General features: G+C 39.5%; 7 protein-coding genes across 20 annotated transcripts; 2 read left to right on the top strand and 5 right to left on the bottom strand.

Moving 5' to 3' along the window:
* Window positions 1-443: 443 nt before the first annotated feature.
* faimb (Fas apoptotic inhibitory molecule b) lies at window positions 444-4,920 on the bottom strand. The gene is made up of 4 exons (XM_066666708.1): window positions 4,807-4,920; window positions 2,994-3,222; window positions 1,683-1,732; window positions 444-593 (listed from the first exon to the last, which is right to left on the bottom strand). Exons 1-4 carry the CDS (start codon window positions 4,918-4,920, stop codon window positions 444-446), a joined length of 543 nt encoding a protein of 180 aa, XP_066522805.1.
* Window positions 4,921-7,216: 2,296 nt separating this feature from the next.
* On the top strand, window positions 7,217-18,820 carry ccdc80l1 (coiled-coil domain containing 80 like 1). Its single transcript, XM_066665595.1, has 7 exons — window positions 7,217-9,520; window positions 10,798-10,954; window positions 11,058-11,194; window positions 11,778-11,929; window positions 12,725-12,828; window positions 15,969-16,052; window positions 17,216-18,820. Exons 1-7 carry the CDS (start codon window positions 7,703-7,705, stop codon window positions 17,512-17,514), a joined length of 2,751 nt encoding a protein of 916 aa, XP_066521692.1. The 5' UTR covers window positions 7,217-7,702; the 3' UTR covers window positions 17,515-18,820.
* A 639-nt stretch (window positions 18,821-19,459) lies between these two features.
* On the bottom strand, window positions 19,460-27,443 carry slc19a2 (solute carrier family 19 member 2). The gene is made up of 6 exons (XM_066666549.1): window positions 27,207-27,443; window positions 24,676-25,248; window positions 23,960-24,203; window positions 23,195-23,387; window positions 22,359-22,500; window positions 19,460-22,268 (listed from the first exon to the last, which is right to left on the bottom strand). Exons 1-6 carry the CDS (start codon window positions 27,333-27,335, stop codon window positions 22,080-22,082), a joined length of 1,470 nt encoding a protein of 489 aa, XP_066522646.1. The 5' UTR covers window positions 27,336-27,443; the 3' UTR covers window positions 19,460-22,079.
* A 737-nt stretch (window positions 27,444-28,180) lies between these two features.
* psmb3 (proteasome 20S subunit beta 3) lies at window positions 28,181-33,485 on the bottom strand. The gene is made up of 6 exons (XM_066665087.1): window positions 33,328-33,485; window positions 30,897-31,081; window positions 29,922-30,029; window positions 29,521-29,698; window positions 29,296-29,390; window positions 28,181-28,359 (listed from the first exon to the last, which is right to left on the bottom strand). The coding sequence occupies exons 1-6, from the start codon at window positions 33,328-33,330 to the stop codon at window positions 28,311-28,313; spliced, it is 618 nt and encodes a 205-aa protein (XP_066521184.1). The 5' UTR covers window positions 33,331-33,485; the 3' UTR covers window positions 28,181-28,310.
* Window positions 33,486-33,697: 212 nt separating this feature from the next.
* Window positions 33,698-36,609, top strand: si:ch73-193c12.2 (uncharacterized). Its single transcript, XM_066664062.1, has 4 exons — window positions 33,698-33,755; window positions 35,074-35,167; window positions 35,248-35,335; window positions 35,840-36,609. The coding sequence occupies exons 1-4, from the start codon at window positions 33,698-33,700 to the stop codon at window positions 36,242-36,244; spliced, it is 645 nt and encodes a 214-aa protein (XP_066520159.1). The 3' UTR covers window positions 36,245-36,609.
* Window positions 36,610-37,699: 1,090 nt separating this feature from the next.
* Window positions 37,700-78,388, bottom strand: LOC136692431 (protein unc-80 homolog). Of its 14 annotated transcripts, none has more exons than XM_066665823.1 (64): window positions 78,149-78,388; window positions 77,700-77,748; window positions 75,583-75,739; window positions 75,007-75,311; window positions 74,754-74,877; window positions 72,532-72,596; window positions 72,242-72,372; window positions 71,005-71,272; window positions 70,654-70,788; window positions 70,353-70,569; window positions 69,324-69,455; window positions 68,627-68,895; window positions 67,958-68,284; window positions 67,602-67,733; window positions 67,144-67,291; window positions 63,903-63,953; window positions 63,249-63,397; window positions 62,833-62,996; window positions 61,627-61,835; window positions 60,638-60,744; window positions 59,642-59,789; window positions 58,605-58,777; window positions 58,259-58,471; window positions 57,918-58,053; window positions 57,676-57,809; window positions 57,226-57,406; window positions 56,930-57,142; window positions 56,655-56,755; window positions 56,339-56,539; window positions 56,135-56,242; window positions 55,613-55,751; window positions 55,226-55,407; window positions 54,951-55,082; window positions 54,677-54,863; window positions 54,424-54,555; window positions 52,957-53,100; window positions 52,589-52,689; window positions 52,399-52,485; window positions 52,112-52,295; window positions 51,346-51,440; window positions 51,016-51,105; window positions 50,813-50,914; window positions 48,548-48,728; window positions 48,173-48,438; window positions 47,528-47,662; window positions 47,164-47,302; window positions 46,976-47,072; window positions 46,603-46,773; window positions 46,010-46,102; window positions 45,366-45,584; window positions 44,648-44,878; window positions 43,647-43,770; window positions 43,363-43,488; window positions 43,114-43,237; window positions 42,476-42,682; window positions 42,191-42,375; window positions 41,918-42,083; window positions 40,657-40,836; window positions 40,283-40,430; window positions 39,906-39,962; window positions 39,075-39,156; window positions 38,846-38,963; window positions 38,221-38,438; window positions 37,700-38,041 (listed from the first exon to the last, which is right to left on the bottom strand). In XM_066665823.1, exons 1-64 carry the CDS (start codon window positions 78,238-78,240, stop codon window positions 37,700-37,702), a joined length of 10,023 nt encoding a protein of 3,340 aa, XP_066521920.1. In that variant the 5' UTR covers window positions 78,241-78,388. The 14 variants fall into 14 exon arrangements, with proteins under 14 accessions (XP_066521920.1, XP_066521924.1, XP_066521921.1 ...); XM_066665827.1 differs by having other exon boundaries at window positions 44,678-44,878; XM_066665824.1 differs by having other exon boundaries at window positions 54,424-54,552.
* Window positions 78,389-80,269: 1,881 nt separating this feature from the next.
* nomo (nodal modulator) lies at window positions 80,270-96,253 on the bottom strand. The gene is made up of 31 exons (XM_066665838.1): window positions 96,049-96,253; window positions 95,289-95,378; window positions 94,112-94,157; window positions 93,880-93,980; window positions 93,067-93,173; window positions 92,647-92,719; window positions 92,216-92,368; window positions 91,070-91,207; window positions 90,857-90,946; window positions 90,140-90,245; window positions 89,889-90,039; window positions 89,497-89,674; window positions 88,317-88,458; window positions 87,795-87,926; window positions 87,430-87,566; window positions 86,987-87,074; window positions 86,835-86,898; window positions 86,614-86,709; window positions 85,850-86,050; window positions 85,407-85,489; window positions 85,157-85,316; window positions 84,947-85,073; window positions 84,710-84,823; window positions 84,412-84,539; window positions 83,976-84,117; window positions 83,090-83,173; window positions 82,855-82,965; window positions 82,454-82,555; window positions 82,239-82,358; window positions 82,046-82,138; window positions 80,270-81,279 (listed from the first exon to the last, which is right to left on the bottom strand). The coding sequence occupies exons 1-31, from the start codon at window positions 96,190-96,192 to the stop codon at window positions 81,148-81,150; spliced, it is 3,633 nt and encodes a 1,210-aa protein (XP_066521935.1). The 5' UTR covers window positions 96,193-96,253; the 3' UTR covers window positions 80,270-81,147.
* Window positions 96,254-102,461: the final 6,208 nt, after the last annotated feature.

The following is a 102,461-nucleotide window of genomic DNA, read 5'->3' as shown; positions in this document are numbered from 1 at the left end:
CACAGGCTAAGAGCCCACACTATAATCACTGGTAATCAACCCTCTCATCACCAAAATAAGAATTAGGAAACAATACAGCGTCTCTGTCATTTCGGTGACTTTGGAACCATGAGTGTGCCATTTGGGACAGGCATAAAACTAAGTAAAACAGAGTGTTTATTTACTGTATTATATAATTCTATTTTGTCTACACCGTAGTGCCACACCTATTACTCTATATTGGATGAAAGAAAACGAATTCCAATTATTGTAATGATTTCACAGTGGGTCTTGGACACTTTAAATAGCTGTTCTGCTACAGGTAGCATTTTGCAACTTTTTCTGAGTCTAGGATCTTTGATCTGAAGTGCTGCAAGCTCCTTCTCTCCTTCACCAATGGAGACTTGAGTGAATAACTGAAGCAGGTGCTTGAATTGAAATGTTCAGCTCAAATCCCATCTTCTTTATTCTGAGGTCTCCATAATCCTTGTGCCATCCACAAATAAAGAGTGGGTTATTCCCTTTCTTTTCTTTGCAGTGCTTGTAGCTTTGATGCAACACTTATGGTTCCTCACTGCAAAGTGTGTCTCAGTGCCATCATCTGCAAACTCCCCCTGAACAGAGTTACACACACAAACCACATTAACATTTTTCACAGTTTGTATATAAAGTGCTTATTTATAACAAAGCCAAGAATGTGAAATAATACTTTTAAATTGTTTAAAGAAATATTCATGAGAACATGGCAATGGTCCTGCTGTAAGATGACAGTATTATATGACACTGTACATTAAAAAAGCTTAGATTTCAGCACTGGAATATTTGAAATAAAATAATGAAGGGAAACAATCGTTTAAATTAAGCTAAATAAAACCTGAATAAAATTACTAAAGTATCATATTATATATTTACCAAATCAGTAACACACAGTAGATACACCGAATACATCTAACTATAAAGTGACCTCTTTGTTTTTACACACATTGTCCATTTTACCATCTTACCATATTGGTAAACATACAGACTGTAGTCCATCTGTTGTTTTACATGTTCTTCCCACTTTCAACCTGTTCTGTGGTGGTCATATGTGGGTCCAGGCCAACAAAGAACAGGTTGAAAGTGGGAAGAACATGTAAAACAACAGATGGACTACAGTCTGTATGTTTACCAATGATGATCCTGACCCTGACATGGTGGTAGTGGTGGTGTGTTAGTGTGTGTTGCGCTAGTACATGTGGATCAGACACAGAAGTGCTGCTTGAGTTTTAAGCCCTGTGCCCACTCTATTAAATATACCGGCCTTTTTGTTTCTCCTGAAAGGGCGTTGAACCAGTATGCAGAGCAGTTTGTAAATGTAGAACTACAAAAGCACCTATATCATGAGTGGAGCTGATAAAAGGGACAATGAGCAGAGAAACCAGGAGGTCATATTAATGTTTTGGCTGATCAGTGTATAGCAGCAGTAGATACAGGAGTTAAACCTTATCAAACTGAACACATTTTAAAAAAGTGAACACCTTGGCCATTGTAGTGTGAATATAAAAACATGCAGCATGTTAATATCCCAAATGCCTGTCTTGTACTTGTATCTGATACTTTCTATTGTTCTGCATAACATTAGCAGAAATTGCAAACATAATTAATGTATTGAGATATGAAAACCATAAATGAAACAGTAATGCAGCAAGTAGATGATATCTCACCGTTGTTTCCATCCTTTGTCCATTGCACCAAACATCCATGGTGTCCTTCTCTGAGGGGTTAGAAATATATATATAATTTGGATTATTTTGAGTTTTATGACAAAATATTTCTAATACAATGAAGCCAATTCTATTCATTCATAGCTTATTGCTGTTTTTTTTAAAGGAAAACATATTCATTTAGGGTTAAATATGAAAATATTTTATTTTTATATTTTAAATGTATAATAATTTAATTTAGTTTATATGATGTAATTAATATGTAATTCATTATTAGTTTTACATTCATTAATGTAATGCAGCAAGTAGATGATATCTCATCATGGTTTCCAACTTGGGGAGAACACTCCTCACAGACAGTCACCCAGAATGTTTTTTTAAAAACCTACCTATAGTGTACCTTTAATTTACCTATAGTTTTACATTAGACAGTATACAATTCCACTGATTTTCAAAAAGTATTTATATCTCCATGGTGGCACGGTGGTGCAGCAGGTAGAGTCGCAGTCACGCAGCTCCAGGGACCTGGAGGTTGTGGGGTTCATTCTTGTTCCGGATGACTGTCTGTGAGGAGTTTGGTGTGTTCTCCCTGTGTCTGCGTGGGTTTCCTCTGGGTGCTCCGGTTTCCTCCCATGGTCCAAAAACACACATTGGTAGGTGGATTGGAGACTCAAAAAGTGTCCATAGGAGGGAGTGTATTAGTGAATATTTATGTGTGTGTGTGTGTGTGTGCCCGGTGAAGGACTGGCGATTCTTCTGAATGATTCAGAGTAGGCTCCAGACCCACCACAACCTTGAACTGGATAAGCGGTTACAGACTGAATGAATGAATGAATTTATATCTCCATTCTGTGAAAAAAAAACTTTTTCTTGTTTCTTTGTATTACTGGGCATAGAGAACAAGAGCAAAATAATGTTTGCAGCTCAAACACAGCCAGTGTAACACAGATGTGTCATAAAAATGAATATCTCATGTTTCATGGCGTGTTTTATTAATCATAGCAGAAACAGATGTTCTGTAAGGTCTATGTAAAGGAGCACAATATCTAGGCATGTATAAAGTCTCTTAGTTTTTTGCTTGTATCACCACCACTGTGAAATATCCTGACTATATACGTTTCTCGTGTACGTAGTTGTACATTAAAACACTTTACATACATCTTAAAATGTAATTACGCAGAAGGTTTAAAACATCAGTGGAGCTAAATAAAACTTGAATAAGAACATAATGCATTGTGAGAGGCACAAATAAATAATTTGTGGCAATTGTGTGCCAAATTCAATTTAAATTCAATTCTAAATGTCTCTTACCGAGTACAATCCTGCAGTCAGCACCATCTAGTTTCAGTAGCCAGGTTTTGGATAGTTTGGTACGGTTGTCCAAAAACGTTTGGAGGTTTTTTCCATTGATTTCCAGGGTGTACTCATACGCAAAGCCAGACATTGCCTCGATATTTAGGGTGGCTTTTGTGCCTGTACCTCCAACAGGAAATGTTTCCTTGCCCACAAGTTTAAACATCCAGTCCCTTCTGAGGACTTCCTTTAAAAGAAATGAACGGTCAGTGATTATACCTTGAATGTGAATTAAATTAATAGATCATTAGACTGTGCTTACACTGCCTATTTATCAAATGCAAATATGTATCAATTAGATTAGATAATCAGACAGCCAAAAAGACACATAGACCGAAGGACATTGGAAAATGAATGATGTATTGGCCACTTGACTTCAGACCTCAATATCACTGATTGATGAAAGTGCTTGAGGTTACATGAATGTAACCAACTTCTATGACTGAACTTGTAAGAAATGGATGGTTGGACAGATAAATGGGTGGATGGATGGACGGACAGACAGATACAACCCCAAATAAGAAAAAGATAGCATGGTATGTGGGATAAACTCTTATTTTAATGTTAATGCTTACAAAAAATTTCAAAACACCATTTGTCATTTTGCTATTGCTTTTCATAACACTGAAAAGACATTTAGGGCCTGAAGACACCATCCGATGAAGCAATTCAAGTGTAACTTTGTAATTCCTTCAGACAACAAACCTTAACATTTACAGTCATAGAGGGTCAGAATGTAGTTTTGCATGATCTTGCTGGACATTCATGGGTGAGCCTAGAAAAGATGTAGCTTCTAAGGAATTTTAGCATTAATGGTGCTGTCACAGACATGTAAGTTACCTCCATATCATGACAGACCTTGGCTGTTGGACTTGTTGCTAACAGCAGCCGCAATAGTCTTCCTTCCCTTACATCCAGAGCATACCACATCCATTACTTTAAAAAAAAAAAGACTTGACGTATTGATTTTTCTGACCACAGTACGTTTCCACTGTGCAATGACTCGTCCCAGATGCTTCTAATACTTGAGAGGTTGAAAGCACTTTTGGACCTAAGATTTCCTTTTGGAAAACTTGCATTTATGAATGTGATTACCTACAGTAACACTTGACAAACGTTTGCTGAAGTAATTCTCAACCAATGTAGTTATATCAGCGATAAATTAGTCACTGCTCTAGATGGGGTGCCGTATCTGAGATTACAGTTATATACGCACTGAAATTGAATAACATTATGCACTCTAGACAATGAAATATCCAAATCCTGTTCTATATTTCTTGGAGGAACATTGTTTATAAACATTTCAGTAATTTTCGCACACATTTGTTTGACAAATTGGATATTCTCAGCCCATTCTTGTTCCTTAAGTACTAGGCTTTTCCTAGATGCTGCTTTTTTACCAAATCAGGCTCGTAGTCACTTGTTGAGATTTCCTTTTCAAACCAGACGATTATTTCCTTATTGAACATTTTTTTGGAATGTGTTGGGACAGGGCCTATATATGGGGAGAATGCCTGAATGGCAGGAATGGATGTATATTTATAAATGGAATAAAGCCAAGCACAATGCATAAGACATCTTGTGTTCATACTGTCTGCAATAAGAGTTAAAATGAAGATATAAATCATTGCTCTCTTTTATTTTCATCTTCCAAATTAACGGTTTCTAATTCTGGGTTGTAGATAGATAGATAGATAGATAGATAGATAGATAGATATGTACAGAAACACACTGATAGATACATAGAGACATTACTTATATTTCAGCTCACCTTCCCATTGATGTAAACAACACGTCTCCCTGTAGTAGTCCCATGTTCAAACTCAATCTGGTAAATCCCATCACTCAGAGACACTTCCCACATACCCACCACATCTTTTGACATTCTGCCAGATTCCATGCACTTCCAAAGCTTAGTGCAGATCGTGTTCCTTCTATGCTATATTCATCCAAATTGAATTCATATAATTATAATCTCTGTAGTTCTTAATTGCCTTTATGCAATTCCTCAGGGTACTGTGTAGGGATGTGTCCTGTCCCATGCTCACTCAGCAACAAATGCATTAGGGCTAAGAGGCTTAAATTACCAGCCGCAATGTTTGTGTGTGTGTGTGTGTGTGTGTGTGTGATTGGCTAGGACCATATGTCCATTTAGGAGTGGTGACCACTGATATTATAAGAAGATAACTCATAAGTAAAGCATATTAATAGAATGCTAAAAAGTATTTAAAAATATTGTTACTGTCCAAAGAGATCCTACCATATTTTTTTCAAATTTTCATATTTCTTTATTATTTGATCATACCAGGTTCATTACATTGTGTGAAATATTTTGGATATTTGGACAAATGCAAATATTGCCAGTAAGGTAAATAAAATCTCATCACATTAATTGGATTAAAAGCTAAGAATGTTACACTTGAAGATACTTTTTGAAGCAAAGGTATTTTGTTCAGTTCTAGCAGTCTTTTTTAGAGCAATGCAACAACCAAATAAAATATAAAATATAATTACATTTCCATTAACAGAAGTTTGAATTATTAAAAAAAATATGCATATTCATTTATTCAGGAACACACTTTACTTTTTCTCAGTACCAGGAACACAAAGAATGTACTTCAGAAGTCTCTTCAGAGCAAATTTGTGATGCTGCATTGAATGATACCTATAAATTTTGACTACAGCCCTTTTCATACATACACAGCAAATCAGACATTTTCTGGACTTTACCCAGAGCTAAAGGTGTGGATACAAACATCCATAACATTTGTACCAGACATTACCCTGACTTTATCTTGCTAACCCACTACTACAAAGTCTGGGCAATGTCTGAGGTTGTGAATAGAGCCGGGAATGTTCTGGAGAATCGTGCTGTATCTCCTGAATTCGCTGCCCAGGCACTGCCCTTTGCCTAAAGCACATAGAACATTTCCAACTGTGAGAACATAAAGTCTCCTGCTATTCACTACATGAGTGAAAAGATCACTCTCCCGACCTGATTTTCTGGAGTTCATATATGAAACCTGAGAATGGGTTGGGCTAGAGTAGTTTACTTGGCCACAACTAGCCTGTTTATTGGGCTACATCAGTGCTAGTTAATTTAACTAATTCTGCTTACTTAGCTAAAGGAAACTAACTTTTGTTATTGGGGGAAGCAGAGGTCAGGAACAACAGGAACATAATAATCCATGGCTGAGGTGCCCTTGAGCAAGGCACTTGATCAAAACACACTGTTTACAAAAATCTGAGGATAAAGTTGGGTAAAAAATAAAAACCCATAAAAAAAAATTAAAAAGTTTCTCGTTCAAGTATGCAAGGATTTATAGCTACCCAGTAAACAATTAGCCGTTGATTCAACGTTGAAATAACGTAAAGACTGCCGTCTAATCAACGTTCTCTTAAGGTTGAAAATGAAAGTTGAAAAGACGTCCAAACACAGACATTGAAAAGACGACTATTAGACGTATTTTGGACGTCCATTGACGTTATTAATTGGTCCCGAAATAAATTACTTGTATAAAACGCGTTTTGGACGTCCACTGACGTTATCGATTGGTCACCACTTAACTAACATATAAAGATGGATTTTGGACGTCCATTGACGTTTAAAATATGTCTTTGACAGACAGACTACTTTTAGACCTATTTTGAACGTCCAGGGACGTTCCTTGTTTACTGGGTACTCGGATAGTGTGTGTGTGTGTGTGTGTGTGTGCGTAATTGCTCACTATTGTGTGTTTGTGTATTCACTAACATGAATGGGTTAAACACAGGGCAGTAATTACCCTAAGGAAATTAATAAAGGTAATTTTTCTTTTCTACTTCTAATGTAGCTACTTCGAGGGAAATTCATTTGACTGCTTCTAACATTGTATATATTTTACTATTTCAAGGCTATTCTAAGTTATTCTGCTTTCGTCATACTCGTGAATAGTAACATAACAGTTATTGTGCTTGGCTAGGCTACTTAGTACAAAAATGTCCAAGGTTTTTGAAAAGCAGACACAGAGCGTGCGCGAGCATTAAAAGATGGGTGGAGTCGACCAGCTACTAGCCAATCCTAGCACAGTAGGCGGAGATCTGTTGGAAAAAAAACGGTGAGGGAATAATAACGGGTTTTGTGTGGTCCGCTGTATCAGCGCGAGCCTCGGGTCTGTACTCGTTTCACAAACGCGTGGACCTCAGAGGGCGGTGAGAACCGATGGAGACTGTGGTCCCGTGTATGTGCGGAGTTATCGAGAGTTTATTCGCCGCCAGCTGAGGGAAAAGTAAAAGAAAAGCTGCAGTGATTACAGCGGTGAGTTTCAGCCTTTTTTCCCCCGTGGAGTCAAAATAAAGTCAGGGCAGAGTGCGAAATATATGTTTTTTTCACACGTTTCTGCCCGCAATCTGAGACTTCCTTGAATCCGCCCTGAACAAGGGAGAAGTTGTACTCACTGCTCTGAGGAAGTTTTTGGGAATACCGTTATTTGGTTGACTTCAGACAGATGTGATGTTTGCTCACACGCAGCTGACGTTGAGGAAGGTTTCTCAGACGTCTTGGTAAACTTTAGAAATTTAGAATGAACTGTTCGCCTCGCCTTCACACAGGGAAATAACGCAACTCTGTCCAATGCATTGATATTTTATAATTACTCACAGATTTCCTTCCCCCTAGCCTTGCTGCAATGAAGCTGTTTGAGTCACATGTGGTTCTGTGTGTTCTGGTATGGACAGCACACGCATCAGATTTCAAGCCCTTGTCTTCAGTGGGCACACATTTCAGGAAAACAAGTAAGCACGTAGAGAGAGGCCTCGCAGGAGCACAATCAAACAGTATTGTAAGTGCTTCCATGGACAGTGTTGCACAATCTGAAGGCAGGGTGGTGGAGCTGAACGCAGCACCTTTTCAGGCAGATGAAGCCGCGGATTCTTCTAGATCTCCGGTTAGGAGAGTAATGAAGGGACGCAGACCTGTACCAGGAAGGAAACCCAGCAATGTCCCATCTCCGGACACCAGTCCGCCTGTCCAGAGTCCTCAGGGTCCTCAGGTCACCTTGTTCCGAATGTCCAATATCACCAGCTCCATTAATGTCCTGGCTGCTTTTGCTGGTAGGAACCGCGTGCTGGTAATTTCAGCCCCTCACGATTCAGACGGCTACTACAGGCTGATGATGAGCTTGCTCAAGCCTGACGTTTATTGTGAGATGGCAGAGCGACACATGCAGCAGATCGTCATTTTCCACCAAAAGGGAGAAATGGGAGGCAAGGTGAGACGCGTCAGCAACCAGGGCTCTATCTCAGAGGAGCGGCTGGATCCGAGCTTGGTGCCCAAGCTCATGAACTTTCTGAAACTGGAGGAGGGGAAGTTTGGCATGGTGCTGCTAAGGAAAACGCTGCAGGTGGAAGAGAGATACCCATATCCGGTGAGGCTGGAGGCTATGTACGAAGCAATAGATCAGACACCCATGCGCAGACTGGAGAAGGCCCGGCAGAAAGGCTTTGTGGAGCGATGCCGGGCTGCAGGAATGGAAGGACAGGTGGTGCAATCTGTTGGGCCAGAGATACTGGGATCCAAGCCACATGGTAGTGATAGTCAGGAGAGGGAAAAGCCTACCCCTCAGCCTACAACTACTACTACTACTACTACCACCAGCACCACCACCACAACCACACAACCAACAACCACATCTGTGGCTACTACAAAACTCCCAACAACTGTTGTAGCTACCACCCTAATGACAACTACAACTCCTGCCACTACCAGCCAACCCACAACACTGCCTTTAACAACCACTACCTCCACCACTATACCCACAAAAGCAGAGCATACAGACCTCCAAACACCATCACACAGACACAAACCCTCACTTAACACATCAGGACCCACCTACCAGCCCGTCACAAACAGCCGCCACAAGGAACACACTGTAACCAACCCCTCTATTACCTCTGCCCTAGTCCCCAAACACAAAGACCACACATATAAAATTTCCCCAGGAGCCTCGTCACCACAGGCCCGTAGACGGAAGCCCATCAAGGACAGAATCCCAAAGGAAAAAAGCACAGGGAGAGAGAAAATCAATGTACACGCAGGAAAACCTACCCCGAGTGAACCAGAGGAGCACCCTCCCACCTCCAAAGCGGTCAAGACCACACTCCCAAAGGGAAAAGGTACAGGGAGGGAAAAAACCAATGTACACTCAGGAAAATCTACCACCAGTGAACCAGAGGAGAGCCCACTCTCCAAAGTGGTCAAGACCCCACCTGCCAAAGCAGAGAAAAAGAAAAAACCAGAGAAACCTGGGAAGAAAGTCAACACAGAGAAGAAATCTCCAAAAGCCCCCAAAGACCCAGAGACTACTCTCCGCAATAGGAATACCGCCAAAACAACAAGCAGTTTTGAGGAGGAAGATGTCATTGCAAAACCCACAGAAAAGCCAGCTGACCCCAGGAGGTCACTCGAGACGTTTCTGAGCTATTTCGAGAAACGAAGACGTCTTCTTGTGAGTATTCAGACCATGATAATTGTACATTAAAGGAGCAGTAGGTAGTAATTTTGCCTTCAAATTAGGAGAAAAAATGTACCCAGTGTTGCTTTAAGTATGGATTTTAGATAATAGCTGGAAGAGTGGTCTTAATTGGATTATACACTGTATGTCCAAAAATAAGTAGACAGTCCTTATAGGTAGGAAATGGACCACATTTATGGACATTCATTTAATCACCTAAAGTAGGGCTAGGCAATAATTCAGTATCAATATATATCTCAATATAAAATGTTTCAATAAGTACTATATGATTTTTAAACATCATCATCATCATCAGCCCCCTCCAGGGTGTGTTTCCACCTTGCGCACAGTGATTCCAGGTAGGCTCTGGCCCAGTCACGACCCTGAACTGGATAAGAGGTTACAGACAATGAATGAATAAATGAATCATCACCTTTTCCACTTATCCATTTCAAGGTCGCAGTCGATTTTTAAACACATTTTCCATATTTCATTATACAGGGGGTCCTCGACTTACGACGTTGATCCGTTCCTACGTCGCGTCGTAAACCGATTTTCGGTGTAAGTCGGAACATACGTACATACTGTACGTAAATAACATACTGTAAGCACTTATCCTATCTTAACACCTATCCTCCTCGGTCCCGAGCCGCGTAACCGTGTATTCTTCCGCCGCGCCGCGCACACCAAACACGGAGTTTGCGTTACGACGTTTACGACGCAAAACCACTTAAGTCGAAACAAGGCTTTATACAGTAAACGGGAGATGTGTCATAACCACGAAACATCGTAACGCGGGACTGACGTAACCCGAGGACCTCCTGTACATTATTTACAGGCTGATGAACATTACAGGGTTCACTGCCCTCAATTTTAAAGTAAGTTTGACTGTGATGTCATGTTTCTTGTTGGTTCGTATCGTATTGTCTGATATGTAAAAATATCATGATATCAATTTTGGACATATCGTCCAGCCCTAGCTAAAAGCAAACAGGTTAATGCTCCTGGGCTCCCCCTATTGTTACAGTGTGTAATTCATTATTACAGCAGTGTCCTGAAATCAAGGGGGGAGTGGTTTGCTACACTCCTCCAAAAGTTACATAGTGCAGTTTTTGCAGTGCTGAGCCCAGAGTAGTAAGGACAGAGGTTCTATTCTCCCAGTTACAGGTCAGTGAACCATCGCAATGATTTTAGGTAAAATTCCTACTTAGTGTTTCTTTAAGAACTGAAGAACATATTGATTTAAATCACAACAAATCCTTATTTTGCAGGTAATCACAGCCCCCACTGATGACAATCGTATGTACAGTCAGCAGAGGGATGAGTATCTGGAGCAGGTGTGTGACATGGCTCTGCGCAAAATCTCCATCATCACCGTCTTTGGTCCCCTCGGCAACGGGACCATGAAGATAGAGCATTACCAGATGGGTGAGTGCAGCTTTGGGCTTTTCATCTGTTTGGTGTCAGTGTTTGGAACATTAAACTCATAGGAGCTCCCTTTTTTTTTTTTTTTTTGTTTTGTGGTTTACAGAACAGGACAAGCCTGTGAGAGGCCTGCCAGACAGTGAACTCATCAACCAAGAACTCATCACGTCTTTCCGCAAGGAGCTCGGCCTGGTTTACAACGACTTCTACATGGTGCTGACTGACTTTGACATGAAAGTGAAGGTTTGTTTCTTGTATTTTCAGGCAGCAGACATGAGATGAATGGCACATTCTTGGAAAAACGGTGAGGTCGTTTCAGGATCTGCTGGAGAATAATATAAGGGTATAATGGCAGGCTTGAGAAAAATAGCAGTTAGAACATATCGATATGATCATCTCAACAACAAGCTAGATGGCTTTAGTCAAATTACCCTTATCAAGTTTTGGTTTTCTGCAACTAAATTGACAAATGGCATAGGAACGTAAAAAGAGTAAGTGTGTACAGGTAACACTTCATATCATTTTTAAATACTGCAGCCCTAGTGTTATATTATTTAAATATTAAAATGGTTTGGATTATTTTATAAAGATGTTTTCAGCCTAATTTAGGACTATATTGCAGCACATTTACTGAATATTTATCAGAAGTATTTTTAAATATGAAGCACCTCATACAACTGGCTTTTTTCATCACAGCTTATGGTTTCACATTTTTCCTGTATAGAGATAGAATGACCCATATACGGTTTATATGTGTTATAATGTGAAATTCATTCGTAAATTCCTTTAGATTTTAACGATCTGCTCTGTTCTGTCTCTGTCATAGCAAGAGTATGAAGTTCCCATCATCATGAAGGCCGTGTTTGACTACATTGACACTTTCTCATCACGCCTCAAAGAGATGGAGCTTCAGAGGAAGCTTGGAATCGCCTGCAAGAAAGAGGACAAATCCGTATCTCTAGAGAATTTCCTCTCAAGGTTTCTTCTGAGCATTTTTTAATTATCGCACAGTTTCTGTCACTATTTGTTATTAAAAAAAAAGATAGTTATTGCAAAAATGAGCTCTGTCTTCAGGATGTCATAAGATTCATGCCACCCCCTCCCTTGCACTCAGCACCATCCATACATCCATTATCTGTAACCACTTATCCAATTCAGGGTCGCGGTGGGTTCAGAGCCTACCTGGAATCATTGGGCGCAAGGCGGGAACACACCCTGGAGGGGACCCAGTCCTTCACAGGGCAACACACACTCACTCACACCTACGGACACTTTTGAGTTGCCAATCAACCTACCAACGTGTGTTTTTGGACTGTGGGAGGAAACCGGAGCACCCGGAGGAAACCCACGCGGACACGGGGAGAATACACCAACTCCTCACAGACAGTCACCCAGAGCGGGTATTGAACCCACAACCTCCAGGTCCCTGGAGCTGTGTGACTGCGACACTACCTGCTGCGCTGTGCCGCCCGCACTCAGCACCATACTAGAAAACAAGGGTGCCTCTTAGCTAGCATAGTTACTTAATCATAGTTAGTTAAGCATTCTCCTCCAAATGTGTTAAGCTCTCCAAAGCCATTGTGTTAGTGGAAGTTTAAAAAAAATAATGTCTCGGGGAAGCATATTCTAGCCTTCACCCTCAGCTTGGTGGCATTGTGATTGGCGAACAAATATTAGAAATGATAAAATCCATAATCGTGAAATAACTGCTCTGTTAAATGGTGCATCAAACTCTATAATACATTTTAAATGTATATCCTTGTCACTTTTAAGGTTTCGCTGGAGGCGGAGGCTACTTATAATCTCCACCCCTGACCATGAAGAGTGGGCCTATCAGCAGCAGCTTTATACAATGACCAGTCAGGCCTGCAATCTGGGTAAGACTATATTAAATAATGGTTCATATTTTTGTTCCTGCAGCAGGTAGTGTCGCAGTCACACAGCTCCAGGGACCTGGAGGTTGTGGGTTCGATTCCCGCTCCGGGTGACTGTCTGTGAGGAGTTGATGTGTTCTCCCTGTGTCCGCGTGGGTTTCCTCCAGGTGCTCCGGTTTCCTCCCACAGTCCAAAAAAAACCACGTTGGTAGGTGGATTGGTGACTCAAAAGTGTCCGTAGGTGTGAGTGTGTGAGTGAATGTGTGAGTGTGTGTGTTGCCCTGTGAAGGACTGGCGCCCCCTCAAGGGTGTATTCCCGCCTTGCGCCTTGGACCCACTGTGACCCTGAATTGGATAAGCGGTTACAGATAATGGATGGATGGATGGATTTTTTTTCCTGACAAAAAAAATAGAGATCATTAGATCTTGTTAAACCTGGTCATTTTGTGCATATTACTCTAATTTTATATCTGGATAGAGATTATACACTGAAAACGGCTGTAGTGATGACTAAGGAGGTATAAGGCCCCCAGCACTGTGGAGCAGCAGAGTTGGAGTGTTGTTGCAAATTTGAAACGAATAATTATAAGCAGGGTCTTAGAATCTTTACAGCAGATTCTAATCTTAAAATTGGACTCAAACCTACACGACATTTCAATTTAGCCATATGTTTACATACTGAGACAAGAGAAAGCGGCCTTCATTGCTGTTTACACCGTACCATAAAGGTGAAGTTTCTGTGCTATTTCACTCATCTTTTTTCTCTTGTATTTTGTGACTCACTGAATGGCAGATGTTTTCATTTTAACTTACAGGAAGGACATCCCATTTCAATGAGCTGGAATGAATGAAATCTTCTATAACAGATTTGTAACTAACCTCCTGACTCACTTTTTCTGACTCACTTAATTTACTGAACATAGCATTGCTTCTGGGGCAAAACCTAAAAAAGGAAAAAGAAAAACCCAGCTGCTCTTTATTCATTCATTCACTCATATTCTGTAACAGTTTATCGAGTTCAGGGTCATGGTGTGTCCAGAACCTTCCTGGAATCACTGGGCACAAGGCGGGGGACCCACCCTGGATGGGAAGGTAGTCCATCACTGGGCACCACACACTCACACATTCACACTTTGAAGTAGCCAATCCAACCTGCCAGTGTTTTTTGACTGTGGGAGAAACTCATGTAGGAAACTTGAAGCAGGGATCACTGGTCTTTGTTTTATTTATTTGTTTTATTTTATGATAATCCAACAAATAGAAATGGTCTAAATGTGTTTGGGAAACAGTCATGTTCTATTCAGTCCCATTCAAATTGTTAACAACTTTCCCTTTTCCTGCATTTGGAGATTTCATTCATTCATTGTTTGTAACCGCTTATCCAGTTCAGGGTCGTGGTGGGTTCACAACCTACATAGCCCAAGAATCACTGGGCGCAAGGTGGGAACACACCCTGGAAGGGGGCGCCAGTCCTTTGCAGGGTGACACACACTTACACATTCACTCACACCTATGAACACTTTAGAGTAGCCTACTTTTGATCCACCTACCAACGTGTGTTTTTGGACTGTGGGAGGAAACCGGAGCACCCAGAGGATACCCACGCAGACACTGGGAGAACACACCAAACTGCTCACAGACAGTCACCCGGAGGAAACCCACGCAGACACAGGGAGAACACACCACACTCCTCACAGACAGTCACCCGGAGAAAACCCACGCAGACACAGGGAGAACACACCACACTCCTCACAGACAGTCACCTGGAGGAAACCCACACAGACACAGGGGAGAACACACCACACTCCTCACAGACAGTCACCTGGAGGAAACCCACGCAGACACAGGGAGAACACACCACACTCCTCACAGACAGTCACCCGGAGGAAACCCACACAGACACAGGGAGAACACACCACACTCCTCACAGACAGTCACCCGGAGGAAACCCACACAGACACAGGGAGAACACACTAATCTCCTCACAGACAGTCATCCAGAGGAAACCCACGCAGACACGGGGAGAAAACACCACACTCCTCACAGACAGTCACCCGGAGGAAACCCACGCAGACACGGGAAGAACACACCATGCTCCTCACAGACAGTCACCTGGAGGAAACCCACACAGACACAGGGAGAACACACCACACTCCTCACAGACAGTCACCCGGAGGAAACCCACGCAGACACGGGGAGAACACACCACACTCCTCACAGACAGTCACCTGGAGGAAACCCACGCAGACACAGGGAGAACACCCCACACTCCTCACAGACAGTCACTCGGAGGAAACCCACACAGACACAGGGAGAACACACCACACTCCTCACAGACAGTCACTCGGAGGAAACCCACGCAGACACAGGGAGAACACACCACACTCCTCACAGACAGTCACCCGGAGGAAACCCACGCAGACACAGGGAGAACACACTAATCTCCTCACAGACAGTCACTCGGAGCGGGACTTGAACCCACAACCTCCAGGCCCCTGAAGCACCACCGTGCCGCCCCATTTGGATATTTGTTGAGATCAATTTTATCCCAAGAAAGACGACATGTACTGCCATATTCTTGTGCTGATCATAACAATAGAACACAGGTATTCACCAAAAAGCCTGGTGAATGAAATGCTGCGTCTGGAATCACTTCTCCTGAAACAGCCCCTCTCTTCTTTAATTGCTGAGTGCACAGAGCCGCAAAGGGATGGCACTAATGAAATAAAGATGAAGGGGGCTTTCTAGAACCTCAGCAATGTGGGGAGGATTTTTAGGGGTGAGGAAACATTCCAAAGAATGCATCCGAGTGTTGTTCTTCATGGGTTTCTGGGTTGTACATAGCAATCCAGCAGAGACCACTTCCTCTCCAAGGCATGACAACTTGACTGATGCTCTCGTAACTTCCAGGGCCTGCTTCGGACCAAAGACAACAACAACGGACATCTTTGATTCCAATTACATGCCTATTTGAGTCGGAGAGCATCTATGGAGGCATGTTCTTGTAGTCTGAGCTGGACAGGGGCCAGCAGAGAAGAGGAGGGTCATGGTTTTGGGCCAGTGGATGATACTCCTGCTGTATGTTGTTACTGAGCAGACGCTGTGACTCTGAAACCACTGCTGTGTTTTATCTCCTGCTGCAGGCCTGCGTCATATGTCTGTGCTGAAGCTGGTGGGAAAGACCATGGACGATATGGGTGGAGTCCTGGAGCTCTATCCAATCAATGGTAATGCTAGTGTCTTGATACTTATTGCATTATTGCACTGACACTATCCCCATAGTACTGCATAAGCTTAATGTCATCATGCAAAGTTTTAGCTAGAAGGAAATTAAGCCCATCAGCAACTGTAGAACCATGGAACCGTATTCTGTGGAGTTATGGATCTGCAGCCAAAAAATTGGGGATGATTTGGAGTGTTGTTTGTGATCCAGCCACTGCTAATTCTCATTAAATGCAGTTAAATCCTCATGGATATATTCCAACACTAGCAAAGAGGGACAACCCCCCCCCCCCCTGTTAATTCCCTTCATTTTTGAAGAAACTCTGAGTCCTCTGAGGTCCTCTGACATCATAATAGTGCTTAATTGCTTATTTGCATATAGTAATTTTCTGAAGTCCAAGCCACAAGGGGAAAAGAGAAAGCTGAATGTGAATACACTTAAAAAATTAATTTACAGCATATTTCTAACACTTCCCCATAGAGACTTTGTAATCATGTTTCAGAAGTAAACAAAAGTTCAAGGGGTGTTCTGTTAGTCCTCTTTATAAGTATGAAGTAAAACATATATGCAATGTATATATTTTTATTATTCTGTGCAATCATCCCTGACCTCTATATATTTGTTATCTAGCAATTAGCTTTTCACACAAATAATAATAGTAATAAAAAATCACTAAAGCCCAGGCTGTAGGGTGGAAAAACAGTGTCTTAGAATCCGCAGTCACACAGAGTAGTGGGTTCAACAATACTAATAATCAAAATAAACTGATGTTTTCTTTATATATCCTCAGAAAGTGTCACTTCCTAGAATCGTGATAAAATTACCTGCAGGATTAGTCGATTCTATCTATATAGAGAATGTATTGAATGCCGGACGACAAAAGCCACTGCAGCTCATCACAGAGAACAATGCATCCACAGAATGCAGTGACACTGCTCCACAACCCAATGTCGGGGGCGATGGGAAATTGACATTGGGCTTGCTCTCCTTGAGCTCATGTGTGGTTGCTTCAATGTGTTCAATACTTTTCTTTAGAGATTATAAAAGCTATTTGTGCACAAATGAACATGTTTCTACAAAGAGAGCAACTGAATCTAGCTGAATTCTGTTTTTAAAGAAATATTCAAATTACACAATTAACCCACCCATCACTTTCCACTTTCACAGGAAGTGCAACCATGGACCGGGAGGACCTTTCTGCCACTCTGGTGCGTGACATCAGGAACTACTTCCAGATCAGTGCAGAGTACTTCTCCATGCTGCTGGTGGGGAAAGATGGGAACGTGAAATCTTGGTACCCGTCACCCATGTGGTCCATGTCCATTATTTATGACCTGATCGACTCCATGCAGCTGCGCAGGCAGGAGATGGTCATCCAGCAGTCCCTTGGCATGCGCTGCCCCGAGGATGACTATGGTCATCATGATGGTTACCATGAGGGCTATCACCATGGTTACGGGTACTAAATAAGATCAGAGTATAGCGCGCCCTCTTGGTCTGGACAGTGGGTCTGTCCCGTAGTTCACACTTGAGGTTTTTGAGTACTTGTGTGCATGTTTATGTGTTTTCAGAGACATGTCCCATTTCTAAAACATGTCAGAAAACGTGTAAGAAAATACTGCTTTAAAGCAGTCATAATGGATTTAATACTAAAGGGGAAATATTATACCTGGTGTCCACAAGTTATCACTGTTCTGAAAAGTCTGCGACATGCTTTTTTTTAAAAAATACCACAAGTATCAAACACTTTTCCAATTTAAAATCAAGTTTGTGTGACCACAAAAGGCCCAAAAGGTTAATCTTCCTCTTTTTACAACTTAGGGACAAAGGCAATCCAAATTTTAAAAAAGAACAGTAGTGGATATTGAAACTGAAATATCACCAGCACTACATTTGATTGTGTTAATATTATATTGCTTGCATAAGAGGCCTTGGTGTGAAAGTTTGTATTTGATCTGTGCTTGTTTGTATTAGATGACTCATATTTGTTATTAGTGATTTCAGAATCTCAGCTTATGGGAACATTGGCAGTGGCAGAACATTTGTTTTTTCTTGGTGTTTCTGTGTGTTGTTTGAATGTATTCCACTTTATACGGGTTTTTGAAATTGTACTGTTTAGAATAAAACGTTTCTAGAATGTTCCCGTTTCCTTCTGGGACATGCATCTGGAATCCTTCATTTTTTTATACGATTTTCTATGTTCTGCTGCCCCCTATCAGTCAATGGTGAACTACAAATACCCACAGTAGTTATCCTGGAAGATGCTCATGAAGGAGTCCCATTAGAGGACGTTCTGAGCTGAAAAGCTCATTGAGGTCAACTGTTTACGTCTATAGATAGATAATGTCAAATAAACCATCAAAGATGAAACCTTGCACAGAAATATACAGGTGTCCTAATGAAAATAATCTTTCAATGTCATCCATAAATAGTTTGGTGTAGGGTGGGGATGGGCAGATTCTGCAGAATTCGGTGTAAAACGCTTCTTGTGTGTCACGTTTCTCGAAACCTAAACCTCAAAACACAATAAATAACCCCCACTTCACCAACGGCTGCTTTATAACGGTCACTGATTTCAATATTAAATTTTACATTAATAAATTACTCGCACGCTTAAGACACTAGACAGGAATGGCAATGAGCCTAAACCAAATGAAAATCACGTAAGGGTTCTTAAAGGTGAACAAAGTGAAAACTCACCTGGCCAAGTGTATTTTACCTGAATACTGGGTGGGTTGTGGGTTTGTTGACTTGTTGGGGCTTCTGATTGAACCAACTCATCTCCAGGCCATTCACAAGCTGTATGACATTGCTGCAAATTACCAAATTAAAAAGACTTATATACTACTGAAAGAAAGTGTTCATATTTGTTCATTGTTATTCTTTACAAAGCCCCTGAGGTGACATGGTGGGTTTATTTAGCAAGTCGTGGCCACTATTTAGTATTTTGAGGCCACAACATAGTATTTTGAAGCTTGGACCGAGGGACCTGCATTTGCAACGCACACAAGTTTGATTGGCATAGCAGCTGAACAACCACACAACTAACCTTTGAGATTAAGTCTAACCCCGGGCTACAGTTGGTTAACGTTAATACACATTGCCTTGAGGTTCATGGACGACATGGAAGAGCAGTGCGAATTAGAGAACTTTCTCCAGGAGAGATATATGGAGGAAGATCAAATAGCAAATATGGTGGAGAACAATGTAGGTTTGTACAAGTTTTGTCAGGGTGCTCAGTCATTTCATGGCCTCAATTTACTCAATATATTATTTTGTGGCCTCGACTTGCTACATAAACCCAGCACGTCACCTTAGGGGCTCCATAATTCTTGGTGTTACACAGAATGGGGGTCAGTCAGTTTTGTTATTTATATTCTTTATTTTCTTCAGATTTTTTATATCCTGTAATTTGCCTGTATTTATTAATCAATGCACTTGTTTGCAAGGCTTTAGTTAACACATTTGATTCCAGTGTGATCTACTGTGATGGGTAGACAATCCAAACGAAGGCATGAAGAGACTCTTTATTAATTGAAAAATATTGTAGTGAAAAAAAATGACAGTTAAATAGCAACTCATCAACAATCTAGACATAACTTTAAAATACAATGGTTCTAAACATACATTACTTCCAGAACTAAACATTTTCATTATAATTTGGTTAATTTTCATGGCAGAAACCAATCGAAATCCAATTTTGGCAAAACAGTAAACAGGATATTACATAACTGACATCATTACTATTTAAAAAAAAAAAAAAAAAAAAAAATCCCACAAACCTTCAACCCAATGCCCGATACAAGCTCATAGCAGCATTATTTTATACACTCAAAGGCATTTATTTATTATTCCATTAAACATGAAGTGCAAACAATTGAAAATTACTTTTAATGAAAAAGAGTGGAACAGTTTTGTAGTTATTGTATTCCTGTATATTTGTGGAGGTTTAAGCCTCAAAATGTGCACAACACAGCACATTGATATTAACTGGCCAACAGTGCTCTACAAACATAGATGATCAATCAGCCGTAACATTTTGACTACCTCCTTGTTTCTACACTCACTGTCCATTTTTCTCAGCTCCACTGACCATACAGGAGCACTGGAGTTCTACAATAACAGACTGTAAATCGACCTGTTACTCGACCTAATTTTTTTTTATTTATTTATTTATTTTAAACCCCATTTCACCCCGTTCTTCAGTTGTCAGGGTCACCACAGAGCAGGTATGAAGTGGGTCGTGGATTATTCTCAGCACTGCAGTGAGATTGATATTGTGGTTGTGGTAGTGTTAAGGGGACATACCATTTTGGGTTATTGGGGGGTGTGTGTGTGCACACACACGTAGGTGGGTATACAAAACTAATCAACAATCTATTTTAGTACTGCAAAAGTTCTGATGAAAAAAAGATTAAGGTCATCACCTGTACAGGGCGTAATAATCACAGTATGCACAACTTTAACTACGGTCAAAAAATATTTTAAATATTTTACACTTTACAAAGTTGCATCATTGTACATATACTTAATAATAATAATAATAAAGGCTTCTGGAACTAAAAAGTTACACTTTCACTGTGTAACAGCTTAGATATGCAATATTACTGTGACTCAGTGTGCTCTGTTATTTTTTAGTGCCAAAGATTTACCATAATCTTATTATGAATGCAACTACCTTAAATCAGTTTCTTTGGCACGTTAATATCAAGGTGCTTTTAAAGTACATTCAGGTGTTTCAGATTACTATTAAAGCCTCTGCACATTAAATTCACTGAATGCAATTAAACAGTTTACGTGCTACCAATTTAGAAAAAGATAAACCATTTCTGCTCTGTAGCTTCTACTGAAGTACTTTTCTTCTGTTAAGCAGAAAAAATGATGAATATTAGCTGTACCTGTGATTGTGAAAGCCTTACGTAAGCATAAAGCACTGGATTCGCTGCCAAATGTATGACACAGAACAAAATGCTGGCATCCAAGTGAAATAGAAGGAAAGGGCTGCACCATTTGAAGAGAGGAAAAATGAAAAGTTGTCTTTCAGTGCAATTTGCAAATGAGTGAGGCTTACAATACATCAGAGTACTTGAATTTCCTTGAATTTCCCCTGGGGATCAATAAAGTATCTATCTATCTAGAGTACGGCCTGAAATCATCAGAACCAGAGGAGGATTGTCACAAGACGAACATAAAGGGCATGATACTTGTTCATTTTGAGCCAAAAATGGCCTAAATTCTGATTAAAGGTCACCTACATTTAAGGCATAACACCCTCATTTAATGAGAGCTAAACATACTTTAATACTTAGCAACAATACATATGTAAGTTCTACTCAGTGCTGCGCATCAAGGACACAGTTTTCTGTTAAATCTAAGTAACGGTTGTACCTACAAGGTATGTCTTAACATTACAGAAGTATGACTTTTAAAGCCTGATCAGTATACGTGTTCAAGTATTATCACAAAAGATACTTAGAGTATCAACAATCGCGGCTTCAGCTGGGTTCTATTAATGAAACGTATGTTTACTTACAGCATTTGGTCCATTTTTTGAATTCGTTTCATTCTACATCAACCTTTTTTTTTTTTTTTATAAACAGTGCTCATAGTTTCTATTAACAGTGCTTAAGGAGTTCCTTTTCCTTTGCTGAAATTTTATACACATTTTTAATTAATGATTTCTCAATATTTCAGAGTGGTTTCATGTCAAATGTTAAATAATGTAACATTTCAGTTATAGCAGTGATGCCTGAAACATTGTACTATATCTTTGCTTAAGATTTGAGCCGTCTATGGCCAATTGAATTCTGCAGAAACCTAACTCCAACCCTATCACTGTACTGTGATAATCAGTGAAATCTGAAGTTCACCAGCTTAAATACTCTAATACGCCTTGGTTGTCTCAGAACGGCCTGAAGTGGCCACAGCAAACTTTCAACAATTCAAGATTAGTGCTTTTAACAAACATCACCACCTCTGATGTATTAAATTGTGCGTGTCTGTACATCAATAGAGTGTGGACACTACTGGATCAAGCTTTTGAAATATTGTTGTTCTCTTTGGGGGATGGATGATCATCACCAGCCGAATCTGTCTCGCTATCCACACTCTGAGTCGGGACCTCAGTACCTTCAGTCCTGCTGCGCGTGACAAATTTATACACTCCAGCTATGAGGAAGATCAGTGCAATGGTGGCAAAGTAACTCCCATAGATCAGAAACTGTGGAAGGCGAGATGTAACAAATTAGAACCTGTAAGAGCACAATGTAAATAAACTTGGGATTTGAACTGATTTTAAATTGCACTTTACCTGTGGAAATATGTCAAGGCCCAAGCCAGCAGAGTCAACCACTATCACAGTAAGCAGACTTTGCATTAATAGTGCAACAAAAGTGTTCACTCCAAACACTAAGGCATACCTCCTCATATTTAGATTGGCAGCAATCTGGTATCTGTGACACACAAAAAAAATTTGATTATTACATTTTAACATTGGTTTTTTTATAAAACAAATACACTGTTTGCACGCACTCTAATGTAATCATTAATGCATGTTGATAGTTTTCTGATCATTCAAATTTTCATGTAGACTGCATCTTTAGATTCATAGATATTTAAATTTTCTCACACGTTTATAGACTTTCTACAATTTCTTTCATTTTTGTACATCTGTGCATATATGATGACGACAATGAATAAAAAGATGTCAAATGTAAACGCAGAGATAAAACAATTTCAGCGACTAAAGCACAATCTCACACTAGATATAGACAGTGCTCGAAGAACAAGAGAGGAACAAGCTCCCAGCAACATTAGAAAAAAATATCCCATATTTATTACTGGAGCATATTTACAGAACAAGCCTGGTCACTGAACTACAAAAATACAAAAACAAAATAATTAGTAATTAATCATAACCGTAGTAAAATGTACAATTAATTGTCATATTGATTTCTGCTCATATCGCCCAGCACTAATCCTTTATAAATAAATATTTATCAATAACAGTATTCTACGTTAATACAAGGGTTGACATTTGTCAAATTCGCTGCTGAGTTCCAAGTAAAAGAATCTTATAACTGAGTGACTCTCAGAAAATTCTTCAAGAGTGATTTCAAATCCAGAGTTGATATTAGTAATTCTTACGTTGCTATGGTGATGAGCAACATATAGATTGCCCTGAAGACCACATAGGATGCGTAGCACACCCAGATATTCTTGACTGTGTCCATGAGGAAGACGGCTACAGCGATCACCACAGAGAAAACACAGAGAGCCAACTCTCCCCACACTGCCCAGGACACCTTCACAAAGCCCACCCCGAAGGCTGCCAGTGCACCTGAAAGAAACCCAAACCCAAAAGAAAAGGATTTTTCATTAGAACAAGTTATATAAATCTTTTGGAAATAACTACAAAATTTTGTGCAAATTATACAGTAAAAAAAATACAAACAAAAGAGCACAACAGCAGTCAAACCCAAAAAGTGGTGGCAAATGTTTCAGGTGGACAAACACAACGGCCAGGTTTTTAGATAAACCTTATCTTATCTAGACTGACTGGCCATTATATCAGGCGAACCGAAATAGTGCCCTTTCATTGTTTTCATTTTCTTAGAAGTGCTTTTTAACACTTTCTATTTTAAGTCTAATTTGTGGTGGTATTTTCCATTTAGGTTATAATCAAATCACCAAAATGATAAGACACACTGATTGGTTATAATTTTTGTAGCAAGTTAAACTGCCACCAACACAAAAATTGTGATTACACACTGACAAAAGTAGACCTTGGTAAACTATACAAAGATGTGGTTTTGTAGTCCTGGACAGCTTAAAAATAATCATAAAATAAAACATAAAATAACCCTGAAGACAATATTTTGTTTTGTTACGAAACACATGATCTCCACATACCAAGCAACGTAGATACGGTCTCAACGTAACCATTGTAGATCTCAAAATGTGCTGAGGGTAGGACGTTCTCCCACAACACCTGCGCGTAATTGACCACCTGGAAATAGCCACAGGTGGACAGAGCCCACCAAATAGACCAGGCAAGGAGAGTACGGCAGGAGTAACACTGCACGAAATCTTCCCAAAGTATTTTCAAGACTTCACTCAAGCCTCCCCTGCTGCTGCCATGTTTCTTTTTTAAAATCTGCAACATAGGACAAGAGGTTATGGCACATGCACTTCACAGAGTTCACTTAGGTACTAAAGGAAAGCATTTTCTTCTTGGCTTGACTATTAACTAAAACAAGTTCAGCAGGTTGCTGTACCATGTCTACCTACATTTCATTAGGCACTTTAACACAGCCAACCATATATATAGATATCTATAAACGACATGATGCAATCTGTGTGTGACTTGTAGCGTAATGAACAAGAAATACAGGTTTACATTCATCAATGTAGTCCTTGTATAGAGAAGAGAAAAAATAAAATAAAAAATTCACCACATTGTGAATTGTTTTATTTTGCCTTAAGTGTTACACATACAACGACTACCTTGATGAGTGTAAACTTGTATTTCTTGTTATTTGCAAGAAAAAAGAATTTCATTGTTTAATGCATCTGTCTGTTCTACTATGAATTTCAAAATAAAACACTGGAACCTTGGAACTACTCACAATTGCATCTTCCTCTACATTGAGTGGCACTTTGCACTCAGATTCCTCCAGTTTCTCCCTAAGCTTGCATCCTTTTACAGGCTCCTCAGCTTCTTCTCTGCCCTCAGGACCACTCTCTCCTTGGTGGAAGAACAAGCTCCTGCTAGGCATAGGTAGAAACCATGGTGCCACAAAAGCCAAGCAGGAGGAGGCCAGGGTGATGATGGTGAGGTAAAGTAAAGGGACCTCGGCCACAGAGACCAGGATCTGTCCAGTGAGGGAGCCCACAGCCGAGCCCAGCAGAGTGATACTGCGGCAGAAGCCAGTCACTCTCTGATAATTCGCTGGCTGCACTACACTGTAAATGTAGGAGTAGTAAGCGATCTCAGTGGCTGTGGCAATACCAAAGAAGAACTCCAGGAGCTGCATAGCAAGGACCCCTTGCGCTTTCACCATCATTGCATAAGTCACGATGAAACTAACGCCTTGCAAAATGAGCACAGGCTTGTAGCAGAGGTAGTCTGTCGCCAGGAAAACAGGAAACAACAGAACGAGGTACGAGTATGTCCATAGTGGGTAGATCTCATTTACGACCTATTGGGGAGAGGTAAAATATACATTAGAAAATACTCAGTTTCAGACAGCCAAACACAGAATAAAAACTTTCCTTTAAAAATAATTTTCTAGGACTTGGTAGGGTGGGTAACACAGATTAGGGTTCAATACCCAGCTTGGGCAAGAAAACCATGTGATGGATATTAGAGACCCTGGGCAAGACTCCCAAACCTACATTCACCAACCCCCCTAAACAATATAAAGGATAAGTCAGTCTGCCGAATGGAAATGGATTTTCCAAACTTACATAACAGTTGTTACTCACAGAAGGTCATGTCTGAATGACTTGCATCTGCCAACCTCCCTAACAATATTTCAATAATATAACCTCATATAAAAAGACTTCCTTAAGAATGAATAACACTCTGCAAACAACTTCCCAATCAGTCATAAGGTTTACTGATATGTAAAAAAATTCAAAACTTTCTGTATTCTGTTATCCATTAAGTGGATAAGATTAATTACTCCACACAACCCTTTTTTAATCACAGAGTACACTGTTCAGCTTTCAAGGACAGCATAAAAAAATATATGCATGAAAAACACAAGCTTTAATATAAACAAAACTTCCAAATCTTTGTCAGACTCCTGGTCGGTTTATCTTTGCCAAAGAGATTAGGTCTGTGTCTAAACTCACAGAACTCCACTGCTTTTATACTAAGAAGGCACTTTAAATTTGTGGTGTAGTATTTTTTTGTATGCTACCAAATATTGTAGTACAGTTTTTTTGTATATGGCTCATATCCCAGTAGCAAAAGGGCTTTTTAAATATTGGTAAAAAGATGCAGGGGATGATCCTGATAACCTTCCCCTTTAATAATATTACACTTTTCTATAATCTCGCTTACATCAAAGACATTTTATATACATGACCATGGCTTGAAGGTTTGTGGGAATGTAGAAACATTGAGGGGTGAAAATTTGGAAAGTGACGTGGAATGAAAGGTAAGCCACTTAAAAGAGTGAAGGCAGGAAATCTCCCACACGGTCTTAATAAAAGTCTTGTGACAGACTTTGTTAATTATTCGGGAATTAATTCATGTGAAGAGATTAGCTCTTACTGAAAGGATTTGGAAAGGAGGACTCACTTTCCATCTAACCTACAAATCAGATTTGAGGAAAGCAGTAATGACAAAGATGGCAGTAACAAGTTACAAGGTCTCAATTATTTGACTGTGTGTATTTTAAAAACGAGGGGAGGTAGAGGGCAGGGCATGTGCAGCTTGTGAGCAAAGCACACGCAGCTCACAAACAGAAGGAAATGTGTTTTTAAAATATATCAGAAAATCCACCTGTGTTTTTTTTCTCTGATTTTTTTAATATAATAATAAAGAATCATATTCAATGGGAAATGGACCACAGCACCACATTACCAAATATTTTTCAGCCTTTTTGCAGTTGCAACATTTCTACCAAAATGGCCACCAATTCCCAAAATGTGCCAAACTTACATACTGGAGCTTTATTATATTGAGCACATTAGTATTAATAAGCTTTACTACGATATTACTCAGCTCCTAATGTGTCTTGGTACTACTAATTGCTTTTTGTGTATAAATATTTCACAACTTGCTGGTGTACTGCTCTGAAACTGATCACGGCACTGACTTTTGAGCTTTGCCATATAGTAGTTTTAGACCAAAACATTATCCAAAAACAGAATAGGTCAAAATCAAACTCCAGATGAGAGGCGGGTAGACGGATGTTCTGGAAGTTACTCATCAATTCAGAAGACTTTAGAGATAGTCCTCGTTTCAATAACGTTATACTCAAGCTGTTAATTGAAGGAGCTTCAACAGTCATTACCATCAGAAGTGGTGCAGGATACTCCTCATTATCCAGATAATAAGATAATATTCACGGGTCTCGTTAAATCTAAGTGAACGTCAGACATCCTAAAATGATTGTTACGTCATTAACGGGTATCACGCGCTCACCTGAGTCTCTGTGAGGTTCTTGTCAGGTCCCATTAAAAAGGCGGTGAGAAAAGGCTCCGAGGGCCGGAGGTTGCAGAAGAAACCGTAAATACACAAAAGGACGGTGGGATAAATCCATGGTTCAGACATGACGCCTGCAAACTTCTCATGACCTTCTCCCCGTAGCCGCGTTAGACCGCACTTCACCGAGCTGAACGGAATGTCTTCAAAACGTCGCAGGACAGTGACGCACGAGACAAACTAGCCAATCACATGTATCCATTCTCTAACGCTCGCCGTGCCCCCGGGTTGTGAAACACAAGCGTGGCGGCTCCGATAGAAGTCACATGGTTCAGTCTTTTTTTTTTTTTTTTTTTTTTTAAAACACCTCACTAGCCACAGAAATTTAAGTAATATTATTTGCCACAATGGGCTTGTCCTAAACTACACATTTGTACACCAATTCACTTGAAAATTATTATACTTGTTTACAGGTGTGTTTGTGTGTGTGTGTGTGTCAATTAATAATCGCGGGCCTTTATTCGCAACTTTCTTTACTCTGGTTGTTTGTGTCTTAAATATTTTTTTGAATATTAAAAAAATAAAACATCATTTTAAAAACCTGAGTAAAATGTTGCATTTTGAAAGACTTTGTGTGTTCTCCCTGTCCAAATATAAACATCTTTTCTAGATATTCAAAAGGATATAGGAAAGTTTATATTCACCTAGGTGGTATAGGGGATGTGTGAATTTACAGCCAGCATTTAAAGAAGCTGCCAGGATTTTTTGAGAAGACCAGATTTTATGAAAACAAGACATTTTTACGTAAAGAATACGGAAATGGCAGGAATATATAATTTTTAACACCTTAAAACATGATGGCAGCTGTTTGCCATCAGAGATTTATTGTGGTGAGTGTGACATCTGATTGGAGGCTATTATGTGTACAGGAAATAACTGGACTTGCATGAACAAAGCATAAAAAAAATTGACTGACCAACAAATTAAGTCACTAGTTTGGTTTATTGAAGTGTGTGTTAAGAAAAAGTACTTTTTTTTGGAGAAGTAAATTCTATTGCAGTACAAAAAGAGGATGCAGAAAAGGGAAAGCAGTAGCAATTTTCTCTAGTCCATTCTGGCCTTCAGGGTTCGCGTGGTGATCTTATCCTTCTCTCTGGAAAATGTAAACAGATACAGCAGTTAGACAGTGGCACAAGTTGTTCTTGTATTTAATTAATACTTGTATAGTTTAAGATACAGGCCTCCAGTCTTGCACTGGCCTAAAATCTGATCTATCAGTATAACAGTATAGCTATGTTAACATATGCTTTTAATTGAAGTGGGGTGGGGGGAGGGTATCTGGGAAATAGCAAAAATCTAAAAATTGATATTCAGTTCCTGTGTCAAATACCTGTCCATTTCAATGAAAAAAAAAAACACATATGCTTCTAATGACACATCAGTCAACAGGAAAGCAATGTATATGACACTTGTGCATGAGATGTTATTATTCCGGGCGGCACGGTGGCGCAGCAGATAGTGTCGCAGTCACACAGCTCCAGGGGCCTGGAGGTTGTGGGTTTGACTCCCGTTCCCGGGTGACTGTCTGTGAGGAGTGTGGTGTGTTCTCCCCGTGTCTGCATGGGTTTCCTCTGGGTGCTCTGGTTTCCTCCCACAGTCCAAAAACACACGTTGGTAGGTGGATTGGCGACTCAAAAAGTGTGTGTGTTTGTTTGTGTGTCTGTGTTGCCCTGTGAAGGACTGGCGCCACCTCCAGGGTGTATTCCCGCCTTGCGCCCAATGATTCCAGGTAGGCTCTGGACCCACCGCCACCCTGAACTGGATAAGCGCTTACAGATAATGAATGAATGTATGTTATTATTCCCCCTATCTGGTGCACAATGTCCTTCACTCAGCTGTAATTTCATGGTGTGTGCCTTCAAGAGTTGCTTGGTTTAAAAAAAAATAAAATAAAAAATAAAAAAAATAAAAAAAGCTTTACGGCAAAAATCAGACTTTCCGTTTTAAAACGAGCTACTCCAAGACACAACATCCCCCTCTAGAAAATGAAGGCCATAACCAAACATGCAGATTAACTTGATATACTCACATGACATGGACTATAACTCCCATTCCAGAAACAGCATCTCTATCTACAGCATTTAGCATTGCCTGTGAAATGGTCTCAAACAGGTCCTCTGGCTCCTGAGCAAAACAAACACCGGCAGAGTACACAATGAAACACAGAGCAAGGCAATTTTTCAATTCATAGAAACATAAGGATCAGTTATATTGACAATGTAGACTGAATCGAATATTAACAGGCTGCACCCACCATATCAGGTTCCCATAGTGACTCACACATGCCGTACATCTGCTCAGAGCAAGTACCACTGACCACAAAATCCTCCGTTACCATGGGGCATCCAATCAGATCCAGAGAACAGATGAAAGGCTCAAATGTTTTAGGATCGAGACCAGCAATCACAGGCTCAATATAGTAGGGTCCAAACCTATCACAAAAAGGATTCTTTTTTTAGTTTTTAAATAGAAACTGTTTGTAGAATAATAAAAACAAAAAAACAAACAAAAAAAAAAAACGTTTCTTCAGAGAATAGCGATTCTTTCCGCAGTTAAGCATCTTGTATGAATAGCTCAAGTAGTGAACCTGATTATCTGACTGAGCTGTTAGGATACAATCAGGTATTCTAGGTCTTAAAATGAAATTGCACTTACCTTCTCTCATACAACAGGTTGGACACCATGCTCATAAATGTCTTAGGCTTGATCTGACGACCCTCTTTTAGTTCATACAGATTCAGGCGGAACTTGAGACGTTGGGACCTGAGGGAAGGGAGAGGGAAATGTCAGCCATGTTTGAAATAAACACAAAAACTCACCACACTAATTTTGATGTTACTGTACTGCTTAGTTTCCTGAATTTTCAGAATTACTTATTACAGTATGAGTTGTAAACTGTGAAATATCCTGAAATACAGGGCAAAAGAAACAAAACAAAACACAAAACCCCTAATAATTAGACGAGAGCAGACGTTTGTTAGTGTGAGAATCGACAGATCAAACATCTGAAAACACTGAGGTCTAAAAGCCTTTCAGGGCACGCTGATGGGAAGTGGTGCACTGTGAGGAAGTGCACTTATTCAGATGGTGGTGAAAGAAACCAGCGGTTGTGTTGTCTACTACATAAATATGAACACTAAGTGACAGCAATAATGTTAACTTTGGGTTAAATATGAAAACAACAACGACATTCAGCATCATTCATGTGAAACACTGGATACACTGACTACAAAGCGCCGGACAGACTGACTGAATGGCTGAGTGGCTACACATTTAAAAATGTATTAAACCCTCACAATGGCTGGCATGTACGCATTTGCCAATTGTGCACTTCACTTAGCTCATGACAGGGTTTCATTACACGGTATCAAATTCTCACTGTATCAAATGATGGTTTATAGAAGTCTTGTATGTAGGTGGGAATGTAGGTGACAAAAAACAGAAGCTTTTAAAAGCTCTGGTGGTGAACTACTCTGAAAGAAAACATTCTCTATGATGAACCACTTTATATCAAACAAAGCTGACTATTTTAATAATGTAGTAATGTCATAAATCAGATGAAATTCCATATGACTGCAACGTAAACAAAAAAAAACAAATCAAGAAAGGAGGAATTGATGCGGTGCTTACACTGTCTGCACATCTGTGGCCAGTCCTGCCAAGCCGATGAAGAGTCTATCACCCATGGGGAAGATCTTCTGAAAGTCAGTGGTGACCATCTGTGCTTGGATGCCAAACCTCCTGTCTGATGCTATTGCAACACATTCCTTCCCACGCATGGCCATGACGGCCCCTCCGTTATATGACATAATAGACTGTAAGAATAAGATTGGATACACAATAAGTTACAGACAACAACTGGTGCTTAGATTTGTAAAAACTTTACCGTTAGTAAACTGTTTATATATCAAATGCTTGGGGAATGTGAAGATTTTACAGTTTGTTTGTGCACTTTAAATTAACTGAATGAACTAATATAAGGTGAGTCTACAAACATTTGGACCTATGGAGTGTCACTGTGCTGTAAACAGAAGCATAAAATTATGCCTATGGTATGTACCCAGCAGAATCTTTTGCAGTTTGATTTTTGTTCTTTTATCGTTGTTATTTTCTCACTGAAAACATGTGATGCACATTAGCTGATGTTAATATAACAGTGGCACGGCACGGTGGTGCAGCAGGTAGTGTCGCCATCACACAGCTCTAAGGACCTGGAGTTGGGGGTTTGAATCCCGCTCTGGGTGACTGCGAGGAGTTGGTGTGTTTTTCCCGTGTCTGCGTGGGTTTCCTCCGGGTGAATGTCTGTGAGGAGTGTGGTGTGTTCTCCGTGTGTCTGCGTGGGTTTCCTCCGGGTGAGTGTCTGTGAGGAGTGTGGTGTGTTCTCCCTGTGTCTGTGTGGGTTTCCTCCGGGTGACTGTCTGTGAGGAGTGTGGTGTGTTCTCCCCGTATCTATGTGGGTTTCCTCCGGGTGACTGTCTGTGAGGAGTGTGGTGTGTTCTCAATGTGTCTGCGTGGGTTTCCTCCGGGTGAATGTCTGTGAGGAGTGTTCTCCCTGTGTCTGTGTGGGTTTCCTCCGGGTGACTTTCTGTGAGGAGTGTGGTGTGTTCTCCCTGTGTCTGCGTGGGTTTCCTCCAGGTGACTGTCTGTGAGGAGTGTGGTGTGTTCTCCCTGTGTCTGCGTGGGTTTCCTCCGGGTGACTGTTTGTGAGGAGTGTGGTGTGTTCTCCCTGTGTCTGCGTGGGTTTCCTCCAGGTGACTGTCTGTGAGGAGTGTGGTGTGTTCTCCCTGTGTCTGCGTGGGTTTCCTCCGGGTGACTGTTTGTGAGGAGTGTGGTGTGTTCTCCCTGTGTCTGCGTGGGTTTCCTCCGGGTGACTGTCTGTGAGGAGTGTGGTGTGTTCTCCCCGTGTCTGTGTGGGCTTCCTCCGGGTGACTGTCTGTGAGGAGTGTCGTGTGTTCTCAATGTGTCTGCGTGGGTTTCCTCCGGGTGAATGTCTGTGAGGAGTGTTCTCCCTGTGTCTGTGTGGGTTTCCTCCAGGTGACTGTCTGTGAGGAGTGTGGTGTGTTCTCCCTGTGTCTGCGTGGGTTTCCTCCGGGTGACTGTCTGAAGAGTGTGGTGCGTTCTCCGTGTCTGCGTGGGATTCCTCTGGCAGCTCCGGTTACCTCCCACAGTCCAAAAACTGGGACTGGCAACCCAAAAGTGTCTGTAGGTGTGAGTGAATGTGTGAGTATGTGTCGGCCCGTGAAATACTGGCACCCCCTCCAGGGTGTGTTCCTGCCTTGCGCCCAGTGATTCCAGGTAGGCTCTGGACCCACTGCTTACAGACAATGAATGAATATAACAATGTTCCAAACAATGAGTAGTTGATAATGTTTCTAATATTAATTATAGTTGTAAATTTTGTCAAACACTGTCAAGAGTACAAAAAATAATAATAATAATACATTGATGTAAACAACTGCTGGATTAGTTAAAATAATGTGTAGCAAAAAAATAATAATCTCTATTCTATAATAATAATAATAATAAAATAATAATCTCTAATACTAATTTTGACTTCAAAGCTGAAACTAGGCTTAAAGGGCACATGGGACTCATGGTCAGTTACCCTAAATCAAAAGAGAGCATTCTGCATCCTTTTCAATATCAAGTCAAGAAAGATGTTTGTTTGAAATTAAACTTGAAAGGTGATTGCTTGAATTAAAAGAGAGTACAGAAAGCCATTAAATGTTGCTAGTAAATAAGGTTAGCCTGACAGCTAGCTGATACTACTTTCATTTTCTCAACACCCGTGCATTGTTAAATATCATTATGCCTTATAGCCTTGTGTTGTTATCTGAGCTTTAGTTATATAATAATGTTGTTAATTCTTCGGGATGGAATATTTTCGACATAAAGCCGTGGCCAAAAAGGCAAAGAAAACACTAGTTTCTTTCTGTTTAGCTTGTAAGCACCATACCGCCGGCTCCAGCGGTCGCAATTATTCTTGCAACTAGAACAAAACCATCACTCAGTTCATGATAATAAACACAAAAGATGAACGTTCATGAGTAGTATATCTTACCATGGCGGCGCTGATGTAGAAAGTATTGAACAAACAGATATATTAACCGTCCCAGGTCTCCGTCGCGCAGTGACTTCACACTTTCTTTCAGCAGAAACCCGTCCTTCTCTACACTTCGTCATATCCGTCCTCTTCATCACTAAGGCGCCCTCCGGTGGACTCAGCTGTAACTGCTCTCAAACATACAACGCTCTTCGCTGTGGGGCTGCGTCCCAACTTTTAAAAAATGAGACTTCAGCCCTATCCCTATTTTTAAATGAAACTTCAGTCTTGTCCCAATTTTCTCCCAAAGCACTCAAGGCTTTGGTTGAAATGTGAACACTACAGGTTATGGCATTTAGGGCAGGACCACGGTGTTACACTGAGAATGATGCACCAGCCGAGTCCGCCAGAGGGCGATAACGCTCCCTCATATTCTGCTGGAAGAGGTGAATGAGGCAGAAAGAAACACGAAATGGAGAACGAGTTAGAAGTGACGCTAGATGTGGGAACGATTGGAAACTTTAAATGTTGGTGTTTGGGGCGTGGATGCATCTTCCTCGTTTTGTTGAGAGATATGACTTAATGATTACTATTAACGTATAAATGTAGTATTGAACAGTGGACTCAGGCAGCAGAAAGCGCCTGAGATAAACTCTTAGAACGATTGGAATGAAATGTGGAATGTTTGCTGAGCAGTTCTGCTTTGAAGTTGCAGTGTTCTAAAGACAAGGGTCCATTGGATAAAAGTACAACTTTGAAGGTGTGATGTCTTATCTCAGGACCACGTCGTCTGTATTTCACTAGGTGCATCTGCATTTAGGATCTAATCTCTGTGAGGCATACTCCCAATAGATGTATGACATGACAGTTTTGTAATACATGCAGAATATGTAGTAAAGGGTCATATGTAGTGTGTTAATTGTAGAAATAAGGCTATATTTTGTCCCGTTTAAATGTCACGTGTAGGTTGGGATGCTGACATTATGCTAAAAGATCTGTAACTTACATACATTTAAAATAATTTAAAAAATATATACTTTTCACATTTTTTTAGACCTTCAAATCACCAACACCAGATTTTTCCCCTTGCCAATTAATTAATTAATTAATCAATTAATTCATTTTTCTTCATGAAATTTGTATTTGCAGAATTGTAAAATTATTTGTTTATTTTAAGCCTTCCACATCTACAAATTACACTACACTGAAGTGCCCTTGAACAAGGCACCTAACCCCCAACTGCTCACTGCCCCCTAGTGTTCACTACTCTGTGTGTGTGTGTGTGTGTGTGTGTGTGTGTTTCACTGCGCGTATTGGGTTATATGCGGAGAACATATTCCTCTGTGTGCAAGCACCGTGGCCAATAAAGTGATTCTAATTCTAGTGTGTATTCTGGGGAGGATTTTATGTATTTATTTTATCTATTTATTTAAGCTTTATGAGTACAAGTGTATGTTTGGCTTCATACTTTAAAAACTTTATGTATAATTGACTTTGCATACATTTATTTAAGTTAAGCCACTTTGTAGGTTATCCCCCACCTCCTGGTTGTTCAGTAACTGTGCTTTTAGAATATTTCTCAGACATTTAAGCTCAAAAGGTGCTAACCGTTATTTCACATTGTACAAATAGTTCAAAAATAGTAGGTGTAGTTTATTTAGATGGAAGGGAAATGTGCTGTTAGTTCAAATAGTGTTTAAATGAACACAAAAAAATGCATCACTGATGGTTAAAACACAACTGAAGGCTGAAGTCTGCTTTTAGGGACTGATGCCAACACAGCAGACCTTATTGTGTGGAGCATCAGCAATAGAAGCTTATTCACTGGCAAGAGGAATACTGCCCTCAGAGCGTTCGAGTGAGTGACCCTGTAGTCAGTAATGTTAGTTTTCATTAGTTTATTTTGTCACATTAAATACTGAATTTTTGGTTCTACAGGCTGTTTGTCAATGAGCAAGGTCTGGAGGGTAAGGTGACACCAGCCTGGGTGAAAAAGAAATGGGAGAACCTAAGACAGAAATATAAGGTAAGATCACCTACAATATGTGGACACCTGATTATCCAGCAGTTCTTTTGAAATCAAGGGTATCAACAGGGAGTTTATCCCTATTAGCTGTAGTAACATTATCTAACTTTAGAGGAAAGCTCTGCACAAGGTATTGGAACATATCTGTGAGAATTCGACTGCATTCAGCCACAAGGAGTGAGGTCAGGTGCAGATCTGACAATTCTGTAATTTCCATAGAGATACGATGACCAATAGAATGAGACGATGCTCTGAAGCACCTGGATATGGGCTTAAGGTCATCATGCACAATTTGTTTTTGTTCGAGAACAATTGCTGCAATTGTAGAATAAATTATATATACACACTTCTAATAAATAAGAAATTGTATATAATATCATACTGATATTGTCTCATTAGCTAGTTTATATTGTGCATACCTTGCAATATCATTGCACTCTTCTTTGCCCTATCTATCCGTGTGTATAATAACAAACGCTTTCATTCTTCAACACATTTTTACAGGACCTTAAAGGCCTGTCTCTAATGGGAGGAGACCCATCTGCCCATTTTTGGAAGTGGTATACAGTCATGGATCAGGCTTTTGGGAGCGAGATCCCCAACGTTTCCTCCATTCTGTGCACACCGTCCGCTTCACCTGTTCTGGTGTCCTCATCACCTCCCATTAAAAGGAGAAAGGAGCAGTACTTTATAGCAGCTTTGCAAGAGCTGGAAAGGAAGCAGGAGGAGAAAGAGAACAGGAGGCTGAGAGGGAAGATGAGAGAGAAGGACGAGCCTTGGAGAGAGAGGAGGAAAGAGAGACGAGCTGCGGAGAGAGAGAAGGAAAGGGAAAAGCAATCTCTGGTGAGAGAGAAAAGGAGGGAGCAAGAAATGCTTGCAAGACAGGAACGATGGGAGAAGGAGCTGTAGGCTAGAGAGGAGAGGAGAGACAGGGAATACAGAGAGATCGAGAAGCTGCTGCAAGAGAGGACAGGCTTTTTAAGCTTTTGGAGACATTCATATCCAAAAAGTGAAATGCCTACTGATTTTGAGTTCACAAAAAGGACTGTTTACTTGAGTTTTAAGTCAATGCATGGATTAAAGAAGAACAAAACAAAGACAAAACCACGGGGAAACAGTAAAACATTTTACTAATGGGAGGCAAAAGCTGAGAACCCAAACGTAAAGTTTGAAACCGACTTGAGTCAAGTTTGGACAGATATTTCAAGGTCTGCAGCATGTTACTCAACAGCATTGTTTGTCTTTGTTACAAGGCGTTGTCATTTTTCATAAACACACCTTGATGTACTTTCCAAGCGTTGGCTGAAATTATATTTTATTATTGCACAAGTCCAACAAATAGCAGCACATTACAGACAAGAGAAACAGACACAGATCACTGCATATTTGAACACAAAGACATAATGACAATCTTCCGATCCTCTCAGGCACCTTGCTAGCTTAAGCTATTACAATATACATATATATTTTGATGATATAATTTTGCTTAAATATTTTCTGACTTGCAGACTGAACAAGACTAGTTCTGTCAATCTGTTGAAAGTTAAATGTCATTCAGTTTATATAATAACCTCTGCATATTTATCATAAATAGAATGTGATTTTGAAACAAATGCAACCTCCACAGCATTTAAACTGTCATTCTCCAGAATAATTAGATCTTTTAGACATTTGCAAATTTGGTCTGGTGTCAGATTACTCGGTTTTGGATATTCATCCTTTCAGTAAAATATTTGGCTTAACCTAAGTCTGGAAAAATACATACATTTCCCATATTCCCAAACTAATTAAGCCTAGTCTTGCATTCCTTTTGGTCTAGGAGTATCCTTAATCTGAGCTGGGAAACTCTCTGTATATACGTTTTGGAAATAAATGTGATTTTTAATATTAATCATATCAAGATATCTATTTTAATACATACTATTTAAAATAATTAGAATACCTTTTAAAATCTATATAATTACTTTAATATATTTAATTAAACATTTTATTAACATCGTACATCATGGGATGAAATATGTCCATGAATTAATAACATTATATTTCATATTTATGATCCACTAAAACATTGAATGGTACAGCTCTCAGCTGGCTAAATGTTATTTGATGATGGATAAAATCCTTTTGATTCACAGTGCCACATGAACGTTTAACGTTTATCATTAAAGGTTTTGACTGTAGGCTGAAAAATATTTTTGTCTGAGTAAAATGTATCAACTCCCCTGCAATATCTTAAACGAGCTTGAGATGAGGCAGGGCCTCAGGCGAACCTTGGCTTATATAATAGTGTACGTACTTTTCGTTTTTAGTATTATTTGAACATAGAGCAGCTTTCTCCATTAAAACTATGGCTTTAATATATTTTCAGACATGGGACTCATCCAGATCCAGATCTACAGGAGAGAGGGGTAGAGGTGACAGTGTGTGTGGTGTAAGCAAAGAGGTTAGTAGAGGGTTCTCTGTGCCCCGATCCTCACCCGTCTGTAGCGAGGAGTCTGTGTTTTGCAGGAGCCCAGATGTTTCCTCATCTTCTGGGCTCTCCCGGATCTGGGCAGCTGCCAGCCGAACTGGGGTGCTCAGCACTGGGAGAGGTGGAGGGAGGGGTGAGCAGGATCTAGATACTGGAGCAGAGGAGGGTGTTGGGGAAAGGCCACTTCTAACACTGCCCCTCTCTCTCTTCTCTTGACCCCTGACCAAAGGTGAGGCCTGGTAAGAAAATACAGGTAATGAGTTCTGGATCAGATATGCAACTACATCTCAAACTGGTGACCTAAGACTTAAGGTGTTTCAGAGCATCATGTTCTATTAGTCAATACTTCTATATTGAGATTATATATACAGTAAAATTAAGAGTTTAGAATACTGCCATAGAGACTACAAATCACCTGTAACCGTCCTGGACTGTGCTGGTCAGCTTTGATGATAGGGGAAACAGTCTCAGGGGGAGCTGTGGTTAAAGGTGATGTCCTTCCAAGACTTAATCTCCTGGCCTCAGCCTGTGGGTCTGTGCTGGGTATAGGTGTGGGTGTAGCAGACGATGACTTTGCCAATGCTTCCTGTTGAGTCTCAGTAAAAGTGACTGACCTCTTCTGGTCGATATGTGCTACAGAAAGAGAGACCGGTGTTAAAGGGGACATCTGAAACCTTATTTTGAAGTTGGGTTGTTTAGTTTTGTAGCATTTTCGGTCATGCAGTTAGCCGTCTTCTGATTTCTGAGATATTTCCAACAAGTCAACATTATGCACTTATGGAGCACGAATAGAGCAATATCTTTATCTTGGTTCATGCTTTTGAATGTTTGGAGTTCTCTCCATTGACTAAAAGAACGACAGATGCCTTTTCTGTGCCATGAGCAGAGAGTGAGAAAGCCTAGCATACCGGACTGAGACAGCTTGTTTATTTACTCTTTCACCGACACCAGGGCTAGGGAGCTAGAAAATGGTGAGGAAATATCTTCTGAAGTGTTTTTTTTCATTACAGCATCAAAAATAAATAAATTATCACACTCACCTCTATCAATTTGTTTGTTCTTGGGCTGAATACTCCTGCGAGTGGTTGACAGTCTGGCTCCCTGCCTGCCACGAGGTTCATCTTGCACCCTTGGAATTGACAACAGGGGACGACGAAGCTACAAGACAAACCCCACTTGTTTTACTATTATAGTAAGGGCTAACAGGTCCTGCTTCGTAAAACTATTATTTATCACAATATATTTGCTTAGGAGTCTTGAGAGTTTCACCTGTCTAAGACCCCTTTTACGACCAAGTGGGGGCTGAAGCAGTAGATTCTGTTGACCAGGCTCACTTTGGACACTTGCAACCCTACAGATTAAGGCCAAGGTGCACACAGAGTGCAGGAGGTAAATGAACATGGTTAGAAAAGCTCAACACAGTCTCTGTTAAATCCCCCAGAGTTCAGAGGAAGTGTGTTTGTTCCACAAATTCCCCAACAGTTCCAAGGGTGGGGAAACACTAATCAAACACAGCAACAAAGACAAATTGTGAAGCATGAATCGCAGGCCAGAAACCTGCAATGTCATTCACAACACAGGGGATTTACAGGAGTTGGTGCTGGCAGGGTCTTTTGCCCATTGTTTTAATTTAAGTTGCTGTGTATGTGCAAGGACATAAGTAAAATGTGCTGTCCTAAAGCTGACATTACAGAAAAATATTCCCAATCTACACCTGCTGGACCATCCTCCTGAGCCCCACAGATTGGCACCCCAGCGAGGAACTCCAATTTGAGCGGTGAAAAAAAGCCTGAAACATGAATGGACACCATGGCACCATGAGGCTCACTGAAAATGACATGATTACAACAAAGTGACAAGAGGCATTAGGTGTCCACACCAGTGAAAAAGAGAGAACATGAGGAACTGAGAGACAAAGAGTAAAGAACAATGAAATCACAATAGAGAGAGAGAGAGAGAGAATAAAACAAAACAGAGAAAGATAGGGATAGATTGTGGTTCCACTGTGAGGAGTCAGTGAATGTAATGAGCAGGGAAGGCAGGCCCAGCCCCGGCACACACACAGTGAGACACTGCAAACACAGGGCTGTGACACTGTACCGTGAGAGGTTACCCTCCGCCAGCAGCCCCTGGGACTCATCTAGCACATTGGGTTCACTGTGGAGTGGGCAGGGAACAAGGTTAAAGGGGAAAAATTGAAGTTGCATGCATATTACAGGTGATGTTCACCCCTCTCTTAAAGGGAAAGATATGGTTATGTTATATAGGTAGTTTGTGCTGTTGAACAAGGTATAATGTGGTGACCCCAGCAAAAGTGATCTACGGAAAAAACAGAAAACTCCATCAAGTGTCTCAGTGAGATGTATGCTTAACGCAAGTCTAAATCAAAGGAGTTTGTATTATTATACGGTTGCTGTTTTGGTCTGAACTTCACTGTTTAACTTTAGCGTAAGAAATAGAAGCCGTAACTGATTTACCTGTGGCTGGGCAGCATAGTGCTCAAGCCCGGCTCTGGTTTAGTCGAAGAAGAACCTGTGGCATGGCTGGAGAATCTGCGCTGGGTAATGAGACTGGGGAAGAAAGCCTCGTGCTCACTTACCACACTGGGAATGCTTATGGAGTCATCTAGGAAGAAAGGGTAGGAATTGGTGAATAATTTGGACAAGGAGCGGCCTAAACTGAGCCACAACCACCCTTGGAAATGTAGCACTAACTTAACATTGTGAAAACAAGTTAAATAATAACTTTTAACTGTTATCCAGCTTCAAATTACCTGTCTTGAACATGTGGATAACAGAAATGTTTTTGTAATTAGTATATTATTTAGTAAAATAATAATAATTAGCTTTACTTTCCTCCTCCTCTTCATCAGTCCTGCTCAGTGTGTCCTGTGAGGCCTGCCGGGAGGGTTGACTGTCCTGTTCCCACACTGTCCCTGTGCCTGTATTGGAGCGAGACATGGTGGCCAGACTCAGCCTGTAGGCTGATGTGGAGGTGCCCACTGTACTGATGGATGTTTTCCCTTGGTAAGCTAAAGTACAAGACGGAGAAAGAAATAACATTATAAGCATTAATGTGTTACTAAAGTGTCCTAAAACAATTTTAAAGATAAATTATATTCATATTTAATCATTAAGCCAATTTTGTCATGAAAATAAATCAAATATATTGCTTATTAATAATAAATTACATTCATTTTCTCTGTTTTCACTTCTTTTGGAAGTGATGCCCTCTGCAAGACCATGGAAGCAAAAATAGCAACCAATCTGGCAGCCAATTCAAGACTGTGATTCTGGAATGGCCACTAACTATAAAACAAGGAGCTGTGCCAGCCATTTATATTCTGTTCCCCACAGAGCTGTCCTCTATGTAGCTGAATTTTACTAACTACTTTCAACTGTTTACAGATGAGCCCCTCCACCGAAATGTAGCAATTGGTGTTCCGATTTTGCTGAGAGCACCATGACCTAGCTAATAAATTATGGTTAGTACAAGTCACCACTAAGAAAACCATCAAATCCTCATAGCCAAAAACATTCTGAAGCTGAGGGGAAATTATGGATATTAAGACCCTCACTACCAGAGCAACTCAGGGTGGAAAGTGGATAAAAAGGGGGTGTTATATCATAGCTCTTGTGTGCCTGCTATACAAGGGTCCAGTGGAAGATGGCGCCTATTATGCCATTTTGTTTCCTGAGCAAATGTCTAGGACAGCTAGCTTGTTTAGTGCCTCTGTAGGTAATGGGGCAAACTTTAAAGTGTCTAAGTATTTGAAGATCTCTGTATTGGTCTTTACTAGGAGCCCAGGACAGTACTCTATGGTGAGTACATTTATGTTAGGCTTTAAGCTCAATAAAACATACATTCTTTGTTCAATACAGAACTATCTTAACCTTATCAACTTGATGCTTACTATGAAGATGTTCATCTGAATATGATATTAGGAACAATGACAAATTATTTAGTAAATATTATGAAATTTAAAGACAGTTTGTGTCATAAAGTAAAAGAGGTTAAACTGAACACATCAGCTCGATAACAAATGAATGCAGCCACATCTAAAACCTCCTGGTAACTTAAATTTGCTCAATCAATAAAATGCACATCTTGACCTGAGCCACTGTGTACTGCCTCTTTTAGGATCTTAAGTTCATTGTTGAACTCTGCAAACAGAGAGCTTTTGCAAAGCGAACGTGGAATGAAGCGCCGTTCCAGCTGGTCAGCAATGTGATGCCGAGCCGTTATCTCCTCCTGAGACTCTGCTGGCTGGGTAAGCAGCTGAAAGGATGGAGAAAAGCTACGTTAGTTTTTATAGATGCAGAATCTTAAAAGAACCAAGAATGGAATATACAAGAGAGAGTGTAACTTCAAAAAGCGTTTTCCACCTTGCACTGAATGAAGGGGCGCAGGAGCACAAAGATAGGTATGCGAGTGCGCACTATAAAGTCGATGAAGTCCCAGAAAGCCAGACCGCCCACTTTCCGCAGAGCCATCTCCTTCACCTGCAGACTCAGTCTGTACCATTGATTACCCAACTGCCTCTCAAAGCACACGAGCACCACCTTCAGTGCTACAAAAGGAATGGAACAGAACAGAAGCAAACTATCAAATGATCATATATTATTATATTTTCACAATTTATGCTGTGATTCAGATTTATTTATCCATACCTAGATAAGCCGCTTGGCTTGTGGACTCTGCCAGGCCCTCTCGGCGCAGGTCCTTTCCCGTGTCTCCGGGAGTGGAGCAGTGCGCCGGGGAAGCATCCAGCACGAAGTTCTTACTGCGTGAGGTGCTGATGATACGTGGAGGCAGAAGGATGTTGATGACTGTCTGCAGGAGCAGGAAAACCTCTGCCTGTTCAATTTGAGGACTGTCTATAGAGCACAAAACACGAAATACGTGGTTTTGTTATCTCATGTAATATTTACTGAAATGTTAGCAGACACTATATACCATTAGTTTGTATAAGTCTTTTACTGATTGATTTCCACTGCTGTGAGGTGCCACAGTTGTTAAAACATATTCAACAGTTCAACTCCAGAATTTTTGTGAGGATTTTGTGGCAGATATATGAGGAATTAACCAATACCACTTGGTTTGAAAATAAGATGATGTAAATTATCCAGGATAAATCCTCTAACATCAGCAATCAATTCTACTGTAAAGCCTTCCTTGAGGAGCAGATGCCCTTGATTTCAGAAAGAACATTGCTTGAGCGGATGTTCACAGACCTTTGGCCATAAAGAGTGCTCTGAAATCACAAATATGTCTTGTTTGCTTTAATTTGATGTTTTACAGCACCAACCTTTGCTTCCTGAGCCAACAGTTAGCACAAATGGGATTAATAGGCTAAGCAGCATGCCCTCTCGCCGCTCCTGATTGGTGAAGGGAGAGATCACATGACTGAGTGGGAAATCATCCTTCAAAGCCTATGAACAAAGAAAGAAAGAAATTCAGACCATATTATAGACCCATATGCTAAAAGCAAATTAAAACCTTTGCATCACATGATAAGATGTAAACGACCTGTTCATGAACATTGTACATAACCAACCTGTATTTGCATGGCCACTAGGCGAACCACAGCTGTACTGAAGGGAAGAGGGGGGGACAAGTATGGACTTAGGTGCAGCAAGGGCAAGCCATCTGCTACACTGGAGGGTCCAATCACACCCATCACCTAGACAGAGAAAAACAGACATATATATATGTAAACAAAGGTTGTCATTTTACAGTAAATTACCAAATTCTATTCAATGCAAATCTGACAGAATAGGTATGCACCCAGGTGTGCAGTGCAAAATAAAATAAGCTGTGATGGAGGTCATCAATACTCACTAGGTTAACGCACACGTTGATAAGAGAACGCAGGTGGGGGAGGAAAGAAATTATAGGCTGGCGATGAAGAGTCAAACAGATCCCCTCGATCAGACTACTGGCAGCCTCCCACTCCACCTGTCGTCTGGGAAATTCCAAAACAGTATTTTAAATATGTAGTAACTATAAAGTACAATTACACACTTTACATTTAACACACATTAAAGACACACAGCACTGCACATTTTCAGGGGTTCTCTGCTACAAAACCTTCGATGCAGCTCATGAATTGACGTTTATATTTTTAGTCTTTCATGAGCTTGATCAAGTGTGTAATGGGTCCCCAGGAGCAGGACTAAAATTCAGTTCTCTACTGTATAAGTTGTTGCCCTTAAGGCAACTTTCACAATTGTAATCAACAAACACTTTTTATAAAATTCAGATGCTGTTTCCTCACCATTTCCTAGCTCTCCTAAACATAAAGAACCCAGAGAGAATTGTTCTTCCCCACAATCGTAGCAAATGGTGAAGAAACGTCTTCTCAATTTTATAGAAAGTGTTTTTTTATTACAACTGTGAACATCACCTTTAATGTAAATTCTCCTTGCACTGCTTTCCATGCACCTACAAAGGAAATAAGCCTGAGAATTTTGGCATTACTAAGCGGAATATTCCTGTGGATTACTTCTTCATTCTTCCTCTTTTAGAAATCAGCTCCTTCTCAGAATCTATTCACATACATTAATCATCTTTACTTTACATGTTCAGTCATATGAAAAAAAAAGAGACAAAAATAAAATCCACTTTTACACTTACTTACCTCCTACCCACCTGAGTACATTTCATACACACACAACCACAAGGGCTTACAGAGAAAGCTGCGGGCAAAGACGAAGCACAGCACCAAACCACAACACCAGCGACCTTCACATCGCAGAGATGCAAGGGGAAGCGAGGAAGCCAGCGTGTTCACTGACAGAAACAGCAACAGAAGAAAGCCGGCAAGTAGCCGGTGGACAGACCTGGAGTACAGTGCCTGCGGGCGCGCGCACCTGAGCGTGGGCATCTTGTGGATCTTGTTGAACATGCGATCCAGCCGCTTCAGGATGAGAATAAGGGCAGGCCGCACAGCCTCAGAAGACCAGTCGGTGATGGGCAGCATCTCAGTGATGTAGCGGCGCAGGCCGCGGCTCTCCATGGTTAGAGTGTCATATGGAGCCAGCTTGAGGAGAGAGTGGGCAATCTCTGCTAGTCTGAAAAAAGTGAAACCCAATAATAATATATATATATTAATAATTCTTTATTAATAATAATTGCCTTACAGCTGTTTGTAGTTGTCTCTGTCTATAAATAAAAATTATATAAAATAATAAATATTATAATAATAATTGCTTTCATATTACATTTGTGTTATGTGGTTTTGCACTTTACCCAGCTCCATATGTTTTCAAAAGCAAACCATTTTCATGTTTCACCTTTTTTTCATTTTCATCGGTGCATAAATCATCATAAATCGTCTTTGAAGCTCTGACCTTCATTACGGTTTCAGCTAAATTTTATTTACTAATTTAGTTCTTCTAATTAAGTTAAAACAACTATGCATCTCCTCAGCAAATGCATAATCCATGGAGAAATGTCTGACTGAATCCCTGAAATAGAATAAGCTGTGAGATATAGTAGAGTTTCTACCAAGCTAATGTATAACAGGTCATGCTTTGTATTTTTTGTGGCTTCTGATACCTCATGTGAGACTTGATATCCAGAAGTTCTAAAGCAGTGACCCTGGGTTCACCAGCCACATTCTGCAGAATTTTGAGGCGTGGCCCACAGTGTTTGTAGAATTCGGTGCAGATGTTGAGCAAAGACTCGCGGGGGCGACGGAATTCCTCTCTAGCAATGCGCTCATCCAGCTCTTCCCGCGGCAAGCCCTGTCCTTCCTCTAGCAGGTGCAGGTTATCCCTGGGCAGATACAGCAACAGTTTATTTTTTTTCTCGCAGTAACTCGAGTACAAATAAATGTAATACTATATCTAACATGGACCACTGAAAATATTATTAATAAATAGTTAAAGTCAACAAGCAATTTTGAATTAATTTAGTCCTACTGCTGTTGTATCATATTAATTTTAGAACATCACCATGCTCAGTGCCATATCTCCTTAGTAGCAGAGCTCATCCAATAGCTCCTGAATAAGTTTGAGAGCTTTTTTTGTTCCAGAACTAATCATCCAACATCAGTACCTGACATCACTCATGCTCTTATGACTAAATGAAATTATATCCTCAAAACAATGTTCCAAATTTGAGAGTAGAGTCTGTGGTTTTCATTTCTTTTAGATTATGACAAAGAGTGTTTGCCTTTTATCTCCAGTTTGAACACTTACCTTATATTTGGTCCTCCAGACATGGTGTGGTTGGCAGCAGTTCCTCCTTTGTGCCCCTGATCACAGCGACTCATTTGTGGTGCAGTCATTGGCCTGGTGAACAATAATCAAAATCAATACTATACAGTTCAAAACCTAACCTTTCACGTAATATTGGAAAAGGTTTTATTACATATTAATTTATTCATCCATTCATTGTCTGTAACTGCTTATCTAGATCTGGGTGGCTGTGGGTTCGGAGCCTACCCGGAATCACTGGGCACTGGGCCCTGGAAAGGGCGCCAGACCTTCACAGGGCTACACACTTACACCTATGGATAATTTTTGAGTCACTATTTAACCTACAAGTGTGTGTTTTTGGACTGTGAGAGGAAACCGGAGCACCCGGAGGAAACTCACATGGACACGGGGACACACCTAACTCCTCACAGACAGTCAGCCGGAGCAGGATTGGAACCCATAGCCCCAGGATCCTGGAGCTGTGTGACTGCGATACTACCTGTTGTGCCACTTATTCATCTACACAAAATCCCACATAAGCTTTCACCACAGAAAAAAATAGCTGGGTGTATACACTGTGTAGAATAACTAACCGTGTTAGGGATTCCACACTATAGAGCAGGGCTTGCAGTGAAGTAGCTAAAGCAGCTATAGCAGCAATCTCATCTCTGGCTACAGATGCAGATTCAAGGGCTTGACAATTACTCTTCAGTTTCTGCAAGTAACATGGAACCAGTGCCTCCAGAACCATCAGCATTTGTAAACTGAAAAAGATTAAGATTGTTTTTTTATTCATAAGAAGAAACAAACCTGGAGTTACCAAGCAAGCCTAATATTTTAATGGGCAAAGTTAAGAATAGCTGGTTTTAAAGGAGCAATTATCTCCAATAAATTGATGAAAAAGAATAATTGCTCCTTGAAAAGAGACTACAAAGTTTAATTAGTTCTATTTAATGTTGCTCAAACCTTCTGTAAGATTCAGGAGCATAAGCCACCACTGTCACACACAGCTTAATACATTCACTGATAGAGAAGCCTAGGTCCTCATTGCCGTAACAAAAGTCTGAAGGAAAGAAAACACTCAACATTACTATCAGATGCACAGGATCAATTGAGCGACTGTGACTCTTAAGTGATCAATAAGTATAACTTACCCAGAGAGCGAAGCGGTTTCTCAGCCTTGACCAGTTCCAGAGCATCCAGACCATCAGCTGTCTCTCCCTCCAAAGAAACCAGTAGGTCAAAAAGGCACTGTGCAGACACACCTTTAGACAATCCAGTGCTGGTGCAGGTCTGAATGAATGTATGAATATAATGAATGAATGAATATAATCACAACACAATGTTCACTGTGACATAACATCATAGTGACTAATAGATCAGGCATTCTTAACAAGAAAATAATAAAAGATTGTCTTAAAAAAGTTTAAAATTCTTTCAAATTAAAAAACAATAAATATTTTCCTTTGATCCATAATGCTTAACATTTTGAGCCTTAAGGTGGTAAAGTGCTCTCACAGTGAACTCTAGCAGTGGAGCCACACTGGCAAACAGCTGCAGGATGAAAGGCTTTCGGTGGAGGATGTAAAACTGCCGGCAGCAGAACTCAATGCCTCGACGCAGCAACGGGTTACTCTCATAATCAGCATAGGTCTTGCATGGAGAATAAATACAACAGAGCAAAATAAACAGCCCAATACAGCAGATTACAAAAATATATAACAAATACTACTATTAATGATAGTCCCAAGTCCAAAGAATTCATAAAACCATTTATAACACATGAAAAACTTGCTGAAGTGGGGCGCTGAGGAAGGGGAGGTAGGTGAATGGACATATTGTTGGGGGGTACTCAGCAAGGCAAATGAATGAAGTATGATTGAGCAATGCTAGCACTGTTTGTCGGAGAGGGTGGCAGGGGCATAGCTACGGGTGGGCCTGGTCCACACAAACTGTAACAAGGGCCACCCAGTCAACCACAGCAATTTCCATGAGTTGGAACCAGAGGGAAGTGCGAGGTACGTGAAATACTGCAGGGAGGGAGGGGGGGGGTCCCTCTAAACTTTTCTAATCAACAAATGGGGACACTGCTTAAGTCAAATAATATACTGCAAAATGATTTAAAAGCTTATTCCCAGAGTCTAACATTGTATCACTGCAAACCTGAAGCATGGTAGGGAGAATCCACTGGTAACCACTCAGAGAGAAGAGATGGTTGAAATGCACAGCTGTGTTGATTGCAGTAGCAGTGTACTGCCTGAGGAGAGCACTGTCTTCAGGGTGAAGCAGCAGGGCTCCATTGAACACGTTCAGGAACAGCATGATCTCATCTCCCCAAGGATACTCACTAGGCATTCCAAGAAACATCTCCTCCAGCAGCTTGATCCATAATACCTTATGTAATGTGTCCATACCAAAGAGCTCTTTCCCTGTATATGTATAACAACAAGCAAAAAATTAGCAGTAATGTGAATAAGATCTGATGGTATATCTTAAAAAATATAAAGGTAAAGGAGGATCAAAGGACTCTAGTCTTACCCAGAGGTTCATTGAAGAGAGTGAACTCTGCATCAATGGCTGTGCGAGGGAAAGAAGGCAGACGCAGCAGATCTTCCTGGAGCAGGGAGACATGGGACTGCTTGTGCATTGCTGGCATGCGCTGGGTGAGTGAAATGAGGAAGAGAACCCGGCCCACTTCCTCCAGTTTCCTGGAGAACACCTGCAACAGGTAATAATATCATTTTGCATTGTTCAACTTATATTGGAAAATTAGGAGATAGACCTAGTCCCACTTTTGGATTATGCATGGCCTCCACAATCAACAGGATAGATGACAGCAAATTTGATTTTCCTGGGGACAATAAGATGCATGCAAATTACATGCATGGAGCTAAATATTTAGCCTGTAGAAAAATACTCATACAGCTGTTCAAATAAGTGACCATTTTAAACAAATGGAGGTAAATGCAGCAGGTAAAAGTGGCCCAAATCCAATTTGTTTCTTCATATGTGACACATATTTGTCCTTTGTGTGGTAGTGTGAACAGCACAAATCACAATGAATCTGATTTTTTTAAATCAGATTTGGGCCACTTTCATAAGTGGTCTTGAGATCCGATCCATATCGGAATTCCAGCCGTTGAGAATGATCTCCGGACTACAGTCCAAAGCATTTTCATTCTAATTTGAAGTCTTTAGGACAAGGAAACGGCCTGGTCAAAGCATTTTCCTTTTTTAAATTTAAATGGAAAATTCTTAATCCAGGTTACTGTATCTCATTTATTAGAAAGTAAATCTCATGGAAATTTGTATTACTTGTTTTTATAAATCAAACAAGATCTTCTTGTTTAGTGTTTCTATCTGTTCTCTTGTCTGTCTAGTCCATGTTTTCCAAATCCTTGGTAATTTCAGTGTGTGTTCTGTTTGTCTCTTTTCAGTCTGTTCTTGATGCTTCTGTCCCAGGTCCTTGGTCTTTGTATATATACTGTTTGTTTAGTCCTAGTTCTGTGTTTAGCTCCCTTTGTCTGTGTTGAGTTTCTTAGTCCTGTGTTTAGCCCTGTTCTCTGTATTACTTCTCATTTTATCTAGTCTTCACTGTTTACTTTTGTCATGGGTTTTTGTTAGTCTTGCTTGGTTCTTTGGTTTTCTTTTGTTTCAATAAAATCTGTTACTGCATTTGCGTCTGCCTCCATCTGTCCACCAGCCGTGACACTAAAATAGAAGCTTGGTTGGTGTTGTGAGAAGAGAGTGGTAAAATTCAGAGAAGAGGAAGGAGAGTTGGGTGGAGTCCATTAAAAGCCTGTGGTCATGGGATCAGTCTGGGGCATGGGTACACACTGTGTCACATGCACAGTATGTATAAACCAGCTGAAATGTCATCATTTATTCAAAAAACCCTTTCCATCACTCATTTGCGCTTTAGCGATATTCTAACATTTCCACCCAGTATGAGCGTAAAACGATATTTGTGTGTTTTGAATTTTGGCCTTTTTCCATTCAGGTTTTTTCATGCACATTTTAATAATTCACAGATATTCAGTGGATGAAAAACAGCCTGTTATGTCTGCACTCACCTAGTTCTCTTCAGAGATTTTGTATTCGTGAGATAAAAAAACAAATTTAAAAATTCTTTACAGTCTTTAATACTCTATTTTTACACAGAGCTCATTTGTAATAAAGAAAAAGGGAGGTTTTGTGATAAAGTGCTGCGCAGTCCCGTCCCATTCCTTCATTTAAAAAATGAACGTGTCAGATGACAGATATTTATTTCTGGTCAGCACATGAAGCATCATACTTTTGCTCATGCGGGTCAGTTTAGGAGCATAATCTGTTCAGACTGATGTCGGATATAGGTCACATTATATAGACAGTGTGAACAGCAGAACAAAAAAAATCAGATTTGATCATGAAATCAGATTTGGGCCACTTCTACACTCTAAAAAGAACCAACTTAATTGAATTGCTTCAATTGGTAACAAGTAATTCAATTAAGTTTATCCAACTTAATTTTTTAAGTTTTTGAAGGTTGAACTTAAAAAATTAAGTTGGATAAACTTAATTGAATTACTTGTTACCAATTGAAGCAATTCAATTAAGTTGGATCAACTCTTCTCTTTTTAGAGTGTAGTTGCTGTGTGAACGTAGCCTTATTCTGAAAACCAGTGAGAGTCTATACGTGTTGATGTGCAGTGTTTCATGAAATGGTGCCGATGAAAACACCACAATAGACATCATTATACTTTCATTTATCAATACATACCCATATTTAACAGACACTCTTAAGAACTGGATACAATGACACACCTGTTTCTGAATGAGTTCCTGGCCTTTCTCTGGAGACATGTGAACCAGGTTCAGCTGAGGTGACACTGAACGTCTGAAAGGGTAGATGTCTCGCACGTATGTCTATGTAGGGTAAACAAAATAAAAATGTTGTAGATGTGGCAAAATAAAAATTGCTCTGTTGTTCAGTCAAAAAGGTATATAAATTTAATTAGAGAGCAGACCTTGGCATAGTGAATGAGATTCCAGCGCTTATCCATAAGAAAATAGCTGGCTGACCGAGCTTCTGGTATATTGAAAAACTCAAGACACTCCTGGTAAAAAAAAATAATTAATTAATTAATTAAAAACTTGTTATGGAAAAGCTCATGCATTTTTTGTCTTCATGCATTCTGTATTTTTACAAAAGTTATCAATTACTTTTCATTTATCACAAGCAGTCGCAAAGTCTTACCTGTTATGTTGGTTTTGGAAATGATTTGAAACAAAGGGTATTATGAAGGAATTGATTGTTGAATCAATATTATAAGCTGTTTGAATTAAGTCTAAAATACCTTTAGCAGGGCTTCAAACTGCGTATCCTCATGCACTGGCAACTGGGTGGGGATATCACACTCGTTCTGCCCATGGACCACCAGAGTCTTGGTTCCTGTGCACACAAGAATAATGTTTGTCAGTTAAGTTTGAGACTACCAAAATTATGCAGACACTGAAATATCATATTTTGTTGAACATCACATTCCAAAACCATGGACTTGAAACTAGTGCCGCGATTGTTGCTATAAGAACCTCCACTCTTACAGGTTTTCCACAAAGTTTTGAAATATGGTTCTTGGAATTAACTTCCATTTAGCCACTATACACCCTGGCTTGAATACAACAATACAGGATATTCAAATTGTAGCCTGCAGGTCATTCAAGTAGTTCCACACCAAACTTCAAAGACCATTTTTATAGATCTTTTTGTATGCTGAACTAAACAGTGATATGCTGAAATAGGAAAGTGCCTTCCCCAACTGGCTGCCACAAAGCTGGATGTACACCATTCTCCAGAACATCACAGAACACTGTAGCATTAAGACTTTGTTTTGCTGAAATTGAAGAGTCCAAGCTGAGAAAAAAATGTCCCTGGACAATCCATGCGTACATAAAATACACTTCTCCCATTCTAGAGTGTTGTAATTGTGCTGTAAACTAGTTAAATCAGTGTCTGACATTACTCATTGTCAAGGATTTTCTAAGAAGATTATGTGGCTGTATCCTTGATTTGTGTGAAAAATGAAATGCTACTGACAGGTCTGTCATGTTAAAATGTCTTACCTGGCATAGAGGCAGTAACTAGTAGTTTGACCTCACACTGCTCTTTCTTCATAGTCTGTTTGAGGTCTTTAAAGAAGAGGCCTTCCACATAGCCCACTATCTCCCATAGAAAGGTCAAAGTAGCCGAGATAGCATCCATGCCCCACTCACATGGTGTCCGCACAAAATACATGATCAAACCCACCTGAGCAAAAGCAAAAACAGTGTTTTTATTCATGACTTTACTTCTGCATGTTGGGAAAAAAGATTTGTAAATCAGGTGTTCTGTGTTTAAGCCAGACTCTTACCAGATAGTTAAAAAGAATATGTGAGGTCTGTGCTGGGAGATCTCCAATGTTGAGGAGTAGCTTTCGCAGCATGTACATAAGCTCATCCTAAAGATGATATTTGACTTGCTTAAACATTTTCACAGCAAAATTACATGCAGCACTGATTTATTATGACCCTGGAGGACTGGTAATGTTTCCAATGTCTCACCTGTCTGTTACTGACTGTGAGTTTCTCCAGAAAGTGGCGAAGCACAAGGGCAGGGTCTTCAATCAAACAGTTCCACAGAACCTGCTGAGCCACAGCACTCACTGCAGAGTAGGACAAGACAACTTTTTTGAATAATTTATTAATGATTATGCCGCTGATATTACACATATAATAATGATAATATAGTGTTACAGGTTAGGTAAAAACTTAATACGACATGAGTAAAGAAACAGGCATTGCTCTTATTCATGTATTTCTGGGTTTCTTAAAGCAATATATACAATTTTGTTTAGTTAACCTTACTCAATTTGGAGGCTACATAATATTTATTTAATCAGACAGAACGTTATCTGCACAGGGACTTTTACCTGCAACACCATCTTCTCGAACATCTCCATCCTCCATTAGGTGCACTATGGGCAGGACAGCAGCACAGATGCATGCTGGGAAAACAGACTGGGGTGGCTGCAACATGTGATGTGTTGGTGTGTGCTCTGTGGTATTCTCATCATCTAAAATAGCATAAAGATTAAGGTAGAAGTTAAGGTTTCTGTGTTAAAAAAATTCACACCTTAAACATATCGTCATCTATTTCACTAAATCTGTTTAATTTATTTCTAGACCAATTTTGAAATTCTTTTCCATTTTCAGGATGGCACGGCAAATGGCACACTCGTCTCAGTGTGGGCCCTACCGTCAAGGAAATCAGGAGTTCAATCATCACTTCCCATACTCCCATATTTTAGCTTCATTTACTCGGTAATAATTACAGAAGTCTATAAAAATAAATCTATTATGTTCTTAAAGACAGAACCACAAAATGTTCATGATTATAATTTGTGTCACAGATGCTAAGACAATAAACACAGCACTGGAATTTTGTGAACCAAAGAAAAAAGATTTAATCAAAAAAATTAAAACAACTATACTAGAAATATATTGTTGATAAGTCTTTTGCTGTTCAGCACTTGACAAACGATGCCATAAAATCTTTCGCGAACTTATTCCGTTCAGTCCCAGCCCCCAGTTTTCTTTTCAATGACCACCCATGGACAAGGACTTGATTTCTTAAAGGGAATGCAAATTTGCACACCACCAGAACTGAATGCTACAACTGATCAACATAATTTCTCCGGTACTTTTCAAAGCAAAGTTACAAACTGTAAGGTTAGAATTGGTCATGGGTAGAAAATCTGGCAAAAACTTGCAGATGACCTTAAAAAAAAAATAAATAAGAGGGCTGCCCTGAATACCATTTTTGGGGTATTTTAGGATATTCTGTGAATATTTGAATATTCAGGGGGTGCGGTGGTGTATATTGTTGTCATTAACAAAATCCAGGCTGCGCTGTGGCTTATAGTGCAGATTCACTCGTTACCTATGCTTGCTAACCTGCTAACTAGCTTGCTATCTAAGGGCACAGAGTATACACAATTTAACCAGTTTGAGCGAAGCTGCTCGTGTGGAGTGGAGCATTGCCTTTATTGATGTAAAGATGTAAAGGCATAAAGCTGACAAAATTAACTGCAGCTTTGCCATGCTTCATTGTTGTAGTAGGTTGCTGTTGCATGATAGGCTGTTTTAGGCAACGTTCTAAACTTTAAGGTTGACAAGGCTGAATATATGTGGAGTGAAGGGTTGCCTTTATCGAGAGCCACATTTATCCAAATAAATGAATTTCAGAATCTCAAAATTGTAACAGAATTCCTACCCAACAAACGAATATCCGAATATCTGAATATTCAGGGCCAACCCTAATAAAATAACAATAAACCTTCACATTTAGCTTAGTGATACACCATGCACAAGAGTGCATTGTTGATTCAGTCTCTTACCTTCAGCGCTGACCACTGAGCGCACAGACCACACCGAGCCACGGCGGAATGAGTAGTTCCTGTGAGAGTTGCTGGAGGCACAGGAGGGGCTGACTGATAGACGACGAGAAGCTAAATTTACCACATCTTCTGCTGACAGAGCACAAACATTACATATTACAGGCAAGATGTACTATAACTTCTATCTAAGGTCAGGGACCCTGATCTGTGTTTAGTTTACAGTAGTTTACAGTTAATGTAACTGAGGACTGACCCTCTTCCTCCTGCTCAGGTGGGGGGCTACAGGTTGGTTCGTAGCAGGCTTCCTGAGCAATGGGAATAGCTGTGATAATGCTGGCCTCACGGCCTAGCCGTCTCTTCTCCTCTTCCTGTTGCATGTTCTTCAAAATGTGCTCTGCACGCTGGTGAGAGCGGGACACCGCACGGGCAGAGAATGATTTCTGCAAAAAGTAGAACATTAAGGACTCAGTATTATTGTCACAGTTTATGTAATAATTTTATAGTCTATTGCATGGGCCACAACTTACAGACTGATCTTCACTGATTGCATCTGGAACAGTCCCAGCATTTATTGGCACCCATGGTGGATCAAACATAGGTACACAAGGCATTCCCAGTATAGGGGATGGCAGAGTGAAATTAATGCTGGGTGGAGGAATCTATAAGGAACAACAGAACAACACGGCCACACGCACAACCAGACAAATACACAGACACACACACACACATCTTATATACATTTTAAAACAACAAATGTGATTCAATTAATGCAACAAATCTTCCTATCACTGTGTGGATATACCTTAAAAATCTGCTGTGCACCCTCCTCCATGCGTGGCCAAACCTGATAACGGAACCTCCAAATGGTGTAGAACTTCAGCACTGAGTTTATCCTCTGACTTGCTTCTTGGTGCTGAAACTCAGCCGTCATCATCTCAGAGACAGCATCAGGCACCTTTACAGCACACAACAGAAACATGGCCGCTGCACAGACAAGTGGGTGTGTGTGTGTGTGAGAAAGAGAGAGAGAGTGAGAGAGAGGGAGAGAGAGAGAGAGAGAGAGAGAGAGATTGAAAATCCCATTAATTCAACTCATATATTAAGATCACATAATATTAGACACAGTATGCAAAGGCTGTATGAAGGATTCTAGTTCTTCGAGGTAAATGCCAAGGAGGGAAGGACAGACCTGCAGCAGCAGCAATATGCTCATCCACACTAAGGAGCAGCTCCCAGGCAGCTGGCTGGATATCACCATACATGTCCTCCGTCAAGACAGGGGCTGCTTTAATGAGCAGGGAGAGAGGAGCTGGAGATAAACTCATCACCTGCGTACAAAGCAACCATCATACATTAATTACAGAATCCAGACATCTAGAGAACGATAACCATGGGGACCTTCTGTAAAAGTATTATGCAGGTTGAGCAGTGTGCAGTACTTGTTATTATGATAATGCTCTCACAGCCAGCAGTTAAAAACAGTGGTCATTAAATGACATGTGAAATGCTACATGGCAGCAGATTTGCTGCTTTCCAACAAATGACTACCTACAGTCCTGTCCGGAACTGTCAGAAATTTTGGAAGAAATCTTGTAATGAATTATCGCTATGACTCATGTCTTAAAACACCCAGCAATGACTTAGAATGGTCTATCAGACTTTAGCAAACACTGCATCATAGACTTTCATGGAAAAAGTAGACTTAGTTCACCTGTGTGCGAATGTATTTCAGCATCCCTGAGTCTTTTTTCCCTTCTGCATTGCTGTCAGTGGGACGTCTCTTCATAGACGGGGTCCGCAGACAGGACTTGTCCGAGCACTATAACAGAACAGAAAATCAAATAATAATCTGACAGTTTTTGCTTTTTATACTCCTGTTAATTTTATTAGTGTTTCTGTTAGTGCTGCTTTGCACCTCTTTGCTTTTTTTGGCACGTGAACCTATGCCAGTGCCAGAGCTGTTCTCTCTCAGACTGTCCACCGTCTCTCCATACAACAGTTTGATGGCACGGACCAGACGGGTGCAGGAACGGCTGTGGCGCTGGTAGCATCGTGGGTGACAGAAATCCACATGCGTGCAGATAAAACTTTGTTGGTTGCACAGCAGGATCATAATCTGGGCACAGGAGAAAGAACTTAAAACACACAAACACACAAGGTTGTGTTCTACTATTTTTGTGGCTTATGTTTTGTTGCTTTATATATATGTCCAGCAGAGACAGGACACTAACATGCAGCCATGACATGTTGCGGTGGTAGTTGTCCTCCACTCCTCCAGTACTGCCAGGACCTTCAGGCTCAATGCTGGGCTCACTGGCACTCCAGGGACTCCCTGAAATCAAACAAACAAATGAACACAAACTCAGTCTTTACTTTCACATTGTGACTTGTCTACAGATAGCAAATTCACTCATTATATTTTACTATATTCTTTAATTCTTTTACATTGTCAAGACAATGACAAGAACTTATTCATTATATAAACAGATACAACAATGGTCTGCACCTATATCAGTGACAGTGTCTCTGCTTTGAGAGAGTAGGCGATCAGATTCAGCATCATTCTCAGACTCAGAGTCCTGCCGGGACATCTTGGTGCTCTTCAGACTGCCAGCTCTGCGGATGGAGGACAAGGAACCTCCTTTCTTTACCTTGAAACTCCTTGCACCTTTGATCTGCAACAGGCGAGAGCCTCCAATGCGGATCTTTCTGATGGGAGCTGAGTAGAGGAGAGGAGTCCAGAGCAAAGTTAATTGTATGCAACTTCACACGCATTAATATATTATTTCTGCCAAATCTTACCCAGGGGTTCTTGTGAAGATTTCTTTTCGTCACATGTGGTATCAGATTTTAGAGTGTGACTGCTGCTGTTCAGTGAATCATGACCATCCTCATCATCAAGTATTCCGGCAAAACTGATTTTCCTTTCATATCGATGCCGGCCCAAATCTGGATCCAGACGTAACCTGCAACTTTCTAAATCCTGAAATAATTGAAATGGTTTTGCCATATTTTAAATGTTTATCTTGAAAATGGCTTCAGTTAAAAAAAGCATGTGAAAAGACAATTTCCTAATTTACTGGTAGGTGAAAATATATTTTCAACACCTTTACCATTGCATAAAGTTATCATGAATTATCTGAAACATACTCTGCATGTAATTCAGTAATTTGTATTGAAGTTTATTATTCTGTACTCTCTATGAATTATTCAGTATCTCAGTAACAGTCGGGAGTAAGTACTGATATTGACCACCAGAGGCTCTGTGCGAGGACGAGGCAGGCATGGGAAAGTCTCTCGCAAGAAAGTGGTGATCTCCAAAAGCAGCTGACAAGCGGACATCTTCAGAGCAAATGGACATCCACATTTGGTGGGGTTTACTGTATCTGTCAAAATGAATATCCATTATGAATATTATTAGAAATTCAGAATCATTTTGATGCAAAAATACAATGATTCCTGTGTTTTAACATGAAGCACATCCTTTATCTTACTGTCATCCAGGAAGTCTTCCTCTTCATCTTCTTTCCTTGCCCTCCTCTTGCTGTCATCATCATAGATAAAACCCAGGATGTTAGCTGGGCTCTCACTGTCGGAGTGGCACAACTCACTCAGACGAGTGCCAATTGCCTTGTAGAAATAATACAAATCAAATGCAAGATTTCAGTTTTAAAAAATAAATACATTTTGGAGTTGGCTGAACTGATGCTTACTCTTTGTGCATTTAGACACTTTCAAAATGAAATATACCAAAGTGAAATAAGCTGGAAAAGAGTCAAAAGTCCAGGTCTAGAATTGAGATCAACTAGACATTTGGGTACTTGTCATTACTCACATCCCCCCACTGGTAGAAGTGCTTGGCTGCGTTCCACTGCAGCTTGTTGTTCCTCTTGTTCCCCACCACAGGTGAGCGTCCCCTTGAGAGCCCTCGCTTTGTGATGTTGACATGGTGACCTTTCATCCACTCTGGCCAGTTACCACGATTACAGCGGTGAACAAAGCGGGCACACTCCAGAAAAAGGGATGCCCTTGCTACCACTGGAGCTTCCTGCCATAAACATCAGATAAATACATTTAAATTAGCCAAAAAGTTTGCAGGGCACAGTACGGTCCTGAAAAAGACATTATACTGCTCTGTCACCACAATTATGTATGTTGTATGTAAGATAATTAAAACTAACCAGATCCAATGCAGCAGCTAATATGGATGCATCTGGAATTGTCCCTGGCTCACAGCAGTTCAAGAGGAACTGGAATCTTTTCATCCCCTGTCTGATCGCACCTAGGTTCACTATGTTCTTATTTTTCATGGTATCCTGGCTGGTGACCAAGCGCTCCTGGAACCCATGGCAACCTACCAGTGATAGAACAACAGTACAGAGTTAACTGAAAGAAGCTGCATAATAAAAATGGTCAGACTTATGGCCCAAGTGTAAAATTAAATGATTTCACATTACATATCATGTTCTAATGATCAACATATCATGTTTACTAACAAAAATGGTGTAAATGTTGTCATGTTACGTTTAACAGAACTTACTTTCATGAAATTTTGTGGAAATAAAATTAAATACGACTGTAAAATGTTTGAGACAAATTACTACATTTGGAGAGAACAAAGGTGCTCTAAGTGCTTAGTGGTTCCTTTTGACACTTGAATTCCTCCTCAACAATGCCCTTTCCTGTCAAAACTCGTACCTGCTAAATACATATTCCTAACATCATTTTTGAAACTCAGACTTGCTCACAAAATGTTTTTGCTCTTAACGTATCTGTGGACACGTGATTTGTAAAGAAAGGGCATTGTTTTTCAAGTTTGGAAAAAAGAAGTGTAGGCTGAGAGCACGCTGTCTCCGCAAAGCATAATGTCCTTTTCTCAAAACATTTGGCACAAAATCAATTCCATACTTATGCAGTACCCCACAGAATCATCCAATACTTCACATTTAGGCATCTCTGGTGGAGTGCTGGAAGCTTTCATTTCAAGCCATGTCAAGTCACAGTACAAGGACAGGCAGCACAGTAACATAGTAAGAAACTGTCCTTCTGCCAGCAGACAACTTCCCACAGAGACACACAAACACAAACACACAGAGCTGGCATGGAAGATGGTAGAGAACACTGAGTGCACCAGAAGCGCAGAACAGGACACGGACAGGCACGAACACAGAGCGAGTAGCGGATTTAGGGGGCAAGGGGGAACACCCCAGGGTTCTACCATCTTTCTCCTCTGTGTGGTGAAGCTTGGATGGGTTCCGCCGACCGGACCGCCATTTACCGAGCCGCTTGAAGAAATTCTCCTCCTCCTCCCGGCCGTACTCCAAAGCGCCTCCTTCAGACAGCTTCACAGCACTAGTAAACTTCACCTGTGAAGGCAGTTATCTTCATTTTCATTTTTTGTTTTTTTCCCATCTGCACAACAGACATGTGTTTGTAAAGCAGAACTCAAAAGATGTGACAGTAAAACAAAATACAGGATTAAATAAACATCAAAACATAGTAAAAAATATTCTGGGTTTTAGAACAGCCAAGTTGACTTATCACCAAATATCATCAAAATGCTCTTGGACGGTCTAAAGCAGTCCATTCAGGTTTCATTCAATCACCCATTTTGAAGAGTATTAGGTGCTCTAAAAGACAAGTGTTTTCACTTTTGTTTTATACTGTAACAAACTTCTGCTATATTTTTAAATAGAATGTTAAACATACATACTATGCCATTAAATATACTCTTTATTCTACTTGTGAAAATGTTGTGATCTCATATTAAGATGATTTTGTTTCCTCAGATTAGCCTCCAGAATTTTAGTTCCATCCAATAATGTTGTAGTAATAAATGTGGACAACCTGGTTAAAGGTGTAAAATTCAGGAGAGTCAATCAGGACAGGGGTTATTTACATATATTAATATTGATTTGTTTTGTTTAATATACCCAGATGTTTCCTCACTTTAACCCAATCAGTCATCAATTCCACCACTTTGATACATGACGCCACCAATACTGGGAGAGTAAGAAAAGCACATTTCCTTTGAGACACTGGATGTAAACTAAGGCCTTATCCTCATCCACAGAATGCTCCTGTCAGTTACATCAGCTGAGAGTATCAAAGAACATCTGATTTAATAATGAGGCATAGAATGAGGTTGGAAAATGGTCTTGTAAGTATGATAATAACCAATCTCTCAGCAGAGCAGTGGCTGACTCTGTCTCACCTTGGAGCTCTGTCTGATAAAGGAAAGTCTGTCCACTGAGCTGATGTCCAGAAGGTCCTCTACCCCATCAGCCAGCCCCGATAAGGAGGAACGTTTCAGCCAATTTCCTGCATATATGCAGCCATAAATTAAGGTAAACAACAGCCTGCACACCTGTTGAAACTAATGTAGGCCATGAATTAAATTAGTCAATTCACGCAGAATCATAGCTTTGTCTTATGTTCATTACATAAAAGCACTACCTAAAAAAAAGCAAACTGACCATTGTGTAGTTACGATGAAGCTTGGTCCAGTTGGAATAGCAACACCTTCATACATAACTGAGTATTCAAATAAATATGCAATGGAAATGAACAGGATTTGATCTAAAGCAGGACAAAGGTACAACCACAGACATAAACACAGGGATGAACAAAGACTATGCAGGATTTTCACACACAAAGCTTAAAATAAATAAAACTGCATTTAAAGGCTTTTTTTATATATAGGTTTAGAATAATCACACACACACACACATACGTAAGAGCGAGAGAGTGAATGGAAGGTGGACAGTCCTACGGCATGCTGGTGACAAAAAAACACACACAAGAAGAGAGATATGAATGGCACTGGATCCCAGATTTCCAAATTTCATACACCATAAGCCATGTGCACACCAAGGATTTAGGTCATATAAAGCAGGCCACTGAAAATATCATATTTTGTTTATAGTGCTTCACAGAATTCCACAGCTTCACTGCCAGACTGAGCAATTAACATGCTAATTTTGCAAATGTGCACATGGCCTAAATATAATGTAATGGAACATGATAAATGCCAGTGATACAAACACAGTGAAGTTGAGTCAGAATACCCACTAAGATCATAACGTAAAAAAGTGATAGGTAATCGCTGTCAAGATTTTACCCTGCAGATCCAGAATGATAAATGGATACAAGTGAAGAGAAACAGACAGACAGACACACACACACATACACACAAGCACATACCTATGGGGAGTTTGAGTTTCTTGCGCAGTGAAATGCGTCGGGAACGTGAGCGAGAACGTCGGTCTGTGGTGGTGCCTGAATGGGCAGTGGTACACTCGGATGTATCTTGCTCAGACTGACTGCTGGTGTCACTAGCAGCACTCTGTGATTTAAACATCTTTCTCCAAAAGTCCTTCCTTCCTAACAGAGCCCCGGGAATCTGTTCCTCACTGATACAATCACACACAGCAAAAGATGCTTAATATAGCACACAAATGATTTTTGCACCTCAAACACCACCTCAGTGCATCCCTTAACTGATCCAGTACATAAATAAATAAATGGCACATTTAAAAAGTATAATAATGAAGAACATTCCCTAAAATGATTGCATGGAAAAATGTGTTGTTCACTATGTCCTTATTTTTCATCGTATCCTGGCTCCATATGCATACTTTGATTGATGAAAACTTTGAAAGTAATTTCTGTACATTTTTCTCAGTTATATAAAAGTTCAAAAGAACTGAAGACTCACAATTATTTTTACAGCATACGACAAACTTCTTAAAAATATTCTGAAAATGTGGTCTGAAATAATATTGTTTGCTAAATATAAAATGAAAAGTGGTATTCTGACCTAAAATAACCCTTTTAAAATATGATTCATAATGTTTCATTTAACCATGCAAGTAATAAAAACAAGTTCTTATTTATAATGGCTGCATAACAAAGAGCAGATGCCACTTAAAGGAAAAGGAAATATAAAAATACATAAAATATACACCATAAAATTCAACAATACTGTCAATTAATGGATAAACAGGTGCATATATAAGTATAATTTTTTTATAGTTATATATTTTTGTTCAACAATTTTTTCTAAATACAATACCCAGTATATATTACTCAAATACATCATCCAGCCAACAGAAATCTGACCTTTTTTTTTACCTCCTAACAACAAGAAATATCAACAGCCCACTCACTATCATTCCCTCCAAAGCTCTTTTCACATTCCTCTTCAAGATACATCACCAAGTGTTCTTCCCAATTAAAAATTAAGACAATACCACTACCGCAAATTCATTGGGCTGAGTATGCGTTTTTTAGCATATGTCATTTCCCTTTTTAGTCAAAGTACAAATATACAACAAGTGACAGTGAAATTAGTTATACTAATGTAGTGTTCATACCAGTTACTGTATGTGAGGATACTGTGGGTCTAACCTTTTTTGTCCAGCGGCCTTGGCATCCTCTTTATCCTCAGGTTTCTTTGTGGCATTGAGTTTTTCTGCACTGTCCAACAGAGCACTTAGGGCCACGCGACGGAAAACGTTGCCATGTGACTCTTTGATAAACTGAACCAACTGTCGAATGTCACAGTATAGACCCTTTTCAATGTGAGTAAGGTGTGAGTAATGGGGGAAGAAGGAAGAACCAAAGTGGTAAAGAGAAAATACTTAACTAAGGTAATCATACTGATAAGAGCTCTTTCTCAGAACATTTATATATAACAGATATACAATGAATATTCCACAAAAAAAAATCTTGAATAAACAATACCTCTCAATAGCTGTAAGACTGCTTATAAAAATAATAAATGATCAGCCTAAAATGTGCTGGCCTAGATACTCGGCCCTCACCAGATTCTCTGGACTGTGCAGCTCATGTGTAGTGGAGGCGCATCTGGTTATAAGAGATTTGAACATGCAGCCCACCACCACTGCCTCCATGTTCTGAGCCAGAGATTTATCACCTCCTGTGGCGAAATTGTTCCCAAAGCCAGCCTTGTCTGAAAACACATAGGAGCCACCTTAGATGCTGGGTGCAATGCTGTGAGGGAAGATGGAGCAACAGAAGTGAGGCTCAGGCATGAGTGGAAGAACAAACAGGGGAAGCTGGAAGCCATTCACACATACAGAATGGAAGTGGAAAGAGGTGCACAAAAATCATAAAGCACGTATGAGAGGCTGACATTAAAGGGATTGCAGGTTTGAAGGGTTGTACACATGCAAATGTCTGTGGCCTGATAGTCTTGGACCTAACAATCAGGTCATGCTTCCATTTTACAGCATTGGGGGTTAATTCTACATATTCTTCTTAGATATTGTGTCATATTCTCTCTTAGATTTACTAGCTCTGGTCTTTGAAAAAGTACCTTTTTGCTTTTTTTTGTGGGGGCCTACACTATTTATCCAAATCTAGTGGCAAGAATATCACCTTAAGACACAGGGAGGGGTGCAGGAATGGGAGTAATGCCTAGTTTTTGGCAGTAAATTTAGACATTGTGTATCTACCGAAGTTTCGCTTATTCGCCCTCCTGGACCTCTCACCTGCACTGCCGTATTCTGCAAGAGAAGAAATGTGGGGCAACATTGGTGTCAGGCCAGCACAGACATAGTTCTCAGGAAACACTAACCCACCTCAAACATACACACACTCTCAATCGTTCACCCAGACACAACCACACATGCGCACAAAACTCACACTCCAGGGACCTTCATGGTTTCATTATCATTCCACTCATATGTTCACTAACTTGCCAACAGCTGGAAATATTGTAAGTGAATTAAATTTTTTATTATTTTCTTGAAATTGGGGGAAAAAACCCTAAACATGTAAACTGTATTTTCGTGTATTAATATTAACATTGGCAAGTCTGCTGAAAGGATGAGTGACTGAGTAATGGAGGAAGAGTTACTGATGCACATTAGTGTTTTATGGGAAGATGTATATCTGAGGGCAGGATGAGAAAAAAAACCTTCTGTATAAACTTTAACCCAAACTGCCCTTAGAGTCCATACCATTCCCTAAAACACAGTTTATAGGGGAGTAGGGAGACAGAAGGAGAGATGCAAAAGTGAAGGAAGAATGAAGGGAGAACAACAAAAAGACATGATCAGCATTAAATATACAGTCAATTAATTCCCAGCTTAGTATATTCGACCATACATTATTTACTATAATGTTAAGGATTCATGAAGACAAAGTTAAATTATCTCAGCACACTGACCCTACAAGGGAGTAGAAATAAACTTACATTTATGTTTAGGTAGCATTTTGTTCAAATGGATTCAGTGGCCAAAGATTTGAAAGATATATATATATATATATATATATATATATATATATATATATATATATATATATATATATATATATATATATTATATATATATATTTTTTTTTTAATTATTTTTTATTTTATTTTATTTAATTTTTTTGTAAGGATGTATACAGCTACATGGAAAATGTATGGCATCCCTATACTACGGTGGCCCTCTGCGTTGCATCACAACATTTACAAAGCAAACAAAAGCTCAGAACACTAAAGAGAACTAAAGAGAGCTAAAGAGAACACAAATATATTTTAAAAACACTGCATTGAATAAATGCTGCATTGACAAAAACGCTGCATAGGAGAATAGCTCACACCGGAAATGTCCACGGCCGCAAGGGGCACTGTATATGTTGACTTGTTGTGAAAAACGCCCTAGCAAAGCAAGAATTGTGAAGTCAAAGATGAAGAGAAGCAGTGGATAGACATTTGTATACCAAAAAGCTTACTGTCTCTCTGATCAGGTCCCAAGGGACGAACTTCTATCCACCGCTTCTCTCCTTTGATTTACGTGCGTTCCGGTTTGAGCTATTCTCACTGCGGTTAAGCCAGCCGCCATTTGAGAAACAGTAAACTAGCCATATCTCAAATTTTAATAATACACAAAGAGCGTGAAGACCTGAAAGTAAGCCCATAGTTTTAAAGGAAAAGTAACCACATTTTAGCGGCTTATAAAACATTTCTAACAAATACTTCATAAATCCAACAGATATCAGTTCAGTTTTTAACTATACCTATAAAATATGAAGTGATATTACTGTTTTGTTTTTTAAGTAAATGCCATCCAAAATCCCCATAATTGTCCATGGTTTTTAATGATTTGTCATATTTCATGATGCATAAAATGATCATTTCTAATATGTAGTCCATACAACCAACATATATCAATACATACTATGTATATATGTATATAATTTACCATACTATGTACCTATATGACGTGATATTACCTTATAGTTTTTGTGTAATTGGCATCCAAAATCCCCAATATTTGTATTGTTTTTTACTGATTAGTCAATTTTCATGCTGCATAAAATTGTTATTTCTAATAAGTAGTCCAAGCATTTACGGTGTGAGCTATTCTCCAATGCAGTGATTTTTTCAATTCAGTGTTTTTGAAATGTATTTCTTTGCTTTGTAAATGTTGTTGTGATGTGACTCATGGGGCCACTGTACTATACCCTGAACAATTAAAAATATATATTTTTCAGCAAATGTTATACACAGCTACTTCATATTTGATTGATTTGAAGAAAACAATGAGCACTGTGGAATACAATTAAAATTTTTAGGGAGTTGACATTGATAATACCAGCTATACCAATACCTGCTATATCGATTCATGAATGATAAAAAAAATATTTAAACTGTCCTTTCAGGTAAAAGCAAAAATAAGTTCACACAAATCAGAAATGCATGTCAGTTGCTAGAAAAGGGTGTATTTGTCGGCTGTAACTGACTATATTCTAATATAATCTAGATTTGTGAAATTTTTTGTATTGCTTTAGTTGCTGAAAAGAAAGATTACTTTGATTGGATGCTATGGCTATTTTTTCAACTTTATCCCAATATTCTCCTCAGTTACACACAGTGCCAACATCGTGGGAAGATGAAACCAAGTTGCTTTTTGAACTGCTGCTAAGACAACGCCACTGGACAGACGGTTCAACGTGCAGGAGAACATTGCCAACTGCCTAGATCTGTTACATCTGCCAGCAGACATCCACACTGGCCACTTTGTGCTTGTGTGATGGGGACACGGGGACCCTTCTATCCGCCTAGACAGCAAGGTCAGTTGTACACTCTTGGACTCCTGGCCTTGGATGGCTGAAGCTTCCCAGGATATAAAACTGGCAATCTCTTCGGGATATTTACACTAAAGTAATTGAGTGAAATGCAACACACAGTCCTATTTCCTACTAACTATTGTTATAAATGTGTATGGATCAGGATTTAACAATGCTAAAAAAGACAGACTAACAGAGGCTGTAAAAAAAAAAAAACACTGGTAAACACAGAAAGCATTGACAAACACAGAGAGAAATGCAGTCCAATTGGGACAGAGAAAGTCTCATGAAATTGCTTTATTAGTTATGGTGTAATGGAAGTACCTTTAATTGTGCTATCGGAAAATGTGACATGGCACACAAATATTCAGTTGGTGGAAATAGATTATTTATTATGAAGAAATAACTGCCTATGGTACAAACTATCCCACTGTCCATTCTGATTTTACACAAGCTGAGACAACTGTTGCTGGCTGCTAAATGATGCTTTCCTTTGTTATCCTACTCAGAACTGACACCATGGCTAGCTATTACAACACAAATCCATATCAAATGAAGTGGGTCATAATTCTTTCTGGACATTTAAGTGTTTTTAATTTGTGATAAGAATTAGATAAGACTTTGTCCTCTTACTGTCAGTGATGGGCTCCATACAGAAGCCGAGTAGAGCATGCAGGAAATCCACAATGTTGTTGAGTGAGTCCTTGTTGACATACTCTTTCATAGTCTGTCGAAACTGCACTTTATCCAGCTTGTACAGACTGGTCAGGCAGTTCTGGGCCTACACATAAAAAATTAAATAGTGTAAATACACAATCCAGATGCAACTTATATGTGAGAAGTGAAAATTTGACACTCATCTTGCCTTAAATAAGAATAAAAATTTTGAGTATAATGGCAATATCTTTAAGTAATCTAGCCTAACAGCCTCCTGTATTTTATTTTGCATTGCAAAAATCTATACTCTTCTCTATTGAAAAGTTGACTGGTAAAAAAACTTAAAATACCATATTAACAGAATTTGACAGGAACTAGTGCTTAAAATGTGCTTTTTCAAATCTACAGGACTAGAGAATGTAAAAAGCAGTGACCTGCATCCGCAGACGATCTCCAGAGAGTCCACGGTGACCCTCTCCACAACCATATGCACAGCCCAGAGACTTCACAATCTTTATAAGCATGGTAAGAGCCAGTCTGTGGGGACTGAGGGAAGAGTCCTCCTCCTGTGAATATGACATGATTGACTCTTATGTTAAATGCAGTTTAAACAAAATTTACATTGTTCTGAATCACCCAGTACCTCTTTACTGTTAGTACTGGAACGACACACACCACAACAAATATGTCAATTAAAACCTGCTACTCTAAATTACTTTCTTACAAAAAAGAAAGTTGTACTAAAGCCATATATTCTTTATAACGAAATCAGTGTCATCAAGTTACATACCTTATTGTCTTTGTTGTTTTTTATATCATTTCTGCTACCTCCTCCACTACCTCCTCCTCCATCACCTCCATCTCCATCTCCACTCCCTCCACTAGGTGCTGCCCCTGTGCCCCCACTCATGCCACCATGAGCACCACCCACACTTTGACCAGCTCCTTCCTTCAAATGCTCTGCATCCTTTGGCTTCTCCTCAGGTTTGGACACCTTCTTGGCCAGGTTAGGCACCACGCCCAGCTGCAGGAGACACTCAATGATGTTGAGGGCCACATCACAAATCCGCGAGCTGATGTCATGAGTGAGTACAGCATACACAGCTCGCAGAACAGTCTTGGGATGCAATAAGAGCAGAACAAAAGAGAAATAATCTCTGTTATAAACAGGCCTAGTTAAAAAGTTATCTTCAAAAAACAATCCCCTGTAGCAAGCACTAGCTGCATTGTGCAAATAAAGTGTTTTTAATGTGAAATCTCTGCTGAAATCTGGTGCAATTTAACACTATAATAAAGGGTAAGTGGCTGTTTAATTATTGTGTAAGTTAACTACAAAAAGTCATGTTTACAAATTACTTTCTTCATAAGAAATTTTGACTGAAATCTGTTGCTAATAATACAACGTCGAAACATGTTTTGTTTACAAATAAGGAACGGCCTAAGAAAGACTCGTACTTACAGTAAGATCTAGCATGCCATTCTTCAGGATGAAGTTGTTGGTGCCCTCAATGGTGTCTTTTTCTTCCAGACAGGAGTAGTTGATGCATGAATCTGTCAGACTGCGGGGGAGGTTGGAACATGCCAGGGGTTCACAAGGCATTTCTGGGATGGAGTTAGGATTGCACAGTTTCTTAATATGCTCAGTGAAGAAATCAGTGTAACCCACGTTAAAGGAGGCCACTGTTGTGTTAAAGGTGGCCATGGTAATTGTAGATATCTGGGAACGGACTGGGAAAGAAATACAAAAAGATAGATTTGGTTATGGTAGGTAAAGGTGTAAGAAAATAACAAAATGCTTATGAATAGAAATCTATATCACAGCAGCCACAACCAGTAATAATTATTTCCATTAACTGGCTTGATCATTGTCACTAAGGGGGAATCTACAGCCTTTATGCTATAGGACTGTCAAATTAACATTTGTCTGATTTAAAAAGATTTGTGCAGAATCGCACACTTAGAAAAATGTTATTGGCAGCAATAAATGAGCATTAAAATCTATTTTGGGTATTTGGATGCTTGCTATATTTGAGTGCTGCCTATGGATTTATGACAGGCTTTATTCGTTTTTATTGCTCGTCTGTAACCCACAAAGATGATATTTCTAACTTAGCTGCTGACTTAGCTGAGCAGAGTAATGTGTTGTGTTGTCTTACCACCCTCTTTAATTGTGTTGTCACTGTGGCTGTTAGAATGGTCAGGCAGATTGTGGTGGGAGTGAGAGTGTTTTGCTCCAAGACTGTCCATATCTCCTGCTGTATCTGTGCTGCCTCTGCGAGTGAACTTCCCTACAAAGCAAAGCATAATACCTTTAATGTGATGAGTTCAACACAGATGCTCATTATGTAACAAGAAAAAAAGAAATCACAAAAAATACATATATAGCAAATGACTACATCTGATTGACATTTAATACAATTCTCATACTGATGCAAATGATACCCCAACATCCAAGGTTTTACTCAAAATTTGTAAAGTGATGATTTGTCAAAATATTAAATTAACAAAACATTTTTCCCTAATATTCTGGGTTAATTTAATAAATTAACTTAAATTGTTAATTGTAATCTCTAAATTCCTAAAAAGGATAATGCAATGTATTTTTAAGTTTACTTTGATTAGAGCTGAAAGTCTACACTTCAATCACTTTGTTTTCTATTGTTTCAACTCTTTAGGGTAAATTAGTGCTGGGAGATATGAGCGCAAATCAATATCACAACTAAATGTACATTTTACTACAATTACAGTTAATAAATGGTTGTTTTATTTTGGCATTTTTCACCCTTATAGTTCAGTGATGGGGCTTGTACTGAAAATATGCTCCAGTATTAAATATGGGATATTTTTTCTAATGTTGCTGGGAGATTGTTCCTCTCTTGTTTTCCGAGCGCTGTTTATATTTGGTGTATGATTGTGCTTTGGTCCCTGGAGCTGTTTTTTCTTAGTGTTTACATTTGATTTCTTTTTGTTCAGTGTCATTTTAATTATAGTCAAAACACAGCACGTCAAAATCATAGACACTGAGTTTATTCTTTGGTACTAGCTTTTCGTGTGGCTGCCTCTTAAGTTGCTTTTATGTAGCAGATAGGGGCATAATCACATCACTACAGTGTGGTAGCGTGGTTTTAAAGGGACAGTACATGAATACATTTTATCACACCACAGAAATGTATCAGTGGCATTACCCATGATTGTGGACGGCCAGCCTCCACGCTCCAGAGGACGTCGTTCATCACCCAGTCCAGAAAAACTCCCAAATGAGAAAGTGCTGCGAGTGGGTGATACGTCTAGGTGATCCTCATGCATCAAGAATGGAACGCCCATACGGCGCTGCCGCTTTTTACCTGTGTGGTGGAACGGTATCGAGCCCTTCCTCTCCCGGTCCTCTCTGCGATTCTTAAACTAAGAGCAGACAAGTCTTGTAAAAGACTAGTATGGTATTGTTTCTGATCTCATTCACTGAATGTGCAGTATTTCTGAACAAACCTTTTTGAAAATATTCATGCCCATGTCAGTGGAGAGGTCTGGGACTGCTGATCTTCTGAGGTTGGTGATGGAAACTTTTGAGAAAGTCTCTGAGCTCAGAGACCTCCCTTCCTCATTACATTTCAATGTCATGTCCTTAAGGCAGTAAGAGTAGGGCCACATCAATAAACAATGTCATTCATTAATTCATCTCCTGTAATCACTTCAAATTGATCAGTGTTGCCTTGGAGCTGAATCCTACTTTGTCAATTTACAAAACCAAAATCATATTTTCTGGAAATTTTCAGTTTATTGTTCCCATGTAAACAAACTAATTATGTTGTGACGTAACAGATCTGCAGTGGATCCTACCTGTGTTTTATGTGTGTTGACTAGAGAGGGTGTTGCAGCCACCATGGAACTGCTTCGAGGACGAGGCAGAGGTGCTATGGGCAGATCAGGAGGGCGTTCAGGCTTCTCCTGAAGGATCTGCCGCAGTCGCTGCAGGTAGAAGATGAGAGCCCAGTGCACCCCCTCTTCTGTCCAGTGAGGCTGAAGCAAGCAACGCAGCACAGCCACATCAAAGTAGGTTGCATATCTCGCCCGCTGGGACACAGAGATACCACCAGGGGCTGACAATCTATCAGAAACAAAGGGATGAGGAGGAAGAGAGGGAATTAATTTTAAAAGAACATCAGTTAAAAAAAGGAAGTGCCATTTTAAATTCAGTTTGCTTAGCACTGTTGCTCAGCAACTGCTTTAAGCACACATCAATTCAAATGGTGCCAGATGGAGGGACAGATGCAGCACAACTGATCTTATCTAATGAACCTATAGCATTGTATGTAATGAAAAGAACACACTACTTTTGGGCACACTACTTCAACAATACTGATATTAATGTTATTAAAAAATGTTTGACTATCACAAGTGTCATTGAATATATCTATAAATTGTTTGGTTTGGAAGAATAAGTGTGTATTAAAACAAAAATAGGGCCTAGAATTTAGCTAATAAATACTGGATAGTTAATGTGAATAGATTCTTCCATGTTTTCCACTCTATGTTTTATATCATTTGCAATGTGATAGTTTTTTTATATCATTTGCAATGTGACACTGTGGGTGGTGGTGATATTTTTGTTTTTTGTACTTGTCATAAGCATGGGGGATAAAGAAAAAAAAATGCAGAAGTTCTATACATGCAGCTATGTATTTATATACACGATATGGCTAAAGATGCATAGATAACTATTCATACAACATTTCTTCTGAAATTAAGGTAGAGAGCTCCCTCTTTGCTACAGTACTCCTATCTAGTTTTATGGTAAGGTCAGCCTCTCAAAGAAAGCAGTTTTACTGCCCAGATGGTGGCCTCTAGCTGATGCCTGACATTGGCTGTATAAACTTAGTCACATGAGGAAAATGCTCCAGAGTAACCCATTTTATTTCAATGGAGATTATACAGCTGGTGGGTGCCTAACTGAACATCTGTGTCCACATAGTGCAAACATGAAATTAGCTAAATCACTAACCACAAGGAGTGTCTACATACTTAAATATGTAGCTTATATATATGAATTTGCCCTGTGTTTGTTTTGAAGGCTCACTTCTTCTGTGCGACTCCTCTCTCATATGGCTGCTGTGAGGAGCCTCCTCTGTCCACAGAGTTGCCACGGGGACAGCTATGGCCTGTCACTGAAGGGGAGGAGGAGCCAGATTGAGCCGATTCACATACCACCTGCGAGTCAGAGGGGAAACCAGATCACATGACACAGCCATTAAATTATATTACGGCGATGAGGAAGGAAATAACTCTCCACTGGGATCTAAAGGACTGGGGGGAGGGGGGCAGGTGACTAGGGGCAGAACAGATGCTCATCAGAGGCCAAGTACTCACTGTGGAGCAGGGGTTGCTTGTGCCACAGGGGCTACACTGGTTATTCGCCAGAGAGTTCCTTTTTGCTGTGAATGTTGAAAGGAAAGATATTTGAAGATGTCTAGACACTGTAATGGTAAAATAAATTCAGATACAAAAAGATCAAAAAGTTCTATGTAAACACAAAATGCTTCCTTAACTGATGTGCAGTTTATGAGCCCTTTTTGGCACTTTTGATGCCAAAGTTTGCTTCTTCAGTTTTGCAGTGACTATACAAGATCTAATAAATCTGTCATGATCCCTACATTTTAGCTGATGATTAATCACCCTAAAATGTTTTTCATGAACCATTTGTCCTTTGCTCATTGTGTGATAATACTAAAGCCAAATATTAGTCACATACATAACTGTGGTAATGTGAACAGAGAATGACTCCCAGGAGGTGTTACATAAGTTGATGTATTTTCACTTTGCCACAGTGACCTGTATGTGTATACCAGAAGAGTCACCTATGTGACCCAGTGTGTAACTAAATGGTATATAAACAGGTAAGTGCATGCTGTACATTTTGAGAAATGTAGCCCTTCTCATGACCCTTCTCCAAGTTACAAAAAGCTCTAAAAATAACCAGTAACATACATAACTAGCATTAAAATATTTGCTTTGCTTATAATATTCCTCAAATTTAAACTATTCAAGCTCGTTCTGTGCTGTTTGATAATGTTCTGCATACTGTGTTCTAAATTAATATAATGTATTATTATAATATTAATAATTATTATTATTATTATTATTGTAACTAGCATTAGGTTTCATACCTCTTGACTGCCTGCTGTGTCACAAGGAATCTAAAAGATTAACCCGTGACCCATGACAGGACATTAATACTATAGAAATGGGAGAAGGTACATGGTAGTCAACATATAGCTTCTGCGCACACATCCATCAATGCAACAACCTTCAGGTTGCCCAAGTCCTACACACTCTCTAGATAAAATGCCCCATGGTAGGAGACCATGGTACAGAATGACCCAGTGCACTGTGACAGATGTGGATTTGACAGCGGCAAGACTAGCTTTGCAACAGAAAAACTGGTCAGTCTGACAGACAGTAGCTATGGGAGATACATATTCTCTTAAGGTATAATATGAGCTGTTCAGACCTCTCAGCATAAGTAGGGAGGTTGAGGGTTTGGCAACTTAAGGCCGTGTTCAGTCTCAAAACATTGCTGAAGCAGAAGGCAGATTTCAATGAGATTCACTCCAGGGGCTCAGAGGGTGCCCTTCACAGAGAGTCTAGAGAAAAAGGATGGATCGAGGCAGAGTTCTAAGCAAATGGAGCAAATCCAATCTAGTTATCCTTTAATGAATGAAGAGACTAGCTCAACAATAACAGCCAGCTGGCACCAGTTGACACAAAAACGTCACCACAGATATCTTAAAAATTAAGAGGGATTTTGCAGAGTGCAGAAGCAAGGGTCATGCTGATGATCAGCACACCAGTCAAGAAGGGGCCCTCCAGCCCCGGCATTATCAGTTCACCCCAACGGCAAGCAAAATTATCTCAAGGCCAGAAGAATCACACATAGCTCAAGGACACTGGTGCAAATCCCCAGTGCATTGCACCAATCACCCAATCTGCAATACAACATACCCTGCAAGACGTTGCGAGGCAGCCTGCAGTGTTTATAAGGGGGCTATGGTGACTTGCATCCGATGCTACAGTAGTATCTAAGGGGATTGGTGGGAATGAGGTAGAGGTAGCAGTTGGTGCACCATGGAAATTGTATGATCACTGAGGTACAGTGTGGTTGGAATGTGGAAACAGAGGGAAGAAAATGGAGAAAAATAGAGAAAGCAAAAAAAAAAAAAAAAAAAAAGAATACCAGTAACAAAGACCAGGAGAATGAAGTTCTGTACAATGAAGCCAATCAGAGTAAATCACAGCAGACAGAGCCACAGATAGTGTCTATAGCACCACCCTGGCAGTCAGGAGGTATGAAACATAACTGTCTTGCTTCCTAGCATGGCAATCAGCAAAACACACATCACAAACTGAAATAAACATCAGAGACTTACTGCTGCCCTCTAAAGTTCAGAATTTGGCTTCTCATTGTTGTGATAACAAAAGATGTAAAACTTAGACTTAAATGTTTTCCTTACTATCCAGTTAAAGCTTAGTGAAAGGTGCAAGAGCTGCCTGGTATGTTTTTCACTTTTTCAAAGAAGGATTATAGATCTCACCAGTAACAATACTCCGCATAGGCTTGATGAGAGCAGAGAAGGCGGGAACATCAGGTTGACGGTGCTCCCACATTGGCTGCCAAATGATAAGTCCACTAGCCAATCGAAAGGTTAGATCAGACTCCTGTCGAATGTAAAGTTCAGTGAAATGTACAGCAGAATCTGTATAGCTAACATATCTGACATAAAATTATATAACTTTCTGGAAAAAAACATTTTAAAACTTAATCGCTATTAAGGGTACACAACCAACCTTGATGCGGTTTATGAGAGGGGCAAAGAGGAATACAAAAAGCTCCACAGTGGCCATGTTCTTGTGGTAAATCTTGGCACGGGCATACTCATTTTCTTCAGGGGTACTACCATTCCGATCAAGGTTGCCCTGGTTGCCTAATGGCTGGAGAAAGGCACTGCTGCCACTGCCACCCCCTCCAGACCAGCCATGTCCCTGGTCCTGGTGGCATTCCTGAGGTGCCTCCAGCAACATCCAGTGAAGAGTGTGGAGTAGTTTGGTCTCAGCTACACCTAGCTTATCCTGGTGCCCTGACAGAGACAGTGCTAAAGGTTCATATTTTGTTTTCAGAGAAAAGCAAGCAAACAAGACAATGAGAAAGTAGAATATGCTTTTACGTAAAATATGTTTTATTTAAATATCCAAAACAACTTTAACATCATACATGCTTTAATAAATTACCAACCCCGTTCCAAGAGTATCACTGCCCTGCATGTTTTGATGCTTCCCCTTATATTAAGACACTAATCGGTCTTTCCCAAACTGAAGTTGTTGTGTTAGAGCAGGAAAAACAAGAACAAGGATTTTGGATTATACCTAGCTTGTTGCGGTTGGAGAGGAGAATGGAAGTGCAGTGGAGGACATGAGGGAGTGCTGCCTGAACCAGCTCCCAACGTGAGATGCTCTGGATAGCCTCAGTGAGTGCAGGTGACAGTCCATGGAGCTTATTCTCCACAAGCACCCGCTCAAAAGACTGCGAGGGGAACACATGCCCAGATAAATAAACAACCAGAGCACTCCCATACCTACTTAAAATTAAGCATTATTATAAGAATCCCAAAGCTTAAAGGCAACATTAAAATATCCACAAAACCATAAGTGTGCTCACTTGATTTTATAATTTACTTCATTCAGTCATTATCTGTAAGCGCTTATCCAGTTCAGGGTCATGGTGGGTCCAGAGCCTACCTGGAATCATTGGGCACAAGGCGGGAATACACCCTGAACGAGGCGCCAGTCCTTCACAGGGCAACACACACAGTCACTCACACACTCTCACACCTACAGACACTTTTGAGTCGCCAATCCACCTACCAACGTGTTTTTGGACTGTGGGAGGAAACCGGAACACCCGGAGGAAACCCACGCGGACATGGAGAGAACACACTAAACTCCAGGTCCCTGGAGCTGTGTGACTGAGAGACTACCTGCTGCGCCACTGTGTCACACCCCTTATAATTTACTTGTAAAAATAAATTTTCATTTATGAAAAAGGAGCACACATTCAGTGTTTTTGAAACTTGAGTTTTCGAATATGCCTTATTTATGTGGGTCTGTTAAAAATGTGCAGTATTATCAGACTACAGTAGCTTAAAGGAATACAATGTAAGTATTGGCTTTTTTGTCTCCTGATCACCTCCTACCTGTTGTTGAGTATAATTCACGTTTACAATACTGTCCTGAAATCAAGTCTCACACACACCTCTCTCCCTCGCTTCCTTGCTCGCTCACTCACTCAAACACGACTCGCACACACTCTCCCTGTCTCTCTCTCACGGACAAACACACAACTCTCTCACTCCCTCTCTGGCTCTGGTGCTCAGCTGATTTTGAGCCAGGGGAATGCGTGTAATCGAATAAAATAATGTTGACTACATGATAAAACCCATATATCGCTCATAATACACACTGGACTGTGTTATTACAACCATAAAATCTAGCTTTGGTGGTACACTAGCCATTATAACCACAGCAGCCGACAGTAAAGCACTTCTTACCAGAACCGATGTCCAATACTAAAAATTGAGCTAATCCAGCTAAAGAAAGCTGATGTTACCGCCACTCGTCCTTGTTCATCAGTAACTCTTAAATCCAGATTAAAACACTGTCCTCAAGAAAGCTTGGGTTCCATGTCTTCAATGGGACTATTTAGCTAATATATTTTAGAGTAAGACCAACATGAGGCAACCAAACACTAACAGTCTGGCACTCTACTTTTAGCATTCATTCATAATTAAAAGCAGTTCAACCTGGTTTTAAAAGAGATGTAACAATTTGTTAATAGAAATTAACTGAAAAATAAACAGCAATCGCAATATTGGACAATAAAATCACAACGTTTTCCCCAAATCGTTCAGCCCGACTGTACTACAGCCACTTGCCCATAAAAATTTATTTAAACGACCTTTTATAAGTCTTTACTTGCAATATGTCTTTAATGTATTGGTCTTAAATAATATTCTAATTTTCTGAGATCAGATGAATTTGGGGATTTCATTAGTTGTCAGTTATAATCATCAAATTAAAAGAAATAAACACTTGAAATATATCAGTCTGTGTGTAATGACTGAGTATAATATACAAGTTTCACTTTTTAAATGGAATTACTGAAAAAAATCAGCTTTTTCATGATACTCTAGTTTTATGACCAGCACCTGTAGTATCTAAGGGGATTGATGGGAATGAGGTAGAGGTAGCAGTTGGTGCACCATGGAAACTGTATGATTACTGAGGAATTGTACAGTGTGGTTGGAATGTGGAAACAGAGGGAAGAAAAGGGAGAAAAATAGAGAGAGCCAAAAAAAAGTTATAAAATATTGAAAACAGTGAGAGATATGGAGGGGGGGGGGGCTGAAGCCTCAGGTCTAATGAGGACAGATTAGGTTGGGTGAGGGGAACCAATCTCACTGATGATAAATACTCTTTTTACTCACCACACAAGAGGCTTCATACTGCTTCCCTAGCTTCGGTCTCAAAAAGGCGCTGAAATAAACATAATGTATTAAATATACACACATCCGATGTCCAGTGTATTTTTACTATTACATTTCAAACATGTAAACGATAAATATATAAAAACAGAGTTACTGCTCAAATAAAACGACCCTGCAGTGCAATATAAAAACTTAAATAACGTGGGAATTATTTCAGACATTTCTCTCACATTTTACTGGTTTTAACTAGTTTCATCTGTGTGTCTTTTTTTAAAAAAAAAGAGTAAAATCACCGCGGTGCGAAAAAGATGACGCACGAGACAGTTCTGAGAAAAGCCGTTGATAACGAGCCAAACGACACAGCAGCTGAACAACGACACATATTTATTTTTCTCCGAGAATAAAACTGTCTCCGTCCAAAAACACTTATGTAGTTAAAAATTCCTGACCTGGTCTGTCTCCAGAGGAAGGTCTGAATGGGGAACGGTATCCCTCTGCAGTTCTCCTGCTCGCTGTCGTCCAGGCTTTTCCTCTTAACCATCTTCACTCAGCGGCTGGACCCAAATGAAATTAAAACCGGAGCCAACGGCCCGAAAGAAGACTTTGCTCCCCGTACAATGACACTAACGGTGTCTACATATAGAAAAAATGGCTGCAGGTGGCCATTTCTGACAGTTTGTCCACCATCTCGCCGCGTTATGAGGTAAAATATTACAGACGCTTCTGCTTTCAGTGATTCGGCGACTTTTAAAGAGACAGTACACAGCCTCCGTGTGGGCAAATTAGCAGTGGACTAACTGCTAGTCTCCTCCTCCCAGAATCCATAGCGCAGTATAGATACAAACGTTTAGATATGAAGGTAGCATTAAAAAAATGCCTTGTTCGATGCCATCAACAAACTCGTAACATTATGTCTAATGCCATGTCTGGTTCCACTAACCTATGTGAAGATTTTATCCAGTTTTTCAGCATGTACAATACCTGCCATTATATACTCCTGGCACTATCTCCATTATCCATACATTAATGGACTTATGAGTAAATCCAGTACACTTGTTCTGTAGATTCAAATAGTCATTCTCAAAATGACTATTTCTTGTTTGTAAATAACAGGCAGCATTTTCATTGCCAAATACAAATCCCACACTGCTCTCTTTTATCATGGTGCACCTCAAGGTTCTATTTTAAGTCCAATTTGGGTTATACATTTTGGTTCGATAATTTACTAGTTGGATTGGTGCATCCATTTTTTATGATGAAAATGTCAAAATCTACTGCACATTTCCCTCTCATCAGCCTACTACGTTGTTTAGGCATTAGATGGCATCCAAATATATCAAATTAATTTTCGACAAGGCAAAGGCGATGTTAATCAGGATCAGGGCTGCGCAGGCTATGGCTAGTGACATCTGCCTTAACCTGCATGGTATCAGTATTTCTTCTGCTAGTACAACAAAATCATAATTCTACTTAACATTGCTCTCTCAGGTTATGATGCTGAGATACTGCTTCATCCTTTTGTTACATCACTACTAATTAATTCTTCTCAGGTCTCCCCCAAATTTCTGAACACACTACAGTTTATTTAAAATTCAGCTGTTCAGTTACTTACACCAGGGAAACTGAGTGTATCTCTTCTGTCCTCCAACATCTTCACTGTCTCCCAGTTACCATAATCCAATATAGACTTCTCCTCACTTTTTATAAAGAACTTAATACAAGTAATTTGAAATAATAAATGTAAGATGCAGGAGCACCCAGTGGCTATTTCACAGGACACCAGCTAAGAGACTGTAATTACAAAGTAATAAACTTATTAGTCTTTTGTCTGTGAGCAGAAATTATCATAAAAAGGCCTTCTCATAACCAAAATAACCAAAAATTAAGTAGTTTGAAAATGGCATGAGAAGATTTTGTGTCACTACATACGTTATGAATTCCATGAAGGAAAAGGTACTGCAAAAGCATGTGAATTGATTTGTTCTGTTCTTCGGGATACTATTGTATTCAACCATGTGTGAGACTTTTGGTTTAGAGAATATAACGTAGGTGATATCAATATTAGTGAGCATGAATGTAAGCATATGAACACTTCATTTTTATGGTTTACTATGAATGCACCCACAAACAGGATGAAGCAGTTACTGAAAATGAACGAATGAATGTACATTACTGAAATGAAGAAACAGTCGTTGTATGGAACAACTATAATTATTCCCATGTTTTTTAGATGTCATAAAAACAACCATGAGATTTGGATCACATTTTAGCAGCGTTCACTTGTTGACCATTCACTACATATTAATCTGGCCAAGGAACAAGCATGGAATAAACAAAAGGACCATTTGAACAAATCAAACACTTATACTTCATAACATTTCCCTGGCTTATTCTTTCAGTGACCCAAGATACCTGCATTGGTTAGTTGTACTAAGTGACGGTGAAGCAGGAAAGGCATCCTACTTCCGAGAGATGACGAGTTCTCTCTTGTGCTCCTGGACTCAGAAGACTGATAAAATCAACAACACAAAAGCCAAATGTGTCACTCTGGAGACCGTGTGATGAATTTTTTTAATTCATGTAAAATAGCTTATTAAATGACAACAAATGAATATTTTAGACAGGCATTTTTTCCCAAAAGATCTTTATTATTGTTCCAGTAAACTTAACAAACACTTGTGGGGTGGATTGTGGACTTCAGATTTATTGAATTGATCATCCAACACAGATTGAGCTGAAATAAATCCTAACTGTAATTGTGTTTCATGCGAAGCCGACTGAGAAACATTTTCATATAAAAAGATTGTAGCAAAACATTTTTGAAAGTTAAATGTAAAGCCCCCCCAAAAAATCTTCCTAATCACTTTATAACCCTTTTGTCATGTTACTATTAAATAATGAGTACATTTTTAATTTTTTGGAAAAAAATAAACAAAAACATTTTGTCAATTCAAGAAATTTAAATCTATGAAATGTGATCTACAATGGCTTCAGTCTTGAGACAAATCTGATTAAATTTAATCCTATTTTACTATGGTTAATAAATACCCCCTTTCAAACAAACAAGATCGTCATTATCATTAATTACTTGGGTCAGTGCCTTGACTTAGAATTTACCAAAATTTCCCTTCACACATAAAGACACACATACACACATGACAAAGCCAGACTGACAGACACACAGACATTACCCCAAGTCTGAAACTTCAGCATCCAGTACTTGCATCCTTTCTAGGCCTTTTCTGATAAAGCACCAGCTGACATGTCGTCATTTAATACATCATTGAGCCACTTGACAAACAAAGACTGCAATGAGATAAAACACTAGTCACAAAAACAACCCTGAAGCTGAATGGCTCCTTCAGGACTAGTCCTTGTCTTGTGTTTTGGCCAGAAAAGGAAGATGCTTATGAGGTTTGAGTGTAGTAGTGGGTTTGGCCCTGAGGTCTTAAGTACGTCGTGTCTTCGGTCTTTTGGATGGCCGCTTGTTCTCGTCCATAGCCAGATTGTCCCCGCTGGTCTGGGCCAGGCCTCGGACCCCTTGGACGCGGCTGAGCAACTGCAGGAACAGTGGGATCACCTGTCGACAACCAAAAACACCTTTAATATATCTTCATCATAATGTGTGACTTGTGAACAAATCTTGAACAGTTTCTCTACTTATTCAATGATGTGTAAAAAAAAAAAAAGCATGGTTCATAAATCAAAATGTATTAAAATGTCTGTGTATTTTATAACTAGATTTCAATTCAAAGGAAACCTTTCACTCAAGCCTTAATGCCAAAGCTGAACACCTCATCTTTTAAGCAGTTAAAGAACCAGAGAAGAACTGGGCAGATGAGGATTTGAACAGTTATGTTGGCTCCCTATTTATTTGTTGCTTATTTGAACTTGCCACGCCGTCTTAAATAGTACACCAGAATATAACAAAATTCAAAAAGTTGGTAAATAATAAGTTTATAAAATAAATAAAACAAATTTCAACCCCATTTGTGATGGTCTCTGTCTTTTAACAGGTAGTGTGCATGTAAATACCAAATTGAAACACTTCTGCTCCACTTACATTTATGCATTTGGCAGGATGGATGGACTTACAAAAGAGGATCTAACATTCAAACTACACCACAATTTATACAAAATACCTTACATTAAGTGCAATATGCCAGGAAGTAATAAGAGCATTAAAGAAAGACATTCAGTGCAAGAGATACTCTAGGAAGAGCTGGGTATCTCTTGCACTGAATGTCTTTCTTTAAGACATTCATTCTGAGCCATCACCTGATGGCTCAGCAAACTTTTCTATTAGAATAGAACGATAAATAAAAGAAAGATATAGAAAATAGTACCCTTTCATGGTTATACGCTGCCAGTAATAGCAGCAGAGTTAGAGGCAGTGCTATGTAAGATCCTTGAGCAACTTCTTGATCAGGCAGTTTTCTCTGTGAAGAAGAAAAAAAACAGTGTCATTCTCAAAATTCTGTTTACTGCAAGAAGTCCACTTTATGTCTGTGATGATCCTGATTCTATACTTCTACTTACAACAGGGTTGAAACTGAGCGTGACATGTTTATGGTAGCCAGAGGATGTGAAGGAAACCTGAGGGAGTTTAAAGTCATACTGGGAACGAGAGAGTGTGGTGTCCAGCATCAAAACATAGCTCTGTGAAAAGAATACACACATTCAGAAGAATAACAACAGTGCAAACATTCAATAAGTACACAATCAAATATATTTCATTAAACACTGGTATTTACCTCTCCATCACGTGGGAGGGGAGTGAAGTGGAAGAAAAGCGACTGACCAAGAGACACACTTTGGAAAGGACTGTCGAGGTTGTCACTTTTGTAAAGCTTGACCTGCAAGAAGAAAGAAATTTTCCTTAATAGTTTTTTTCGTAGTAGGGAACGAAAAATTAATAGAAATTAAAAATATATATATATTTATAATAATAGTCAAAAGGTTGCCTTAGGTCAATATATATGTTTGAAGGTATAAGTTTTGCATTCATGTGTGTGCATCTTTACTTGTTTCTTTGGTGTCATATTGTCCATTGATTTTACCTATTATAAGGATGTCTGCAGACATGGTGTACATGTGTCAAGTTTTACTGTATAAAAATTGAGTAAATATACAGTGCAGACCGAGGTGGTCTTACCCAAAGAGTAGGTAGATGCTCAGGGGAGGTAATGATGTTGCCACTCAGGTCAAAAAGATTGATCTGTCTGAAGGCAATGATGTTGACTCCATTTATATCACTGTTGCCCACCTTTAACAAACATAGGTAGGTGACAAACATTAATAAACACTTTTCCAAGTTATAATTATTGTCCTAGTAACTAACCACAAATGAAATACAGTTATATTTCAGCTGCTGTTGACTCTTTTCTTACCTCCACAGTTCTGTGTTGAGGCAGAGCTCTTTCTATGTGGTCATTCCCATCTCCTCTGAGCTGAATAATGTAAGTGCACCCAGGCTGTAGGGACGGAGGATGTACAAAACTAATGAACACATTTGCACTTACCTACCAAAATTGCATAGAAATGAGCATAGATATCAACGTTGAATGCCCTATAAACTACTCTGCATCCGATGAAGGGAACAAGCAGAGGTTTGAGCCAATTCATAAATCATTTTCATTACATGGAAACAACCCACCTTGCAAAAAGTCAATAAGGCCAGTCATTTAAATGACACTGTGATATGGTTGAAAGAGTAAAGAGTAAAAGTAAAAAGACATCTAAAACAACATCTATATTTGGTAAAAAGTGATATGTGTTCCAAAACAGATTTTTAAAATTCAGACCCAATCAGTCAGATATACCCATCACAGCCCAAATATCAATAAGTATATTTGGGCTAAATAAATGCCATGATAGATCGACCAGATTAAGAACATAATCCATATCACATCTGAGCTTAAGGCCAGAACATGCCCCAGTTTGCCTTATATACATTTAATTTTGTGAACATTCCCTCATTCCTGCTGAATGATCTGACATACGACAAACTATTAAACAGTTCCTGAGCCAATGGTTGTCCTTTTCAAAATTTGATGTCCAGCAGAATGTCCACTGCTTCCTTTAATGGCCAAAGCTTAGCCATTGTGAACATTACAATGATTAAAATTAATGAAATGCAAAATAAACAAAATATCGTGCCTTTTAAAGAGTGATATTCATTGTGAAATATAAAATGCAACTATAGCAACTTAACAATTATAGCTTGTTAATCAGAGAAGAAAAAAAAGAAAAACAAAAAAGTTTGAGCAATCTTACCAACAAGCCTCTGAGTCGGAATTGACCTCCTTCATCAGTGACCGTGTCCTCATTATACATACTGCACTCCCCCTGCCCTGCTGCTTCCACTGCCACACCCTGCTCAGCATCACCACCTAGTGACTGCACTGTACCATAGCAACTGAAAAAAAAATTGATTCAAATGAACGAAGGGTCAACAACCACAACAACTGTCATTTAGGTTGGCTTTAGGCAGTAAAATCAACATCCAATTTTAGTTCAAGATCGATATATCCTGTAAAGTAAATTGTTATATACATACAAGTTCTCAAGGTATGTGTTGCATACATGTTTGCGTTTAAAAAAGCTTTGTTCAATTATGTTTCATACAACTCAGCATGCAATTAGTTGCACGAAAGACAAGTCCAGAAAAAAATGTATTATCTGATGGGGCTTTTCCTCTGGCAGGCTGTACCTGTATGCAGTTTTGAAGCCAGTGATGGGGATATGGAGATTCTGTCCTTCCTCAACTGAGATCATTTGAGCTGAGGGCTCAAAGCGGTACTCTTTCATCATGGGTTTAAAGTAGTACTGACCAGGACTCTGTTGGGTGAGATTTAAGGGTGTCACTGAGTGCATTAACATCAGGCTACATCTAGTTAGACACAACCTACCCTATGCAACTATACTACATTATACATGTTACTAATGTTCAGTTACTGGGGATATACAGGGGATAACTATTTTGGCTTAATTTCTGAAACAGGGTTTACCAGGTTGTTAAAAGTGAGGAGGCCGGTGTCCTGTGTGAGCAGATTGGAGCGGAAGTTGCCTCCACTCAAAGACAGAAGCACTCCAGACAGAGGTTTGCCATCCTCTGTCTTGATCTGAAAATCAGGATCAAAGCCACATATACAAGTTTGAAACAATTTTCCTTATTACTGCCAGTGATCACCTTTCACCAAGTGTTAGCATCCTGCCAGCCTCAATGTATTACATAAATGCATTACCTCAAAAGTGACTCCTGCCAGAGCAAATGCCTTAAAGTCTCCTTCCTTTCCCTCCACAGGAGTCAGCACAAAGCCCTCTTTACTGGCACTGATGTCATACTGCATGTCACTGTGCAGAGGTCCAACACTAGGGAAAGGAACATCAAGAGACATGAGAACTTCATATATAATCGCACGTTTAACCGGAATAAAAATGAAATAATTCAGTACCTGTAGGTTCCACTTTGGTCAGTGAGTACAGTGATGAGGGGCTCTGTAGCTCCACCCTCTTTAATGGAGATCTCCACGCCTTCCAGTTCAGGAGACACTTGTCCCTGCAGAAACAGCCCTGCTCTGCCCTTAATCTCCACCATCTGGCCTGGACAGTTTTCTGTCAAAACAAACCAAAAACGTGGTCTTCTCCTGACCAGACATGACCATATATGTACAGCCAATAAACATATAAAACATGGAATCAAACCTCCAGTGATGGTGGCCTCTACTTCAGGAGGGTAAAAAAGAAGCTCTTTGGATGAAGGAGTGACAGTGATCTTTTCACCAGGCCTAAAAACATAAATGTGTCATATTTCACACAGACATGGCTCTGTAGTTAATAAATGTCAGCAGCAGGAAAAAAGGACGCAGTTATGTATATTTCATATAATGAGTTATTAATAATGTTATAAGAAATATAACTTCTAATTGTCAGAACAAGTTCTAGAACCACATCAATAATATCTAAGCTCAAAAGGGCAGTTACTGAATTATTAAAACAGCAAAGATCAATATCTTAGACCAGATTAAAAACAAAGATATCTGGTTGTAGAATATGCAAAATCTTCCTTTGATGCCAACTTCACATGTATTTCAAAATGATCAGATCATTGTGCGTTTGTAAACATAGTCTCTATGGGTAGCTCTTACCGTGCCCAGTAGGAGAACTCGTAGTGGAAAGGTTCTTTGAGCTCATCTGGTTTTTCCTCCACAGGTGGTTCCTGCTCCTCTCCTCTCTCCTCTCTCTCTTTCCTGCGAGCGGCGATTTCCAGCAACTGCTGCTCTCGCCGCTGCTCTTCAGCTGAGCGCAGGGGACCAAGCACAAGGGCTGGCTCGCTCTCAATCGATGACCTCAGGTCAAAAAGGAAGCACATCTTTAACTTAGAGCTTCTACGTTCTTAAATGGAATACATTCATTCATTATCTGTAATCGCTTATCCAGTTCAGGGTCGCGGTGGGTCCAGGGCCTACCTGGAATCATTGGGCGCAAGGCAGGAATACACCCTGGAGGGGGCGCCAGCCCTTCACAGGGCAACACACACTCACACATTCACTCAAACACTCACTAAATGGAATACTAATTTATATTATTCTCGACACTGCAGAGTAGCCATTTAGCCTAAGCCTATTTCGGCCACTTCCAGAGACCTTGCTACTGCTCATCTTTCTTTTCTTTAATTTCAGTCTCCTGCAGTCGATCATAATTACTACACACTCCAAGAAAATCATGTAGCATTCTTATTCTTGTGCATGGCATTCTACTACATGCTTTTTATTATTCTAAATCAAGTACAAAATGAGAAACAAATAAAAAGGGTATCCTCTGGAAAAACTGTTTTGGTTTGTGAACCAGCTTCTCACACCACTCCAGATATTTGGACAGCCAGTACAATGACATCATCTGTACCACTTACTTGATAGTAACTGTGACATCCAGCATTTTGTCAGTAGTGATAAGTCCAGTCATGTGGTGCCTGACAGCCGTCAGTGTTAAAATGCTTGGGGCAGAACTGTAAAACACACAGAAAGAGGGTCCGTTAACATTTATCCAGTGTGTCCCACATAATAACAACTTTGCAATTAATAAGCTGAATACCCTATATGCCTTAAGATACACCGACAAACATATACATACGTGTTGTAAGTGTAATAATCCTGTTCAAACTGATGGCAGGAACGTGGAGTCACTTTGTAAACACCTACACAGAGGCAAAGAACATATTATTAAAAGGGGAACACGCATGAGTACAGATCGTTTAGCAAAATAGAAGAAATGATTGAATATACCTGGTTTGGATAAACAGAAGCGGTTGACTCCCTTGGAGAGATTGTAGACACCAACGTTTTCAGGTTTGCTGCCATCTTGGAAGAATTCCTGGACAATGATGTTTTTTTTTTGTTTTGTTTTAACAGATTTTCACACTCTAATCAACAATTGGATGCAAATCACATCCAATTTCCAAAGTCCATTTACTAGAAACTTTACCATAATTATGAGAATTATGCACACTCCCTGTTTCTAACTTGGAACGTAAGCAGGCTTAAGTCTCATCATAGCTATTACTCATATTTAATGGGTCATTTAATTTGGATTTGTGCCATTCAGTTTACACTATTCCAAACTGCAGGTATACGAACATTTTCCTTTGTGACTGAGCTATTAGTTTTATTGTTAAATGAATGCATTAGGAAAAGACTGTAGATAATGCATAATGAGGCCTTGTTCTTACCAGTGTGATGGCGTGGGACAGGGAGCAGCGCAGCATATAGCCCGTCTGTCTAAACTCCACTCCCTCTAAATCTGAGTACAGAACCTCCACCTCCACTGACTTGTGCTTCCAGCACCATTCCTCATGGGTGATGGCCACTAAAAGAGAGGGTTAGCAGATTTATTGAGCTATAGACAAATACACGACTAGTCAAAGCTATACAATTTAAGTTTAAATATCCAAGGGTAATTAACCTCAACGGCCTTAAACAAAGGCAGTGTTTATAGCATAACATTAGTGTAGTCCCCAACACAAACCATTTCTGTTGAATAGACTTGCAACTGAGAAAAAAGTAAATAGTGGTAATCCAGAGAATATATTCCTACCTTTGTATTTTCCTGGAAGGACGTTACTGAATGAGAAGCTGAGGATTTCACTGCTGCCAGAAACTTGGATATTCTGCCTCTCACCCTGCCTACTCACAGGCTGCAGAGTTAAGGTCAGATCTCCACACGCAGCTGAAAGATCCATCCCAAACAAACAATGCTTATTTTCTCAGTTTGGCAGAATATTACATGCACACAATTTTCCCCATAGCTCAAATGCAGTCAATACATAAGATAACTTATGTCAAACAGTGACAGAAACCTCGTAAACATGTCTAAAATTACAACATAATAATAATAATTCACATTGTACTTTCTAAATCCTAAAGCACTACAAAACTATAAATAAACGGACTGGGGTGTTTGTACAATGTGGGCTATATAACTTATTACCTTTTAGCATTAGTGCCAAATGAAAGAATCCAAACTGTAAATATTACCAAAGGAAAATACATCTTGGCTCTTTTGGACTAAGTCTTTAAACGTGATTTTTCTCAAATAGTACATAGAGAACCCGCTTACACAGACAGGAGACAGAGCCAGAGACCACTGCTATGAACTGTGTGAAGATCAAGTCATTGAGAGGCTGGTCCACTAGTGAGATATCAAAAGACGATGGCTGCAAAGCAAGTCCAGACTTCACCTCAGCTTCTGGAAGTGTCACCTATGTAAATGCAAATAATAAATAAACAGCTTTGTTAGTACAAGTATAAGCCTGATACTGTGCTGACTAATTAAAACCCACATTGTGTTACTAAAGCAAAGCAATGTAGCACACCTCTAAAGTAGAGTTTTGTTAAAAATGTGAGAGTGAGTTTGGGAGAAAGAGTGAGAGTTGTTTTGCATCTAAAATTATTCTCAAATAGACATTTTTTGATTATTATGCCTCAAATTTGTATTTAATTATGACTAACCAGAGTTATTAATTTTTTTAATGATTAATGTATAGATTTCTCAAGAGAATACAGTAAACAAAAAATAATCCCTTATAGAAAATTAAAAAATATATAAATAAAATAAATAAATAAATACATACATTTGGAGAGGAAAAAAAAAAACAAAAAAAAACATGAGCACGAGGTTCTTTCTCTTTAAAACCTGCAAATAAGTCTCTTGGCAAGTCATGGTTAATTTAGTTCCACCATGAGATTAAAACACTCAATTCGATTTTTGGGTTTCGACTGCTGTCACAACAGTCTGCTACACGTCCTTTAAAATGATTAAAAGCCCTTTATGTGTTCATTAAGTGTAGTCAGAGCACTACTCAGAGTTTTAAACAACCCAACATTGCATAATATTCCTTATAACAAGCTACTTGGGACTGAGCCACATATAAATATAAGTGAGAAGTTAAGATGTCTAAGTGCTTTTCACTACCTTGTAGAAATACTAAGAAATGATATATAAGCAGCCCCCTCCAGGGTGTGTTCCTGCCTTGCGCCCAATGATTCCAGGTAGGCTCTGGACCCACCGCGACCCTGAACCGGATAAGGGCTTACAGATAATGAATGAATGAATGATATATAAGCATAAATAAAACACACTACTTTGAGCAGTTTCATTCATTACACTGGGCAAAACACATCAGGAAAACTGTGACAGATGTGATTATGTGCTGACTGCTTGAGCTTTTGGCAACAATATAATTTATTTTGCCCTGATCATAGCATTCCTCTCCTACGCACACCCTCCGTATCAATACCTGAACACTGTATTCTCCTGGTTTGGCTTGGAAGCAGAATGACCCCTGATGGTCGCTCTCGACAGTGCGGACCACACCCTGGTCACGTCCTTGTCCAGACAGGGTTACTTTATATCTCCCAAGATGTTTTATGCCCTCTGGTAGACGAGCCACAGAGATCCGACCACACACACTGAACCTGAGAATTAATATTTAGAATCATATTTACAATCTCACCATGCACAATGCTGTCTCATTATTCATATTCTAAACAATTAAAATGCCTCATACACTTCACCTAAAAGACACATTTCCTATAACGCTGTATAAAAAGGTCTTATGGCAAGACTTCTTAAACAACCTTGAAACGTGAAAATGTTGTTAAATATACACATACCCAACCCCACACTCACCCTGCTGTGATGATGTCTGGGAGCTGGGGGGTGCTGGGTGCGATCTTCACTGTCACTGGCTCGAAGAACATCAGCTCCTTATGAGTGGTGATGGTGTAGGTGCCAGTGGTCATGTTCTCCAAGCGGAATGAGCCGTCTTCTTTAGTAAGTACTAAGGAAGGAGGCCAGGATTAGAGGACAAGTTGCCTTCAAGATGTTTGTGGAAAACAAACAGTAAACAAGGTTTTTTTAACACATATGACCTAGGTTACCTTTAATCTGGTTGTTAAGTGTGACAACTGCATCTGGAACTCCTTTCCCATCTGGGCTGTTCAGAACTCTTCCCATTACTGAGAAACCCATCACTCGGAAAGTCGGCTAAAAAAAGCAGAGAGAAATGATAATCACTAATAGTTGTGTATTCTACAACTATTCAACAACTACCTCAAAACATATATATATCATGATAAAATGTACCTTTTTTCAGTCATTGTATTTTAAATATAGAGGAGATTCTTGTTAATGTTTTGAATAAAAGGTGAAAAATATAACAATACAAGACCTTTACAGTTATTTAAAGCCCCTTTTTCTTATTTAACAAAAGATGCAAATATTTGTGGCCCAGAATGTTATGACCTTATGTTTGCCAAATTTGCAAACTAAGCAAATTCAGCTATTTAAGTTCTGCCACAATGGGCAAAACACATTCTGTCTACAGCACATAGCTTGTTCAATATTCATAGAAAAGCAAGACATGTACTGGGACACTGAGTAGCTGCACATAAACCCAAGGCCACTCTGCTCAATGCTACATATCATATAGAGCAGCTGGTAAGGGATCTAAATGTATGCTTGTGTATGTGCACATGTGCTAGTGTATGTGCTTGTTAGACAAATTTGCTTGTTGTGACAAGTTATTGTGATAATAAAATCAAAATCAAATGTTTTGCGCAAACAAGAATGAGTTAAAACAGAAAGGTTCGTTTTACCTCTAGCCTCATACTGCTGTGTTCAACTTTGAAATCCAGTCGGGAGGGAGCAACATCAAAAGTGATTCTTTCACCTCTGTAATATGGCACCTGTAGTTTCAAAGTTAAATTTATTCTTTTCTGTGTTCTAAAGATGAAAACAATAAAACAGAAAAAGTAAAATAATAATAATAATTAATTAATAATAATAAAAAAGGACATGGTAAATCATACCACAGTGTAGTCTCCACTGGGGAGGCAGGGGAAGGAGAAGGTGCCATCCTCACGTGACTGTGCACTGCACAAATACACCAGCGATGAGTCACTTGACACAGCTCCATCCACAGGAGCTTTGCTGCAGCCGCTGATGTCCTGGTAAAAAAAAAAAAAAAAAACATTGGGCACTTTTCAAATGCATGACATTGGCTTGGCTTGGCTCAACTCAACTCGGCATGGCTCGATGTACTTTTCCCTGGTTGTTTTTCCACTACCAAAGCTCACAGACACAGGTGTGTTCTACTGTTCTTGGACAACTAGCACAATCTCCATAGAAAAGCAAAATAATGCATCTGATGCTCTGCAACATCTGCATGAGCTTAAGTACATCATGACAAATACCATGTAGAGGGGGCTAGAGAAGTATAGAATGTCCCATTATGTGAGTTTTTCATGAAGAGATGGAGCACCATCAATAGCTTTTGAAGAAGCAAGGATAGATGTTGTAATCCAGAATTAAATGTCTAACATCGTTACCTGACAGATGATATGGCCAACATTTATATCACTATATCTTTCTTAATGTTGGTCAATATGATATAATTCTGATATCGATATGAACAATAAAAAAGCCACAGAAAAACAGCCAAGAACTGAAAGTTACATGAGATCACTTTCAAACAACAACCTCTTGGCTTTGTCAATGTCAATATTTTTAAACTAAAATTAAACTTTTTATTTATATTAAATTTTATTTTTGTTCATTTTTAAATGTTGAGTGCAATGAACTGATGGCAGCAACCTGAACGTCTGTCAGTGACTGTAAATAATACATATTGAAAATGTGGATAAAAATCGTTTATTTTTATTTTATATATTATCACGTAAAAATCAATTATTAAAACATAAATACATACTGAATTATTGTACAGTCATATACCTGACCAGAGCTATTTTTACGTGGCTGAATGTCATTAAATCCTCACAGGAATTTTCTGACATCTAGTTTAAAACTTTGCCAGAAGAGCAGAAGCAAGAGTGACAAACAACATAATACTGACTATAATTTCTTTTTTTTTTTTTAATTGAATGAACAGGTGTTCATGAACATTCTAGTGCAGTTAGGTACTAGTACTGATCAATAAAGGTGTTCAAGGCACTTACTTCTTGAGCCATAGTGTTGGAGTAAAGCAGAAAATTAACTTCCTTCATGGGTTCACCATCACTCTGCACCTCCCCAGAGACATCATAGCCTTTAACTTCAAGGGAAGCTGCAACTTTAGCATTGGCATTCGATACAGACACTGAGGTGGAGCTCTGGGGAAACAGTACAGACAAATAACTCTATTTCACATATTTGTTATATTATTATTATTATTTAGAACAGCAGCACAAAATCTATTCAGCACAAAATCTATAAGAATGAATAAAGCTTTAGATAATTAAAAAAGGCTGGGAAAGCCATGTAACACAAAAAGTCATAGTATCATAGAAATCAGATGATTTTGCACTACACAAACTATGTGGGCATACAAAAATGTACTGGTAATATCATGTAAACTACTGCAAGACACACATCTTCAGCACAACACTACCTGGTCCAGGGTCCAGGATGCATGGGTTGCTGTAATATCGTAATTTCCTGGGAGCACTTTGGTAAAGATGTACCTGTAAAATGAAGAGAACAGTTATCATAAGCATGGAATTAAAAATGTAAATCCATTTTCACTATATGTGTATTTTAGCATTTTTCAGAATCCTCAGAGACATTTATGTTCAACTATGAGACAAGCAAGTAACCTTAAAACATTTATAAGAGATGGTTTATGGTCATGGAATTCTTAAAACAGTTCAAAAATGGACTAAATCTATTTTTCAAAAAATGTTAATTAAAAATTATAACAATAAATAAATAATCAACAAAAATCAATGCTTTTGTCCCTGAAGGTTAAATGAAAGCCCATGAGACTCTATCACATCCTTTTAACTTAATTAGAGAGAGAATATTGACATACTCTCCTCCTGGTTGAGTGAATACGGTCTGAAGTATTTCCTCCTCTCTGGCATTTCTCAGGCTGACCTCCACTCCTGCTGGACCTTGCAGATGACCTTTACTTAGCACCTGAGACAAAACGTGAAAAAATAACACAAATATTATTGTGGAAATAGTGTAAGAATAAAAAAGAAAATGGAGGGAGGGGGAAAAACACAAGCAAGAAAAGTGTGGCTCTGACATGGCTTAACTGCTCACAAAAATGACTAGTAACTGATATTAACTATGTACAGAAACAATGAAATTAAATTACTCTGGTAAATGTGATATATAACTCTGGGATTCTGGGAAAGAACATGGGATATCCTTTAGGATTGTAAGGAGATGTGTGTCTAAAATGGCTTGTTTCAACCCTCTAGTCCTGCAACATGGGGCAGATATTGCCCTGAATTATCCATTATTATTTCCACAGTACTGTTGATCAGCTTCTCTTTTCACAATGAGAGCAGTCGATTAAAGTCAAAGGAAACAGAGAAAGTGAAGTGGAATCGACTCCCAGATTTTAGATTCTTCAAGAATGTGGATTTTAAACATTTGGAGTCAACTCAGTCTCAGTTTGTGATTGGCATAAGAGGTTGTGGTTGCTGTAGTATGGTAGATGTGTACATGCACATTTGTGTAAATACATAGCTTGTGGGTTCTAGCATTAATGTATTTTTTCTGGCTATTTGTGTCTGAAAACCTATATCCCTCAATAAATCTTTGCTGTTTACTGATTAACTGTTCATGAACCCTGACAGATACGTATATATCAAAATTAGTTAATGTTTCTCACCTCTCCCGAGACTGAGAACCCAGTGAAGAAGAAATTTATGTCCTGCTCTTTAGTGCAAATGTCAGTGAGCCCATCCACATGGAGTTCAACTGTTGTCGGTTCTGGGATCAAAAAGCACACAGTCAGTCAGTGTATACTGGCTCTTTGACTAATTATCCAATAGATAAACCCAAATGCAAGAAATAATAAAAAGCATGTTACAAGTACTGTACAGAGGTATTTCATCTCTTACCAAAACTCCATCCAGATGGTGGTTCAATTTTGAGTACAAAATCACCCTGTAAAAAAGATAGACACATTCATTCAATATCTGTAACCCTTATCCAGTTCAAGGTCGCGGTGGGTCTACCTGGAATCATTGGGCGCAAGGCAGGAATACACCCTGGAGGGGGCGCCAGTCCTTCACAGAGCAACACAGACACACACACATTCACTCACACCTACAGACACTTTTGAGTCGCCAATCCACCTTCCAACCTTCCCGGAGGAAACCCACGCGGACACGGGGAGAACACACCAACTCCTCCTCACACACCGGAGCGGGAATCAAACCCACAACCTCCAGGCCCCTGGAGCTGTGTGACTGCGACACTACCTGCTGTGCAAACGTGCCGCCCAAAATAGACACAGATAATACAAAATATATTATTTTGTGGCGTGCACAGCGCTGGGTATGGAGATACAGCCATGCTGCCAACAAGCAACCTTTATTAAGTGCCCTAACTTGGGAGCACTTGGGTGCAGAAAGGAGCACATAAACACAGAAAAACTTGGGCTTGCCGTGTAGCAAAAGCCAGTGGCACCACACATCAGCAAACAATTTTCTGCCTAATGGCGATTCCCACAACAACAACAACAAAATTTGTAAAACACAAAGCCCAAACACACAAACACGCAAAACATCAACCTCAATAACTCTCAAACACCAACAGGTCAACAAAACACCAAATCAACAAAAATGTATAGCTTTAAAAAGCAAATAACTTATTCTACGCCTCCAAAAGGAAATGTTACGTTACAACACTAATTAGTAATACCTTAAGGACTTTGGCTTAATTATTTAAAGGGTCCATCTCATTGAAATCTAAGAGTTATTTACTGAAACTGAAGCCAAATTGGCCAGTCATACTTGCTGTAATATCACAAAAGTCAATACAATTATATACACATCTATTTATAACGCCCAGAAATGTTTCAAAATAAACGCCTTTTTGAACTAGGCAAAGTCCAATGAAGCCAAACAGAAAAGAGCTAAGAATCATAAAAGGCACAGCCTGTTAAAATATAAAAAAACACAAAGTTGGTAAACTGACATATATTAGAATTAGTCATTCCTGTTGATTGGCATATAACACCAAATATACAGCATAAAAAGAAAATACAAGAGGGGTGTAAGATTAGTTGTGTACCTTGTCATAGAGAGGAATCATGAAATAGCCATTGATGGGAGCACAGTCAGTCTGGTATTTCAGGGAGCCCTGCTTAGTGTACAGCTTAATCTGGAGGAATAAGAGGACAACTCATTTAATCATTTCACTAGTGTCAGTTCTCATAAGCTCATTAGGAGTGTAAACGTGACATGAGTGAGCATACAGACAGTGACCCTTTTGTGCTTTTTGTCCTTATATTGACGTTAGCATATGCTGAATAAAAATAAAAGTGTGTAGAAGCCGTTACTTCGTTACCTACAAAGCTAGTGCACTACATAGGCAGAAAGCATATGACATTTGACAGTTTCACAATTTCAGAACAAAACTAGCGAAACAAGCCGTTAAGGGCGCCGGCTAATGTAGTGTAGCCTATTAAGCTCAGTGTTAAAGAGTTATTTTATTTGTGCTTATGTAGCACTTTAACAGCAAACTGTTCTGTAAGAAGAAAGCCAATTACGGCAGCTTAAACCTCACCTAGTGTTAAGCATTAAATTTTGTGCTGGTTTCATAATCCATGTAACGCTGAAGGTGCTTACTGTGCTGCTAAAGTGTAGCCTGCCTTTTGCTAGTAGAGCTACGCTGAACGCAGATCTTACTAACGACCTCATACGATCGGTAATAATGGGAGGCGAGTGAACGTCGATCCAGATGGTTTGAAGATCCAAGGAAAAGTGCCCAGAACTGAATTAGCTCCACGGGCTAACACTTTAGACATGTCAAATATAAATCAGCCTCTCACCTCGATGAGGGAGTAATCAATCTCCACGTCCGACTTCACAAACCCGCCGCAGCCTACCAGAATGTCATCAGCCGAACTCACAAACCGAGAGCACAGTGAATAAAAGAGAAACAGGGCAATATTTAACTCCATAAACGCTGCCATCGTTCAGCTATTGCCCACAGCGAAGACGGACGACGCACGTGGTCTCTGAGCCGCGGACAAATCACAGCGCGCCGCACATTCTCTTGCTCAACCCCATTCGCCGCCGACGCAGCTACTCCAGGCTCATTCGTTTCATTGGTTCGTTCAGGAGACGCAAGTTGCCAATCGTGGCGCTCTAATCTCGATTGCATGCGGTGATTGGTGGATGAAGTACCTGCTCTTACCGTCCTGGGGTCGCTGCTGATCCCAATGCGTACATTTCTCTACATTTATATTATACTTGTATGTTTTTTTAATTATCGTTTGTTTCTATATTTACTTTGTTAAAAGAAGTACACATTTTCACTATTTCATATTTAACACTTTTAAAATAACATTTAGTGTAATCATATTTTAAACCAGACCGTTTCATTCATTGCTTCTTTCTCTTTCATTTATTTAATTTTCTTTATGTTACATTAATACTGCAAAGTACATATTTATGTTCACACAGAGAGGGATATGCACTTCTCTTTTACCTCACAAGATGGCAGCCTCTTTTCTGTAACCGGTTTATTCAGTTCAGGGTCACGTGAGTGCAGATTATAATGCAGTGTAGATTGTGGGGTGAAATCTGGAGACGGACGGCGTTTGTTTTATGACTTTTAGGTGTGAGAGTGGTAAACTTTGAGTACATAACTAGTTTACACTTAAGTTTTTGTGTGCTGCAACTATACTCAGAGTAAATTAGTACAGGTATACTTTATTAGTTATAAGAATTGTATTATTCCACATTCGTAATGGATTCTGATATGAATTAAGCCTGTTACAACATTCCCAATCCCAACCTGGGATCATGGTGAAAATCTACATATTTTACTAAAAGGCCATTCGTAAATATTGTAGGAGATGTGAATATCTGGCAACCACAGCTGAAAAATGCAGCTTTAAACTTGACCTAACTCTAACTGTGAACCTGACCCTAACTCTTACCCTAAACTTGACTTGATGATTTATTGCAAAATTAGAAAGTTAGAAAATTGATATTAGCTCCTTTAGTTGCTAAATGATCTCTCTACATGGGCACAGCAGCAAATACAGAATGATTTAAGGGGTACGCATCTTAGTTAAATGTTTTAAAAAGTACAAGCAGTATTAATATAAAGCACTGTATTGTGGAGCATTTTTATTTTGTAAAATGTGAGTGAGAGAGTGAATTTGTGAGTGAGTTACTAGGTAGTCCATAAGTTGCTTTGCATTTACAAATTAACGCAAGGAAAAACTTAGTTAGGTTTGAGGTATTTTAACGTTTTTATTAAATCTCGGTTTATCAGTCTATAAATATGTTATGTAGGACAAATCATTCCTCACACGATTGTTGGAAACCTAATGGCAAACAATCTCTGATTTCTAAAATGATCTGTCATGAAACAGCATTTTAAAGCAGTGTCTTCTTAATAGGGCTGCAGTATCTCAATTTGTCTGTCATTCACTGATAGATATATTGACGTATTTATCCATCCGTGACTGATGATGCTGGTGCTCTGTGGAGCTGGCTGCTCCCCATACAGAATGAGAAGATGATCGGTGCGCTAGTGAGAAGCTGAAACGTAGTAATCATATATACCCAGCTTAGTTCCAGCTGTTGAACATAGATGCATCTATTTGTGCATATATACTTCTTGTATATGGTTTTATTTGTACGTCCTGTGTGATCTAATCATGGCATCTACAGTCTGCAGTAATTGCCATCATTTTCTAAACAGCAGACAACATTTACACGTCACATAATCTACATGTTTGTGTGAATTTCTTTCTAAAAAATGACATTTTGTCTAGTGTTTATTGAAACCTGAACAACAAAATAAACCATTATGGTTTAAAAGGCCATGTGGACTCCTCCTATTAACATTACTAGAGACAAAGTGTCCAGCAATAAGTATGTGAAAATGATGTATAGAGTGCATTCATGCCATTCTCCAATAACTGCAACAACAGAAATGACTATTATTAGACAGGTTTTCTTCTTTGTTGTTCTATGCCAGCAAGACCATTCATCCAGTTTGATGGGTTTCTTGTGAAAAACAGGCTGGGCCCTGTTGCAGTAGAAGCTGAGAAGCACTGTCTCTTGTAAACGCAATAAGAAAGAGAATAACAATGTTAGCATTCTAACATGGTCTGCATCAAAACCCTTATTTGTCTTCGACAAAAGAATGGAAGGCAAAAAGGCCAAGTGATGTCTGTAGAGATGAACATCATTTGCAACATTTTGACCACCCTGTCATCTGCTGTGCTAACGTCCATTAGATTTCAACCGACATGAATATGAGCCTTAATTTAAAATGGAGTCTGTGGGTTGGAACAAATGAGATTTTAAAGACAGTGTCATTAGTGGCAATGGACTGTCTAAAAGGGTTTGTTCTTTTTTTTTTTTTTTTTTTTGAGAGTGAGGGCATGGCAACCTTCCTAATCCTGAGGTCAGAGCTCAACCAACCTTGTTACCACACAGAACAGCAAGTTTCATAGCCCTGATCACTATATACCAATAAGTCCATTATGGAATGTAATGTTATTTATTTATTATTTACTTTGCACAGCATGTTATGTATCTATTATATTTACAAGTAACTTTCTGATGGATATAGTTTTATTATATCAGGACTCATGTAAAAGACTAACCTAGATAGTGGGAGAAGGTGTAGGTACCACATATATTACCACTTTAAAATAAGACCAGGCTTATAAAGGTTAATAAGTGATTTAAAAGACTGTTTATTACAAGATTATTAATTAGATTGTAAACACTTGAAAAGTAATTTATAATCATTTATAACACAAAGATAGGAAGTGTGACACAGACATAGGGCTGAATGTGTCACAGAACTTACTGAAAATATCAAGGGATAATAAGTTAAGACCTGAGAATATGGATTTAGTTACTTCACATATTAAGATACACCACATCGTAATTAATGAAAAAAAAGACAGTCCGTTGGTGGTTAATTCATTGAATGGCTAAACTTACTAACAAATATATGTTGAAGTCAACAGGATACTTACTGATGGAGAAGACAAAGTAAGGTCCGTATCTGGCAAGATCTTAGGTTCATCAGTGCAGATGTATGTGGGTTCATTATCTGGCAAACAACAGGTCATTGTTGCTCTTTCTAGAGTCCAATGAAAACTGTTCATGTGTGAGTAGCCATTAACAACCAACTAACCAACTAACCCTAGCTTAGCATTCAACACCTGTACCATAGCAACCCCCTAGCAACCAAAACCTATACCATAGCAAAACCTTAGCAACAGAGTCACAGAAAGTGGGAATGATTAAGTTGCACAACCATCTTTATAAACCTTTATAACCTATATATATGTAATCTTATACCAAAATATTTTATCTTTAAAGCTAATCCATATATTGTCTCCCAATAAGGGTTTGTGGAATATTCAAAGCAAGTTTAAAAGCTGGGGCTCATTTCTACTGGCTTTCAAGTTCACTGAATAGGGAAACTGAAAGGTTGTTGTACATCTAACATTGCTAGGCAGCTAAGTTAAGCTATGTTATTTAGTTAACTCAACTAAACAGTGACTGGAACAATGGACATAGTAGTGTGCAGCATCAAATCAAGCTGTAGCCCAGGCAAAGCCACACATGCATCAGGTTCTCCTCTCCCGTGAAAGCTTATGCTTGAATTCTGAGACAGTGACTGTGTAGATTTGATGGTGTGTAGACACAAGAGAATATTTCTGTTTCGCATTATATGGCATTCAGCCACTAGAACATGAGTGGGGTCAAATACAGTTTTGGATAATTAGTTTTGGATTGCAAATGATGTAGCCTAATGTACAGCGGCATTTAATGCTTTTCAATTGAAATTATACAAGCTGCGTGTACACAATTGAATGCTTTTACCATCAAATGCTGAGGCTTTGCCGTGCCTAGGGTTTGATCTCTAACAGATGGTAATAAATGGAATAGGGCAGAGTCATTTTGATTTCAACAAAAATGTGCTTCACCAGTAACATAACCATAAAGCTTGTATATAACACAGAAAATCTAGTCTTCATTAACTTAGTATAATAAGTAATGTTACTTAGTATAACAGTAAAATAATCATAGTTTTGCAAATGTTAAATACTCAGGAACTTAGGTATTTTACAAAAATACATATGAAACTTATTACCATTTGCTTCTGTACACTGATCAACAGCAGCTGTTCCTAACGACCTCATAAAATGGCTACTGAGTAAATGATAGCTGTTTAAAGATCGTTGGTGTATTACGAAGGAACTGTAAAGTGTCTTTGCAACCACTTGGTCAATCTATAAATAAGCCATCCATTTTATTAACAGAAAGTCAAAACAACATCACTGTTACCATGTATGACCAGGTATAATACGCTGAACTTTGAAAATCTAATTATGTATTCAGATGTCTATGTGGTGTTTCAGACAATTCATAGTGCTGCCCACCCCCACCCACTCATACCAGAGGGGTTTAATTCAGCTCTGCTCTGGGAACATGTATAAGGCTACGAGGTCAGCCTTGAGGGGGGTTGTAGCATTTCCATATTGGGTTCTACATGTGCATTTTCATTTACAGCTATTAAAAAGCTCTCTACTGATTTGAAAACCTTTATATAAAGATTTTAAGCATTCAATCATGTCTGCATTATTTTAATAATTAGACACCATAACCAATCACATTTTCCACCACCTGATCCTCCTCTCCATTCCCTCCAACATCAGAATCATTGGCTCTGCATGGAAATGAGGACCTACCTTCTGTCATTTAGATTCCAGTCACATCTCAGCATGATGTCTGTCATTGCTTCATGGATGATGGCCCTGAAAAAGAATCCTAGCAAGACTGACCTGCTGTATGGTCTAGGAACCACTGCTCCTATTATTAACTCCTACTGCTCTTAATAGTATCTCCCTGGTCACTCCATCTGAAGCTGTATACAGCCTTGGTGTAACCTTGGATGACCAGTTGTCACTCTTGACTCACATTTCAAACCTGACACTCTCATGCACGTTTCTCCTTTACAACTTGCAAGGGATTTAAATCTTTCACTCTCTGGAGACTTCCCAGGTACTTGCTCAGGTATTCTGGTAATCTCATAGCTTGAATACTGCAACAAGGGGCCATGAAGCCCCCCACAACTAATCCAGACCGCAGCAGCACAGCTGGTTTTTACATATGTTACCCCACTTCCACCTTCCTCTTATTGGCTTCCAGTAACTGCTCTCATCAAATTTAAAACTTTGATTCTGCATATCCCTCATGTAGCCATCTGTATGTGCCAGAGTGACTCAGAAATCGTCCACTGAGATAGGGCTTTGAGTAGACTTGTTCATTCTTCACCTTCTGTTCTTTAACACGCTTATTGACATTCTCAGAACAAAGAACTGTTCTCAAAAAAACAGTTCTTTATTCGTACTGATCTCTGTTTACAAACCTCCATTTTTCTTTTTGTCTGCTTGTTTTACACTGATGTCGACAAGAGGAGGGTGGGTTCCTATTTTCAGTCTTGGTTCTTCTCAAGGTTTTATTCCATGTTCAGAGGGAGCTTTCCTTTGTCACTGTTTACTCGGCTTGCTCGCAAGGAGCTAAGACCCAGAATCCTGTAAAGCAGCTTTGCGACAACACTTGATGTAAAAAGCACTCTATAAATCAAAAAGGAATTGAATGCATAGCCAAAACGTGATCAGCTCTATAGTGACACCAAGGAAGCACTGCTTAATGGTTTGCTAATGAAAACAACCTGAAAGTCCCAGCATCCACTGCAGCATCATGAATACACTCTTGCAAGTTTACGCCTCATTCATTCATTCATTGTCTGTAACTGCTTATCCAGTTCAGGGTCGCAGTGGGTCCAGAGTCTATCTGGAATCACTGGTTGCAAGAAGGGAACATACCCCGGAGTGGGTGCTAGACCTTCGTAGGGCTACACACTTATGGACAATTTAGAATAGCCAATCCACCTACCAATGTGGGTTTTAGGACTGCAGGAGGAAACCAGAGGACCTGGAGGAAACCCACACAGACACAGGGAGATCACCCCAAACTCTTCACAGACAATCAGTCAGGCGACACTACTTGTTGCCACACCATGCTGCCCACACACAATTTATTCTATTTTATAAAAGATTTATAAGCTTTACTAAATGGTTTTGGGGAAAAATCAATTTAATTTCAATTGACTTGACATATCTTCTTGAAAACAAAATGTATACACAGTATAACGAAAGTGTTGTCTCTGACATCTACACAGTGCTGTAAG

This window comes from Hoplias malabaricus, chromosome 3, assembly GCF_029633855.1.
Source record: "Hoplias malabaricus isolate fHopMal1 chromosome 3, fHopMal1.hap1, whole genome shotgun sequence".
Taxonomy (NCBI): Eukaryota; Metazoa; Chordata; class Actinopteri; order Characiformes; family Erythrinidae; genus Hoplias; species Hoplias malabaricus.
This window is presented reverse-complemented; position numbering and strand designations above follow the sequence as displayed.

Bases quoted from the DNA above. Each gene is read 5' to 3' on its own strand.
- faimb (XM_066666708.1), bottom strand. From the start codon at position 4,920: ATGTCAAAAGATGTGGTGGGTATGTGGGAAGTGTCTCTGAGTGATGGG. The intron at 3,223-4,806 runs GTGAGCTGAAAT...TTTCTTTTAAAG, and splicing joins TTGTTTACATCAATGGGAAG to GAAGTCCTCAGAAGGGACTG. The intron at 594-1,682 runs GTGAGATATCAT...AACTCTGTTCAG, and splicing joins GACAAAGGATGGAAACAACG to GGGGAGTTTGCAGATGATGG.
- psmb3 (XM_066665087.1), bottom strand. The intron at 29,699-29,921 runs GTAAGTGCAATT...TTTTTGTGATAG, and splicing joins AACCTGTTGTATGAGAGAAG to GTTTGGACCCTACTATATTG. The intron at 29,391-29,520 runs GTGGGTGCAGCC...TGTTTTGCTCAG, and splicing joins CACTATGGGAACCTGATATG to GAGCCAGAGGACCTGTTTGA.
- LOC136692431 (XM_066665823.1), bottom strand. From the start codon at position 78,240: ATGGTTAAGAGGAAAAGCCTGGACGACAGCGAGCAGGAGAACTGCAGA. The intron at 71,273-72,241 runs GTGAGCCTTCAA...TGTTTCTGATAG, and splicing joins AGAGGAGTCGCACAGAAGAA to ATTGTCAGCCCCTGGTGGTA. The intron at 70,789-71,004 runs GTAGGATCCACT...TACTGCCTTAAG, and splicing joins TCAACACACATAAAACACAG to GACATGACATTGAAATGTAA.
- ccdc80l1 (XM_066665595.1), top strand. From the start codon at position 7,703: ATGAAGCTGTTTGAGTCACATGTGGTTCTGTGTGTTCTGGTATGGACA. The intron at 11,195-11,777 runs GTTTGTTTCTTG...TCTCTGTCATAG, and splicing joins ACTTTGACATGAAAGTGAAG to CAAGAGTATGAAGTTCCCAT. The intron at 11,930-12,724 runs GTTTCTTCTGAG...GTCACTTTTAAG, and splicing joins CTAGAGAATTTCCTCTCAAG to GTTTCGCTGGAGGCGGAGGC.
- si:ch73-193c12.2 (XM_066664062.1), top strand. From the start codon at position 33,698: ATGCACCAGCCGAGTCCGCCAGAGGGCGATAACGCTCCCTCATATTCT. The intron at 33,756-35,073 runs GTGAATGAGGCA...GTCTGCTTTTAG, and splicing joins CTCATATTCTGCTGGAAGAG to GGACTGATGCCAACACAGCA. The intron at 35,336-35,839 runs GTAAGATCACCT...ACATTTTTACAG, and splicing joins ACCTAAGACAGAAATATAAG to GACCTTAAAGGCCTGTCTCT.
- nomo (XM_066665838.1), bottom strand. From the start codon at position 96,192: ATGGCAGCGTTTATGGAGTTAAATATTGCCCTGTTTCTCTTTTATTCA. The intron at 94,158-95,288 runs GTACACAACTAA...TCTTTTTTACAG, and splicing joins TGATTCCTCTCTATGACAAG to GGTGATTTTGTACTCAAAAT. The intron at 85,317-85,406 runs GTTTGATTCCAT...TTGTTTTGACAG, and splicing joins AGAGGCCACCATCACTGGAG to AAAACTGTCCAGGCCAGATG.
- slc19a2 (XM_066666549.1), bottom strand. From the start codon at position 27,335: ATGTCTGAACCATGGATTTATCCCACCGTCCTTTTGTGTATTTACGGT. The intron at 23,388-23,959 runs GTATGTGGAGAT...GGTTTCTTTCAG, and splicing joins GACCGTATCTACGTTGCTTG to GTGCACTGGCAGCCTTCGGG. The intron at 22,501-23,194 runs GTAAGAATTACT...TGTGTGTCACAG, and splicing joins TTGCTCATCACCATAGCAAC to ATACCAGATTGCTGCCAATC.